Source organism: Perissodus microlepis, chromosome 22 (genome assembly GCF_051167445.1).
Source record: "Perissodus microlepis isolate ML-2025 ecotype Zambia chromosome 22, ASM5116744v1, whole genome shotgun sequence".
In the NCBI taxonomy this organism is placed as follows: domain Eukaryota; kingdom Metazoa; phylum Chordata; class Actinopteri; order Cichliformes; family Cichlidae; genus Perissodus; species Perissodus microlepis.
The window spans coordinates 7,523,240-7,632,671 of NC_140481.1; the positions used below are offsets into that span (position 1 = coordinate 7,523,240).

Below are 109,432 nucleotides of genomic sequence, written 5' to 3' on the forward strand. Positions count from 1 at the left end.
TTATGCAGAGCCATTTCACACTAACTAATAGTATATTTGTAATCTTTATTTAGTAGGGGGAAATGGCTCCATTTTCTCTTTCTCATAACTTTATGGGTGTAATAAGAATCGTCTGAGCATAAAGTAAAGAAATTAGACGTTTGTCTTTTAATCCAACCACATCTATGCACACGTCTTCGCTGTTTCCCTTCCGGCTGTTAGGATAAAAGAGTTCTTATCTGAATAATACCACCGGCTTCAACAGCACTGAACATTTTCACATAGATACTGTACTCCTCAAAGTTTTTGTCCACACATTTCCTGCTACAGTCAACTTGAATATGACTGAACCACATGGCCAGTTGCTTCATGGCCAACAGCGATCCATTCTTGGGTAATTAACACAAATGGGAGAACATTAATTATGTCAAGAGTTGGCAAGCTGGCTTGCTCTCAGCATTTTGGGAGTGCCTAAGGGGTACTGAAACATGCACAACAGCAAAGGGAAAGTCTGTCACTTACAACCATGTCAAAAGCCAAAAGGCGATGAATCAGGAATTCAGTCAGGAGTTAAAGGAGAGGGCATATCATTACCTAACTGAGCTGAAAGAATGATTACATGAAAGGATTGTTCTAGGAATATAACAGAGGCTTTGTCTTGTCTTCTGATGGTAGAGGTAGGGTTTTCTTATATACTTCACTTCTAACCTGTTTATATTTTTTCAGCAATTTTTATCAGTTTCGTCGGTGACAAAGTAGCACATAAAAGATTTATTATTAAAAGGGAGTTTTTCATTCCCAACATCTCTATCAAGCGAAGCTTTCTCTTTCTTATATTTCTGTTGTTGTTTACAGAACTATAGGAAGAAGCTAAATATAGTCAGATGGAAGACAAGCTTGATGAACAGTTATAGGAAGAAATCCTCCAAGGAAAACAAAGAAAAACTCAAATCATGCTTCAAAGAAAATACTTACCTGTCTTAGAGGAATTCTCTGACATGCAGGGCTATAAATTTACTTGCTTTCTTGCTGAGAGTAAGATGAAGAATCAATACCACTCTTTTACTCGCAAGAAGCCAGTTTCGGAAAGATAGACTGTTGAGTGTTGCAAGATCAAACTAGGTGCACTTTATGTGAGTGTGTCTGAATTCATCCATTGCACTGTAAACGCACATCTATCCACTGCACAAAGTTGTTGTGTGCCTTAAGTAGGATTAAAACTTTAAAAAGTAGAATTGAAACCTTAAACTTAGCTGATAAAGCTGCTGCTTTACACTCATTAGATATTTCTGCCACAATAGAAAATGTTGGTGTGTCACGCAATATTTATCACGGTACTTTAAAGAAATCTACTATTAACACCACATATTTCCAGTAGCCTGTCCTTTTTAGCTTCTGTTGTAACTACAACAACTGAACTCTGACTGCTAGATTTAGACATGGTTAACTTAGTTAGGAAAGGCTGAAAGATTGAAAGCAAGGTGAAAGATTGCTCAAGTCTTGCCAAATTTTCCGCAAATGTCAGGCCATTTAAAATAACAATAAAATCATACATTTGAACCCCATATAGCTGAACTAGTCTAGAACAGTGATGGATTGGTGCTTAAGACAGACAGCCCACTGGGGCTCTGAAGATGCTCCTTTAACGTGAAGGGCATAACGTTAGAGACCACACCTCCTCTGAAGAGGCCTTGCTGACTTAGCCATTAGTCATTTCTTCAGACACTACACACACACTGGCACATATTCCTCAAGCAAACACACACATTAGCAGGAGAGTTCACACTCTAGAGGTGGGTTACGCCCTCAGTAACACCACCCCAACCTCATCCATTTCTCAGCTAGACAAGCTGCAGCATTTGCCTTCAGAGGAGAGGCCTCACTGTCTCTATCAGTCATGTTGACGACGGATTCAGAGTAGCTGTAGAAAGCTTTCACAACGCAGGACACATAAAGGAAGCTAAAGCGGCCGAGTGTGATAATACAAGTGTGAACAAAATGTAGCACTGCTCAGACACTTCAGCTGTGAAAGATAACCTCAAAAAGCTGTATAGCTACTGCTTTATATCAGCCACCTTTGGCAATATTTAAGTAAATAGAGAGATACTTCAACTGAAAGTTTTGGTGAAGTATTTCATTGATGCTCGTAGAAGTAATTAGTAAATATGCACATAAGTTCATGCCCTCATTGAGAAAGCTCTCCATATGAAGGATTAGAATTTGCCTCGGAGACAGCCGGGCAGAAATGATCTGATTTAAGTTAAGCACGAGTGGATGGAGCCATTGAAATACAGTTTGTTTGCCTGCATAACACATGACGACGCCCTCTGAGCATAGCGATCAAGAGATCAGCTTACCCCTGACTTGTAGTAATGGTTTTGAGGAAATAGCAAGGCTGCTTATTTTCTGACATCATTAATTCTCTAAATGAATTTGCTAAATGGTTCCAGTGTGAAGCTGACTGCTGGCCGCTTGTTGACATTCTAGACATACAGTTTTTGAGGTAACCTTGTGATGCATTTACTAACAGAATATATGTCTGATATATGACAAAAAGGTTATCTATCACTTTATGTCACCAATAGCTAGTTTGCCTGTAGTCAAACTAGAACATTTCATTAGAACAATGAAACTCAATAAAAAACAGTTATGAACAAACCGATTCTAGACATTTTCATACAACACACAACCTTTGCAGAGGTCAAGTCAGAGGGGCTCATACACTATCTCATACACTTTAGCATGACTGGAAGTGTTTTTAAAAACCTAGCTACCTCCCCCTGGTGGCAATTAAAATTAATCCCGCTTTAACGCCCCTCCATGTTCATGTCAATTTTCAAACTTGGAAGCTGCTTACAACTTTTTCATTCAGCTTATACGGTAACACATTTGACATATAAGGAGCTTAACCAACTGTTTCCCAGCCTTTTGGAGCCACGGCACATATTTCCCTTAAGAAAAATCACACGGCACACCACCAAACAAAAATGTCCCGAAAAGCATATTGATAGTATTTTCCCGCGCACCAGGCATAATGTAATTGTTTCGATTTGTCCCTGATATGCTGCTTTCTTCTGACCACTGCTCATGCTAGGGCCTTCATCTGGGTCGGATTTTCTCCAGGACCCAGGTCAGACTGACTACTTTTTCTTTTCAACTATTTAACTATTTATCTATTGCTATTATGTGCTGTGTTGTTCTACTCACAGCATGACTATTACGTAATTGCTTCTTCGTCTTCTTCTGTTTTACTGGCAGTTGGCAACCCATTTAATTAGAGCAGGTAGTTGTACTGCCCTCTAGTGGAAGAGAGTGTAATTGCTCTGCCTGTTTCTCACGTGGGTCACTTAGAGCAGCGGTCCCCAACCTTTTTTGCGCCACTGACCAGTTTATGTCTGACAATATTTTGACAGCCCGGTGTAAATACAACAAAATAAAACCAGTACTGTTGCCAAAAAAAGAAGATTTAATCATAACACAGAGAAAAAGACCCAGGGAAACGGAGTTAATGATAAAAGCAATTAAAAAATAACGATAAAAACCCTGAAAACCATAAATTTCACACCCGAGCCTCAACTCTCGCGGCCTGGTACCAAACGACTCGTCCCGGGGGTTGGAGACCGCTGGCTTAGATTACCAATCAGGTGAAACCAGATAATCTCCCACGGTACACTTGATCATTTCTCATGGCACATGGTGCTGGGTCACAGTGGCTGGAAAACACTGGTTTAACCCCTTATTGAAATAAAACTGAAATGACTATAGTACCTTTAAATTTACCATAGATCACTGTAATTACTGTAACGCAGTGAGATGACTGATTTATCTATGGAGGTTTGGATTTCTCCAAATTAAATATAGTTGATCTTCAATCAGCAAAAATCTTTGTTCCATTCATAATCTAAAAGGTATTTGTCAAACAATTTCTCCAACTTCATGCACCATCAACATCACGTACAGCATTTTTCTTTTTCTCCTTTATCTTAACTGCAATGCAAAGAAAACACAGAGGTCACCTGCTACGTGTTATTCATGTGTTGTGTTATAAACTCAGTCAGAGAGACCTGTGAGTGTGATACTGATGTTTCTCCATCATTCCTGAACAGAAAGCAACCGTGCCATCTATTGATGTCGGCTTACTCCCCCATCTGTGTGGCTCTTCTGTCCTTCCTCCTCGCTCCAGCTCTTGGTCGTAAGTCACATTACAGCACAGTGTGGAGTCACCTGACACAACACAAATCAGAGTCCCATATCTTACATGGATTACACCATTGCTCTGACTCTGTCTTATAAACACAAAGAAAGAAGGTTACTGTTAACACCCAAATGCTGACCTTTGATAAGTCAGACTCATCATTAGAAGTCACAAATCAAAAGCCATAAATAGTATATTATTGACATATTGTGCCGGTCTGTGTGGTGGCAGTACATCGGATTAAACGTGCACTCTGATAATCACGGCAGACTCACTCCCCGCTCTTGTTTGGGGCAGACAAAAAGTAAAACTACCAGCTGCAGATTGTGCACCGCTTTGTGGAATTTGCCTCATTATCCAGGCGCACACATGCAGATGCACGTGGCATTTTAAACGTGGTTCATCTCCAGCTCGTTGCACTAATGACTGGCTTTCTGAGCGTAACGCTGCGGTAAGCAGTAACTTTTAACAACTTGAGGCCCACATGCACAGTCAGATAAGTATTTAGTGGTGGTAAATATGGGATTATAAATATCATCTCACCACTTTATCTCATTTCTCAGCAGTTTTAATGGGGATGTGGGAACGACTTCCAGATGTGTTGTGTTCACGCCGCTCGCTGTCAATGAGCTGAGTCAGCTCATTGACTGGGGAGCCCCTCTGGCTCTCACCATCTTCGTTTCCCAGAGTTATTCACGAGGATTTCCTCCTGAACAACTGCACTGTGAGGAGTCAGGATAGCGCCCTCCTCTGGCACATCACACAAATAGATTTTCTGTGACGATGAAAGTGTTTTTCACTAGAAACTCTATCAACTGTAAACCTGTTGTGATGTAAAACCTGTCCATTATTTTATTATGAGCATAAAATTATAGAATAAATGTGTAATATTAATGATGAAAGCAGAAACAGGATGGTGGTGGGATGTATAGCAGGTTGTAATTTTGATAAATCGCTTCCACATTACCCCGCTAAAATGTTCCTAATGACATGTGGCTTTTTCTGCCTGTTGTACTTTCTGACCTTGGTGGAATATTCTGAACAGGGCGCTGAGAGATCTGTATTATAAATTTCAAACACTGCTTTGATTAGTCTGAACTGCAACTGAACTGAGAACTGCAACTGTCTTAATGCGTGCTCAATCATCCAGCTAAGTAAATCCCAAAAGGCTGATTCTGTTTATCTGGATGTAGCATTTTCAGCTACATCCAGATGAACAGAATGAACCTTGTGATGTTAATCCAGACCTTGCTTCTCCTTTGTTGCTGTCTATGACAAATGAATGAAAGTGGCCAGTATTATATATTAGCCTTGCCACATTTAAAGCAAACAACAGGTGCGGCAGGATTTTTTCTTTTCTTTTTGTCCCGTCAGAACTGGACCTGAACAGACTGGATGGAGATTCTGTCTGCCCGCCAATAAGAAGTGGCCAAGATGACCTTCCAGGTAAAATACTTAGTGGGACACTCTTTGAAAATATACAACAGAAGCTTTAAAACAACAAATCCAAGTCTAGAAAATCCCTAAAAGAGAAAAGGAAGGCGGTGAGTTTAATTGGAGGAACAGGGTGGGCTGCCTAATGCCTCAAGATTTCAAATGAGGCAAATAAAATGTTCCACTTGAGTTTAACAAAACTGTAGAACAATACAAACTCAGCAGCTTGTAACCGCTTGGCACTGCTGCTCTGTTCACTCCTACACATCTGCTCACACGCTGCTCTGTGGTTTTAAGTTATTTACAATAAAGTAAAAAGCGTCTTTGTTTACATCCTGTTCATAAGGAAGAGTTTACACTTTAAATGTATGGAAAGACGATTTGGCAAAGATTGGAAATCAGCCTGCCCCATACAGTGAATGCACCTCATTAATATTTTATCTGTGCAAGCTCCTGTAACTCCTGCCAAGTTAAACTGTGTCAATGTAAATACAACAAACATATGTAGTAAATGTACAGAAGCTGAAGCGACAACTGATTCGTTGCCTTGTCATAAGATCATTTCAAAACAGGCTGCACTGCACATGAAAGCTGTTTCTGCAAACGAGCTATACAACAAAAGTGCTGATCACTACTTTATGCATGAATGTAACAGGAATGGTGTGACACAAAACCGCTAACGATTCTAATATTACTGTGAGTAGATGTGGAATCACAGACAGTAAAATCAAAATGATTGTTATTGAAATGTTTAAACTTCCATTAGTGCTCATGTTATGTGTAGTGCTAATCATAATGCTAATGATATTGTTGTTCTCTTCACACTAATGGGATCAGCACTAATACTGCAAACCCAGTTCTGTTCTGAATATGTTGGAACATTATGCAAAATGTAAAGAGAAACAGTATGCAAAGATCTGCAAATCTCGCAAACCAGCGATTCCCAACCTTTTTTGCGCCACGGACCAGTTTATGTCCGACAATATTTTCACAGACAATATTTATGTATTGCTATTACGTGCTGCGTCATTTTACTCACAGCATGACTACATAATTGCTTCTTCGACTTCTTCTGCTTTACTGGCAGATGGCAACCCGTTTAATTAGAGCAGGTAGTTGTACTGCCCTCTAGTGGAAGAGAATGTAATTGCTCTGCCTGTTTCTCACACGGGTAACGGGCAGTTTATGTCCAACAATATTTTCACGGACTGGCCTTTAAGGTGTTGTGGATAAATACAACAAAATAAAACCATTCATAACACATGGGAAAAGACCCAGGGAAACCGAGTTATCGATAAAAACGATTACAAAAAATAACGATAAAAACCCTGAAAACCATAAATTTCACACCCGAGCCTCAACTCTCGCGGCCCGGTACCAAATGACTCACGGGCCGGTACTGATCTGTGGGGGACGCCGTTGTAAACCCATGTTTTATTCACAATATGTGATATTTGCTGCTTTTTAAAATTTCCAGCCTTTTACTGGCCCATCTAAATGTTTTTGAGACGTGTTGCTTCCATCACATTCAGTCCTGCCATCATGTCATTATCCCATGTAGGGTTTGATCTGATCACTCAGTTCCAGCTGGATGTTATTCCCCTGAAAGGTGTGAGGAAAGTGGATGGCTCCACAAACCTCCAGGTGGCCTACCGCCTCGACAAAGAGGCCAACTTCCAAATTCCAACTATGTAAGTAAAGCAGGGGCATCTTTAAAGAAGCTGATTTTTTTAAATGTCAAACAGCACCAGCCCTCATGCAGGTGTTGCATTATTACAGGTCTGGCACAGATGTTGCTGCTCGGCGAGCGGCATATAATTGTTTGAGGAAAAAACATGTCAGGACGTATTTGGCATCTCTTAGAAACACAAAGAGTCAGAGTATTTTTGGATGTGTTTGAGTGAGTGCAAAGAAATAGCAACTAAGACCCTGATTGAAGCTGTTTTGTCAGGATAAGAGAAAAAAAACATAATTCACCACTTCTTCTTTTTTCTTTTTTTTTTTTTTTTAGCTAACTTTAAGTTGTACTTACCTTCAAACGTTTAGGTATGAGTGTACCGTAGCATGTACTGACAACAGTTCTGGCTTCCTGTGAGGATCTTTGCTAGTTTGTAATTAAAGGTTAGCTGTAGTAATCTGGATGTTTAAAGGACTACTTTTTTAAATATCATTTTTTAACCATGATCTGCAAATGTCACCATGTTAACCATCATTTCCAGTAATAGGCACACAGATTGTGTTACTTGCCTGTTTGTTTGTGTGGTGGGAGGCGTGAGAAGGGCTTCAATATTTCCCGTGGGCTGTCACGTTTTGTTTTAATGCTTCTAGTGTAATTACTCCTGTCAGTCCTTTTAATAATAAAACACAACTATAGTGGGCATTATTTGAAGGCTAAGTGGAATCCTACCTGGTAGACTAAGAAGTCACTCTCGGGGGCTTTCATAATGGGTCGCAGTCACTACACCAGTTCTCTGACAATCCAATATAAGTAAGCACTTGGCAATAGTGGGAAGCCACAGATAACTTTTAACGGGAACAGACCTGCAGCAGGGTGACCGAGTGGTTCAGTGGTTGACACTGTTGCCTCACAAGTCCTGGGTTTGAGTCTGTTAGCATGGACAATATTCTCTGTATTGTCTCCGGCTACTCCTGCTTCCTGCCACAGCCCAAAGCCATTGTTTGTGTCTCTGTTTTTGGCCTTTTGTTAGACTGAGTACCTGTCCAGGGTGAACCCCACCTCCTGCGAGGGGTTTGTCTGCTAATATCACATCATACCTGAAATACCAGTTATCAGTTTGGCACTTGGCACATGGAATAGTTTAGCCTCCACCTTTCTTGATGAAGATTTATGGGAGAAGAAATGCTTTATTTATGCCAAAGGTTGGGTTTACTGTGGTAAAGCAGACAAAACATGAAAAACAACTTAGCTCCATAAAATAAATATGTCAGTGTCACAGCCCAAACAGTAAAGAAGGCATTCAGTAATAACAGAAATAGAAAATACAAAAAAGTGGAGTGGGTAAAGAGCTAAAAAGGTAATAAAAAATATGATACAATAAAGAGCTGAAATCTGAAATGAATGCAGGTGTTGTGGCAGCAGAATTGAAGTAGATGTTAGAGAAAGTGTTCAGCTGCGTGTCCAGATGGCCAGGGTCCTGTCAAAAATGGACATATAGTAAACCTGGGGACCTGATCATTACAGCAACTAAAATATCAACATTTCCCCAGTGACATAGCCTCTTAACATGGACCGGCTCACTGCAGACACGTGTCGGGTCAAGATTACAGCCGGGGTTTAGCCACATGCTCATTAGTCAGTTTTATTTAAAAACCACTTGAAGTCTTATGTTTAAAGATCTTAACCCTAACCCCAGATGCCCAATAACCTGGCAAATGTTACATGTTAATTTCCAGTAACTTGTCCTAGAACAAAATGTTACGTAAGCAGAGATGCCTCCTGTTGTTTCCCAGCTTGCCTGCTCCAGTCTGTTTTGGCTAATCTGTTCCTGGAGGCCAGCTTTCCTTCGAAGCTCTTATGTAAGTTGCTGGCACCCTGCATCTATGCCCCTTGGTTCAGTCATGCTAAATGTAAATACTTGTTTTTCCCCCCACCTCACAAGTCCAGTCGCACAAGCTGTGCTTTGAAGTCTTTGCTTCAGCTGCACTCCTGCTCTTGTTGTCTGCAGGGCAAAGGCAGCACATACTCGCAGCACTTAGCTGAAGAGAAAGCTCTTCATTTGTTTTATTGGGTTTTTATTACCTCACCTTAGTTATTTACTAGGTGGTAAAAGGCTGTAGCGCCCATCTATGAATGCACCACCCACCGAGATGTTGGCTTGTCAAAAACACAGAAAGCACCAGACTGGATGCTAACCAGGGTAGCATATTGTGACTGAGCTACTGATTTATGCACTAAGACAGCCTCCCTCACAGTATCTGATTTTTGATATAATAGCACAATTTAAAACCTCTCTTTGTTTCTTTGAAGTGTGTGCCTTTAATTTGAATCTCAAAGACAATGACGACAGGGCTTTGAGTTATTTTTACCCAAGTCTTGCACTTGATTTGATGGTAGTTTTGCTAAGTGCTGATCATAAATTAACTCTGACATCTGAGATATTTTGAGTGTTTTAACCCAGCTGGGTGAGTGGCGGTGCATTTTGGTGTGATTGGCAGAAACCAGAGGATTTGAACCCCTGCTCCTCACTTCTCCCTCAGACTCAACTTTCCTCGCGGCTTCCCAGATGAGTACTCCTTCATGACGACCTTCCGCATGATCAAGAACACAGTGAGCAAGGTGTGGAACATCTGGCAGATAGTTGACGAAGATGGCTACAAGCAGGCCGGATTACGGCTGAATGGCGACGAGCAAGCTCTGGAGTACTTCCTGACAGGCCCCGATGGAAATCTGCAGACAGTCACCTTCCCCGGCCTTTCTGTGCTCTTTAACACCAAGTGGCATAAGGTGATGATCGGCGTAGAGCACGACCAGGTCACGCTGTATGTGGATTGCCAGCCTGTTGATCAGAAACCCATCAAAGGCAAAGGCTCCATCAACACAGAGGGAGACACTCTTATTGGCAGGCTGGATGCTGATCCCAACGCCTCCGTAGTGGTAAGCAAGTATCAGAATCAGAATCAGAATCAGAATCAGAAAGGGTTTTATTGCCAAATGTTGAGCAGGTTTACAACATTAGGAAATTGCTGCGGTGCTTAGTGCAAACATACTGTCATAAATAACGCTTAAATAGACATGAGAAAAAAAAAAAATAAATAAAATAAAATAAAATAAAAAATAAGAATAAGAATTAAAAGTGCTAAGTAGATAGATATATACATGATATATACATATTCTCTATACAAGTATAGAGAACTGCCTGCTCTATTTAATAATCTTCACCCTCCTTACGAGCATTATCAGGGAAATTGTGCTCCTTGAGAACAACACATTCAGGTTTATGTGTGTGCTGAGCTCTGCTATAATTCTAAAGTGCTGCTGTCACGGCAAATCTGCTCAGCTGGGTCCCAGTAGGAAAAAAGGATGGGGATGGGGGGGGGGGACTTAATCCCTGCAGAAAATCACATTGGTGGAAAATCAAGCTCAACAACCCATATAGACGGCATTGATTCCAAGCTACAAAGAAGTAACAGCACCACGAAGAAGCATTTCAAAGCCCTTTCTTTTCTCAGTTTCATTTATGAAAATAATTCCACATGTTACCATGTCTTTTTTACAGTTTGAGCTCCAGTGGATGCTGATACATTGCGACCCAAAGAGAGCCCAGAGAGAAAGCTGCAATGAGTTGCCTCCCTCTGAGGTACAGTAGCGGAGACAAGGATCTGCTCAGCATCTGTCGTGGTTTGTGGTTTTACTCAGGTTGATGGAGCTTCCAGTGTTTTTGAAGGGAAGCGGCAGAAATGCTGAGACAGAGCTGCAGAAGTGTAACAAACACCTCGCCAAGCAGTTTTACTCTTTAGCTCTTTATTTTTTATTGTCAACATTGAGCTGTTGTCCTACAAACATTTGTTGGAGGAAGAGCTGTTTAGGAGCTACTTTAAACCTACAGACTGTATATATAAACTGTGACACCACCCACTGGTGCCTGGACTTAGCATTTTGAAGTAAGGGTATTGGTTGCAGCCATATTGGCCTTCCTTTTTGTTGCTTTTTTTTTTTTTTTTAAAGTTACGATATCATATTGTTAGCTAGTGTAAACACTTATTAGCTAATTTGCTAACTTGGTTAACAAAGCATATCCACAATTAACTGTGATATTTAAACGGGAGCTAACTTTGGAGGGTTAAAAAAGACAGCCTTAAAACAAAATTTATTTAATGTGAAAAACAAACAGCCCCCTCTATATGCAGTTTTATTTTATTTATGCTGTTTTACTGTTAGCTAGTGTCAACACGTATTAGCTAACTTGGTTAGCAAAGCATATCCACAGTTAACTGCAATATTTAAAGGGAAGTTAACTTCAATAGGTGAAAAACAGCCTTAAAACAAATGTATGTATTTAATGGAGAAACCAAACAGCCATCTTTATGCAGTTTTATTAGCGGAAAAGGGGTAACTTTAACCCTGTTACACCAAGTGCATCGTAATTGATACATGAGGTTTTGAGCCCTTTATTATATCATCAGTGTGATTTTTTTTCTCCTGAAAATCTGATGTATACAGTCAGACACTACTATGAGCAATTAATTGCACAGGATGTAGCAAGAAAGAGATTTTTTTTGTTTGTTTTTTAAAAGCATAATTAAAACGTATACGTAAAAATAAAACTAAAGTATAGGAATAGTTACTCCTTGTGCAGTTAACTCAATTTTCACTAAGTTTTCCAACCCCGGGAATATTACTCTCTGCCTCAACAATGTGTCCCAGTTATTCTCTGTTTATAATTTAATTTATAATTAAATATTATGTTTCATTTCTACTGTGATTAATGAGATGGCTGCCTGCGATGAAAATGCCACTCTGCAGTCTCACATTTCGTGCTCTGTGAACTCTGCCGTGCAATGAATTAGGATTAGTGAGAATTGTTTTTATTTTTTTAATTCAATCACTTTCATCAAAATGTGACTGATTGTACACCCTGTGGACAGACTCATTTCCTGCCCTGGTGCACTCTATTAGCTCTCAGGCTAACACGGGGAGTGTGGGTACTGTTTACGGGGCTTTGTATTTAAATGACAGCATGACATCACTCACTGCCGTTGTTGTGAACCAGAGCGCTTTTGCTGACACTTTTGGTGAGGGTGGTGTGACTACTTTCACTAACTCTCCCTTTATCTGATTTCTCTTGCTTCTTCAGATGTATGCCAATGCTGAGGTATTTATTTTTCATCTCTACTTTCTTTTTGCTTTGTGATTTTAAACCAATAATCTGTTTCAGTGCTTCAGTTGCCTAATTGCCTTAATGCTTTGTTCTATATCTAATAAATGGTGGTGATATTATTTGTTTTTAGCATTGCATAGGTTGACCATTCTTACATTTGTACATCAAATCATGTGCCCAGAAGTAACTTAAAACCAGGTGGCACAGAGATAATTTCCATAGATTATAACTAAATCTGTGAAGAAGAAGCCTTTACGCTGAAAAAGACTTTATCTTCTGCTCTACACAAGTGTTTAGATTGAACATTTAAATTCAGTTATCTAGCATTTCTCAAGTTTTCTGTGATAATATGCTAATTGTTTGTTTGTCTCTTCTGTCAGCCTGAAAAATCAATCCCAGGCCCCCCAGGTACCCCTGGCCCAGAGGGCCCCCGAGGGCCAGCAGGAGAAAATGGCAGAGATGGAAGAGATGTAAGTATTTCCTACTTCCATTAGCACAGAGTGAGTATTTTTCTCTCTTATTTGACTTCTTTTATTTATCTCTCCAGGGTCTTCCAGGGCCTCCTGGCAGTCCTGGCGCTCCTGTGAGTATTAAACGCAAAATGATTTACTGACGACGTACCTCGAGGCTGCGTTCTCCCTCTCAGTGTGTTTGTTTGTCATATGATACCCCAGGGAAATGATTCACGTCGCGGCTCAGTTACACAGTTTCAAAACAGATTTGTCTGACACAATATGACTCGGCATTGCTTACTATGATAACACTTCTTTGTAGACCAATCCTGCTACTTCTGTAGTGTGTCTCCAGTGAGAGAGTGTTGAAATAATCTGGATAAATTAACTTCAGAACATCCACCTGGTCACTGACAGCTAACAGTTATTCTGGCAAAGTTTCCTACACTGAAAGTGTAACATGACCAAAGCCTTGTGAAAACACAGGAACCCAAAGTCAGTCTGAAACCCTGATACTTTATCAGGACCTCTAACCTCTTGAATTACAGGACTCAGTGTGGGAACTAGCCTCAAGTGGCTGTTAGAGGAGTTGCAGTTTTTGGATCTTTCTTGAAGGCTTCTTTTTTTCACCCTGGAGGTTGCTCCTTAATTACAATCCATTCCAATGTTCATATATACTAACTTTAACAGTGCACACAGTGGTTAGAATTATCTCTTAACAACAGCAATGGGAGGTGACATATAGAAGAGGTTGGTGTGGATGAATGGGTCAACAAAACATTGGACTTTAATTCAAATACAATGTAAATGGAATATCAGTATAAATCTCTTTAAGACAAAAGTCTGGATTTCAAATGGAAAGCATCAGTGACGCTGTAGTAATCAGCAGCTACTAGGTCAATTCTGTTTTTTTGAAAAACATGCACAGTGCAGCTTGGTAAGTTACGAACTTAAAGGCACTTGTTACATCTTATTTTTTGTTGACAAGGGCCTGTGTTCATAAATACTTAAAATCCAAGAGGCTTCAACAGGAAAAGGGTCAACTTGGGTTAACATAAAGTTTTTTGTGGATGCTTTTCCTGTTTGGTACAGCCAAATTAAAAAGCTTATGAAAGAAGAGTTGTCAGGCCAAAATGCATCTACTGCTTCTACTTTAACTTCTAATCTTCTGAAGATGTGGTTGGTTAGCATATGGCTAAACACAGCAAAACCCAAATGCTAGAGATCTGTTGGATAGTAAGAGATTAAATAGGTTCGTTGCACAGAATGCGGTGGCAGACTGTGGAGTAGCAGTGAAAAGGAGGACCCAAAATACAGATTATAATCTTATAATGAACAGTGGATTTATTTACAGTGAGTGGAAAAACAACATGGCTATATACAAATCCCAGCACTGTGGCCCTGTGGCGATTCTCCCTGAATCCCACATAGTGCAGATGTCCACGAAAGGTGAAAAGTAGCAACTCCAAAAACTCCTGATCTCCGATTCCCGGTAACACACAAACGCACTCAGGTTAGCAGGATTAAACGAGTTTTGACTCCAGGATCCAGCACTGACTGGAGCTCAGCCACACTCTTAAATAGGGCGCTCTTAACGATGCCATCAGCTGCAGTTGGTGATGGCTGATGAGCGGCAGGTGTGGCAGCTTCCAGCGTGGGAACACTTCCGGGTCGCAATCCCTCAGCAACCCAAAACATCCAGGAATATGAATGAACATAAACACACACAGGGAGACGGAGGAAAAAGGATACACAACAACCAAAACACTACATACGGAAAAATAGACATAAATACAGAAATACATGAGGCCTGGGTCCCTAGGCCCAGGCCATGACAGGCTGCGTCATATGGCTGCCTCTCACAGACGTTTCTTCCTGTTAAGAGTTTTTTTATACCCACTGTCGCCAAGCGTGTTCTCATGGAGGGGGGGGTCCAAATTCATGGGCTGCATCCTCCTGGCGCCGCATTTATAGGCCGATTACGTCACAGCGACATGACAAAGGCTGTCCACATTCGTAGACTCCTCCAAATGCAGCTGACAAATGCGTCCTCCTTTTCCCCAGATCTGAAGAATGGGTCGGGTGTATCATTCGTCTTCCACCATATCCCAGAATTCATAGTGCGGCCCAGCCAATTCCAGTTTCCAACAATGGCATCAGCTACTTAGTTTTAATATTACTCTTATTACTCTTTCTGAGTCTGAGATATTTTTAGGCGAGAATGTAGCTGTGTAAACTTCAAATATCTGCTTGGTTTATCAAGATATTGCATATTTGCAAAAGTGCTCCGATGTTTTCGGAGACGTCTGTTACCCACCAGCTCGATAGCTAGCTGGGGCGAGAACACCAAACTCCCGGCACATCGTTTTCAAACCTCCTGAGGACCTGGCCTTCAGGTCCTCAGGAGGATGCAGCCTATGAATTTGGACACCCCCAGGGGCTCATTTGCTTTTTGGGGTTTTCTCTGTTTTCTTCGTATTATTGCAGGGTCTTTACCTGACACTAGGAAGCACCTTGAGGCAGCTACTGTTGTGATTTGGGGTTATATGAATAAAATTGAATTCTTGAAGTCTTGGTGTTGCAGTATACTTATCTTTCTTCTACCAGTTTAATTTGATCACAAGTAGCTTTGTCACAAATAAATCAATTTCCTCCATTAATCGAATGGCCAGAAATAAAAAAGGGGGAGTGCTCAGTGGGTAGCGTGGGTGGGAGCTCTCATATGATGTGAATGCCACTTAATGTGCTGCTATAAACTTCTTAATATAGCAGTGAAATCTTGACTATGATGCCCTGTTTTCTTTCATTCAATAATAACTGAGATGTCTTTGTGACTTTGTAATAAAAGTGTACAGCAATTAAGTTTCCCAAGAAGAGTAGGCTTTCTACTAAAATATTAGCATTTATGCTAAAAGAGAAATTTAGGAATAAAGGCATGCTAAGTAGCAGACACAAGCCTGGTTCAGATAAAGGCCTCATGTTAAGCAGTGCCTTTGTCATTCACAGTCACGCCTCCTTTGTTTTCGACATAGCCTTACACAAGCTCATCTTGCGGTTGATCGTCGAGTGCGGCCCACCTTTCATTGATTAAATGTTGACTGGCTCTGCCTCTGTGTATCTAAGCAACGGGGCAGGAAGATGCAGGAAGAAGATAAAACAGTTTTATTCTTGTTGTGTCTGTTTCCTAGGGCAGCAAAGGAGAGCAGGGGGAGATCGGTCTTCCTGGACAGAGAGGCCTGCCTGGTCTTCCAGGATCTGCTGTAGGAAACACCTGACACACATTTTTTATACCTGCTAGTGCTGCCTGTTTGTGTGTGTGTGCGTGTGTGTGTAAATATATGTATGTGTTTCAAGCTAAGGATAAAAATGTGCTCGCTAAAAATTGTTACAAACATTCTGTGTTGTAGTGTGTAAGGATGCCACATTAATTTGACTGTATGTTGACTGTGTGCAGGGTTCAGCTGGTCCAATGGGTCCCAGAGGGCCTGTAGGAGAGAGAGTGAGTCAACATTTACTTTCATTCAAATCAATGATTTACAGGAAATAATTGACAATGTACTGGTTTTCTCTGCTTTTCATCACAGGGACTTCCTGGCTTTCCTGGACCTCCAGGTCCTGCTGTAAGTGGAAAGAATTCTCATTGAAAGCAACATATGCATATGGAAATGACACTAAATGACGACGATGTGATAAATGTTGCTTCTTCTGTGTCTCCTTTCCAGGGTCCAGCAAGAGAAGGACCTCCTGTATGTGTTTGCTACAGATGTTGATGTTTTGTTTCTCACATGTACATGGCCTTACTGGTGAATTATCTGGTTTCTGTTCATGTCTGGCAGGGACCTCCTGGAAAACCAGGAACCCCAGGAGATGAGGGGAACATTGGACCAGAGGTCAGAATGTTTTTGTGGAATAGGTGTACAACATAAAGTCAAGTCCCATAAAAAGAGCTCCCACAGCTTGCTTGTGGAAGCATGTTATTGCAACCCATAGTTGTACTTTATTGCAACAATGATGTTGGTGAGAATTATGACAGGAGCTTCACTGTTGAAGCTTGTGCATCAATGCCACGCTGTTATGGGGTAACCATGTATGAAAATGTGTTTTTGTGGAGGTAGGAGGTAAAATGATTTTGAGACATTACTGCTCCAGCAATGTCTCAACTTCATATTGTCATAAGTCGGCTGTGCGAGCTGTTTATTGTGGACCCAAACACAAGACGCAGGAGTAAACGGGTAATGCTCATAAGTGCAAAATTCCAGGAACACACAAGGAACCAAGCAAGGGAATCCAAAAAGATAGAAATGAACAGGAAGCATGTATTATCAGGGAAACTCAGAGCAGGATGAATGTTAGGATGTCACGCAGCTATGAGGGATGACACAACAATGAACAAGCGGAGACTGAGACAATAATAACAGGTAACAGATGGGACACACAGCTAGAGACATAATAAGATGGGTGGAAGTTAAAAGCAGCACAAGACTCAGAGAACGCCCCTTGCCAAAATAAAACAGGAAGTGCAACACGAATCAGCAGGGGGGATAGGATTACCTCGACACAGTGGTAGGATAGAAAGATCACACAGGTGTGCGTAGAAAGACAAAGATGAGACAGAAGGAGGAAGTGAATAAAAACACAAAGGGAACAAGCTAAAAGATAATGTGAGAGTGACCAAACTAAGAATAGTAGACTCAAATAACCAGACTTGAAAATCAACCATAAAGAACCCACAAAAAAAGGAGGTAAACGAGACTTTAACACAAGGGCACAATAACCAGGAAAGCAAATACTGGTTAACTAAGGAACACAGAAGCCAAAACCAAAGATAACCTCAAAGAATGACTTCAAATAGCAAGAAAAATACAAACAGGAAATGTAATAATACATAACACCAAGAAAAAGAGAATACTACTTTTTAAAGGCAAACAAACAAACACAGAATAAAAATCAAAAGAATAAAGAACTAACTGAAAACTTTTTAGTACTTATAAAAGACATCTTATCAGTTCCAAAACAGCCACTACATCAGAGAGGACTTTTTTTGCTTTGTCGATATGTATTTGATATTAAATGATATGCAATGCCTCTCTTTTAACAGGTGTGGTCCCTACGTTCTGTAAGCATGCTGTTGTTGAGCCGATATTAAAAAAGAGCAGTTTGGATCCTACTTTGCTGTCTAAATCTGAGTTAGAAATGGTTAGATGGTTGGCTCGCTTAGATTATTGTAACAGCCTTTTTCTTTGTTTGAGCAAAAGGAATCTTGACCGTCTCCAGTTAGTCCAGAATGCTGCTGCAAGGCTTTTAACTAAGACACGAAAAAGAGAGCACATTACACCAGTGTTACGTTCATTACACTGGCTTCCAGTACATTTCAGAATTCATTTTAAAATCTTGGTACTGACTTTTAAAGCTTTGAATTGTGATGCTCCTGCTTACATTTCTGATCTTTTAGAACCCCACGCTCCCTCTCGCAGCCTGAGATCTTCTAATCAAAGGCTGTTGGTAGTCCCTCGAACATATTTTAAAACCAGAGGTGATAGATCTTTTAGAGCGGTGGCCCCCAGGTTGTGGAATGCTCTCCCTCCATCATTACATTGCCTTGATTGTATTTATTCTTTTAAAAAGCAGCTTAAGACTCATTTATTTAGATTGGCTTTTAATTAGATTTGTGCTGTGTGTTTTATTATTAATGTATTTTATGTATTTCTGTTTTATATTACTGTGAAGCACTTTGTGGTTTTTATCCTGTGAAAAGTGCTATATAAATAAATTGATTTGATTTGATTAAATGTGTTATTGCAGGGTCCACCTGGGCCTAGAGGAGGACCTGGGGTTCCAGGGCCTCCTGGCCCTCCTGGCCCACCAGGGCGTGTGGTAAGAACCTGATCCAACACTGGTTTTATTATCATGTGAGACTTTATTATTTCATACATTTCCTACGTTATATACATACATGGTACAACAGCACACATGGGGTTGTCTACCAATCAAGGTTGGTGGTTCGATCACCGGTACTTCCAGTCTTAGTTCTTAGCGATGCTAACAGCACACATTGTAACTAGCCCTTTCCTTGCGGACCAATCTCGTCCTGAGCTCAGATCTCTGTATGAAATCACGAGCATGTGATGGTCCCGCATGCAGCCGTCTCTTTTCACACATTCAAATCTGGAACATAGATTTCTGTGAACGTCTAACCCCCTGTGGCTGTTTTAGATCTCACTCTGCTGTGTTTTAGGGACCGCCCGGTGCCAGCAATGAGGGAAGTGGGGAAGCTGTGAGTGTTCTTCTGTCTTATATGCTGCCAAATTCTTCCTGGATGCATGGCAATTGGAGTGGTGACAGTGAAATTGTGACCAGAATGAGTCATGTTAAAAAGAGGCTGGTAACAGCCACGCTTGTTGAGTATCTGACTGGCTGTGTATGTTTATAGTGTCCTGCAGCCTGCCCTGCTGGACCCCAGGGGCTGCCTGGGCTACCAGGGATGAAGGTGAGGAATGTTAATGAAGGATGTTCAGTGATTCAGCTAATTAAAAGCCAAACCAGACATTTAAATTAGTATTCTTGTCAGACTGGGAGAGGTTTTTAAATGTTTAGGTTATCATGGGACTGCAAAAAATCTTCATTTCTATCCCATCTAATATCATTCTGCAAGGCGTAGCTTTAGACTTAAAGTTTACTTAATAGGCTGTGAAGCTCAACATCTCATCATCCTTAACAACTATGGAATGACTAACATCAATGCATCGATAAGTGTCAGCAAGTCAGCAAGAATGAACTGTAGAAACTCAGACTCTGACGATCAGGTCAGGACATTATCCAGAGTTGTCCTTTCTCACGTGTAACTCAAAGAGACTGTATATAAAAGACGGATTCAGATCTCTGGATGTCACTATTGTGACAGCACCCACTGATTTCTTGACATTAGCATGACATTAGCCAAATGTTATTTTTTCTGAGCCATATGTCACCATATTTTGACAAGAGAGTGGCGTGCTAATTTGTCAGCTAACATTATCAACCGTGTTTACCAAACGAAGTACAGCTATACATAGCTATAATTAGGGCTGACGATAAGCAGACGATTTTATTTAAACCATTTTATTTGTCAAATAATTGCACTGAAACTGCTCCAGAAGGCACCAACAGCAACAAATAAGGACTCCTGTTCAGTGATTCGTTTTAGTGAAGGTGTGGCTTTGCAGACAGCGATCAGCTGCGTATGATTCAGAAAATAATCTGTAAACATTCTGTAGAGCCCACAACAGCTTTTGTACCGTGCTGTAAAAATGCTTTTAAATACTGTTTAGTTGTTCATTTTAACAAAGGAGCTGATGGGGATTGACTGTATTAGAGATGGTCTATATGGACAAAGGTTCTGGGACACCAAGTGCTGTGGCCCAAGACTTTTGTCCATATAGTGTAGTCCATTGAATGTAGGCAAGAGTGCTACCTGGATAACCCTAGCTAGCTAGTTAACCCTTGCTATTGCCCCACTGTCACAAACAGACATGACAGCATGTCTGTCAGCTGGCACGTTAGATCCAGAGTGATCATGTTGGCCTTTTGTAATAGATAGATAGATAGATAGATAGATAGATAGATAGATAGATAGATAGATAGATAGATAGATAGATAGATAGATAGATAGATAGATAGATAGATAGATAGATAGATATATTAATGATGTGATTGTTACCTTTAGGGACACAAAGGTCTGGATGGTGAGCCTGGAAAGGATGGCGTTCCTGGAGAGAAGGTACAAGCAGAGTGAAAACCAGACAGAGCATACAGTACATACAGTAGTTACCTTGTAGCAATGAGCTATGTTTCTCTACCAACAGGATACCAAGAACCATTTGTACACATGCTACAATCCACCCTCACAAAATGTGATGTTAATGTGTTTACACTTGTGGTTTTCCACAGGGGGAACCAGGAAAGCAGGGTCCTCAAGGACCACCAGGTCACATGGGAGATGATGTAGGGAAGCTTCTCCCTTGGTTACACTGTATTAATATTAATGAAATTATGTCTCCCTAAAGATATAAAGTGATAAATATCTACAAAATAAATCTCTTTTGTCCTTATAGGGACAAAGAGGACCCATTGGAGTCCCTGGAACCGCGGGAGAGAAGGGAGACAGAGTACGTTTAACAGTGATGACACAGACATTTGGACCTTTGTACATGTAAATGAAAGCTAATTCTTCTCCATTCTCAGGGCCCACCTGGCTTCAACGGTGTCCCAGGACCCACTGGTCCTCCTGGAGCTCCTGTAAGCAGTCTTAGTTTGATCAGCTCCATGGCCTCTGATCTTCTGGCATTTGCTCTAAGAGCGAAAAAGGGCAGGATGTACTTTAACCTGTAACTAACTTTCTCTCAGGGTGTGGAGGGAATGCGTGGACGTCCGGGTTTCCCGGGGCCTAAAGGCGAAGATGTGAGTCCTGCTCTCTACCTAAGATGATTTATATAACAAATCATAATTCGAAAAGCATTTAAAAAAATGTGATTTGATCTTGTTTAGGGAGCCATGGGAGCTCAGGGATCACAGGGTCCTCCAGGGGAAAAAGGAGATACTGTAAGTAAGCTGGAAGATATAAAGTAGAAGTGGAAGAAAATGGATGAATGGTGAGACATTTATTTTTAGCACAGCATTGCTTAATATATAGTGTTTTTCAGGGAGGGCCTGGAAATAATGGCTTAGATGGAAGTCCTGGAGTTGATGGCGCCAAGGTAACTGTTATCCCCTGTGATCTTTTTACTAATAAAAGTGCATCATGCTACACTAAAACTCAATAATTGTCTGGGAGACATGGAAAGATTGAATTGGATTGGCCTGTTTCTAAAATATACAAGACAGAAATACATCAAATCTACAAGCTAATGGTGACACGTGGCCAAGAAAGGCTGACTCAACCAAAAATCTAAGAGTATATAAGTTTTCAGTTAATTAATTAAGAAAGAAGGAAACACATCAAATATTATTATTGCATATTGCTTTTAATGTTTGTTTTTTTTATCAGGCTTGAAATGTCTGACAAAAAAATAACGATAAAAACCCTAAAAACCATGAATTTGTGAATGAAGTGGGGACCGCTGGTCTACAACATATGGTGTGTCCCCCCAAAATTTACCAAATTATTCTGCTGAATGCATCATGGGTGTAGTATGGCGTCCATTGGACTTTTGGCTGACGCCATGTTGGTTTCTTTGGATAAATCTTTGAACACACATTCAACAAAAGTAAACTTTTATACCGCATACAACAATCTGTGCACACTTTGCATCTCCTCAACAGGGAGAGCCCGGCACTCCTGGAGCTGTTGGTGTCAGGGGGATTGTGGGTATTCCAGTAAGTCAAATTTAATTTTTGTACATTCTGTTAAACCTGTAATTGAATTATATCCTCTGTGGTTACGATTTCCAGGAGTTAGCGTTTCATTGGGAAGCTAGTGACGCTGGTAAATTAAAGGAGGACGAGCTTCTCTCTGAAGCAACAAAGCTGGTCAGCTAAATAAAACATTAAAGTCAAAACAACCTGCAGGAAGGGCAAGGGCACACCTACTGTTGCCTGTAAGGCTGTGAGATGAGAGGATACAGATGTGACTTGAATGGTAAATGTGAATTCACAAACAGCACAGTAGATAAAAGGACAGTGTTTTTACTATAGGCTGTGTGACTTATTTCCAGTGTGCTTTTACCTAAAGATTTTTATTACTACTGTTTCTCAAACAGTTATAAGTGTTATAAATTGATTTCCTGTAAATGTTAAGTAACGTTTTATGCTACTTCACTGCTATGCTAATTCCCTGACCCCATTTCCTGTTAATGTTATTTATTGCTTCTCACAGAAACAGACGTGAGGCAATGACACAAACATTTTCAGTTTGTTTTCATGACATGTTTTTGTTCCTAGGGTCTGCCAGGGAAGTCGGGAGTAGCTGGAACCCCCGGTGAAAAGGTAATTGGAATCATCATCCATTTAATGAGGCATGTCTTTATAGCACATCCCTAATGTTATTGCAGCTGACAGCTTCAGTAGAACACTCTCTTTGAGGTTTGAGCTGACTTATTCAGTGCAATTCCTGCTGTGGATTTAGGGCAGCACTGGTGCAGAGGGACCTGTCGGACCAGCTGGACTTCCTGGAAAAACTGTGAGATTACTCTACCCACAGAACTCTATCCATGAGCCTCTAATTTTACAGATATTTTTCATCAGTTATGTTGGTTCTGCAAGGGATATTCACACTCATTCAAATTCATTTGGATATTTTTCCCATATAGGGTGAGCCTGGAAAAGATGGAGCAGATGGAAAACCTGGAGATAAAGGAGCAACTGTAAGTTGACATTTTGTCCCCATTGCTTCATGATTTTTATATTTAAATTAAAAACAAGTTACACTTTTAGACTTTTCAGGTACGTTAGTACCAGCACATTCCTGTGCAAACTGAAGTTGAGGTTTTACTACTTCTTGATGTACAGGGTCAAACAGGAAAACAAGGACCAGTTGGGCCTGCAGGTCCACCAGGAATCCAGGTGAGATACACTGATGCACTACCTGTCCATCCATCCATCTGCTCCCAGCTGGGCATTCGCAGAAAACATTCAAAGAGAAACATACAGGAGCCATCCTGACTATTTGTCTAAACCACTTTAGCTGGCTTCAACCAAAGTGAAGGCGCAGTAGCTCTACTCTGAACTCCATCGATGTGTGTGAGCTCCTCTCTCTATCACTAAGGCGGAGTAAACCCGTTTTAGCTGCTTGATTGGCCTGATGACATCAGTGTTGTCTCATCGTTCAATTCTATGTTCCAGAAGCGAGTCTTTTTGTCTTATTGTCCCAGGCACGGCTTTACAGCTTTACAGAGGAACAGAAACTTTGATGACGTCTCTGGAAGTTCAATTCAGTTTAATTTATACAGCGCCAAATCACAACAACAGTCGCCCCAAGGTGCTTTATATTGTAAGGGAGACCCTACAATAATACATACAGACAAAAACCCAACAATCACACGAATCAACATGAGCAAGCATGAAGCACCTGCAGACAGGGCCAAGGAAGACAGGATAAAAGGAAGCTGACATGCTGTGGAAGAGAGACTGAGATTAATAACAAGTATGATTCAGTGCAGAGAGGTCTATTAACATTAGGGGTGGGTTTTGATTATCGATTTATCGATTGCAATCAATTCTAGCTTGGATAACGTGATATCGATTCATTAAAATCCTGAATCAATTTTTAAATATAAATTCATTTTGCCCGAAACGCCAGAATCTTAAACCTCCAAAAAATTCGACAACCAACAAAAACTTTAAACAGTAAATGACAGCAGTACACGGATTCTGCACAAAGACGTAAACACAACAAAGCGCGGACCCGGCGCATCAGAATCAGTGAGATGTCTGCTTTCTCACCATGGACATGCTGTCGGGACTGAAAGCTGACAGCTCACTGATTCTGATGCGTCGGCGGCTCCGCTCTTTGTGTTTGTCTTTTTTGCGCTCGATTCTGAAGCTGCAGGTTTGATCTCTCTCCAAACAACATTGACTGAACCAGCAGCAAAAGAAGATCCAAACTAGCTTCACGTTTCGCTTCACATAAACATCGTCATGAATTCCCTCTTACTTTTGCTGTTTTGCTTCCACCACGATAAAAATCACACTTCATGCAGAGCTCTCTGTCTCTCTCTCTGTTTTCTGCATTATTCGCTTGCTTATTACCCACCAGTCTACCGTTGTGTACAGCGCTGTCTGCCACTGTTTTTTTTTTTTTTACTTTTTTAAATTATGCAAAATTGCAAAATGCTCAGCTGTGTCTTTAATAAAACCTCTGTAACTTTGCTCTGTTTCACTTCAGCAGCATCAGGTAATGTTCAGATGTTGATTTATGGTTTTCTTTCGTTTTTGTTCTACTGCAGAGTATTTTTATCTGCTATAAAATCCCAGGCCAGGAAAATCTCCTTCATGTTTTTCTGTGTTTTATCCTCAGTTACTTTGACACAAAGGCATCTGCTGAGATGCTTACACCTTTGATTAAGGTGTCAGCTTTGTTTTTATAGATATAAAAATATGGATATGTACTGATAAGTGATCAGAAATATAATATTTCTGACTGTCTGAGGCAAAAATTCCCCGATTCAAAACGAATCAATTGAATCGAATCAGGACCTTGTGAATCGGAATTGAATCGATTCTAGAAATCAGTGACGACACCCAGCCGTAATTAACATATAGTGAGTGAGAAAGGCGACTGAAGAAGAAATACTCAGTGCATCACAGGAATCCCCCAGCAGCCGAAATGAGATGTGTCTGTAACAGCTAATGATGAAGAGTTAGTTTCTGCAAAATTCACAAATGACATCATGTAAAAAGATGAATCAGAGCAGGGGTTAGGGGTGGTAAAACAAAGCTACTTCAGCTGTCTCAACCCTGTTGCTCTGAACACGCAGACATAAATATGTTTGTTGTATTTTCAGGGTGAGAAAGGAGCTAAAGGTAACCCCGGCACCAAAGGAATGAAGGGCCATACAGGGCACAAAGGTGATCTGGTGAGACAAATTTCATTCTTTACCAAAGCTTAGAAATCTTATAATAAGAGTTTAGTGAAGAGCATAATGTGTTGTTTAGGGACCTGTTGGACCAGTAGGACCGAAAGGAAGTCAGGTGAGAAATATTGTAATTTCCAGTTTATCTGCAAATGAACCTTAACAGTTCGTCCAGTAATTTGACTTTTTTGCTCAATCTGTTGTAAAACAGGGGGATAGAGGAATGCAAGGAGATCCTGGGATAAAGGGAGACCAGGTATTTGACTCATATGCTTAATTAAATGCAACAAAAATTTATTTTCTGTTGCTGGATTTGAGAGATGTTGATTTATCTTTATGTGTGTGTCTCAGGGCCCTCCTGGTGTTCATGGAATCAAAGGAGAGGTATGCATAAACAGTTGTCTGCTATAAAAGCTCGCCTAAGGAGCTTTTTACATGGAAAGTGTTTCATGACTTCTAACATTGCAAGCTTGGATTGTATATACAAACAAACAATTTAAAGCATTTGAATAGGTACTACAATCAATTCCCACCTTAGCATATGGTATAAAAAGCTTACAGAATGTTATTGAAGCTAGTCGAACACTGAAGGAATCACTTAGTTGTGTATTGTTCTGGCACACAAGCTATCTTAGGTGATAGGGGCAATATCCTACTGCTGACACATACAGCCTTGGTTCATAATGATTCGTTTTCACCATTAGCGTGGGGAGAAGGGCCAAAGAGGAGTTACGGGAGCCGATGGCAGACCAGGCCAGCCAGGACACGAGGGTTTGACGGGTCCAATGGGAGCTCGAGGGCTGGAAGGAGAGCCAGGCCTTCCCGGAGCACCAGGCCCGAGAGGTCTACCTGTAAGTGACACATTTAACCAGTATAGGAAATGCATACACTTAAACCACATGCTAGCAAACTACATCTACTTTTAGCAGACATGCTAGTGGTTCTAGAGATGGCAGCACCTGATCCATCAGTTTGGTTTGGAATAATCTCAGCAATTATTTCTAACGAATGAAACTGACAGAAACAGTGCAAATGCAACTGTTGGCTGCATCAACCCTTTGCAGTAACTTTGCAGTAATAGCATTCGTGATTTCACAGGGGCCAAAAGTGAGTGACGAGAAGCTTCGGGAAATGTGTTCAGCTGTTGTTGAAGGTGCCGTTTGTTCACCTTAATAAAACCTCACATTGAACCCAATGAAGGGTTGAGCAGTTAAATATTAAAACCTATTTGTTGCAATTCATCTAGAGCAATTAGCTGAATTTATGAAAGAACTCTCAAAAAAGCCAGCAGCCATTGGTGCCCCTGGTACTCCTGGACCTGCAGGTCCTCCTGGACTCCCTGGACCAGCTGGAGCTGCAGGAGCAGCAGGAACTCCAGGGCCAATGGGTCCCAAAGGGCCTCCAGGCTACTTTGGACTTCCAGGCGCACCAGGACAAAAAGGTCAGTATGGCATTTCAAATGTTTTCACCTTTAGTAAAAACTGAGCCTCGGTTTTTAGCATCCTTTACTTACAGCTGTAAGTGGGTTGTTCATTATGTATGCGTTTCACCCACACCATGACAGATAAGCTGCGAGGCTGTGATAGCCTTTTTGCTTCTTCTCTATTTTCTTGGAGACCTTCCAATCCCAGAGTGGCTGTAGTGGAAAAAATTAAATTAATCCTTTAGAGAAAACAATGCTGTCAGCTCTGGCAGTATGCCTTTGTCTTTGCCAAAGCAAACGCTGAAAGAAGTTATGCAGAAAGCTCTGAGAATGGAAGAGAGTCACTGATGCATAACATTATACAATCAATGATGCACTAAACAGGGCGGAATCAGAGTGGAGTCATTAAGTTTCCTAATTACGTGCCTATAACTGTGCCTCTCCATTTCATCTCAGCATTAATGTGCGTGTCCCTGATGTGTTCGGCTCCTGTGCAGGTGATGCCGGGGAGAGGGGAGACAAGGGAGACAGGGGAGAGGATGGTGTGGGAATCAAAGGAAGCCAAGGCGCACCAGGTGCACCAGGTAAGGATTCTTGTTGTAATTAGAGCAGAGCACTGGTGACAGTAAACAGGGGGTCTTCAAAATGTCAAACTGAACTAAAAACTGACTTTAATTTTTAATTCTCATTAAAAGTGCAGTTTTTGTAGCATGTTAGAGAGATAACCCTCACATATAAATATAAATGTATATACTGTACTGAACTTGCTCAAATACAGGCTTTATCTCACAGCAGGCCAATTTATTTGTCAGATCATTCCATTTAAAATGCTCCACAAATCACCAACAGAAAATACCACAGTGTAGTGACCACTATAGAGCTCCGCTGTGGGGCTTTGGAAGTAAAGATTTCATAGGGATTTTGATTATTAGCCATTATTTTATAGCCGTCCAAAGCTGTTGTATTACTTGAACTGATAGTAGACTCATAAGTCTATTTGACATCAACCTTGTTTTTTAAAAATGCAATGTGAAATGTCGTAGAAAAAATAGTTTGTTACTTTATTTAAAATAACCCTCAATAAAGCTTCGACAGCTCGCTATTCATCACTGATCAAGGACAACAGTAACAACAGCAGAGAGTCAGGGCTCTGTTGGGCCAACTATTCTTTTAACTATTCCTTTAAGTAGCAATGACTTCATTCATTTCTTTACAAATAAAATTTTAAGCAGTAAAGAAAACATTACTGTTATTCACAGCCTTTCATCTGATGTACCATTAAGTACAGCAACTTTAATATGTTTTCATCTGTTAACAGGCCACAGGTTGTACCGCCGGATTTTAAAGTGGTGATAATTAAACTACTTACAAAGCCCAACCTCAGATGTAAAGATCCCAGCCTTTACCTACTAGTTTGGCGTCCCCGGCACCGGAAAGAACAGCTGAGCCTAGTTCTTGTAAAAGGAAGTTTTTCCAAGTGGAAGCTGATGGGGCGTTTCTGATTGTTGTTCCATTGTAAGGTCTTTACCTTACAGAATAAAGCACCTCGAGGCAACTTTTGTGAAATTGAAATTGAATTGAAAACTCTACCCAAAAACTGACATCTCTGCAACATCTCTTTTTGGTGGAGCAGTTACTATGGAAACCAGAAAATGTCAGGTTGACTAAACTGCAAGAGCGATTAATACAGCAAGTTACAGAGCGCTGTACTTACTGAGAGCTAGGCCATACTTTACCACACACACAATTACAAATACTAAACACTGTTATAATTCAGTATATAAAGACAATAATGAAAAGGATACCATTTAAGAAGGTTAGAAGACATTGCTCTGGAAACTGGGATTTGCAACGGATTATGGGATGAGTAGTTCCTTCACCACTAAAAGTAATTGTTTACACAATCTTATACCTTTTCCTGTTTTTTTTTATTAGTATTTTTATCCAGGGAGGGGCAGCCTCTCTCAAAGTAGCTAATGTATGTTGTTTAGGGTCATACTAAGACAGGATGTTTCTAATTGTACCAACATTTATGCCAATGAAAGACACAACGTACTAGAGACTTGTTTAATGTGTGCATCAAAGAACGAGTGAGTCTCAAATACCAGCTGAGCCAGATCAGCTGATTTAGTGTAAAACCTGAAAACACGACCTGGTGTAACAAATGTCGATAATGCTTCTTTTTTCTTTTGCTTGCCTGTTAGCCGTCATCTTATTTTTTAAACTGGAAAGATCCCAGTTCACCCCGTCCATGCTAGATATCTGAGAGAAGTTATGTGAAATATACTTTAAAATGAATGAAGGAGGATTTCTGTAAGATATGGATCACATATGGATCACGTGTGTGTGGCTGTTTTAGTAGGTTGTTAACGTGCACCCGCAGTTTGACTTGTCTTAGTGTTGTGTCATTCATATTCAGATATTGACCACTTGATTCCTGGAATCCTAGAATTAAATGAACAGATGGTTAGGGTTAAGAAAGGGGAAGGTTCTACATTATACTGTTCTATGTGGTAATATGTGGTGATGAGATTATGTGATTAGTACTGTGTAATATTATAAAATGTAACAAAAGAAAAGTTAAAAAAAAGAAGAAGGTATAACATAGTTTTATCTGAATATCGAAACTGCACGTCATCCACACCTTTATGTCTTTAAGGCATGTCTGTAACTTATCTAAATCATTTGTGTCGTCTACTTTCATAGATAAATATACCTGGATGTCATCTGCATAGCAGTGGTTATTTACCTATTGCCTTTATAAACTGCCAAAGAGTAGCATGTGTGACATGAAAAGTATTGTTCCTGGTGCAGAAGCCACTATATCTGACTTTTGCAGATATGGTTTCTTTACAAAATACCATTTTTCATTTTAAGTTGACATAATACTTAACATGTTTTTGTTTCCTCAGGTGCATCTGGAGCCCCCGGCATTGGAAAAGATGGTAGAAACGGAGAGCGTGGTGAGACAGGTAGTCCTGGTATCCCTGGACCTGTTGGTCCAAGGGGGCTCCCAGGATCTCCTGGCTTTTGTGACCCATCAACCTGTATAGGCAGACATCCTCCACTTTATATGGTTGGTGGGAAGAAATCCATTGGCTACAAAAACCCATGACACACCCCAAGCTCACTGAAACACTCCAAATCTCATCCTGCCAGTGACCACATTTCAGGACTTGTCAAAGCACGGTGATCTTTGGAAGTCTCCATCTGAACCACGGAACGAAGAGACGCACAGGGAAACAGAAGTGAGGCACAATTGGAGATTACTGGACAGATGTTAACTAACCCAACATTCAAAAACCGCTGTTACTGATCCCGGAGCAACTTCTGACTGATGGCAGGTCCAGGGCACACAAGTCACCCACCACAGTCATTCAATATCAATTCTGCTCTTTTAGCTAATATTAAAGTCTATTATGTGACCCATATTGAAGCGATCATGAGCCAATCTTATAGTGAAGCTAGGTTTTACAAAAAAAACCCAAAATCCTGATACTAACATCAGACATGAGCTGATATCTTCAACTTGCTATTTAATTTAGGATCATACATTTGTTCCCCTCATTTTGTCAAATCGATGATCTTGTTCAAATGCTGCAATAAAGTGTTTTGAAAGTGTGCCATCATGAAATTCCACAGCCTTTTTTGTCCAGACAAAAAGTCCCTGGGTTATTATGGATATAATGTTGATTCAGCAAGGCATTTCACAGTTGCCTGGTTACAAAGGAAAGTCAACACCATCCTCACCTCTGTCTGCACAACACAAATACACTCACAGATCAAATATGACTTTTATGTAAGCGGTTAGGAAGGAGTCGGCATAGGAGCCATTGCAAGGACATCCCTTTCATCTAACAGATGTTATCGTTGCTCGGAGACATCGTGTTTATAGATGTGTACTGTAAGTGAATGGATGCTCAAGGTTCATGAAGCTTGGTATAGGAGAAGAGTGCAGCATGATTTCTATAATCAGGTTTAGACATAAAACATGATGGATGTCTCCGTCTTGGAATTGATTATCATGCATTAGTGACAGAGCAGGGCTGGAGCTCTTGAATGAATAACATAAACATTTTCATTGTAAAGAGATGAACATTCAATGAAACAGAATGGGTCTGCTTGTATTTCAGCATTACGTAAAAGAGCACGAGTACTGGCTTTTCAAATGACGAGGCAAAAGTCAGAGTTATAAAATGAATCTGTTCCAGTCTTTATTATACAGTACAGTACAGGTGTGGTTCGAATACTTACAATATGCTACTACTTTAAAATATCTTAGCACCGATTTATCAGGAAAATTTGGGAAAGGGTTAATAAAATGCAGTTAATTCATTACAACATGATTCTATTTGATCAAATCCTGATTAATTTAGCAGTATAACAGTACAAGTTACAGCCTCTATGCATTACAAATACTCTCCCTCACCAACCCTGATGCAACATCTGCTGATGTAACTGTAACGACCATTTACAAAACCACCAGACAGGTGGTTTGTTGCAATTTACAAATCGTTCAGTGGCAAATATGGGATAGGGAACATTTGGAAATGGTAGAAAGTGCAGGTCACATAGAGCCATGTTGATTCTACACAAAATGTATGTTTTTGAATTGCGTCAAATTGCTGTCATGTACCGAAGCTCTTAACTATAAGAGCTGCTCTGAAGGCACTGGTGGAGTAAAAGCTGAGACAAAAATAAGGAACAGGGTTAGCTTAGCATTTCTAAGTTAGCTATTTAGTCTACAGTTTTGAATGACTCATTTTGGGGTATTAATGCAAGCTAAATTCAAGCTAGCTGAATATCTAATCCTGCCAGAACCATGGACAAAATAAGTCATTTTTAATTAGTTTAATGTTGCAGACATATGCAACAGCTACAGTAACATGTCAGACTTCTGGATTGAAGGATCCACAATCATGCCAGGGTTTAAACTCTGTGCTTGTAGCTGCACCAATCAAAATGAACATTGCTTCCACATCTGAAAGTGAAGCCAGTGTGGAAGTGTCTTATACATGGATTCTTTGTCAGCGTATGGCTGCAAAAAGGTCCAGTTGTAAGGAAAGTCCATGAGAAAATGACCTTACTGCTCACTTCATGACCTCCTTTAAGATGTTGATAATGAGTGTGCAGTCTCAATCTCTAGTTTACAGCCTTCTGCACACATGACATATATATTGTAATTTGCATTATAGAAAGAAACCAAGATAAAGCAGAGCGTGCCTTGAGGAATCGCCTACCCTGTTACTGAGAAGACACTGCTATATTTCTAAAAGTGATACAAAGGCTTTGCAAACTTGGCATCACCATGGCTATAATCTACAGTTTGCATCTACAGGCCTGTGCTAGATGGTTCATCCAATCATCTGCCAGGTAGTTTTCAAGAACGTGCAAGTTTTCCCCACAAAGACCGGAAGCTTTGTCTAACACGTGCTCTCTCTGTGGCTAGCTACACTGGCTGCTTGCTAGCTTTCAAGGCTAGGAACGCCCCTCTGGCAGTGATACATTTTGCGAAGCTATATTTGATTGCTTGTGGAGTAAACATTTTTCTATTTGCAATATGACAATGATGTATTTCCATTTTCCAAAACTGACAGACTAACTTTAACTCAACTGTTTATGAAAACGGCCTCTAGAACAGCCTCAGAAATATTGGTCAAGCTGAAAACTCCTGTCAGCTTCACCACACAAACCTAAGTGCTGTCAAAGCTCTGTCTTCACTCTCTTCATAAATGATCTTGTGTTATGTTACCTGAGACAGCGATAATGACAAAGTATAATCAGCCATTAGATCATACTGTAAGATCTGTCAAGCTCACATTCAGATGCTTTTGTTCGTCTTTATTTGAAGGAGTTTCTTTGTTCTTTTAAAATGAACATTATTTTTAATTGGTTCTAGATAACCAAGGTGTCTGAGGTTGGGAGGAACTCTAATTGGTCCGTGAGGGACATAAGACAAAGGGATTGTTCAAACTGTTACCACAACAGTCCGATCATCAAGATGCAAGAGATCGGCTCTCCAGTTTCAGGTTTCAGGGTACAAATAAGAACAGTGTGTGTTTTAGAGTAGGCCAGAGCTACAGGCACTTAATAAGCATCACCGAGACAGAGAGGAAGTGACAGGTTTAGGGAAAGCGGAGTGAAATAGGCTGCTTTTCAAGAAAGGTGAACAAAGGCTGCAATTACACCACCTCCTCAAAGCTGTTTGCTGTTCAGGTCTATGTGTAGCTCAGAGAGAGTGACCGGAGCCGCTTCATTAAACATGAAAGCACAAATCTAACAGCGACACTGTTTGCTGTCTCATCTTCTGGAACAAATCATTACATGGCATATATTCATGGTCAAAAGAGCAAACTTAAATGAAGTCCTTACAAAAATACAAAAAAACCTAGATATCCACCCTTAAATGTCACATGCACAAATACAAACAAGACTTCTGGAATGAAATCCTTCAAATCTCACCAAAGCATGAAATGACATTGCAGAGATGCTAATTTGTGGGTTGTGACAAAGTGGTCATTCCTGCCGCCTTCAGTTTATTCCCAGAATAAAATCTTGTTTCCTACCTGTCTAAATGAACCAAACAAACTGCACTATTTTAAAGGCGCATTTCTCTAAAAGGCATTTTATTTTTCCGTTTGTTTTTGCATCCCTGTGTCACCAAAACCAAATGCGATATAACAACATACATGCTGCTGTGGATGAAATGCAAATGATTCGTCACTCGAACCGATTGAAGTTCCTCCGACACAAAACCCACTACTGCTGTTTGCATCTCACCGTCTGCCACCGTTTTCTCCCAATCAATGACCGGAAAAGTGACACTGAGTAATTACTGCGACTGTGTCAGTCACTGACTTAGTGAGCAGTGAATGACACGTGCTGCCTGATGCTAACTTGTGAAGGGTGGCTGATGCAGAACGGTGTGAGGCAAGCAGCGAAGCGCCTGACTGAGATGATTACTGATGAAATGATATAATATCGAATAGCAGGATCTTTACTCCTGATGTTCGGGCCGTGCCATCCATGTTATCTTCCTATATATTTACAGGAAGCATGCAAGTGAGGGAAAAAAACTAGCTGCCCTCTTTATCCCATAATAGATCAGAAAGAAACTCCCACGTTCCTTAATCCCCATCCATCCCGAGCGTCGTACCAAAATCAAAACATAGAATCTGACCGGCAGCACCTGTGGCTTCAGCCGTCTGTACTGAGGTTAACAAAAAAAAAAAAGTTCTTGATTCTTGATTAAGTTCATAAATACAGCTGGTCTCCCAACTCTGCTTGGCTCTTCTTCTTTAAGTCCCCTTCACATTTTTGTTGTGGGGCCGTTGTGCCAGGCTGGCATAGTAGGCACACTGGGTTGGGTCGCACTGGCCAGCAGGGCCCGGAGGTCCAGGCTGACCGTGGGGGCCGGGGTTTCCTGGCTCTCCTTGGGCTCCGGCTTGTCCTGGGCTTCCGTCTTTGCCGTAACCAGGCATACCTGCTGGGCCTGGAATCGGAAGTAGAGCATTAAGGAAACTTATTAGAACTGGACCAGCTCTTCTAAGAGTCAGAGTATGTAAAATCCTTACCTATGGGTCCAGCAGGACCTGGCTCTCCTCTTTCACCAATCCCGGGGTCTCCCTTCTCTCCCGTTGCTCCTTTCTCACCTGACACATACACAGGAACAGAAACAGAATGAACAACGTTTATCAGTTTTAAGGCGAGGATGTGGTTCTCTCCTGCATTAAGCAGCTCAATTCATCACAGATTCTCATACATTTACATATTTTTTCAGTTTCAGCCGTTAGATGTCTAAACCAGCGTGAAATATGGTCAGAGGCTGCTGCTGTGTGAAGTAGGTAGGGTGCTGCAGTGAACATCATGTCCTCATTATGCCTGCATCATCAAAGGGGTGAAAATGAAGCAAATCAAAGAGGAGGGGACTCCTGTCAGAATAAACCACTAAAACTCTTCAAGTTACGACTGGAAACATTTAAGGACGACAAACTAGAACAGACATTTATCACAGTTTCCAGACATTGCACAGACTAAATAACTTCATTAAACAAGATCATAAACACCTCCAACCGGTGGCACCAGATGGCCCGCCCCTCCCTGAGCCTGGTTCTGCTGGAGGTTTTTTCCTGTTTAAAGGGAGTTTTTCCTTCCCACTGTCGCCAAAGTGCTTGCTCAGTGGGGTCATATTCTGACTCTGATTCTGACATGATTGAGGGGTTTCTCTCTGCACCTTGAGACGACTGTTGTTGTGATTTGGTGCTGTATAAATAAAATTGAATTGAATTGTTTTCCAAAAGAGAATATAAATTTTTAATTTGTGTGACCACGGCTTTCTGCCTAGTCACATATAGTCAAAGTCTAAACCTGTGTTTGAATTCTCTTCTGATATTTCTTCTTCGCTCTCAGACTGAAATCCCACCAGAGCTGTCTTACGCACATTTACCTTTAGTTTAATGAAACATGCATTTTGCCAACTTTCTTTCCTGGCTTCAAATAAGCTGAACTTTATTAATACAGTAGCTCTTCTCCAGTCTTACTGTCCAAAACATTTAAGGCCCTCACAGATTCATATAGTGCTTTCAAAACTAAACTACTCCAGCTCTTTTCCTCCTACACTCTCACCACTGCTTTGTCTGCAGCAGCTGTGTTACGTTCAAGTCTGTAATGTGTATTTAACTCTTTTTCCACCTAATATTACAGGTTTATCTTACTTTGTAAACATCAGCTACTCTGTTTCCAGCACACTTTCCATATTCATGATTGGTCAGATGATTTTGCTGCTGCGTTACAAGTTGATCACCAGTTTCGTGCGACCTTTTTCCTGATTGTAATTGTGAATTAGCTAACGGAACGATACGCTGGGCATGCTGAACTCGCTTCATCGTACAGGACTCTGCTCCCAGGTTTAAATTTATGGATATGTTGGTTTGACAACTAAACCAAAAGCTGCTTTGAAGAACGAAAAAAGCTGATCAGCTCCCACAGGATCAAACAGCATACTGACTCTATATTACAGCCAGTCTGCTAGTTTATGACAGTACTGCATCGGCTATGGAATGACTTCAATGACCTCAGTAGATAAAAAAAAAAATCCACTCGGGCTTGTATACCATTAATTTTAAACAGGATGCACGCAGTGATTCAGGCATTTAGCGTCTACAAACCCGTCAGTTTCTTTCTTTTTTCTCTTTCTCAGGAGACATTTTGACATGGCACAGCAGGGTGAACGCAGGCAGAATTGATCGGATTAACTATGTCCTGTTTACGCCGTCACAGGCAGGAAAGAAGGCCACTATGAAGGCCACAGGGACACTAGCTCGTGTAAAAGGAGCAGGGTCAGAATTCGTGTTACACCTGTGGTTACCTGATAATGTCATGTTGAAACAGCTGCTGTGAAGACGGCATGCACAACTTTTGTCTCAGGGAGCCCTAAGATGAAAGTTTACAGGAGCAGCTGGTGTGAGGCGCACAAACGCAGACAGGACGAAGTCTCAACTCAACCACCACTGTTGCACTCTCTCTCAGTCTCTGACATGAAATCTCTCTGGACCTCATCAGTGACTTAACAAGCACAAAAAAGGATTTTTTTAAAAAAAAATCCCACACTACATAATCCATCCATTTCTCACTTTAAGTTTTTATTTCATTCCCATTTGTTCTGTTATCTTCCCGTAGTTTAGCCCCATGCAGGAGTTTGACTTCTTTCTCCTCTGACACACTGAAAGAAGCTCTACAGAGAAGAATGTAGAAACAGTGTAACAGTCACAACTGTGTCTCTTTAAGACAACCCAAGTTAATGTTTAGTGATGTCACTAGTATGTGTCACTGCCCTCTGTACGGTGTGGGAGAAACATGCTTGCACATGGACGTATAGACTGAGATGGAGCTCATATCTTTACCTCCCTAACTCAAAGTAACATTACGGGTTGTATGAACACTGCTCGCTTTGTGTATGACAAGACTGCAGCCGTTCAACCGGGCCTTGTAAGGTTGGTGAAGAGTGTGTTTATTAAAGGACAAGCACTGTGGAATTCCTAGTACCAGTGTCATCGGGAGTTTTTGACTGCAGCCTCCTCTCAACCACTAAATACAACCCACGTTACAGCAGGTCTAACTCTGTGTACCTCAAAAGAATTATTATCTGACATTCTAAATATCTAGATATTACTAATAACTGTTTTAAACTATATATCTCCACCTCCTCTTCTTCATCTACCTCACCAGCTGGCTAAACACCTGCCAGGATACAACAGAATAGAATAGAAATATCCTTTATTGTCCCTCATTGGAGACAAAAACTGTTCAGTTATTAAGTTTTTAAAAATGATTAAAAACAGAAAATAGAAAAAATGTGCAAATAACAGCAGTGATATAAACAACTAGAATATAAACATCGTATTGCTTTTGTTGGGAGCAGTGATGGTTAAAAAGTCTAACAGCGGCTGGGAGGAAGGACCTGCAGCAATGCTCCTTTGTGCACCCATGATGCAGCACCAGTTCTCCAACAGCTTCATGCATGGGGCAGGAGACAATGTCCGAGACTGATGCTAATCTGGTTATAAGCTAACATTACGCCAGCTAACTCACACTTTTACACCATATGAGAGTTTATTCACCAAGCGTCTGTCAACTGTAGATCCACTTCAAAGAAAGCGTCAGTAACTCGTGCTAGCAGCAGCAAAAACAGCAAGAGCTCCCCTCAGCATCATGTCATCGGACAGAAGTGAGCTTCACCGACTCATCGACTCATATTTCACAAGGTTTGACAGACTCGTCCAAGGTAAATAGTTGTGGAAACTCCAAACCTGGGATTGAGACGTAAACAGCGATCTCACAGCCTACGCTCACGCGATAAACTCCAGTGTTTGAGTTCGTTTGGGGATAAAAATGTAAAATATCACAAAATATTGGCCACATTTTTGTATTCCTGATTTGTTGTTTTGATATGATTAAAATGTGTTAAAATATAGTATGCACAAAAATGTTTTATGCACAAACTGTAATAGAAACTGAGAGGAAACGCAAGATGGCCAGCCACTATGCGGCACAGCAGGTGTTAACAAAATTTACACTGTGCACTCACAACTGGAAGCTCCGTCCATCTTTTATATAAAGTCGCTGGTTGATACACATTTTGTGTGTGGTCTGATAAGTCAGGCAGGAAATACTAAAACATGCTAGTGTCGTCATTTAGAGTAATTTAGTCAGGGATGTGTTTGGAATGCTAAAATGCTAATTTTAATGCTAATTCAGTATTATAGAAGCGCTTTATTTAGAAATTTAAAAGTATGCCTGTCGCTAACTTTAAACACGTTATGGAATTCATCACAATGTTGAGAACCGCAATACTTTTGGGTTTATTTTGGGTGTTTGTTTTGGAAACAACTAAACAACAATGATCCGATGATCATAAGCAAACCAATAGCAGCAAACCAAACCAAAAAACATTTCTCTGAATCTTGTCCTACCCTTAGGGCCCATGGGTCCCCTGGGTCCTTCTCCTCCATTCTGTCCGGGCATCCCAGGTTCTCCAGGGGGCCCAGGGCGTCCAGAGCTGCCATCTTTACCCGGAGGGCCCGGAGGTCCGGGGCGGCCCGCTGTGCTTTTCACATGTGCTGGCTGCATCTGAGCCATGAGATAAGCTAATTTGGCTGGAAGCAGAAAGAAAAGTTAGCGTAATATATCTAACAAGGTTATTCTCATTGAACCCAAATGAACAAATATCTCAAAGGGTACCAGAAGAACGCCTCACCATCCAGCTGTTTTGCCAGCTCCTCCTGGATGAGCCGCCTCATCTGTTCCAGTGACACTGACTCTCCCTGGAGAAGCAGAGATGCTAATGAAAAATTCTCATCTGATGGTGCTGTGCATACTGCTGTAGGGCCGATATTGTTTCAGAGTCTATTTCAGCTGGGTTTATGACTCACCCTGGGCCCTGGAAGGCCAGGGTTTCCTGAAGGTCCTTGTGGCCCTGGGGCTCCGATTTCTCCTTGTGGTCCTGACATGCCCATCATCCCCGTGTGGCCCTTCCTGCCAGGGGGACCAGGGTTTCCCGGCATACCTGGCTCTCCTGACTGCCCTTTATCTCCCTTTGTACCTGGATCTCCCTGGAACAGATGTCACTATGTTTGTAAATGTTTAGCCTCGAAGAACATGATCCCAAAGTAACCAGCAAGGCAGCTGGGCAAAAGTTAGTGTTTTTTAAGATGGTTGACATTATATATGAAGTGTGCATATTTAAAAAAACAAAAATACCCAAAACTAATTCAGATTTGTCTGATCTCTTCGTTAAGATCACTTCCTCACACAATCAGTGCTGTTTTTAGTGTAGCTGTTACTTTTAGATTCTGACCACTCACTTCACTGAGAACGATCTTCTGTTACAAACTGAATCAATTTTTGTGTCCAAGGCACATCAAAAGCAAGACAAAATAATAAAACACACTTCTATTCATATCTGCACATAAGAGCTCAAATGCCATTTCACACGTTATTGGTGGTTTTGATCTAACAGCATGTAGACCTACGTATCATGACACCTGCATTTTTTTAATAAAATAGTGCAGACACCACGCCTCCATCCTCTTATCGCACACTTTAACACACTCCAATGTTCTTGCTGTCTGTGTCAGATTTGTTTTAAAGTGTGGCACCATGTTAGCATCAGTGACAGCTGAGAGATGCTAATGCGCCCACATAGAGCCCATAGCAAATTTGCCCTTACAGAGCCCTGTATGGCTTTTCTATGGGCAACCTCACTGTAGACTGCCCATAGAAAACTGTGGTGGAGTAAAATGTTGGCAGGGTCTGTATGGGTTAGCCAACAGGTAAGCCAATAGGGCTGTTTATCAGCAAGCCGACAATGTGGACATAAAAAGGCAAAAATGCTATGGTCCACGTGTGGGCAGTGTGGGTTTGCCCTGCATTTACAGCCCCACAGTTCATACACACCCACACACTGGGCCCACACAGGCATGTTTTCTATGCGATTATAGTGTGCTCAGCAGAATAAAGTCATTAGTTTCCCCCTTATTTCTTTATTTTAAGTTTCTTTAAAGGATTTTGGGGGGAAATGTATAAATTCATTTCTAGCATTTTTGTCTAGTTGACTCAAAATCCTGTGGCACATCAGTAATTGTCACACGCTGCTATAATGTGTAAGTGTGTATGTCGAAAGTGGTCAGCAAAATTGATTTGGTTTACACTCCTAGCGCTGCTCACCTTCTCTCCTTTGATACCGCGATCACCAGCTCTGCCCGGCACACCCTACAAAATACCACAGACAAGTAAATGTTAGTGTGGATATAAAGATGATACGTCATCAGTTCTCTTTTGGAAAGTCTTACCTGTTTTCCTTCTGGGCCAATTGGACCGGGCGGACCCTGGAAATCAAAATAAAAGCTATTATTACCCACAGCTGCTCGTATTTGCGAGCTGCGATTAATCTTTACATCAAAACATGAATATATAAATAAATAATCTTGCAGTCACCGTGGGGCCTTTAGGTCCACTGAAGCCTGGTAATCCTGGATTGCCCGGCTCGCCCTTGTCTCCCCTGAGACCCTGTAGGACAGCAGAGACATGTTTGTCACATGGCACACTGTAGATGAGCAGGGTTGCATCATTACTGCAGATTTAGCTGCATTTCCTGCTCAGCATGCAGCAGAGCTCTGGATGAAATTTTCATAAATATTGTGGCTTGAAAACATTAAAATTCATATTTTCTAACCAGCGCGTGGGCTCAAAGACAAGCTGGTTAAAGCATCCACAGAGTGGAGAAACGTATTAATGCCCATTTTATCTACACTTTCTTTAAAAAAATGCTGTATTTTAAATCTTTGATGTGCTTCTCTATCACCTCTGCTCCTCTCCACTCACTGCACCCCTTCCTTTTCTTTGCGTGGTAAATCTGACATCTGATACCATTTTGGTCGATATCTGACCCTTCCTCTGAACATCTCCTTCGCCATCCACTGAAATCACTCTCCATCTCCCTCTGTAACCTTTCTGCATTCTGGTTGCTGCCCTCTTCCCTCCCCCGGGCTGCTCCTGTTGATCTGCTTCCTCTGCTGACTGATATCATCGACTCCTCTGATAACTTCCTGCATATCGTCTGCCCTCCAGTTAGCAACATTTAGTCCACCTCCAAAGATACCATCCTTCAGCCCACAGGTTGGTGCACAGGTCCTGCTATTCCTTCCCACAGCTTATTAACATTCTCGTTGCACATAATACCGACACATAAGCTGATTTGATTTCAGCACGAATCACTAAACAAACGCTCTGCATATTTCAGCCTTTTCCTCAATACTCTGACGTTACTAACTCTACGTTTAGCTGTGGCATTTCCAATAATGTGACACTGCTTTACAATAAACAGTTTGCTTCAGGATTTATTTACCCTCAAATAAAGGTTTATTTATCATACTAATGATACGGCATTTAAAAATGTCACTGCTGCGAGGTGTTTTATATCAACCATGATGATTTACTATTACACCTGATATTAAGGAGTAATTTAACACCAGCGTTTCACCTCTGACCACGCTCAGCATGCTCTCTCCTGTTTGGGCTCTCAGGTCCTACTAAGTGTATTTAAAACCCACGTATAAAAAAGGGCAGAGTACTTCTATGTGAAATATGACTTACAAAGCTGCCTTAGAGTTAGAGGAATGGTCTCTCTGACTGATGCTGATGGTTGTCCATTGGGCTTCACTTCAGCTAATTTGACTCAAGGAACTCTGAAACATCTTTGTGTAGTTGGTGCCTTTTGAGGAACTCATTGTGTTTTGCACAGACTATTAGTGGCTCTGTGTGTCTGCAGCCTATAAGGTTCAGAGGTTCAGTGCACAGAGGTTAACAGAGGTTATCGGCTAACACTAGCTTGCTAGTGTTTGTGCATAACTTTGGTGGCTGGGTTTTGCTTTTGGGAACACATTGCACATTGAACCTCTACGTAATCACTTTCAGTCACAAGGAGTTTGAATAGGTTTGGCACACGGAGGTTTGCTCTGACTCGGATTGACTGCAATCACTCACAGACAGATTAGTGAAGATTTACTAACAATAATGGTCACAGCAACTAACTGAGTTGTTGCAGACTGGTCGCCATCTTCTAAGTAACCACATCAAAGGTGACTTGCACACTGTTGCATTAACTTTGGTTGTAGTGCAGTCTCCAACATCTGCTCTTCCTAGTGTTACTGTAGCAACAAGGACACCCATATGGAAAAGATATATATAAATCTTATAAAGTTTTTATCTGTCTTGTATGAAACTTGTATGAAAAGCATACAAGAGTGAAAACACATATAAGATCCCTTGAAAAATTATATAATGAAACTTGTATGTTTTGTATACTTACTAAAAAACTATATGAAAGTAATGAGAAAGTGGCCACTTTCATGAGTAAATCATATATGTTTTTACTATTTCTTTTCCATAAGGGCAGATGCTGGGACCAATTCTACATACAAGGCTTCTCTTACAAAGCAAGAAGTATTGTTCATATTATGGCAATAAAACCATCACCAAGAAACTAATGGGGGACATCATGATGGCTACATCTATCTCCAGTAACACTGTGAGGAATCTTGGGGTCATTTTTGCCAGGATATGTCCTTCGATGCACATATCAAACAAATATGCAGGACTGCTTTCTTCCATTCGTGCAACGTCTCTAAAATTAGAAACATCCTGTCTGAGTGATGCTAGAAAACTAGTTCATGTATTCATTACTTCTAAGATGGAATATTGTAATTCATTATTATCAGCTCACCCTAAGAGCTCTCTGAAAAGCCTTCAGTTGATGCAAAATGCTGCAGCGAGAGTACTGACAGGGACTAGAAAGAGAGAGCATGTTTCTCTCATACTGGCTTCTCTTCTTTGGCTCCCTGATAAATTAAAATTAAAAATTTCTCCTCACTTACAAGGCCCTGAATAATCAGGCTCCATCTTATCTTTAAGACCACATGGTGCCATATCACCCTAATAGAGCACTTCGCTCTCAGACTCCTGCGTTACTTCTGATTCCTAGATAATTTAAGAGCAGAATGGGATGGAGAGCCTTCAGCTTTCAGACCCTTCTTCCGTGAAACCAGCTCCCAAACTGGGAGCACGTTCCAGAGAGGACAGGCCTGAAAGCTGAAGGGTCTCCCTTTCACAGAACCAGCTCCAAATTGTCACTACTGAGCACTTAGCTGCACAATCTCATACACACACACACACACACACACACACACACACACATACACACACACACACACACACCTTCATACACCAAGTTTCTTTTTGCACATTTCTATTGCACTGTCTTGGGTCCACATCGTTGTCTTCTATGTAGTGTTGCACTTCCTTTGTTTTTTTGTTGTTGTTTTTTTTGGAGGGGGAAGAGTTGCAATTTTTGCACATTGCACTTTATGCAGTCCTGTGTTGGTTGTCTGTTATTTGTCATATGTAGCACCATGGTTGTGTAGGAATGTCATCTCATTTTACTGTGTACTGCACCACTGCACATGGTTGGAATGACGGACACTGTCTCTACTTTTAAGATTAATCAGAATGAAAGTTTTAAGCTTAAACAACTAATAAAGGTTACTAGCTACTCTGTGATGAGCTTAGACTGAGTCTCTGCTGCAACTGAGCCTGGAAACACAGTTCAGGAAAATATGCAAAGGGAATTCATTTAACTCTGATATCCACTTGGTAAGATGCTTAACCCTCACAACTGCTTCAAGTGAACTCTGAATGTAGATTCTGATTACAGTCAATTATGTTCAAAGCAGTTTAGAAAGGGATCCTTTAATGGCCAGTTTGAACAGGACTGATAATTACAGCAAATGAAACCTGTTTAGCGTTCAAGTGCTCATTTGAATATTGTTTCCTGACAGACTCAAAATGTAAATGTGAACCAATTCTTTAACCAATAGCTTTCTCACTGCTGGCTTTTCTCCAAATCCTCACACACTCACATTTTCACTGTAAAATCATCCCTGAAGGAAACCTTGTGAGCCAGAGTTGTTTTCCCCCTGATATCAGGCACTCTGTGCAAAACCTTCCAATAACCTTGGTTGCATTCTGCATCATCAGACAATTCAGACCTTTTGTCACCAGAGACTCAGCTTAGGCGTGTCTCTGTGGGTGCGCGTCAAAAAACAATTACTAGATGAGTCTTCTAGAAAATGACGATCACCTGATTCACTTGACTGTGAGGGTTTCTTTTCTCCAACTAGCAGCAACCCGGCCAACTCCCTTCCTCACTCAGGGGAAAGTGATGTTCCCTCCCCAGTCAGAGCAACATTGATGTTCCATCAAAATCTGACAGCTCATTTCTTCAAAAAGTCTCCTCTTGCCTTCAGTTTCATGTACGCCTGTTCTGCTATCACTGAAAATACTGCTTCAGCTCATTCATTCTCTGGGTGCTTGTCACAGAGTTAAATTAGGGATACGTGCTTCTTACATCAAAGGTGAAAAAACAGTAAAACTGAATGCAAAGATTTTGCAGAACAGGAAGAGGAAACTCACCGGTGTTCCGGGGAGACCTGATTTTCCTGACGGTCCCGGTTCACCCGGCTTGCCCTGGGATACAAGTTAAAAAAACAAGATATAATGGAAAAAAAACTGATGAGGAAGGGCAGTGAGAGAAACAGCTTGAGTGCCACTTTATGTCCCTATCTGTCAGCGTGACACCGTGCTGTCTCTTCTCTGCATCAGACAGCCATGCCAGTGACTGAAAATGACTCACCGGCTCTCCTCTTGGGCCTAAAAGTCCTTCTAGCCCTGGAGGTCCCCGAAGACCCTGTAAGAAGACAACATTAGTACCCTGCATTCAAACTGGTTGAATGAATTTTATCGCATCTTCAGGCCAAAATGGGGGCCAGATGCTAAATATTAGCATCAGTGCAAAACCCTCCTTTCTGGAGTGAGCGGCATCTTTTCATCACTACAGCTGTTTAACATTTACAATTTACAGCTGTTTATACCAATTTTTTTTTTTTTTTTTTTTAAAAAAGCTCTGATTGGTCCCCAACATGGCTAAAGCAGTTGATATCAGCGCAAGTGAGTGATCAAAGGTGAACAGTGCCAGAGATTTAGGTCCATTCTATAAGGTGTCACTGGCTCCTCTATAACACATGGACATCACCAAATGCTGGATTTCGTTTTTTGAGATGCTCTGCCAGGACTTTACTACAGCCACATTCAGTTGTTGCCTGTTTGTGGGTCTTTTGCCTTCAGTTTGGTCTTCAGTAACTGAAAAACGTGCTTTGTTGGGTTGAGATCAGGTGACTGACTTTGAGAAACTCTTGTGTTGCTTTAGCAGTACGGGTCAACAAAATTACTTTGTGCAGCATTTGCCTGAATCTGAGCAGAGAGTGGAGATTAATCAGACTCTGATAGTGTGGATACCACAGTATCTACTGCTCACAGAAATATTGTTGCCGTTTTCTTGCCTGTTGGACAAGTCGGCCGTTACAGGCCTCTGATTTATGCAGAGCGGTTTATAATAAAGCAGGCTCAGAATTCATTTAGAAAAAAGCTTCCTCAGCCTCTTTTAGCATCCGCCTGCAGAGCCTGCGTTTGATGGGAAAAACCACGCTGCATCGCCACGTTGTAGCCAAAGAACCGCAGGTGTAAACACCAGTTCTTACACTGAAGCATGCTTTCCAGATTCAAGTAGCATCACGTGTAGCATCAGGTCATTCATTTGTGAGCTGCACTCAGTTGACTGTGTTGCTCAATAGCGAAAGAAACATGCAAAGAGCTAATTTGATCTCCTTACGTAGCATTGCCTTACTGGACCGCAGCCTCTGCTGTAGGAGGCTGTTAAATGGGAATTCTTGTTGTTGTAGGTGAAAAATATATTCTTACTTCAGGAGACGTGAGCTGTGAGAACATTCTGTCTCATTGCCTCACAGCCAGAGGATCAGCTTGGTGAAAGAGGTTTTTGTGAAGTCCTCCTGCACATCGTGCCACAAGAAAAATGGGGGCATAACAATCCTGCAGTTTCTGAGTGTATGTGCGAGTTTTCACTTTGACGAAGAGAGAAACCCCCCCCCCCCAAAAAAAAACAACTAAACTAAACAACTCCCACACAGTGTCAAAAGATAAAAACGGCACTGCCACGACTTGGCCGCAGTCGTTATAAAAGACATGATTAAAGATGCCGGTGATGGTGTGCCAGGAAGAAACTTTTTTATTATCTGCATTCCCTCAATCAATACATCTGCTTCCAGACAACATTCATGATCACCGTCAAGAGCTCAGCGACTAAGACAGAAGGTGCTGGAGGATTTCGAAGGGGGTGACAAATGTTTACAGCAGGGGGGATATCAGAGAGCTGCAGTCGAGGCATTATCAGGGTTTATTTGGGGTTTTTTCATGTGTACATTTATTTCCTTTAAAGGTATTGTCTGTTCCTCGGTGCGCCATAAGGGCTGAAAACTGAATATAATAAAAGCTGCATTTTTCCTTGTGGTGCCCCTTTCTGTACAGTGCTTAATAAATGAATTAGAGCGTCATAAAAACAAGAAGAAATCTGTCAAACGTGTTTAAAACTAAGAGTTATATTGTTATTGTCATGATCCCTGGGTTTTGATTTTTCTGGAATCACTATGTTTTCCTTTTGATGCTTGTGTGTTGTGTTCAGTTTTGCTTCCCCTGTCTTGTTATTCCTGATTTGTTCTTCCCCAGCTGTCTCCACTTTCTTAATTACCTTCCTATGTATTTACTGTCTCTGTCCTCCACTACCCTTTGTCACATCCTCTCCTCTCGCAGCATCTTCCTCGAGTTCCACGTTTTTCGCAGCTTCTTCTTTGTTTAAGTTTGTGAATTATTGAGCTTTAGGACGGCAATAAAACTGTCTTTTAGTTTATTCTTTGTCTCTGATTTCTGCAACTGTGTCCCACACGACCTGCCACACAGCTGTGTGACAGTTATTTATTAGGAGAGTAACTGAATTTACATCTTCACACCCGAGTTTGAGTCAGCACTCAGAAATTAATCAAGCATAACATTCATTCACTAAAAAATGTTCAGTTTAGGAATGCAAGTAAATTAATTGGCAAATTATTGGCGTCAAATAATAATAATATTTTGGGGTTTTTTTGTAAAACAGTACATTTGAAAATTCCTAGAAAACTCCTAAACGATAATGTTAAAGTTAAAAACCTGCACATACTGGTTGCTAATTCCCACTACTGTTAGTTTAGGGCAGCTGTGTGATAAACCTTAGCCTGAGTAGTTCTGTAATAAATGTATTAAGCACTTAAAGTAGACAGGAAGGAAGCGAAATTTGATAAAACCCACCACGTACCTCTTTCCCAGCTTTACCGTCACGTCCAGGTGATCCCGGCTTTCCATCTTCTCCCTGTGCCACATAACAAAAAACATCAACTAAACAAAGAGAGGATATGAAGGTTACATTACGATGACTCATAATGTAACCTTTGCTGCTTATAAGAATAACACAACACTGCAGACCAGACAGCTTCCTGTAAGAATCTATATGATGCTTCCAGACTACGCTGAGACATTCTGCACTTGTAAACTTTCAATTTTAAGATTGAGTTTAATTTACATGGAAGTGACAATGAAGGGTAAGTCTCGTGTCTACGGCAACAATTCCTCTAATAAGCTGTCTGCAGAGTGGCTGCAGGGCGAGGAGGCTGCCTGCCTCGCTGTGACTCACTCAGACTTGTCTGTAATGAGCCATGCTATTGGTCACGGGGCTTTGACAGAATCCAGAAGAAAGCAGCAGGTGCAATGAGTCTCTATTAAAACAGGTGTTTAAAAAAAAAAAAAAGGTGAGCCTCTGGGCTGGTGTCAGATATGAGGTGACGGTGCAGTGCGGCGAGCTAAACAGCGAACGTGGCTGTGTGCTATACCCTGCACCCCTGCTGTGAGTAAGGCTGTTGAGCCGGAGACTAAGTAACACTCCTCGCCAGTTTCACACTGCATGCATTTGTGAGCAGTTGAGAAAGTGACGGTGCAGCACTTTTCAAAGCCACCAACGACGACACTCGCGGCTACATTTGTTGTCCTTTGTTGCACCATCACTGATTATATTTGCATGTTTTACTTGGTTTTTCTTGAGGGTAATATGAATGCAGCAAGTCTGCACAGACACCAAGATTATTTTGGGTAGTTGTTTCAGGACCCATCACGCTGTCTGGGAAACTGCACACCTCTTCAGGAAAAAAAATGCTGTCACAAAACATAAATAAAACTGCACTGGTGCAGATTTTCTGCTTTTTTGCACTGCCAGAATCTCTGGTTTTAGCTTGCATTTTTAAGGTCAGCTGTTTATGCGCGGCCTTGTGAAGTAAAAGGAGAAACTGTGTCCCTTCTTGTTGCTGGAATCTCTCAGTATTTGTATTCTTTAGTCGTGGCATTACAATAGTTGATAAAGTCTGTAATGCGGTGGGTTATTTTACTTTGCTTTAGGAGTCTGATACTGCATGAAAAAGGAAAAATAGCTATGTTTTAGTTAAACTGAGGGTTAGACTACCAGGCAAGCTCAAGATAGCCAGCGTTTCTTTGTGGTAACTGGCTGAAAGAAACCTTAAAACCTCAGTAGGCGACAGTATTCAATGGTGGTTATCAACTTCCTTACGTTTCATGTGTCATTTATTCAGTTAAGTGGAAAAGATAATAAACAGCTATAGAGAAAATGAAAAATGTCTTCAGAATTATCCATCATGTCTCTATGTGTTGCTCTCAAAAGCCAGATGTCTTTAAACTGGTATTTTAAAGTTTTCCTTTGGTCATTGGCTGCTTTTTAATCATTATGATTTCAGTCTTTGTACCTGACCATTCATTAACACTGACCTATAACTCCTTCTCTTTCTCTTGTAATGTCTCTAACATATTATTCTTGTTTAACAGCGCACCTCTCTGCTCAAATACATTAAAAGCAAACCAACCTTAGTTCCTGGAGCTCCAGGTTCTCCTCTGTGGCCTTTAAAGCCCTGGTTAGAAAGAGAAGGTGCAGCGAATCAGTCACAGCAATTTGCATATCACCAGGTTCTTCTATCAGATCTACTGCTGGCTACTTACAGGGAGTCCCCTGAGCCCTGAGTTTCCTGGGGGTCCAGTTTCACCTTGTTTGCCCTGAAAGGAAACACCTTGAGTGAGCAAATGTGTATAAATAAATATAGACAATATCTTCCAGTTAGTGTTCAAACGTTTTATGCTCTGTGGGTCATTTCCATCAACTTACAGGTTCTCCTGGTTCACCTGGTCTGCCATCTTTTCCCATTTTGCCAGGCTGCCCCTGTGATAAAGGAAAACAATTATTTAGGGTCTGCAACGTCAAAGACCCAAAGGCCCACTTATGGTTTTATATTGCTGCCTAAAATAATCACAGCATCCAGCAGGAACTGCATATTCATGATGCTTTACGTTCTCATGATTTTTCTTACTATCAAGCCAGGAAGCCCTGGTGGTCCCTGGATTCCTTTGAGACCCTCTTTGCCCTGGTGAAAACAAACAAAAACGGGTCACCAACAAAAAAGAAATGATTAATAGCCATTATTACGGCACAGGACGGTGACCTACACGCTAGAGGGAAGCGGGTTGTACAATAATGACACATGGGTAATGGGTTCTCTGAGCAGAAAGTACACAGGGTGCTAACTGACCTTTTCTCCAGGGGGTCCTGGGGGGCCCGCAGGCCCAGGCAACCCATCGTTACCCTGAAGAGGAAGAGACGATGTCAGTGGAGGTCAATATTCACTGTTTTTTTTTTTTTAAAGCTCCCGTATTCTGACAATGTTGTAAACAAGGCTGAAACATCGACTTACAGGTGTACCCATTAATCCAGGAGGACCTGGATGACCAGGAGGCCCCGGGTGACCCTATTAAACAGATAATGGTCATTAAAATCGAGCTGAAGACTTTGCATTGGATGTTTGTCACAGTGGAAAAACACACCTTGTCCCCTTTGTCTCCGGGGTTTCCAGCAGGTCCTCGATCACCTTTTACACCCTGTGGTGACAAAAAGAGAAAAGCATTTGGTTGGAAAAACTTTAGGCTTGAGAAAATAAAGTTCAAAATATCTCCCTAACATCTGAATGATGTAAAAAAACAAAACAAAACTGATGGAAGCAGCTAATAAGTTTGGCAGTAAGTGAGCAAACATGCCTTTCCTCCATCGGCTCCGGGGGCCCCTGGAGGTCCGGCTAGTCCTGGCGGGCCCTGCAGTGACACAGCAGACCATCAGTCACTGTCCGAGCCAACAGTGGCGAGCACCGTCGCTGGTTGCTAATCGTTCACCGCTACGCCCCAGAGGAGGCCGAGCTAATGATGCAGACAGAGACTCGCCATCCGTCACCTGCTGTGACGGATGGCGAGGCTCAGACCTCATGGCTCACACAGGGCAGCAAACACACACTTTATAAAATGTGCTTAAATACGTGCTGTTACATTATAATAGACTTTAGGCAAGAGAAGTGAAGTGAGGTCATTCACTTTAATTATGACATGTTAATAACTTTGACCCACTTGGTATCCATCTTCTCCATTTTTCCCAGGAGGTCCCTGTTGTCCTTTATCTCCTGGGATTCCTGGGAGTCCAGGTGGTCCCGGTGGTCCTGCAGGGCAGTCTGAGCAAAACTCCTAAAGATGGCACAGACACGCTGTCATCAAATGATCCACATATCAAATCATATCAAATAATGGCTTCTTACCTTTGGGTCAAAGTCTGGGGCTTTTCCCTGGGAGACAGAAAATAAATGAGTTAATGGAAACAAAGTAACATCAAGGGTTCTGTGCACAAGCCAAAATTGTGTCCAAAAAAGTATCACATATATATAGAATATAAACATCTTGCTCCAAATTGAATGCTGCGTTCTAGTGGACTCTCAAGATTTCCAACCTCAACTTTAAAACTAGATTTCAGAGTTTTATTCCCATTTCCCCAAGCTGCAGCCAGAAGCTGACCATTTACATTAGTGAGACTCTAAGGTTGACTTTAATCTTTAACAAAAATAAATTATAGCCTTATAAAGTTGGAAGGATGAACATGTTAGCAACTGATCATTCAGCAAACACAAAGCAACATCCATTCAGCCGTGCATCTGTTTCCTGCCAGTTATTTGGGTCCAGGTCGTGGGGGTGGCAGTCTAAGCAGAGGAGCCCAGGTCATGGCCTCCAGGTCTTCTGGTAAGATACTGAGGTGACGTCAAGGCAGAGAGGACACATAAGATGCCCAAACCACCCAAACTACTCTGAGCCCCTTCTCAATGACTAAGTTCCCTCATCCTTGCTGTACAGCTACACCTACACCACTGATTGTGGGGGTGTCAGCGACACCCCCACAATCAGTCACTGCAGTCAGCGTGCGGCCATCAAACAAGAGCTGGATGCAAACCAAGGTTTCAGACCGACGAGCAACAGGCCTGATGCTTTGTACTTACTTTGAAACCCCCATAGAAAAGCCCAAAGGACACTGCATGTAGTTCCAAACTCCCGAGCATGCTCAAACAGCAATCTGAGTATTCATTTAGTCTCTCTCCAATATTGCTCTCATTTTATGTCTATTTTCTTTCATGTTAAAGTCTGAGAAACATATTTAGCTGCTAAGCTTAGGCCTTTTTAGAACCTTTTCATGAAAAAAAGCTGTGACCAACAAGTCCAAACAATTTGGTAAAAATTGCTCTGATAACTCACATGATCCTAGTGATAGTGACAGGACAAAGTGTTCTCATATCCCGCTTTATATTTAATGCATGCACTAAAGCAAACAGCTGGAGAAACAGAAGCTCTGATGTAGCCTGTTGTTCTCTAGCTGTGTGTACTTACAGGCTCTCCTGGTGAGCCCTTTTCTCCTGGCCTTCCTGGCAGACCCTACATTTGGAGAAAAAGCCACATATTACATTTTCTATCAGCTGAAGATCACAGGCATGCATCAGCATCCACCAAAACTGTGGTTCACTGCAGAGAGTTATACAAGTCAAGACAAGTGAAGCATAAATGAACTTATTTATGAGTAAATATTTCAGTGTTGGACTTACATTGTGACCTGCTGGGCCTTGAGGACCAGCGACACCTGGTGGACCCCTCAAACCCTTAAACCCAGAAATGCATGTTAAAGACGATACAATAATAGCATGGAGTTATTTAAAAAATGCTTCAGTAAATATTCACCGCAGGTCCAGATGGTCCAGTTTGTCCTGGAGGTCCCTGTAAACAAGAGTCATGGTGAAATTTGTGGCTAACGTTAAAGCAACATTGTAAATCTTCAGGATCTAGACGATGAGATGTTACATTTCCAGTAAAGTGTTACATATTTTGGCATTAGAGTTTATCTTTGGTGCTTCCAAGCAGAGAAAAAAAATAAAAAAAAAATACGATGGGCATTAACAAGACTCTGTCGCTAACTTAGATGGGTTACCAGTGATCTGAAGGTCAAAAGGATCACTGTGGCGTGGTGTACGTACCGTTTGTCCTACTTTGCCTTCTCCTGCAGGACCCCTGTCCCCTGGTAACCCAGGTTCTCCTCTTGACCCTGGTTGACCCTGGGACGAAAAGAAAAAGCTAAATTTATTTCACCCTCCAGCTGCCAGTATGTTTAGCCAAGGTTCTGGCGTACTGCATTCAGCAATGATTGCCGAACCCAGAAATACAACTCAGTTTTTTCTGAGTGATTGGGGAAAAAAATGAATAAAACAAATACAATCTCAGGCTGACATTTCTGTAGTCAGAAGAGAAAACATCTCAGTGATGAGGGTGAGCAGTTTGACACCATAAATCCACCAAATGCCCCTTCCCAGCCTCACACATGCTGAAACTTTCACATCAAGCTCTTCACAACAAAGAGGCAGTCATAATCAGAGCGACGGTCACAGAGCAGTGGACACGGGAATTGCTTTTGCTGCTTTCTACAAAGATGAATTGTTTTTTTCCTCATTCGGGCAACAACAACTAAAAAAAAAGAATGTTTTTCCACATCAACAAAAGAGCACCTGTGCATGATAAACCGGAGCAGCTGAGGAGACCTAGAAAACTCTTTACAAACTTCTGAAATGACATTACCTTCAGCCCTGGGGGTCCTTGGATTCCCTGTGGCCCCGGGTCTCCCTGTAATACCACAAATAAAATTGGTTATTAACCAAAATACTGCAATTAAACATCTTTGAATAAATCATTTATGGTCCACAAAGAGCTCCTATTCTTCATGCACGTGACTGTATCGAGGCCTCAGGGCCGCACCTGGCAGCTGTAAAAGAAGTAAAAAGAAAAAAAGGGGAGTGAAAACTGCTGTGAGGCAAATCCGTTGTGCCCCTCTGCTGTTTTAATGTTATATGTCTTAACAATGTCCTTCCTGTTTGCTCTGCCCCGTCAGCAGGACGGCCACATGTTTGGATCACGGTGAAAAATGATGAAGACTCATGTTGAGCTGCAGCACAAAATGTGCCTACTCAGGCTTGTTTTCTGCCTCATACAAGTGCTCATATTACGCTGCGGTTCAACAGGCAAGGAGATGTTTACCAGCAGAACACGTGGAAATACAAAAGACTGTTCTGAGACACAGTCACACGGGAGAGGTAATCCTAACCTCGATAAACATACATTTATGTTGTTAAAATGCAGATAGACTTCATAATATCATGTCTAATATTGCTTTTCTGGTGCTGGTCAGTACAACAAAGTCATGCTGTGCTGGTAAATACTGTGCAAATTTACAGGATTAGATCCCAAAAGATCCCAGCATTTTAAGTCAAAGCAGGAAATGTGTATAAATGTATTGATTGTTTACATTATTAGGATGCCAAGTGTCAAATAATAATCAAATAAAAAGAGAAAATAATATGGTTTGGCAGTGTTCACTAGGATAATTCTCCCAAACTTTAAAGCAGCTGAAGGTAAACTGCTTAGGAATAACAAATAGGAAAAATGAATAAAATTTCTATGCAAAATTCCTTAAAACTGCAGTTCTTCTAAAGGCCACTTGAGGTTGGCTGCAAAAGTGAGTCAGCCTTCGCAGACTCCAACGTTCAAATACCAACTTCAGCCTTGAAAACAACTTGTTTACAAGCCGGTCAAGCACGTCTTTAGAGCTAATTTTGTCCTCGGGTAGGTGTAGCCAGTGGCAGTCGGCTACACCTCCTGTCTGTGTTTGTGTCTTCTGACCATTTTATTTGAATTATTGGAAAAATATTATGGATGCTATGTAATAAAGCCCTTACACAGAGCCTGTGCTCTAATTTTAGGTGTTTTTTGTTTGTCCTCTTTCTAACTTGCGTTAGCTGGCTCCATGGTGTAGCCTTTGACAGTATAAGAGATGGATACAGCTGCCAAGGTGATGGAGATGAAAAAATCTTAATGTGATACAGAAGGGCTGAAATCCAGAAAAGTTGATCTATTCTAATCATAATTGTGGCACTGTCCTATAATATGATATTGTATTAAATGACTTTAAATATCATTATAATTGTAGGATGAACTATGGTAAACATTCAGTAAATAACATAGCTGTGCCTTACATTTTGTCCATCTTTCCCCTTCCCTGGTAGTCCAGGAGGTCCAGTCAAACCAGGCTCTCCATGTGGTCCTGCGAGACCTTGTTGTCCTGGTTTTCCAGGTTCCCCCTAAAATAAATAATGGAATAAAAAGATTCTGCTTTTGTCTCTCAAGTCAGCAAAGCAGATGCCTCAGATACTTTTTGTTGCTCTGGATTCTGAAAGAAATTTAGGCAAAGTCAAATTCAATTCTATGTATGATCATTTATTATTTTAAATCTCAGTCTTATAATTATTATACACCTTGTCCTGCATATTAAAACTGAAGAGAGGGTACAAAGAGCTCTGAATTGCTACTCCTACATGTAGCTGCTGCAGCAGGATTCAAATGAATTCACAAACTGAAACAATGATGGAGGACATACAAGGTCACTCTTTTTCTCAGCAGTCTGTTTCTCTGCACTGCCAATACCAGTCTCAGCAAAGTCTTGATCCTGTCAAATCACACCCACCAAACACACTCGTGGATTTTAAACATAAGTGACTGACCTTGTCTCCTCTTTGTCCAGTTGGACCTGGAGGCCCAATAATTCCCGGTATGCCCTAAAACATAAAGATAATTCTTAGCTTAATTTAATAATGTGTAGTATAAAGTCATAGGAAGCACTTGCAACAAACATAAATGATCAGAAAGAAAAGACTAACCACACTTCCTGGTAGTCCACGGGGACCCTGAAGGCCAGCTACGCCAGGTGGACCCTGGAGGAAACACAGAGGTCATCGTCATCCTCTATCGTATAGAAAACGTAGCGCTTGGTGTTAAAAAGTGAATCCTGTTAGATGGAACTACTTACTGGGTCTCCAACACGCCCGGTCTCTCCAGTGAGTCCAGTCTCACCCTTTGGCCCCTGGAAGCAAAGCAGCTAATCAGAGATATTCCAGTCGGAATGACTGTAGCTTAAAACGAGTGAGGAGATAACAAGCTTTGTACCGGTAGTCCAGGTGGTCCTTTAAAACCTTGTTCACCAGGTAGTCCTCTTGGACCCTACAGAGAAGATGCATTAATTTAAAAATATATTTAAACATTTCTCTTAAAGCGTTAAAAGGGCTACTCTAAAAATGAATGAAGAATAGTGATGATCCTCTACGACAAAAAGACTTACTGTCATATGCTGCCTTAAGAATATGAGTCTGTTAATTCCAGCACATAATTCATGTTGCCTATTTAATGCTAAATATACCAATGCATTCTGTTCTGCTGCACCTAATATACAATATATCAGCAAAGCAGAGAGAACAGAGATTCAGGGCACTGCATGACTGTGTCAAATATTTAATTTACTTAGCCAATTAAGGAAAGTCTCGGGAGCTCTCTCACTGTAACAGGACATCCTCGCTGCAGCAACGTCAAATCTCTACTGGCACCTAGTGGGATCCTGAGCGTATTGCTGGTTGAAGCTTGGTTATGTAAAAAGAGGAAGTGAAAACTAAACTCACCATCTCTCCTGGTTTCCCTTGTTCCCCTTTCTCTCCTTTCTCTCCAGGTCTCCCCTTAAGGTAAAAACAAGCAATGAAATAAATGGCAAAAATGCAGAAGATGAGAAGAGTGAGAACAGTGTTTTATACTGATCAGGCATTATGACCACCTGCCTAATGTTGTGTCTTTCCCCCTTTTTTCTGCCAAAACAGACCTCGCTGAGGCATGGACTCTACTAGACCCCTGAACATGTGCTGAAGGTGTGATGAGGTATTTGTTACCAAGATGTCACCAACAAATACTTTAAGTCGTGTAAGTTGTGAGGTAGCGTCTCCATGAATCAGCCTTATTTATCCAGGACATCCAACAGATGCTCGACTGAACTGAGTTCTGGGGAATTTGAAGGTCAAGTCGATGCTTCAAAGTCATTGTTGTGCTCCTCGAACCATTCCTAAACCAGTTTTGCTTTGTGGCAACAAACAGGACAGTCCATGGCCCTGTCACTGGTTCACCACTGTTCCTTCCTTGAACCACATTTGATAGACACTGATCACTGCAGACCCCACAAGAGCTGCAGTTATGGAGACGCTCTGACACAGTCGTCATAATCTGGCCCTCGTCACACTCGCTCAAATACTTACACTTGCCCATTTTTCCTTTTTCTAAAATGTTCACTTGGTTCCTAATGTATCCCACCCACTAAGAGCTGCCACGATGAAGAGATCATCAGTGTTATCTGCCTCGCCTGTCAGGTGTCAAATGTTCTGTCTGATTGGTGGCATATAATATGTAAACATATTTATTTATTTTTTAAAATCAAGCAAATTAAAAGAAAGAAACAAAAAAACAGCCATTCTTCACGGATTTGATTCTGGAGTTTGTGAAATAGAAGAAGCGTACTCACAGGTTCACCAGGCTCAGGAATGACGTTTGCAACCTGTGAAGAAGAAAGCAGGTGACATCTCACCACATCTGCACTCTATTACAGTTAACACGCACAGAAACAGCAGAAATATTACTCACATTTCCCGGAATGCCCGGCGGTCCCATAGCTCCCACTTCACCCTGAGGCAGGAGACAATATGTTCAGAGTCTGGATGCTAATTACCTTATTACAGCTAATACTGCAGGGCGACCATTAGTGAGACAAATGCAGCAGCGTTCCTCCTATTCCTTCACTTTATTAAGGTGTCCAAAATATAAAAGTGGTTCCGGATTTTTGTTTTTTACCTTGTCGCCTTTTTCACCTTTTGGCCCAACTGGTCCTGTCTGTCCTCTCTCTCCCTATGGAAAACAAAATATTCATTTTTTTAAACAGATCTCAGATATTCATGTGCATATTAATACAGGGAAGTAAGAACTTTATAATTGGAAAGTCAGTCGGTCTCAAAATGGCATCTGGGAACAACCAACGGGCCCCAAGGGTTCCCAGGAGGTCACCCAGTCCAATTAGGGACATTCATTTTACTGGAGCTGACTTTAATAGAAATGATTACATAATGTACAAAAGTGAAGTAAGGACAGTGCCCCTTGTTTGCAGAAGTAAATCAGAGATATAGCTGTGAATGACTGTGAAAGCGTTGAGAAGCTTACTGGCACGCCTCGGTCACCTCGTGCTCCAGCAGTACCTAGCTGTCCAGGGGCACCAGCTTCCCCCTGGAAAAAAATGAAACATTTCAAAAAATATGCCAAAATAAAATGTATCCCATAAAATCCAAATGCCAAATAAGCAAAACCGAAGGCAACTGTGAGCTCACACTCTCCCCTGGAGGTCCTCTTGGTCCAGGAGGCCCTTCGTCGCCCTGCAGAGAAAACGCACTTGTTAACATGGCTGTTTTCTGAATAAATAACACAACAAGCACAAGCTCAGTGTATTTCTGGGTAAGGTTAATCACGTTACCTTGGGTCCAGGCTTGCCAGGAAAACCATCTGCTCCACGCTCGCCCCTGAGCCCCTTTAGAGACACAAGATTATAATTTAGATGTCATACTTTCAAAACTCGTCCCAGCCAAAAGCATTTTCCAGGCATATCACCAGCCCTGTGGCACCAATGAGCCCACTGTTTACCAACCAAAACATTTTTTTTTAAAGTTTGCTTGTGGTTTCTGTGCAACTTTTCTTTTATGAGGAAGCAGAGTTCGGATGAGCAGCCTGGAGCTCGCCTCCAAAATTGCCCAACAGCCACAACACACACAACTCTGCACAGAGTCTCACTCGATGTGAAGAATCTCCCAATCAAATGTACCAAAGCCCTGAGATTTGCAACAACGGTAAAAAGAGAAGAATAGACTTGTTTTCTGAGATTTTGGATTTGTTTTGCTTTGTCATTTTATCTTTTCTCATCCATGCGGACACTGCAAAGACGTAAGATTTAACTAAATTTATGAATATGGCTTCTTTAATTGATAAGTGTCCCAACACACGTAGCTGTAGCTTGTAGCTATCTGCCTGGCCTCATCTTTGCTAATTCAGTTCCACTGTGTTTCTGCTGTTGGAGAGTTTGCAATGTAATGTAATTATCTGGTAAATGACATGATACAGCTCATCCAAGAAGCTTGTGCTTCAGATGTGGTGAGGGAAATAACAGTATTTTATTAGCCTGTAGCTTAGCGCTAATTAACAGAATGTGCTAAATAATACACACATATATTTATGGACGGAGTGTGGTTGGTTAGCATCGTTTGCTTGTTAATGCAAATATCAAACCAGCCAGTAACCTGGAAGCACCTCACTGCATTAAGCCATGTAGTCAAGACAACCTGCTGAAGTTTAAACTGAGCATCAGAATGTGGAAGAAAGGTGATTCAAGCAACTGTGAACGTGGCCTGGTTATTGGTGCCAGATGGGCTGGTCGGAGTATTTCAGACACTGCTGATCTACTGGGATTTTCCCACACAGCCATCTTTATGGTTTACAAAGAATGATCTAAAAAAGAAAAATATCCAGTGAGCAACACTTGTCTTGTTTAAAATATCTTTTTGTTGTCAGAGCAGAATCGCCAGATTGCTTTGAGTTAATGGAATAGAATGGAAATATCCTTTATGGTCCTTCACTGGGAAAATTCAAGTGTTCCAGGAGCAAAGTGATAGCCAGGTGGAGCATACAGATTCACACAAACGTAAAGAATATAACATAAAAAACAATAAATAAGAGTGTATGGGGCAAATTTAGAGTACTGTACAGTTATTAAAAATAACACATTCAGATTCAAAGACATGTTGAGTAGGATAATTTACAAAAAGATGTACAAAAAGAGCTGTAAATGTAATTCAAATAACCAATAATTACAACTAAGGTATCAGAGAAGAGATTCTCTGAACACACAACATGTCAAACCTTGGTGCAGATGGATTAAAGCAGCAGGAGACCAGTCCTGTCAGCTAAGAACAGGAAACTACAGTTCACACAGGCTCACCAAACTAGATCACAGAGGATTGTGAAAACGTTACCTGACCTAATGAGTCTGAATTTCTGCCGTGACATTCGGATGGTAGGGTCAGAATTTGGTATAAAAACATGGAAGTGTAAATCTACCTTCTATCCACTGCCTTCTTCAAAATATGCCACAAGGAATTAAAGCTATTCTGACATCAAAAGATGGTGCACATGGTACTAGCTGTGTCACTTTTAAGTCCAAAAGGCCAGTATGACTGTTACCACCTGCAAAAGCTGCTTAGCTATCGCAGCCCAGCCACAAAGCTTTCAGTGCACATATTTGTGCTGTTGTTAATGCCGGTGGTTTTGAGCTTGGACTTCAGTCAGCAAACTGTTAATGACTTTTTAAAGTGTTGACGACTGTACACCTCTGCACTCGGTGAACCCAGCTGTGGACCCTAAATGCTTCCACTTTGCAATACCACTTACAGCTGAGCGATGGTGGGCTCGTCTTACAGCATCGTACTCAAATTCAACAAGCTCCTTAGAACCATATATTCTTTCACAAATGTTTGCAAAGGCAGACTCCATTACTGCATGCATGGCTTGACTTTATACACCTGTGCCAATCGGACTGGAAACACCTGAGGTGTGGGCTAATATTTTTGTCAATATAGCGTATATCCTGAAGGCTAAATGGAAAATTATCTTTACTTATATCAGTTAAGAATATGTGCTCCAAGATTTTTTCCAGTATATTCTGTGGTTTAGTTATGCTGACACTCAAACTTGGCTCATAATTACCTGAAAGAAATGGTAAAATGGTAAAAGCCTGAGAACCAAAACCCTTCCTTGTTGCTAGCTTGTAGCTTAGAGACTCACCAACCTCCCAGTCACCAACATTAAGGGGTCACAGTGAATACATGTAAAGGTTTTTTTTCTTCAGAGATTATGTGGAAGAACACCACAAAAATATGACTAACATTAAGACTATTATTCATGTCTGGCCTTACGTAGATGAAATTACTAACATGTTAGCAAAGAGTTGTCTAGTTTTCAATTCTAGCGGACAAAAAGCAACATCGGTATATCTCTGAAGCTTTTTGTGTTGGCACAAGTATTTACCAAATAAAACCTCTCAAGGTTATTTTATTCACAAGTTCCTCACAAATAGACTCAGAGTTTATTGTTCTTTATTGTTCTTAACATATCTACTTCCCCTCCAGCATTTTTTGAGCCCCTTTGAGGACATCTGCTACCACTGCTACGCAGACGATATCCAGTTTCTTTTAAGCCAAGATGTTTCTAAGCTACAGATTTTGAATGAGTGCTTAGATTCCATTAAAGTTTGGATGGCTGACAACTTCCTCCAACTTAACGAAGGAAAGACTGAAGTCCTTGTATGTGCCCCTGATAGACATGTACCTAAGATAATGAATGCTCTTGGTCCCCTTGCAACATTTGTGAAATCGTCTATCAGGAACCTAGGGGTCATTTTTGACCTGGCTCTCACTCTGGATGTTCACGTCAAATCTCTGGTTTGGTCCTGTTTTTATCACTTAAGGAACATTTCTAAACTAAGCCCTATTGTATCTCGTACTGAACTGGAGATTGTCATTCATGCTTTCATTTCATCACGACTGGACTGCTGTAATTCACTGTTTACATGTTTAAACAAAAACTCTTTGGAGCGTCTACAGATTGTTCAAAACGCTGCAGCAAGACTTCTGACCGAAACATCTAAGTAATCACACGTGACACTGTTGCTCATACAGCTGCACTGGCTCCCCATTGAATTCAGAGTCCATTTCAAGATTCTGGTTCTGACTTATAGAGCTCTTCATGGACAAGCACCTGCCTACGTCATTGAACTTCTACATCCCCATGTCCCTAGCAGGTCTCTTAGGTCATGTAATCAGGGTCTACTTGTCATGCATCATACAAGGCTGAGAACCAAAGGAGACAGAGCTTTTGCCACTGTGGCAAAGTGATATACAAATAAAGTTTTACTTACTTACTTACTTAATAGTTTGAATGCCAAAAACTGCTCATTAGCTATTTGCTTTATCAGTTAGCAAGTTTCTAAAGTTTCTAACTGTAAATGTCTAATCTGCTGCTGGAAACAAGGCTGATCTGCAGAGTGAGAGGGAACAAAACATAGAAAAGTTTGGAATTGTGAAACAAACAATAAGCTAACCGTAACCATTTTGATTAGCACACCTTTAACGTTTGTTCATCGTAGGCAAATCTAAAAGTTTCACTCACCATGGCACCGTCACTTCCAGGAAGACCATCCAGACCATCTTTACCAGGAATACCCTTTGAAAATCAGACACCAGATGCTGACATTCGGTGACACACACAGAGGAACTACCAACAAACACTTGGCATTATAAGTACCAGCATGAAGTTTTTATTCAAGCCCTCAAAAGGTTAACTCACAGGTTTTCCAGCCTCTCCCTGTTTGCCTGGAAATCCAATTTCACCTGGCAGACCCTTCCGGTGAGAGAAAAAACACAAAGGCATCTCATCATGTTTTGAAGCAAATCTTCCTTCACTGCTAAATCTTATGAGCAAAAATAACGACTTTCCTTTCTACATGTCAGTCACTTACAGGAGGTCCAGTGTTTCCTTGGTTTCCTGGTGGTCCAGGTGGACCCTGAGGACCCTGAAAAATAATTTTTAAAACGTCTGGAAAAAGTTGACTTGATCATATACACAGTTATTTAGGTGTTTAATGAAATAGATCGGGCAATGTGCCAAGACCTTATTTTCTTTTCTCTAAATCTCTAAATTTGAATTTATTTTAAATTTTAATCATATGGTTTTCCAGAAGGCAAAGTTCAAATCATTAGCGCCAAGCAGCCACTAGAGGGGAGTATTGCAGCACAGTTTACCACCAATTCAACCTTGGCTAGTGCTTGAACACAGGGGACATGTCTGTTTGGCTACAGGGAGCAATTTGGGAAATTAATTGGTATAACCTGTTGGTTTTAATTTAGCCTGTTTATTTTCTCTCTATTAAAACATACAATGAAGAGACCTTCGAGAGCACTGCAGCAATTTTGTGCTTTGTGGACCACAACAAATATTGAGCAGCCCACATAATTTAAATAGCAAATTATTCCTCTTCAGTTCTCCGTGAGAGGTCATCGGGGCATTATAGGAAGCACTGACATAAGATGTTCATAAACAACACATCAATGTAAACAGAGCTACATAGAGGATGATGCTATGGCAACTTAAAATGAGTATTACGTTTTTCCAAAGCAACATAAACAAAAGATGCTTCACCATCCCTAAAATACACACAACATATTGTGATTTTTGTTTTCCATGTTATTTTTAAAGACTGTATGAGCTAGAAACTTGGGACTCATTTAAGAAAAGCCCGGTGGGAAGCTGCTGTTTTGTGAGCCTCTATGCTGCTCACATGTAACTGTTAGGGTCGAGGTAATGCTGGCTGGTCTCATCCGTGAATACAAGTAGGGTTAATATGTACCGTATGTCTAGCTGTGGCTGAAAAAGAGGATTTGGTTAGTACGGCAGTCTCAATGGACATGTTTCATCCAGCACCGAGTCCTGTTCACCAGAGAGCGATGGCTCACCAACAAATCAAAATGATGCTAATCTCAAGACTTTTTTATAGACACTACTTCATATTTGCATTATTGCAATTGTTGAAAATAGAGTAGGAATTTAAATTGTACAAAATGAGGCAACATTTTGTCAGGATTATTTAGAATGGGGGAAATTTACACGTATTTTAATACAGCTCTAGAATCTGGAAGTTCATTTCTAGTAATTTTTTGTAAAGTAATATATATTTGTTTAAAAAATGTACTGCATTCACAGACAGTATAGAAGATGGTCATGGCTTCCACGTCTAAAGATTTCTTTTTAAAAGGCCACCAGGGGGCGATAGCTGTGGTTACAAAAAAGCTTAGAAGTGTACTTATATTTACATAGTCGTCCATTGGCTCATTCATTTCTGTCATTCAGTCAGTGTCAGAAAGGAGATTTTTCCAGGATGTGCTCATTGTCAGACCCATCTCAGGGCTTCAGAATGGGACTTCACACACCATCACAGTAGCTACGTTCATCTTTTATACTATTACAACTTTTTGTAGCTTTGTTTTTATAATAATGCTGTATTTTTACTAGAATTTACACATGAATAAATACATTCGGTCTGCACATCTCTCGTGATGGATGTATTTACGGGTTTGACCTATCTTTGATAAAAAACAACTCTGAGAAAATAATCTTTATCATCACTTTGCATGCTGCAAAATCCAAATTGTTCTTACAGCAGGTCCAGGAAGGCCATCCACCCCTGGGAGTCCACCTTCACCTTTCCTACCCTATAAGATAACAGTATAAATAGAACAATGACATGAACAAATGGTAACAATAATAAAATAATCAGCACACAATTGTCTTAGTGACATCTGAGAAATGTGAGCTTAAATTTGCTACTGAGGGGTTTAGAAACTTTGGAGTTCAGAGTGCAGTACTCTGAGCTATTCTTCAAACACAGCAAACTTGAAAACAGCTTTCAGACAATAAAACTAGGAATATTTTAGTTGAGCCTCTTTCATTTGTGACGCTCTCTAGAAATGATAAACTTGGTAAATATTACAGGGAAAATAGAAAGCTCAGAGATTTTGGTTAAACTTCAGTAAGCTGCTGATGACAATGATGTCGTCTCTGCCTATACTCCTCTGATGGTCTCATTTTACAAGTTGAGAAGCTGTTCCTTAAACAATAGTGTATCCATGTGCTTTTCTGTGGGAAGGTTGAGCAACACTAATCCAGTAGACAGCATTTCATTTTACTTCTCTCTCCCCAACCAGTCGCGGCAGATGGCCCCGCCCCTCCCTGAGCCTGGTTTTGCTGGAGGTTTCTTCCTGTTAAAAGGGAGTTTTTCCTTCCCACTGTCGCCATGTGCTTGTTCATAGGGGGTCATATGATTGTTGGGTTTTTCTCTGTATGTATTATTGTAGGGTCTACCTTACAATATAAAGCGCCTTGATGTTGTCATTTAGCGCTGTATAAATCAAATTGAATTGAACTGAATTTACTTTGGGCCATATCGCTGTAGATAGGTAAAATCTCATAGTCATGTTGGGTGTAAAAAAAAGTGTAAAAAGTAACGTGTTAAATGTAACAATGTAACAATTTGATTAATTTAACACATTACTGTACTAAATTCAGAAATTGCATTCCAGTTACAATTACGTCATTAGCTGCATTCTACAGGATTTTCAGTTATCGGCATGCCAGGCATACAGAAAGAAAAAAATACAATTTAAACAAACATTGGGATACAGTCAGCTGATTTCACTTTGTAAGAAAATGATGGATAGGTCTACAGAGGAGATATGGACATTACATTTAATAAGAAATAATGAATGTAACAATAAAAGAAAATTATTTAAGATTATTTTATGGAGTAACAAGAAGGAGTGTAACAAATTACTTTTTCTGGGAGTAAATGAGTAACGTACAGCATTACTTTTAAGAAAAGTAACATGTGTAATACATTACTTTTACTAGGTAATGACCCCAGCACTGTCTAGAAGGTATATTTGCATTAACAAAACCAAGATGTGAAATTGTTATGGGTTCTAGCTGTTATGTGTAGGGCAGCACGGTGGCGCAGTGGCCTCACTGCAAGAAGTGCCTGAGTTTGACTCCACCATCTGGTCAGAGCCTTTCCAGATAGGCTCTGACCAGCACAAAGACATGCAGTTAGTGGGGTTCTGTTAATTGGTGATTCCAAATTGCTCATAGATGTGAATGTGAGTGTGAATGGTTCTCTGTCTTTATGTGTTAGACTAGTGACCATCCAGGGTGTACCATGCCTATCGCCCTGTCGTAGCTAAAACAGGCTCCAGTGCCCCACACACCCTGATGATGATAAGCGGAAGAAGACCGATGGTGTAACTGAGAAACATTAGTTTTGGGGCAACTCACATTTTCCTATTAAAGCTATGGTCAAATTATACTTAAATCACACATTTACTTCATGATTTATTTATGAAATATCATTATTCTCACTATGTAGGCTAATTTTTCACAAAATTTTACTGTTTTAAGCTTTTTTTAAAAAAAAGCCTTTTGTGGTGATTGCTGTTGTTTCGCTTGCTTTCACATAAAACTACATGCTGCCAGATTTTTCTTAATAAGTTTGTTGACATAATCCTCTTCAGTCCTTTAAGATAGGCAGTCAGCATTCCAGGCTTCAATCAGCGATCATATAAGGATAAAGGTGAAGAAACAGGACTCAGCAGCACTGAAACCAGACAACTGATGACTGCTTTTCAGCAGCGGAGGTGAAAGCAGCTCAATCTATACCTACTCAACCATATGGCCAACTCTATTAGCACTGGCAATAGTGGAGGCCAACCCATTATCACAGCTCAGAGCCTAGCTTTAACTCCCTCACCTCCACACACACACACACACACACACACACACACACACACACAGACTGTCTCCCTGTGAATCTTCAGAGTGGGTTTAACAATCCAAAACCTGAAGAAAAAAAATAGGTCAAACTTCTCACAGTCTGTTTTTCTGCATGACTCTCTTGGAAAGTACCCCATGAAGCTGCAAAGTACTTCAGCAGGACTTCCACTGATATCATGAAAAAAACAAGGCTACATAGAGGGATGTTTTCTACATATTCTGAAACATAAACCCAGTGTGGCTGTTTTATTGATGCTGTTTAAGCATAAATATTTTGGAGGTAGAGTGTTTGTCTTTTGACAAGGTTTGGCTTGACTGTGTTACCCAGCTGAGCAATGACAAAGTCACATACTGCTGATAAGAAGTTCATTACTCCCAGTAGAGAAGGGAGGGGAGAGGAGGTCAATGTCTTTGTTAATGTTTTGGAGGAACACATTATGTAGAACTACTGTGTCTGTTTTAATTACAAACTGCTGTGTAATAGAACCAGTGTTGAGAGAGAGAGAGGAAGAAATATACGAGACACATGGGACGAGTTGTTAGAGAGCACTGATAAAAGCTACAGCATAGGCTCTGACTAGCATGAAGAATAAACAGCATCTTTCTTGATTCCATGTAAAATCAAAATAATCCAGCTGGAACACGATAGGTTAGGGACTAAACAGCCAATAAATATAAGTTACAGTTTTTCTCATGAAATCTTTGCAAATGATTTATTTTTAAGAAATTCTCAAAATGTGGTGAGGATAATATTAATCATATAACATATTTTTTTACTGATTTTTTATGTTTGTTAGTTTGTTTATTTGTGAATGTTACTGAATATCATAATGATGTAGTTTTGGTCATGATTTATCATTGCTCATAACCTTAACCCTATCCTTATTCTATCAGAATATATGTGTACACTACCAGTGTATTTGTATATGATTTATAGTAAAGTGCAAAGTTTGGACACACCTTCTAGTTCAATGATTTGTCTTTATTTTTACTACTTCCTACATTATATATACAAATTTAAGACATCAAACATTTGAAGCAATATATAAACGTACTTAAGTAACTCTAAATATGTCTTATATTTTAGATTCCTCAAAGTAGCCACCCTTTGTTTTGTTGACAGTGCTGCAAACCCATGACCTTCTCTCAATGAGCTTCATGATGCAGTCACCTGAAACGGTTTTCACCTCACAAGTGTGGCTTGTAAGGGTTTGTTTGTGGAATTTCTTGCCTTCTTAATGGGGCTGGGACCATCAGTTGTGTTGTGTCAGGTTGGTACACAGCTGACAGCCCTATTTGACAACTGTTAAAATCCATATTATGTCAAGAACCAATCAGCTAAGTAAAGACAAATGACAGTCCATCATTACTTCAAGCACTGAAGGTCAGTCTGTCTGGAAAATTGCTAAAACGCTGAATGTGTCCCCAAGTGCAGTCGCAAAAACCATCAAGCGCTATGATGAAACTGGCTCACCTGATCCAGGAGAAGAAGCCCAAGAGTCACCTCTGCTGTTTAGGATAAATTCATCTGAGTCACCAGCCTCAGAATTAGGCTCAGATTAGATTAGAGCCCAGATAAATGCCACACAAAGGTCCAGTAGCAGTCACATCTCTACATCAACTGTACAGAGCAGACTGTGTGAATCAGGCCTTTATGGTCAAATAGCTGCTAAGAAACCATTAAGGAAAAGCAACAAGCAGAAGAGATTTGTTTGCATCAATGGAAATCTGCGCTTTGGTGTGATGAGTCCCAGTTTGAGATCTCTGGTTCCACCCGTCGTGTCTTTGTGTGAAGATAAGGTGAACGGATGGTCTCTACATGCATGGTTCCCACCGTGAAGCATGGAGGAGGAGGTGTGATGGGGATGCTTTGCTGGTGACATTGTTGGGATTTATACAAAATTGAAGGCACACTGACCCAGCATGGCTACCACAGCATCCTGCAGCGACATGCATCCCATCCAGTTTGCGTTTAATCAGACCATTATTTATTTTTCAACAGGACAATGACCCCATATACACACTTGGGGCTGTGTAAGGGCTATTTGGAGCAAGGAGGGGAGTGCTGGAGTGCTGTGCCAGATGGCCTGGCCTCTACAGTCACCTGACCTAAACCCAATCAAGATGGTTTGGGATGAAATGGAGGCAGAATGAAGGCAAAAGGGCCAACAAGTGCTCAACATCTCTGAGAACTCCTTCAAGACTGTTGGAAAACCATTTCAGGTGATGACCTCATGAAGCTCATCGAGAGAATGCCAAGAGTGTGCAAAGCAGTAATCAAGGCAAAGGGAGGCTATTCTGCTCAGTATGTTTTGCAAAAATTTCGTTTTTTGGTTTTCTCCAAAATATCCGGCTAGGGTTTGAGTTTAAAGCTAGGATTGGGATCGTGACTGATGATGACTTAGACCCCCGAAAGCATTTAGTCAGGTGACCCTGAATCCTCCCTTAGTTATGCTGCAATAGGTGTAGTCGGCTGGGGGATTCCCATTGAGTGTTTTTTCTTCAGTCGCCTTTCTCACTCACTATGTGTTAATAGACCTCTCTGCATTGAATCATACTTGTTATTAATCTCTGTCTCTCTTCCACAGCATGTCTTTATCCTGTCTTCCTTCTCTCACCCCAACTGGTTGCGGCAGATGGCCCCGCCCCTCCCTGAGCCTGGTTTCTTCCTGTTAAAAGGGAGTTTTTCCTTCCTACTGTCGTCAAAGTGCTTGCTCATAGGAGGTCACATGATTGTTGGGTTTTTCTCTGTATGTATTAGATGCATCTACTAGGAGTGCACAGTGGTCCACCAGTATTTTTAAACACATAATAGAGCTTTGGGATAAGAATTTGGAATGAGGCCATGAGTAGTGCAAGGTCACAGCAGCATTTGTGCCAAGTTTCTTAAAGATAATTTTTTTGTCCCCTGATTTCCAAGACACTGAGGAAGAATTTTACAAAACCACACAATTACATGTTCTGACAGCACAGAGTAAAGGTTGCCACAGTTGACGATTTAGACCTGACAGGAATTAGCTAGATCCAAACCCCTACTCTAAACCCTAGATAGATTGCCTGTGTCCTGAAGGTGTTAATCCTCTGAGGCCTCATCATTGCCCCCCTTTTGCCCCCCTCACGCCCAACCCTTTGCAGCAGATTCAGTTTAATTCAATTTTATTTATTTTGCACCAAATCATAACAGACACCTGAAGGCGCGGTGAAGACCCTACAACTACACAGAGCAACAATCAGATGCCCCCCGTGAGCAATGCATCACGACTTGTTGTGATTTTGAGCTACATAAAAAATTTGATTTGAACTGAAATGAATTGAACTGAATATCATTTTCAAGCTGAAACACTTCCTGTGAGTTTAAAGTACGTGTATTCACTCAGTTGCTAAAACTGTCAATGCCATATTCAAAAGTAAGGTGAAAAAACAAAATGTGTCCGAGTTCCACTGTAATTTAGTTTAAAATTGCTGAGTTACATAAAACCAAAAATACAATTTGGCAATGTAATAAGAACAAAGAAACAGGCTGCTCCTCACATGACATCTAACCACGGGGCACGGCTCTATCTGTGTCTTGTGGTTAGAGCTGGAAACAGAAAGTCAGATGATGCAAAGATAAAACAATCATCAGGTGAACTGATCCTCCCCCGGTACAGTAAGGTGATATTCTGACACCCTCCCAACAAAATGAGATTCTTACCCTCTGGCCAAATTCTCCAGGGTTACCGGGTAAACCTTGTTCACCAGGAGGACCCTGAGGAATAAATCACCAAAAATTAAAACCGCAAAACTGGCATGTTAATAAATTGTTGAGCATTGCATCTGATTGTGGGTTTTCAAACAACAGCAACTATCAAAAGTTAAACAGCAGGAAAGCGGAAGAAAGGAAATAATAAATCAGGATCCTTACAGGAGGCCCTGGGTGTCCTTCAGCACCTGGGGGCCCTTGTGGTCCAGGCTCACCCTGAAACAGGTCAAACAAACAAGTTTTATTACAGTAATAGTGAAAAATTTGTGAAATTAATCATCAAACTTTTCAATACAAGCTTAAACTTTAAAACTTATAAAGGCACGAGTCCAACATGAGATCCTTTCTATACATTTGGTTGGGTAGTTTATCATGCATTTGATTAAGCAAATTAATATATTCTCTTCAATCCATTATTTCCATTTACTGATATCAATATTGGTTAGTTTTACAATTCCAATTTTCATAAAATGCCATATTTCACTTACTTTTCATGCACAAAGCTACATTTTCCAAAGACCAAATACACCAAATTATTCATAAACAGCATATTTTGTGAGGGTTATTTTTATATTGGTGCCTGGATTTTCATGCTGCAGTAACAATCTGCTTTCAGTGAAACTGTTAAACAACTGCTCACCTTCTCACCCCGTAAGCCTTCTGTTTGTACCTGAAATTAAAGCACTGAATAAATAATGACATCCTCACTTGGATTTGTGAAATTCATTGATAGTTACTGTGATGAAAAAGCATTTGCACAGTGTATGTCATTTCTTTTCTCAAAGAAAACAATATATCCATCATTAGTCATCATTAAGCTCATTTTCTTCATCCCATTAAGAGATGTTAAAACTGTGTTTAACCCATCAACTGAAATAATCTATATTTTTAGATATAATAACAAGTGTTGTCAAGTTTCAGCTAAAGTCCTGCACTTCACTAACAGACACGGTGATCTCACTTCCTGTCTTTTTATACACTTCAGTTAAAAACACGACGATCGCTCTTTGATGATCTGCTCTGTCTTTAGCAATAATCATTAAAAAATAGTTAAAATGCAACATGTGAGGTTTAAACGCATGCTGCTGTAACCCTGCTATCTTCATCATGACACAAACCTATAATCCTTAAGATTATAATTCTTATGTACCTTTGGTGTATTTTTGGCACTTACCGCATCCCCAGGTAATCCGGGAAGACCTCTCTCCCCCTGTGACATAGGTCACACAACAAGGACAAACCCATCATTAGAATCAAGAGGCTCTCAGGGCAAAGTCCCTTAAGGGATATGATGACAGCACAGCGACAACCATAATTTATGAGATGAGCTGTGCGGATGCTTACTGCAGGCTAAAAGAAAGTGAAACTTGTGGGTAAAGAACCACGGCAGCTCTTTGTGCCTGTGTGTGCATTAGTGTGTGTGCAGCTGGGTGTGGTAGAAGCATGTGCGTTCCACTGGAGGAATCATCAAAGTTGGTAATTACAGACAGACAAATGAACTGCGTTTTAGTTTCTCAGACAAATGAGGGGGCAGACTTTGATGGTGCACAGAGGAGACTGAGGAATGTCTGGAGAGAGCAGACAGTAGCTTGGGAAGCTTTTGATAAGTCTTTGAAAGAACTCATATCAGCAGCACTTAATAACATTACACAACAGTATCATCAACTTGTAATCAGGTGAACAGTGTTCCAAATACAATAAAGGTAAGTGGGTGGGCGTACCTTGTCACCTTTAACCCCGTTGGGCCCAGGTACTCCAGTCAGACCTCTCAAACCCTAATCAATAAAAGAAAAAAAAACATAAGCAACAAAAACCTTTTAATACAAAGGTGACGGACCAAATGTGTCACCGACTGATGTCGCCATCAAAAATCAACACTTACATCCTTCCCAGGAAAGCCAGGTTTTCCAGGTAATCCATCAAGACCTGTCTCACCCTGAAATGGGAAAATTACATTTTCTCTTTTAAAATGTAGGCAAACTTCAAAACCCAAGATAAAAGAACCTTCGAGTAATGAATAAAGAAGGAAATAAGAAACAAAAAACATAATAGCATAAAATCATAATAGGACAAAATAATAATAGCTCTTGTAGCTAAATGCCACAATACTGGGGACAGTTTCACACAAGTTAATGCTGACTTAGACATGAAAATGTGTTTTGCTTAATAATATCAAATTTACTTGCATAATAAATTACATCCAGTACTTCCTATACAAAAAGTTCTTCACTTGCAATATACAATATCAAGAAAGACCTTCAATAAAAGGTCTACACTACCATCAGGTTCCTCCACCATCACCAAGTATAAGACTTGTTATTAACATGTCCTTTGGGCATCCTAGATATCTCTACATAGTGGCTTTGGTTTGAATCTGACCAACCACAGTCGTGGTTAGTACGGACGTGCTTAATAAAGAACAGCTTTTTCAGTCAGCAAGCACAACTTTAAATCAGTCCTGTGTGTCTCCTCCAAACCACCTATTCCCTTTATCGCTTCACTGAGGTAAGGACTTTGCCAGTACTTTTCAGCAACAGGAAATTGCTTACTGTCTGACTGAACAGCTGATGGACAGCTCTAAAAGGGGCATCAGTTTGTCTGAATGGGCCTATATGTGCTTAGAACCTGCTACTCATCCCCATGCCATACGGCAGAGTGATCAGTGGACTGATTTGATGCACAGTTCTTTATTCAAACCACGTTAAAGACGTTTAGCTTGAAGTTAAAGCTGACCTCTGAACAAGAAACACTGAGTACAAAAACAACTCAACACAAAGCAGCATTAAATAGTTGAAAACAACTGTTGATTCAGGGAAATAACCTTTCACTGAATTATTAAAAGCCTAAATAACATTCAGTGTGATGGCAAACAGCTCCTAGAAAACCTAAGACATCAACAAAGCTTCAGCGAGCCTGAATGAAGTGCATTATATCCTGTAACGCCCCCACAGAATTCCAGACAGGAAGTGTGGAGAGTAAATCAAGGAAACCACATCTGTTTGCACAATTACGCCTCTCAGTTCTCAATTCCTCTGAGAAGAAAAGTCTCTTTCTGAAAAGTTAAGCCCGTTATCAGGATTTGCAGTATGAGCTGGTGTTCTGCGCAGGTTCAACCTAGAAACGTGGCCCAAATCCCAGGACATGCTGGGAAAGCAAATGAGCTAACTCTCTCGTGACCTTCAGCAACAACTGTTTTAAAGATGTAGCTCGTATCTGCTGCAGCGGAACTGTGTGGCCAAACGATTAGTGGCTGTAGCAGGAGGCCCCCAAGTAGGAATAAGTGAAGAGTGAAGCAACTGTTTAAACTCTATCAGGTTGCCGGTGACCTGGTCAGGTTCACGTCTACCTCTTTATATGGAATTTTCACAAATTTAGTTTACCCAAATGGAAAACTTTAATTGTCATTAAAGTGTATTTAATACACTTTGAAAGATGTGAAAGGTAAAATCTTTTAGTTTCTGAAACTGTGTTTGTTGTAGCATGTGGCTACAATGCAACCTATCCATAAGCCTAAGCCGAAGTGGTTTTAATACGTGACTTACCCTGGTTCCCGGTGTTCCCGTTTCACCTTTTGTACCCGAGTCACCCTATAACAAACCAAAGCAACATAATTATTTTTATAGAAATATATTTCTATAAACTGCCATCAAATCAGACCATCATTGGGTGGAAGTTAATTCGGATTATACTTACAGTGACACCTTTTGGCCCTGGTGCACCAGGAATTCCAGCATCCCCTTGAAGACCCTGTGAAATAAACAAAACAAATACTTGTATTAATAAAAGTTACTGACTTCCACCAAAGCATCACTATTTCTGACTCGAGCATACTGAGGCTCGCTGGGGTCGGCTGCAACTCCAAAAGATAAAAAATAGCTTCTGTCAGTGATAAAAATTATCCCAAGAAACCCTTAAATGTTGACTTATGACCTTCTGTCCACAAGCTACCCATCTAAAATGAGCAACTTTGTTGATGTTGTGACATGATCAAACCTTGATAGACCTTCGCAAAATTAGAGAGAGAACCTCAATGATCAGATGATCTCCTATGAGGAAGCAATTAGTGACAGTGGGAAGGAAGAAGTCCATTTAAATGGAAGCAACCTCAGGCACAAGTTTCTTCCAATGTCACCTCTACTTGCAGCCCGCATAATGACGTGAAGAAATATTTTTAAAAATTATTATTCAAAAAATAATTTAATATAAAGGCAATAGGCAGAGTGTTACAGGCATAGCCCTAAAGAATGTAGCCTCATGGACGCAGCTGTTGTAAGTTATTAAGACTCGACTGTACACCGTGTTCGTGTTTTCCTCCGACACAATAAGTTCTGTTGGAGCAGCCTTTCAACTCCTCTCTCTGTCTCTCCCTAGCAAAGTTGACCCAGACAACAAAGTAAAGCTAGTTTTCAGCTACGAGCCCGACATGGAACCGACGTATTAGCCAGAGGTCCCTTTACTACGGTTCAGAGTAAAGGGACCTGTTTTATATACGCGCTGAATAGTTTTCTATACGAGGTCGCTGCAAAAAGTGCAGCCTTACCTAATGTCCACCCTACTGTTACTCATTTTATATTAAGATTTAAAAATCTAGTTGCTATTGGTATGGTGAGTAACCTTCAGTAATAGTAATAAATCACACAGCAACAGTACATTCATGTAGTTGTAAAAAAGCATGATAATATATTAAGTAATCCAAAGTATTCACAATACGTTACTCTCATTGAGTAACGTATTCCCAACACTGTAGAGCAGCCTGATAATAACAAAATATATAGTCCAGCCTCAAAGTTCGTAAAGCTATGAAGCAGCAGTAAAAATGTTTATTTATGAATTGAGCCAGTCCTAGGAGGTGTTCACTGTTTTTTTAATAATCTCGTATATCCTGTGCTGTGTGGTGATGCTCGTTCGCTTCAGTCTTGGGCAGTCTGTCACAGGCCAGTGGCCCAGCTTGAGCCCGCACCCATACTCCCATCTGCCTGACTCCCTCACCAGATGCTGCAGCTTCATCCAAGAGAAAGTCACCCAAACTGGCTACCCCCTTTTTCACAAAAAATCAATACCAGCTTGAGAGGAAATTGTTCAAAAAAACTTATGTACACTCACTTAACAGAACAAGTGCCTCTCTGAGATTGATGCCAAAACCAGAATAGCTTGAGTTTTTTTTTCCTTTTTTATATGGCCTGAAATTTATTTAAGACCTTTTCAAAACTGCATGTGCAGTCGCTCTTGAATGGATTAAAAGTTGGTAAACCACATTCACCCACCCTCAGTCCAGCTGGACCTGGTAGCCCTGGATCACCAGCCAGTCCTGCTTCACCCTGATTATGAAAAAAAAAAACATTTGCACAGTCACAACGTCTGCGTTTTGAAAAGAAATAGAAAACAAAGGTCAGAAAGTTAGACGAGTTCTTTGAAAATTTATAATTGTTACAGTTTTACCAAATAGTGTTATAAATACATGCCAATAAGACATTATTTCAAAATAAAACAGAAAACTGTCACATAGAATCCTCATCTACTTTTGAGGATTCTATGTGAACTCATCTAGTGTCCAAACAAAAACTGTTTTGTTTGGACACTTGGAAATGATGAATAAAATATAAATACACCATTAAGAACACCTGTTATTTCATGGAAAAAAAAATCAGTAAATGCTTTTTTCTAAACATCTTTTTATTTTTTTAAATATGCATATATATTTAATACTGTAAATTTTGATATATGGTATAAAAATAAAGGTAACACCATAGCTGTATAAGTTTGCTTCTTACTGTGTCGCCTTTGTCTCCAGTTAAACCATCAATGCCTGGGATTCCACCAACTCCCTGTGAGATGGTTGAAAACACACAATCAGTACCAGTTTGGAGCCGTTTAAAACTCTAAATAAAAGTCAAAAGATCTCCAGGTCTCCAGGTTCACACCTTCTCTCCTTTTTGTCCAGGAGGACCTGTCAACCCTATGCTGCCTCTATCACCCTGTGAATACAAAACAAGCGTTAACGTCTATAGTTCAGTCACAGTAAGGCATGCAGGGGGGCCGGGACAGGCGGCGGTGACGTGCTGTCAAAAAAATCAACGCAGCAGTATCACAGAACATGGTTTAGTACCCGATGGATGGACAGTCAATTAAACACGAAGAACAGGAGATGTATTATCACTGCACACACAGTAACACACAAAGTTAAAGTTATACACAGAACACAAAGACTCACATAAACCGAGACAAACAAAACACTTTTGAGTAAAGGTTCGGGAGCCAGAATATCCTTACAGCTTCACCAAGACCCGCTATGGTTTGGTCGCACATTCGACCAAAGACTCAAGGAACAATGGCTTCCCATTGTCCTCAGAGCATCACACTTTTGGTTTGTACACTGATGTCATCTTCTGTGCCAAGGAATCCCTCGTCTGAGCAAAAAGTAATGGCTGTTAAATTACACGGTACCATGAGGTCTCACCCACCGCAAGACTTCCCTCTGCTTCATAAACCACTTTACAAGTCACAGGAGGTTGCCCTTTAATTATTTCAGGCTTATATCATATTAGCACACGTCGTTTAGATCAGCAAAAGGGACTCCTGTCCTGCTGCACCCCATGGCAAAAAGACATTATCCATAAGAAGAGTGCTGCACAGGGAGCTGCCTGTTCTAAAGATGCGATTTGATTTGAAGCAATTAAACCAGTTTTGATTTTGCTCCCCCGCCACGTGCTCAGGGAGACTCGATGACCAGCTCAGCCACTTTGAACCGCAGCTTAAAGTCAGTTTACGTCACGTGTTTGCAACAGGTTTCGAAAAGCAGCAAATTGCAGCCTTCACATGGAGAAAGTGAAGACAGATGCTTGCGCAGCAAGAAACAGAAAAAGCAGCAAGGCGCATTAAAGTTCGATTTAATGCGCGTTTTATCAAACCTGCAAGTTTTTCTTTTTTCAGCTATAACAAGTAGAAAAGTCAAATAAATGTATCATGACATGACTTTTGCTGTCGCTCTGACTGCGCTGTCCCCCTGTAGTGCACCTGTATTATCCAGAAGAATTTACAGGTGTGTTCTCAAAACTATCAGGATAACACTTCTCGTCTTTTAGATCTCTTGGGCATTTTTAAGTGTCCCTTTCAGTGCAGTGTGAGTGGTGAATACCGAGAAGTTTGTTTCAGGGAATAAATTACACCGTGGGACTCCCGGCTGGCACTGGAAGGCAGCACAGAGGCTGTGATTTGTGCAGACTGGGTGGGCGTCTGCACTGGCTCCCTGCTACATATCCTCTGTGGTAACCTGTCCTATAATTCATACATCTGTTACTCTGACAATAAGAGATGTATGAGCACGTTCCTAGACACTCCCAGGAAAAAACATATAGAAAAAAAGGCAAAGCCAAAAAGCGAGATAGCAAGAAAGACTTGAATAAAATAGATCTGAAGGAGCAGATTAGAACATTTTGTCTACATGCATATAAAATATGCACAATACACAGACAAACAGATGATGCTCATGCAGAGTTGTGAAGGACAGGTTTACTTACCTTCTCACCTCTGCCACCTTTGACAGAGTTTATACTGCCCTGCAAATAATTAACCAATAAGGATTAATTATTATCGAGGCTGAAAGAAAAGCAGGAAAGCTTGAAAGCATAGCATGTGACGTGACCAAGACTAGTTTATTTACAGTGGGGGAAATAATTATTGGATTTGTAAATTTGCTCCAATCACAGAAATGAAGGATTTTTGTGCTGAAATAAGTATTTGATCCTCTAAAGTTTGTCTGTGTGCCCATGTGGCAATCAGTTTTTTCCAATCCAACCTCTTCACCAACACAGGCAAGACCACAGAGCTGTCCGTCACGCTCTATGTAAGATCTTACCTGATGGGGTGAGGATGATCATGAGAAAGGTGGTGGATCAGCCTAAAACTACACGAGGAGCTTGTTATTGATCAGACGGTGGCTGGGACAACAGTCACTGGTAACATTTAAATGATTCAAAAGGAGGTTCTGGAGAAAACGCTGTGGTCAGATGAAACTAAACTCAAACTCTTTGGCAACAACTCGACCCAACTGAAGAAAGAGAAATGCTGAGTATGTCAAACACTCAAGTGGCAACATAATGCTTTTGGACTGCACTGTACAGGAAGACTTCACAGCACAATGTACTGTAAAATCTTGAATGAGAACCTCCTTCCATCAGCCAGAATACAGAAGATGGGTCATAGATAGTCTTCCAGCATGACAATGACCCAAAACATACAGCCAAGAAAACAAAAAGGATAAAAACAAAGAAGCACATTAAGGTCACGGAGTGGCTTAGACCTTCTCCGAACCTCAATTTTATAAATTTGTGGAGGGACATTTGAGTTGCAAAGTGGTATCCAATAGGGGTGGGGGGAAAAATCGATACTGTGTAGTATCGTGATATTTTGTTTGCTAATAATGTATCGATACAGGGACAGCAGAAATCGATATTTTGTTACAAAAAAAGTTTTTGTGGACTGGAACATGCTCTGACTTCAGAGCATGTTGATCCTTTTTCTGAGCAAGGATCCTGACATTCCTTCACTGTCCAAATGTGTTTAACTTTTTTTTGGCAGCAATAAACATGACAGTTTACTTATTTTAATTTAAAGACTTTTTTTATTTAATGTAAAATTATATTTTGTTTTAATTTACTTTCAAATTCTTCAGTTGCTGAATGGGCTGCATAGTTTTCATAAATTGCATAGTTCAGAATAGCTATAATTGTACCAGATGGTTGCATTCAGTTAATTTGGACTAGGCTGTAATACAAACCATTCAGTTTGTCAACAATAAAACTGACTGAAATGAGAGACTGAGTGTGAGACTTTGATATTAGATAAAATGAATATTGATAAAGTTTTTACCTTTATGTACAGAATCTGAATATCGCAAAATATTTAAAAAAAAATTGCAATAATATCGTATCGTGCGTTAAGTATTGTGATAATATCGTATCGTGGGATGTATGGTGATTCCCACCTCTAGTATCCAAGAAACCTAAATGATTTTGAGAGTTTCTGTAAAGAGAGATGGGTTCAAATCTCTCCTGAGATGTGTGCAAACCTGGAGACCAACTACAAGAAACATCTTAATGCTTGGTTGACAACAACACTTCTCCACCAAATACTAAATTATGTTTTGGTTAGAGATCAAATGCTTATTTTTACTCAGTGACATACAAATTGAAAGTGAGCAATCTTACAAATTCAGCATTGTAATCATTTCCCTCACTGTACTCCAAAAGCTTTGAAGCTATCTTAAAAGTAAAAAGATGTGACTGTGGACATTTTCATACACTTTGTCCTTTTTCTCCTTTGAGTCCAGGTGGTCCGATAGCACCCTTAGGGCCAGTGTCACCCTGAAAAAAGTAGGCAGGTTCACACAATAAAAATAAAGCCGAACACCTATAATGAAAGTGTAATCCTTTATCACAAACACTATAGAACTGAAAGGCAGTGGTAGATGACCTTTTCACCCTCAGGACCTGCAACACCGGGTGCACCCATGCGACCCTGTGAGAAATGAAAACACAGCCGTCTTTTGAAAGCCATTGAAGAAAGGATTCCCACTCATCCGTGGAAATAATAGAGAGGGATTAGGCGTGGTAAAATCAGCGGGGCTTTACCTTTTCTCCAGCAGGGCAGGAGCAGTTCACTTGAGGGCCTCGTTGTTGCTCAGCACTGGTAGGTGTTGGCGTGGGGATCTTGTAAGGGGGAGCCTCTGTCACAACCGTCTTAGGGCACTGAAATGAAGCAATTTATTTTGATAAAACTGTATCATGATGCTGTGATAGAAGAGACAGGCATCTCCGATTAAGGCTAAAACTATTCAGACCCACACTTTTAACTTTTAAAGTAGCTCCTGCTTTAGAAGAAATGATACCTATATGGTCTATACCTTTATGATGAGCTAATGATGATCAGTGCCACTCCTGGGTTTATATTAGTGCTATTTTAAGGTTTGCAGGCATCCCTGTGATCCAAAAACTGACGCTTCAGGATGCTCAACTCTGAAACATTTCATTTCAAAAGTCGCTCTGTATGATGTCATAGAGAGTCACAAGCACACACTGTTTAAATCTTGTGTTTCCGAAGGTTAACCAATGAGAAGGAAGTGGGATGAGTGAGAAAATGAATGAGAAAAAGCTTCAGACAGTGGATGAATTGAGGGGCTGCACCAGCAACCAACATAAATAAGAACTATTTTGAGCTATTGTGATTCATGCAAAGCTAATCTAGTGGAGTCCAAGAATTAAACATTAGCATGACAGCTCATGACAGCTAGATCCTATAGGCTGTTTAGTTGTGTCTTAATAGTTAGCAAAATTAACTAGTTGTAAGCTGGTGAGATTGCAAAGACAATCATTTTTTTAATCTGTGGTAGATGTGCCTGGGTCAGTTCATTAGCGTTATAGCGTATATCTGTGTTAGGCAAAGAACCACTGTACTTCTGTTTTTATTCTGAGGATTGTGGCACTAATGTGTATTATTACAAAATCAATTTTAAGTAATGTGTCAACTCCATTAATCAGCTAATAAATACCACCGTGTGGAGGTCTGATTAGTCACATTGGCAAGTAACTGCTTGTTTCTGTTTCCATCATATTTCAAAGGAGCAAGTGGAAAATATCTGGATTTTTTTTTCACTTCATCTTAAATGTGTATGAGTGTCAAACTGCTCCTCTAAAGCTGTTTGAAAAAGCTGTATTGTACAGAGTTACAAAGTAACAAAGCTACACTGATTATTCAAAGTAGCTTAGCTGTTCAAGCTACAACTGAGCTGGGGGGGCACACACTCATGCAAACTTAATTATTTGGATGTAACCTTTCCTTTAAACACAAAGCATCCCATCTTGTGGTAGATGTATATTTCTATGCAGCAGCATCTGAAAGACGCGTTTCGCTTTCACTGCAAAGACGCAGACTCTGGGCCTGTTGGCCTGTAATACTTACAGGCCCATTAGGTAGATCACAGCAGGTTTCCAGCTGGGCATGCTTGGAATCGCAGTAAATCATCATTCTCTGGAGGTCAAACTGTATGTACACAGATTAACAACAGGTCAACTGCAGAAAAATAACCTTGACTGACATGAATCACACTGTTGCCAAAACGGAGGTAAAGACTCACATCAATTGGCACACTGTCATACAGCCTTTTCCCAATCACTGTCTTCCCCTGGATATCAATGTCCTCTCTGTCCTCTATCGGCAGCGTCTCAATGTGCTTGCAATCCAAGTACAGAGACACAGACTTGGACTCCACACTGAGGGCAATCTTGTGCCAGTTGCGGTCAAACAGGTTGTCAACTTCAGGGTTTTTGAACACAGCCCTCACAGCATCTTTTGTAAGGCCCACAGCGTTGTACTCCACTGCCTTGTTCTCACCGTCCAGACGGATGGACACCTGACAGGTCAGAAGCACAGGGATGTGAACTGAAACATAAAGGAGCTTGTTTTCCATAGGGGGAAGTAATGAATGTACAAAAATAAATAAAATATTGGAATGAAAAAGAGAAGTCAGTGAGGTGAGCCCATTCGATGATGTAATTCTCCAAGTTGGGCCACATGCAGAGACAGGCACATTTGTCACTATTTACATTTGGCTCACTCACCTGTGGAATTCCATATTTGTCAAAAATCTGCCAGAGGTACCAGTCTTCACGCCTCGAGGTTTTCCTGAATTTAAATGTGGTCACAAAGGCATATTCGTCTGGCAGCCCTTGACGAAACACATCTCTGTGGAATAAAAGTACATTATTATTACTGCTTTATTTTTCTCTTTTTAGTGGATGTGGTAAACCAACAGTTGCATTGGCTGTACAGCAGTTGAAATATTAATGTATAAGGTTAAACACAGTCCCAGTGTTTTACCTAGCAACCAGTGTGTTTGTAGCTACTCTTTCTGCTCTTCTTAGCAGTTTTACACTGACTTCTTATATTCAAACTGTTGCCTGTGTATTTATAGAAACAGCAAAATAAAATAAACTGTTCACATCTGAATTAATATTTATAAAGGAAAAGCTCAGAATTCTGTAAAATTTGAAAACTGGAAAAACCATTCAAAGAATAGGATTAGCCAGGATGCTCACTGGTTAACAATTTGGGATTGACACCTTGTTAGCCAAAATCATTCTTTCACAAATCCAGCGCTTGTTCTTCTGTTTCAAAACACCACGGTGATAAAAATGCGCACCATGACACTTCAAAAGGAACTTCAAAAATCAATGGGGGATGTTACTGTAGTCAAACCTATTTTTTAGGCTCTCTATGGCTACAAGTAGCAGACAGTTAGCTTAGCATAAATACTGAAAATTGACAAGGCTAGCTTAGCCACCAAGTAACAAGTAACAAAAAAACACCATAAACTGTGTTTTGGTGCTTTAGGTGCTTTAGAATACTAGTTAAGGTGTCTTTATTTTTAGCTTTAAGAGTTAGCTAATTTTATTTTTACTGTAGCGTCCTATATAAAAAAAACAGTGCAGACAGAAAACACACTTAATGAGACAAAAACATTTGACAAATGGGGAGAAGACATCCACGTTCTCCTGGTTGGCCAGTTCTGAGCCTTCAAAATGACTTCCCTTTATCCCTTTATGGATCTCAGGATGTCAGGAATAAGTCTAAAAAAGACTAAATTGGAGTCTTTAGTACTTAAGTAGATGGCTAGTGGTTGTTTGTCACATTTACTGACATTTCATCTGGCTGTGTTCAGATAGCGACATATCAACTCTAACTCCATAAGGTTAATATACAGAAGATGTCATTAATATAGCTACATGGTAATGATGTTTCACATGGGATTGTGTCATAATGTATTGCAAGTTGGTCTTAGTTGTGTTTGGCTTTGAATCTCCTCATTGTTGGAGTTGTTGAGCAGAAAACATTTCCTTTTCAGCCAGAACTGAGATGTAAAACGATGAATTTTTGGAGACTTCAGAGACTTCATTTTTGCCACTTTCACGTGCATTGACAGGGCTCAAAAACAAGCTGAGCTGTTTAAAACATAATAGGCAGGTCACTTACTCTGTGTTTTGTACTATAGGCATGGTGCCAAGGCGAACATATGAACTTTGTCCATCTTCAGCTCTGGTTCCCAGAATATCTCTCACGTTGAAATACTCCATCAGGTCAAATCCTGCAGCAACACAGTAAAAAAGCCTAGTTGGACTCCACACACACATAAAAAAATCATGCCAGGCTCTCCGGTCATGAAGTTGAGTTATGGCTTTGTCAGATTTCTAGGGGGTACACTGAAGTTTAACTGGGTCAGTCCCACCACACCCTGCATCGACTGTGTTTTTGACTTTTTGAAGAATTGCTGAATTAATGGACAACTGGAAAATACAGATGTTTTCTGGACCATTTAAATATTTGTTAGATTTGTTGCCAGAGTGGGGAAAAAAAGCTCGTTTCCACTGCTGGTAAGGTCCTCGTGTGAGTCTGAGAGAGCGCATCTGTGTGTACATTGTTCTGCAGCGTGTGATTTGAAGTGGTGTGACCACAGACCATAGTTAGGTGGTTTAGAGAGGACACTCCCTTGTACAACAAACAAGTAGCTGTAGCTATGGCGATGCCAGTAAGACGAGCGCTTGTGCAGCACTAATGCTGCCAGTGTGTCCAGCAGCTCTCACTGAAAGCTGGTGGTTAGCCTATGTTGTGTAGTCTGAGCTCTCTGGAAAGCAGACTGCGGCACGAGTGAGTCAACAGAATGAGAACAGCCTCAACATTTTCCTGCACAGCCCTAGTTATGCAGCAAAATCTGTGTGAGACGTCTAGTGGGAATAATAACAGCAGCGCACTAATCTTTCAAAGAGGAAACCACAGCATTAAGGTGGTAATGCGAGAGTCTGGCAGAAAAGCTCAGTGGATGTCATAGGAAATAGCTTGGAAGCAGGTGGTTAAGCGCACACTTAGCCTGCCCCTGTGTCATTAGCAACAGAGCAAAAAATAACGTTAGAATCAAAAGTCTTCATGACAGATATAACTGATCTGCCATCAGCCGCACACAACAGCTGCTTTATCTGTCAGTAACGTGCCTCACATGCACCGTTAACAATTATTTTATTCACTCAGCAGTGGGTGGAGACTTTCTCTTTGCTCAAACGCACACACAAGGAAACATTTCTCATTGTCTTTCATTCATTTGATTAGGAAACAGCTTTATTAGTTAGGTTACCTTTATTGGCCACCAGATGGTGCTGTTTCTTTGCTCACTTAAAACACAAGAGTCATCAATTTTGCCTTAGCTTTTTTGTTGTTTGTTATTGTATGATCTATTGTGCAATATAAAGCGCCTTGAGGCGACTGTTGTTGTGATTTGGCGCTATATAAATAAAATTTAATTAAATTGAATTGAGCGATTCAGTCATCAGTATATTAGGTAAATGGAAAACACAGCTTCAAACACACACACATTCTTAAGCCTGACATCTAATGTGAGTCATCTTTAATTTTCTCACCATGTTCATGCAGAAAAATCCAAAAAGGATTTGTTGCTGTGTTCTGATACCTGAGACTTTTTCCTTATTTAAACCATGGGATGGGATACTCGCAAAATCCCCCCCAGTCTCAGTTGGGTTATTTTTAAAAAAGTCTGCTGATATACGTGTGATGTAAAAGGGCTCACCTTCCTTTGCTATCTGAAAGAAAACACTTTGAGTAGTTGACAACTTAACAAGTAAAAAAGTAAACATTTGCTGTACAAGAGCGATGTTTGCTGGTTATCAGTTGCTCGAGGAAGCCACGCAGCTGTGAGTTACACTGGCCTCGATTCTCCCTGTCACTGTGCTTGCATCGTGCACACCATGCTGTTTCTGTGGCTCTTTGGGGCCAAATCTGAGCACAAAGCTGTAATTTGAACTGGCAGCAGATAGCGTATAATCAACCCAAAAAGTTATTTTGGACAGCCAAAAACGACCACTGGGGTGATCTGCGGCAAAAGCCAGATGAGTTCACTGACTGGGAAAGGCGAGCGCATACACACAGCATTCTTTTGATGGGAGCAGATGGCAACATTTGTACAGTAGATAGTGAGCGCGGAGCCACGGAGATGCTCCGCAGCCTCTTGTGTGTGCTCGGTACCCCGAGGGGGTCTGACTAGACAGCCCGTGATAAATACAAGTCTCATTCAAACCGCAGGTCTCTTGGCTGTCAAATCATAATAAGTGGCAAATAGTCTTGACATTTAGCAAAGAGAACTGCACTCCCTGTGCACCAGCACAGAGGCATTTGTTGTGTAATTATAAGAAGGACCTGCAGGAGTAGCAATGATAAACACCGTGTGTCTGTATGAAGAGAAAATCTCGGTGTGCTTACCCGCAAACTGAAAAAAAGTACTTTGCTCAAGCAAGTTTGACATTGTACATCTTAAAGTTAGCTGCATTTACAGAGCGACTGCAGCTTGGAAATCCCCAGACCGCTTTATCATGTCAGGGAGCGTCAGACCTCAGACCGCTGTGTGATAACATTTCGCCCCAAGTGGGGCCCACAGCAGGTTTTTGCTCATAGAAAAGACCTGATTGTGACGCAACTGTCTCTGTTACATTCAAGGTAGAGAAAATAAATCAATAAGCACCCCTGTGCTGTATCTACTGGTGCTAAAGTGAAATAAAAACTGAACATTTTCATTGAGCTGCCTTTGCTTCCAGACAACACTATGGGAACAGTTAAAGTATAGAACATGAGTAATTATGATGGAATTTAAAATTATGATAGTGTTTAGCTGTAACTAAATGTAAACAAATATAAATCAGTGCAGTGTGGAGTGTATTCATGGCCTGTTCCACAGTATTCTATAGTCTGGGTACAAGAAGAGTATTTCCCATAGACTTTTCCACTGGAACAAGATCTGACAAACAAATCTTTGGTCAGAGGATTTATTCCAGTACGAGTGCTTAGCGCATCTGACAAAGTGATACATCTGCTTAAGAAAGCATCAGTGGCTTTCAGTGATTTATCAAAAGTTTGTTCTAATTTCTTTTGCGGCTGAGAGAAAAAGCCAAACCACATAATTAGCACTCCCCCAGTGACGAGGATGTGATAATGTGTCTAATCATGAAAACACTCTTTCAGTCAAAAAGTCAGCGTAACTTTTTAACAACTCTAAGAGGATACATCAGGGATAAAGCTTTCTCAAAGGGTTCTGTACTTTAGCCCAATATATACTCTTAAAACCTGACTACAGTATGAGGGGAAATATTGTTCATTTAGCAAAACTGAAATACAATAAACAAATATGCACTGAAGTATTTAAGTTCAGTTTTACTAGCTCGTAATATTTCACAGAAGATCTCTCAAATAATTGTGAGAAATTAATTGATGATTATAAGATTATGTGGTTAAAGTACAGAGTAATCAGGCAGGAATTACATGCCACTGCCATTCGCTGGTGCATCCAGTAGTGGATAGTTAACAGCTAAACCATAGTTTTTCTCACCAGGAAATAAATGTAGTCTAAAAAGTAGACTTCACATCATAGCTCAGTGTGCAACTCCATATTGATGTTGCACTTAATCACTGAATGTGAGAGCTGTGGATGCCAGCAGACTGACAATCTGTATGGATGCTACAGAAAAACAGCTCCATGCTGGGACGTCTGCGAACACTCGCCTGATGAATTTACAGGTTCAGTAACTCATTTCATCAAAATTTGAAATCAAATTGAATTTTAAAAAATTTAATATTTTGGATGGTTTTGAATTTAGCATTATCCTGTGTATGTTCATTGGCTAATAACTTATGATTGACAAGTTATTAGCTAATGAGACGTTCCTCATCTCATCTGAATTTTGTTAGTTTGTTGCTTTTTTATTAAACTAAAAAAATACATCTGGGAACTTTTAAAAGTCTGTTGTTGACAATTATCTACAACTTTACTACTATTTAAAGTCCTATTCATCACATTAAATCACTAATGTCCCTGTCTCTCAGTAATTGACTTGCGCGTTCCATCAGTGGTTTAAAGCTGTTTCGGAAGCAAAAGGAAATATAGATATAGATACTGCACAGGACCCTCGAGCTCCCAGGCCTCTTGTAGAAGACCCGAGTTTGAAGGATAAAGACGGCCCGACAGGGGCGAGAGGGGAATTAAAAAAGGTGGGCTGTTATGTTAAATAGTAATCATTGTCATCCATCTTTGATTTGCAGATGTTGCATCAACAAACACAAGTCTTAAACTTAGCCAGTTATTTTTTGTCCAAAACAGATATATTTGGTTTTGTTTTTTTAATTTCATTTCATTAATGTTTTTATATTTGAATTCATTGCCAGCTGGTGTCTTTCTGTTTCAAGTTTCCATGTTATGTCTGTGTGGTTTTCCTCCCACATGTCTAAAGACATGCAGTTTTGATAAACTGTCCTTAAGAAGTAACGTGTTTTTGGCTGTCATTCAGCAGCCTCTTCAGGGTGTACGCAGTGAGGTCCAGTAGAGTTGTGATGCTGACCAAAAGATATCCAAAAGAGATGGAAGGATGTCCAGGTTTTAAGTAATTTTTTTTTAAGAAATCATAGTCTGTCTTTCCTGAATAAATCAACAGAGGACCCTGTGCCAGCCAAGTATGTTAAGAGGGAACATTTCTAAAAACATAGCTTTTCGGTGCTCTTACATCTCTTTTTCCTTGAACCTGGACTTAGCACGAGTCCAAACACTCATGCCTGTGCATCTGTTTTTTCTCTTACTGTGATGGATGTGGGTGGGAGACACAGACAGGAACTGAGATTTCCCAGAACACACTGTTTTAACTGGTGGGTAAACGGTTTTCAAGACCTCAGAGAAGAACCTTTAACACAGCAGCATGGAATGTGTGGAATAAAAACATCTAATGATGGAGCGCTACATGCTAGTGAAACAGCAGCTTCACTGCTAATCTTAAAAAGAGCAGCGCCTTGTCTTGACTCTTGTTTGTGACTTACATAGCCTGGATTTCAATAGTGAAGCTGCAATAACAAACACTGAGTGTACTGAGAGGTCACATCTTTCTACAGATAAAGTGGTGGCGCCTCAAGTGGTCATCTGAAAGGTTTGAGTTTGATGCAGATGAAATGGATAAACTCTTCAGAACTGTTATCTCCCAGAAAAGGATGGTGACCTCGCTTCAGATAAAGCTGAGGAGTCTATCCTAGATAGAAAAGTAAGTTCAAGTATCTTGGCGCAAGAGATCAATGCACCAGCAGGTCAACCATACTGGTAAAGAGAGCCGAACCATGAGGTGAAGCTCTGAATTGGCCCACTTTCAAACTTGATTTTGAAAAAGACAAGTGTTTTGTTTTCACAAGTATATTTAGAGAGCTGCCAGCAGCTTCCTGGTCATGAATTAAACCACTTCACTTTATATTCTCATGGAAAGAGAGAGAAACTGTGTGTGAGAACAAACTCTTAGCATGCAATAAATGTTTTTGGAAAATGTAGGAAATGCTTTCAGAAATAAAGACCTGACCTTGTGGTTGACACGTATTGCCAGTGCTGCATGTTGCTGTTAGGAAAGCAGCAGTTTGCACATACCTGGAACCTCTTCAAGACCATAACTGGTGCTGCCGGGCTTAAACCGGTCAGGTTGAACCTTCATATTTGGACACAGGACATCTGAGGAGAAAGCAAAAATAATTCAGTTAGACACGCTCGTGCTCTTATTGGACCATGGGGAGAAAGATATGGTAACCCTGTATCTTCCTGTTCAAAATCGAATCACATGTTACTGTTTTATTAGAAGAAGCAATCAGTGGGAAACGTTCTGAGGGGTCAGACGTAAGAGATGTGAAGTGGCATATTTTTAAAGGAAGCAGTCGGATCATTGAAACACATCTGCGATGAGGGGAGCACCAGCGCAGACAGTCAAGCCCCCATTCTGCCGTTTGATATCTGGGGATGGGAAGCGTGTGGATGGCCGAGTGAAGACTGAGATGGCTTTTATAGTAGGTGGGGTGACAGTGTTATATTTCCACACACGTGCAGCTCAGTGATGGTGATGACAGCAAGAAAGGCAAACCCTTCAGGTTGGCAGGAGAGCCATTTTCTGTGTCAGGATGCCAGCTTCAGTGAAGGGTGCTGTCTAGTTCCATAGATGTAAACGTTTGCTTAATGTGACCGACAGTTTCTGAGGATCTCTTCACTCCTGGTTAATCCATGGATACAGATAACCTTCATTCATATTGATTTTGCTGGTTCACGTGAGTTTACGTTTGTTTTTCATTTGTTTGTTTTTTACTAAACTGTGTCATAAAGCACACGCACTAATAATCACATGTGAGTGTGCTGACACACTAAAGAAATGTGAACACGGCAAACTTTATCCCAGCCAAATGTTAATATGTCAACAAGGCCTCACTGCCTTCCCATAAACGCTGGGTGGAGGACATAATGATACACCTCAAAATAGAACAACTCAGGTACAGAATTCAGGGCTCACTTAAGTTCATTTAGAGCTGGTGGCTATTTCTTATTGTGCTGGAATAACGTCTGTTCACTTAATGTTGATTTGTTTTATCATTTTAATTGTTGATTTTTTATTTCTCATTGTACTATAGTGTATGCAGCTGGATGTCTGGCTATTCACAGAACATACGAATACTCAAAAAACAAAAAGAATCAGTGCAAATATTCAAATACAGTCCTGTGCAAAAGTCTCACTCCACCATCATTTATTCTTTATATTTTTATTCCAATAACTTTTAAAGCTGTCTTGAGCCATAGTTTCTGGAGTTTCCGATCATACATCGGTTGCTTTATTACTAATTTTCATTTTTAGTCCAGTCTTTGAGTCTTTTTTTTATCATTTTCAAAGGAGTTTGTTTGTTTGCTTTTTGTTAATTAAGCCAACTAACCTTCACCTATGAATCATTCAAACATTAAAGTAGGGCTGTGTCTAGACAATAAAAGCCAAATGTGACACAGTATAACAGGCATAAAATACCACTTTCACACCATTAATGTGATTCCCAAAGAGCTATTTGATGGAAATTTTGAAGTCTAAAAGGCTAACGACACAGCTTAAAAGCATCTTATAGTGAAATCCTTAACACAAAGTTAAAAATCCAGCAAAGACATGACACAGCGTCAGGAGATGTGTGCGGTCCTTTAGTTCTTCCATTTACTGTTCACTGAAGCCCCATCAAAGTGGTCTCAGTGAAAGGGTGGCTGCCAAGAACCCATTCTTAAGGTAAGGGAAACAGGAAGAAAAGGATGAGGTATGTCAAATTACACAAGAGTTGGGCTGATATTAATAACAACTAATTTTACACTTCAGTTCAAATCGTTGTAAGGTACACGTGTACCTTACAATGATGCCCACTGTTGTAGGTGTCCTGACCTCAGAAAGGAGGTCAGGACACCCACAACAGTGGGCATCTACAGCTATCTGTAAAACATGGAGGAGGCTCTGTAATGATTTGAGGCTGCATTTCAGCTCTCGGTGTTGAAGAGCTTGCCAAAGCTGATTAAATTCTGAACACAGAACAGTACAAATTTTGAGCTACCATGCAATACCAGCTAGAAAGAGCTTGACTGACATCAACTTCATTTTTTTGCATTAAATTCTTTTAGCATTACACTGATAGTGTAATGCTAAAAAAACAATACCAGTGATGGGTTGGCCTCTATATGTGGATTGTACGAGCATTTCTTAACATCACTGACTAGGATCAAGGCTAAGCATGATAAGGGGGAACCATGAAACATTTTAAAAGTAGACAGAGGTGTCAACAGCACCAGTGATAGTCCATATGCTTGCTAGCTTGCTAGCATGCTAGCAGTGCACTTATAATTGAAGACTAACCATATATTGCATATGTGTTGTGCTAACTCTTAGGCTTTATGCATTAAACGATTGTTTACAGGCAAATGTTCACAAAATGCAGTTGTTAGTGTGACCATCATTGCAAAACATTGTAAACATTATATACCACACAAGTGGGTACAACTCACCCTGATCGGCTCCCTTGTGTTAACTTTCAGTCAACAGCAGCAAATCCAAATCGTGTTACCCTTTGGAGTCACTATATCATGAAACCTGTTATTATGTCATTCATTTGTCTAACTCTGAATGCTATCCTGCATATATTATCTGACAAGTGAGACACTCCAAATTCCCTATTATTTGCTAAAAATCCAATTTGTTTTCCAATTCACAGCTGTAAAAATCTTCACTGCAGAAAGGCTTTTAACCTGTAGCACTGATTATGAGCGCCTGTCAGCTCTTGAATACTTTATCATGCCCCAAGTAGTGGAATTATTTCAGTTTCTTGTGCATTGTTTTTAATTTGGGCTTGACATTTTTCATTGGGAGCAAAGCTGGAGGAGACCGTCTTTTGCTTGTGTCTGCTTGTGCCTTAATTTTTTAAAAAAAGGAAAAGATTTAGACGTTAGATAGGACCTTTGGCTTATACTGTTTATAAAGCCAAAGTTAGCCAAAAATGACCATTCTGTAATATATATATAAGCACATCACTCATTTTTTTTAAAGACAGTGATGACACTTGAGCATGCTAAATACTTGAGCTACCCTCAGATTTGTGGCCCTAAGGCTATAATTTCAGGGTCTGGCTGTGAGTTAAAGTGGAAGCAGTGTAAAACTTGCCTTTGGGAATGAATCTCTGATACAGAAGTATCATCAAAAATGTATGCATTGCATGTGGCATCTGTTTTCAGCCATAAACTGGTAAATTATTCATTTTTGCTATTAGCTGTGTTTCCTGTCACTATTATAGCTGGTGAATTTTTAAACACCATCTGGGTGCCCCTTGTCTGTTATGTGGAGAACGGGCATGTAAGGTCAAATATGCAATCTTAGGATTTTGTGTTCTTAGGAGAGGCCACACATGCTCTGTCGAATCAGTGTAGCACAGAATAAATAGTGTCCATTTTTAAAACTATAGATTAAAAGGTGAAAACATCTAACATGGACATTTGAACCACTGTAGCTGACCCACTTGAAACATTAGAGCTATAATTTTCTTGGTGAAAATAACTCACATCGCTCAGGCAGCCAGTTTTGCTGACCACTGATGTACTTGGAGGCTCACCCATGGTGATTTTAGAGATTATAGAAAGAAAACACTGAAACCTTTTTTACCTGACTGAATTTAGCCTTTGGCTTGTTGAAGTTGATAAAGTATGATTTAAAAATACAATCTTATCGGGTGCCTCGTTCAAAACCTATGAGTCAAGAGTCAGAGGTTACTGGCTTTAAGACAAAACTACAAGCTGCCTTTAAAGCACAAGAGGTATGTAACTTTGTAACATGATACACCCTCAAAAAAGAATGAAGGCATTTTAGTCTTACTCATCACATTCTTGACAGGAATCACTGCTTTTGCCTGACAAGTTAGCACCAGGTTAAAATAAAAGTTGAGCGTTTGTCATTGCTCATCCTTAAGCAAACCATGTAATCATGTCATTTCCATTTTAGTATTTCTTGTTCGTGGTTAAGACTCATGGCATCCCTTTCTTTCCAGTCTGGCTAATTTTAGGCAGGAATTTTAAGCGTTGGCGCGGGAAGCATCCATCATCCCCATAAAAATGCTAGCAAACGGATGGGTCCCTGCTTCGCTACAAAGCTAAAAAAGTTGTTAAAATAGAATATTTTAAGTCTATTTTAACTGATTAAGTTAGCAGTGTAAACTGTTTTGTGTCCGTGTTGAAACATTTTTTCAGCACGCCAGTGGAGAAAGCATTGAGGTTAACACTAAGACAAGCTCTCTACTGCTAAATGCCTCTGCAGTATAGCAGCAGTCAAAAAGGCAGCTGTACCACAGATATGTCTTGGTCGGGAAACTGTCATTTACGAGCTAATTTTTGCAACGGCTTCATATTCAGTCACAAGAAGTCGGGATAGCTCAGTGTGCATGTGCATCTCTGTGTGGTTGGGGTGGGGTTTTGTGGTTAGGGTCTTTCCTCTTTTCACAGTGGTTAAAAGGTTAAAATAAGATGAAGTGCATATTGCAACTGAGGCAGGCTGTTCAAAGTATAACTTCAAAAAGAAGCCATGCGGCATGCAGTGTGAGTGTTTTGTTGGCAGTGGTCCTGATGGCTGACTTACTCTCACACAGCCTCCTCCTCAGCCTGTCCCTGATCTTGTCAATGGCATTGAAGTCTGTTACATGGAAAACATGGGCATTCTTTGGCTCCGCTGCAATCTCTTCCAGCTCCTCCTTCAGAGCCTCCCCTATGCCCACAGCAAACATCCTGATGTCCGCTTTGGCAGCTTTCTTGGATGGCTCCAAAACATAATCCTGGCTTCGGCCATCTGTGAGAAGAATGGCTACCTTCTGAATGCCTCTGGCGACCGGCCTCGCTCCATTCTGCACTGTGAAGATGTTGCTGGTTGTGTAGTTGATAGCATCCCCAGTCATTGTATTTCCCCCCAGGTAGCGTATGTTGCTTGCAGCTCGCTTCACATCTTCCAGGGTCTTGTGTTGCCCTAGGTTGAACTCAGTGGTTGGTCTGTCACTGTAGCGAACCACGGCTACTCTTGTCTTGTCAGGTGCTACATCAAAAGACTCCACCAGGTTAGACACCCATTGCCTAATCTTCTCAAAGTTCTCCTTTCCAACACTGGATGAGGTATCCAGGATAAAAGCCAAGTCATAGTGGACGTTTTTACAACCTAGAGAAGGCAGATGCAGCAAGGATTTTAACACATACAGTAAATGTTCTAAGGCTGCTATTACAACAGAAATTCTAATCCTAATGGTCTTACCTGCCCTTTGTGCTTCCACCTTCTCACTGGAAAGAGTCAAGGCCAGGATGACCAAGACCAAGGTGATCCTAAATCCCAGTCTTAATTCCATCTCAGCCTTGGCTTCAGTCTGTTTTGTTTATCTTATTATAACCATCAAGTTGTTCAGTCTGTGGAGAGATGAATAAAATCATAATTCAGTTCAATTCTATTCAATTGAATTAAAAATATTTATATATTTCTATTTATTGCATTTATATTTATATTGCATCTTGCCTATTTGAGAAGTATTTGAATTCTGTGAAATGTATAGTTTTTGAAAAGTGGCCAATTGACACTAGCTCAAAAAAACAAAATCTACCCTAACTCCAGATGGGTCAAGTAGAAATCCCTCTGAACGCTAGACCTATGCAATCAAAAAATGGGATTTAGCGTATTTTTCGGACCATAAGGCACACCAGATTATAAAGCGCATTAAGTGAAATAAAGCAGTCAGATAAGTCAACTTGTTTCCTCCACTTCCGTACCATTGATTCATTGATGTTGAATTCTGTCACAGCTGCTCTATCCCCATGTTGTTGCAGTATATTAACACTTAACCTCATATTGTGGATGGATTATCTCAATTGTTCTCCTGACTGAATCTTGGCCATGCAATTGCATTTGTCCCTAAATCGGGAACTCTCACATTAACTTTTATCGAGTGGAGAAAAGTTAGCGTTCATGCTCCAGCTTCACTGTGTTTGTTATGCTAACATAGCTGTGTCGCTAGCAATCACGTACCACATTATTATATACCAGCTAGCCTAACTTCAGTAACCCTTCAGACATCACTGCTGTTTAGTTTTCTGTTTTCATTTATGTGGGAAGTGATAGCAGAGCTGTACGTTTTCATTTTTTCACAAATCTCTCAGTCAGAACATGCTATATCCTGTTTAGGTGGAAACTAGCAAGCCAACTTCCTGCTAACTTCTAACTCCGTCAGAATTTGATATATTATGTTTTAATGGATGCCTGGATGTTAAACTTTTTGTTACACCTGGTAAAGCAGCAACATTGACCATTTTGGAGTTTTGGAATAGTCCGCGAGGCTCCTGACTACAGTAGCCGTAATGCTGCGACAATCCATCAAGCGGTGTGGCTTTTTATCTTAGCAAAGTCATATTAAAACATTTTTTAACAGATTTTTGAGTGCCACGTACCTCATAAAATTGGTTTGAGGTCAGTAAGCACAACCAGAATTCAAGGCGCACCGGATTATAAGGCGCACTATTGATTTTTGAGAAAATTAAAGGATTTTAAGTGCGCCTTAAAGTGTGGACAATACGGTATTTTCTTTACAAACAAGTCTTTACAATCATTTAACAAAGAAGGCAATTGTTAGCGTTCCAATAGCTAAATTTTAAACTGCATTAGACACCTTATATGTGTCAAAGAAAAAGAAAAATCTCATCTCCACTATGGTCCAGTATTTTACTGTCTCCACTTTGGTATGAAAGCTGGAAGGAAATGTCTTTCATTCTTAGGACATGATAATTGAAACCTAAGACTAAAATACACACTTTTTTGTTTTACAGCAGCAGTGAATACTTCATCCAGAGAAAAACTGGACTTGGTAAAGAGTGTTGGAATTTGCTGCATATATATCAACTCCAACCACATAAGGACAATGTCAGGTCTGTGATGTTTTCTGATGATAAACTGCAAAAGTTAACCAAAGTAATTTCTTACTCTTTAAAATATGCATTTAAACACACATCTAACTGCTAGAGTGCCATTTTACAGGTTTGATCATGTTGTAGAAGACATCGGTCTGCCTCTGTTTGAATCATTTTTATGCTGTTGTCTCTGGGTGGCACTGAGAGGAGCCTGTCTTTTAAACAAAATACTATTCTTGATCTTATTGTACACAAGTGGTTGTGTTGCCTGCTATTAACATTGATGTGTGGCTGACTGTAGCCATAACACAGGCTCATCCTGATCTCATTGCAGGGGGTTTGTGGGGGAAGTTGAGGAAAGTCTGAGTAATGCACAGCTTGGAAAGCAATAATATAAACCATCTTTTACTGTTGTGATATTTTCACTCAATTGTGCTTTTAATGTATGTTTTCCAGAAAGAACCATTTTTGGTGGTGGATAGTAACTTTTAACTTCCAGAAATAAAGCAGTGCTGTGTAGTTTTCCTATAACGGAAGGAGCAGGTAATTCACCTTTTACATTCCTAACAGTCATTAGAAAACATATTATTGATATATATTAAAAAAAAAAAAAAAAAGCTTAAAACACGTGATTTTAGAAGGTTTTGCGTCTGAATTTCAACAATCTGGAGAAGTGTTGGCAACAAATAAACATCTCTGGGGTTGAAAAGTTCAGCCAAAATGTCAAACACTTTAGTTGATCCATCAGGTAGCCACCTGAGGCCAGTGCCAAAAGTGAGTCAACATAGAGTCCCATGTTGAAATGCCCAACTTCAGTGAAGAAATTAACATGTTTGGTTCAAACAAAAAACAAACAAAAAAAAACATCATCTTTTGGGCATTTTGGATAGTTTGTCCCTTCATAAAAACTACAGAGGTTGTTGAACTGAACCAAACCTCTGACTGCTTGTGATGATTTTGCATCACAAATCCAAGAAATAGCTTCAGTTTATGTGGGTAAATATCAGTTTGTTACTGTACGTAGCACTGATTAACAGGTATCTGCATCTATGTGTTGCATCTGTTCATGCCCTAAAATGCATGCAAGTTATCAGTCCAGTCACATCTCTGAATATAATAATTTGTTACGCAAAAAAAAAATCTCAGTTAAAATGGTAATGTTGAGGCTTCAAGATGCACGCAAACAGTGGCTATGCCCATGCACTCTGTGGTGGGCGCTGGACTTCACTCAGCACATTAAAACATTAGGATTGCTTATGTTATAAGGTAGACCTTAGTCACATACTGCCACTCAGTGATAGTTTCAAAAAAGTGTGATGCAAACTGGAAACAAAGACTATTCGGCTGCTAAATAAAAGTTGTTTCTTACAAATGAAATTTTACTTTGAAGGCAAACATTCTCTGTAGCCAGCTTGTGTAAGACTTGTCACAGTTTCACAAGTATTTGCAGACAGGTCAGCATTTTCTATACAAACTACAGTGATCCTAGCAATCTGCCAGCAGCCAACGAACTTGCAATGAGGTTTTCAGTTCAACCTTGTATAAATCTTTTGAACCAGTTTCACTTAGTGATGCCAAGCACCTTCCTGCAGCCACTCATCAACTGCTAGGGAATACACTTTTTTCCCTAGTGACCAGGCGATCACCAACTGATCTGGCCTTGGCAACTTTCATGAAGGAATGAATGGGAGGAAAGTTAACCGTAACATCCTTCGAGCAGGTAGGTAAATTTTGTATCATCTAAATAAAGCTAGGCTATCTGTTTCCAGTTGTTATGCTAGGCAGAGCTAGTCACCTCCAAGCTGTCAATCTGTTGATCCAGTTCTTGGCATGAAAACCTGACAACCTGTGTTGTCCAAAATGTCAAGCTAATCATTTAGTCAGATTAGCTAGACTTTTTTGGACTATAGTGGAGAATGAAGTATAATGAAAGAGCATTAAGTAAACGTAACTACAGCAAATGTAAGAATATATTATTTTAAATTACAAAATGATCTAAACAGAAAGTCAGCAAATTGTGGTGGGACTCGACAGCCTGTTGACTGTGCTTTAGCTTCTATGTAGTCTGTGACATAGAAAGTTCACTGTGGTTTGTACAAACTTCTTTAGCGTATGGTATTGCCCTTATCTGATTCTCCACTGGGCTATTTCTGCTACTTGGTTTCAATGTTGCTATTAATGAATAAAACAGGCACTTTAGCTAAATTACTGTAATTGGTCCAATTAGTGTGCATTTAACATCTAAGAAATTCAGCCCAAAGAGCTTCAATGAAAAAAAACTACAAAAAATCTCAGCTGCTCAGCTGAATGACATTTAGTTTCAAGCTCCTAATCTTCATTACTCTGTATGTCAAACAGATTATAATTTATCTTTCTTTCATCACTCATTATATAAAACGTGGAGCTGAATTAATCTGCAGTTTTACGTAGCTACAGTATCTGACGTGAAGCTAAAAACAGGATATCAACATCCCAACCTGGGACCAGATTCCTTACAAACAGCACGTCTGTATCACCAGGCCTGTTTCCACTTCGTCTCTTGATGGTTGACCTGGGACTGCAGTGTAGATGTCTATAACAGAAGCACCACGTTTATCATTCCCGCAATGCAAAAAACAGAGAAAGACCTTTTTTTTATGTGCAACCAAAGGAGAGGAGGGAAAAAAAAGTATGTTTTCTGATAGCAGATCTGAGCAACACATAAACACAAAAAAGGCAATAATTCAGAACTGCTAAAGAATAAAAAAGCATTTCAGAGGCGTTTTAAGGAAGCAGAATACACATTAATACATGGAAGACTTCATGACTTTTTTCCCCTTACCTGGCCTGTCACTCAGTCAGTGTCGCTGGAGGTGTCTCTCTTTCTGTCTTTGCCTCCAGCGCTCACACCCTGAATCAGCACTGGGAAAGCATCATTATCACTTGATAATAATCCAAACTGTCACCCCTGCAGGCATCAGAACTCATGAAGGGATTATAATATAATCCAGGGAGACAATCCAGTGCAGAGTGTTGTTAAAAAGTGAGGTGAGCTTCAGCAACCTTGTGGATGAGTGGACAAGGTGGGAGGGAACTGCAAAGGGGGAAAGTGTAGGGTTTCACTTGGGGACGAGGCAGCTTCTACTGTTCTTGACTGGGCTGTGCTCTCACATAAAAAAGGCAAAGAGGCACAGCCAATTATAGAGCCAACTTTATGGATATTTTTGTCCTTTTTTTCCTCTCTGCCTCTCTCTCTCTCTCTCTGTCCTCCGTAGCTGCACCCATCTGAGGTGTTGCCCTTAAAGTAGAGGCATGGCTTCTTGGCAACCACCTCAACTGTCCAGCCGTTGCCACTGTTATAGCCACAACGGAGCCGCCCTGGGGCTGGCGGTGGGCTGGGCCTTATTGGCTTCTACCAGCAACGCACTTTTAGAAAAAGGCTGTATTTAAGTTGGGGAAATGATTACAGAACACTTGTGCTTTCAGCTTTGTGTTGAATGGCTGTCCTTGATCTGATCTATATGTTATGCTGTTTTTCTTGGTTTACACTCATGTCAGACCGCACACATTTCATTTAATATACATTTTTATCATATGAAATATATACTTGTATCCAAATTGATATGTCTCCTTGACTTTATGGTTTCTCATGTTTTTTTCTCCCAATTTAATGTTTTTAAGGGTTTTTTTTTCTTTCCTTGGGATGTTTTAGTGCTTCCTTTTTGTGACATCCCAAGTTTCCTCAGATAGGATGAAAGATTTATTCATGTTTGAATCAGCAGAAGAAAATGGATGGATAATTGGATGGATGGGCTGTGTATAAAAATACAGGTGTGGGCAATTCATTTCCCCAAGGGGCCACATCAGAAATCAGGACCGCTAAGCTGAAATCAATTCTACTCAACATTAATTTTATCTCTTTATAAACTGTTACTGGTAAGAGTAGATGTTGCAATTAAGGAATGAGAAGACAAAATATTTGTGGTAAAAATGCCAACATTCTATCATATTACAGCAACATTCGCAAAAGCAGTTCTGAATAAAATGTGTATGCTTTCACAAACTTTCAAAGACTTTCAACTTTATTCAACTTGGTATTGCAATTTCACTTGAAGTTACTTCATCTTTAGTTCTTTTTCCTTCTTTAGTGAGAAAAGGTTAATCTGTTTGTGCTTGAACAAATGGATTAACGTCAATGATTGAGGTGAAAATTCAAAAGACAGCACAGCAACAGCAAGGTCTGCCTTCCATTCTGTATCTGAAAGCTCTTTGCCTTTCTTCTCACAAAACATTTAAGTATTTCTTCACAGAAGTCAGAGGTAAAGCCATGTGCTTAATTTGTGGAGAGCACATTGCAAAGTTTTAGAAAGATTATGGACCTGACAACAGAAATCTGTGAGTTGTGTGTGAAGAAAGGCAAAGAGGTTTCAGATACAGAATGGAAGGCAGATCCAGCATTTGCTATACTGTCTTTTAAAATTTCACCTCAGTCAAAGTTGTACATTACAATACATTAACAAATGTATTAAACCACTTGACATAAAAACAAGAAAACACAAAAATTTTCATAAATCTGTCGAGACTTCTTTAAAACTGAACATTATACTGTTATTTATCAGGCCAATCACATAAGTTGAAGTTTGTACACCCAAATTTGAGCCAGCACTAGTACACTTCTCTGAGAAGCCTCAAATTAATTGAGCACAGCATACAACCACTAAAAGTTTGTAACATACAGAACTAGTATATAATTTTAAAAAATCAGTTTCTTTCTTTTCACATTTTTTTCTAAAACGATACATTTGAAAATGTATAGATATCAGCAATATTTCTATTTTAGCTTTATTAAATTCTTTTTGATTAAAGAGTTTTTACATGTAGTGTTGGATTAACCTTTACAGAAACATAAAAAATGATTTTGGTAGTTACCAGTTTTGTTCATTTAGGTCAGTCTAATGAATGTGTTAAGCGCTCAATAACTATTTACCTCGTCATTTCTTATCAGTCTTATACGAGCCACTTGGCTCGGGCAGTACAGCATCCAGAACTCGTCTCCAATCACCCAAAGCTCCCAAAAGACACCAGATCATGTACAAATGAGAAGGTTGATGGTTCGATCTCTGGCTGCTCTAGTTTGCATGATAATGTATCATCGGACAAGATACTGAATTGCTCCTGATGCATTCATTAGGAAAAGTGCATCTGTGAAAGAGGCATGTTGAATAAAGTGATTTCACTGCTCAAATAGAGTACTATATAAGAACCAGTCCACTTACCTCTCTCTGTTGGCATACCTGTCAATCAAAATGCCCACCACCATGACTTTAAGTCTCACCAGTATCAGAATGGAAGAATTACAACAACAAAATCACTCAGTACACTTGTTATAAAGCAGAAAACTCCTTAAGTTGGACATGCTGACATGGCCATTTGAAGGGATTGACTCACTTTTGGAGCCTGCCTTGAGAGGACTATGAAAGAACTACAGTTTTGTTTTTTTGTTGTTGTTTTTTTTTCATTTATCATTGGTTTCATTTTTTCAGCCCTAGAGGCTGCCACTTGGACCAAACACATTTTTTTTACCAACCATCCAATCCCATTTGATAGATAACTGTGCCTGTGCTCTGATCTGACAGGCCGGTGATTCAGTGTGGGCTCCAGGCACTTGTAGAGTTATTGCTGCTGGGCCATGAGCCTTTAAATACATAAAAAGTTTCCTTCTCAGTTTTTTTTATATTAAATATGAAATCACATCAACTATTCTGAAGTTTTAGAAAGGCTTTGATTTACAGTAGTAGAAGACTGCTGTGATTCACATTTCTCTGTACAGTGATGTCTTTATCATGTGTGGTCATGCTCCTCGACAATGACCACACAACACTGTGGTCATGCCACACGTCATGTTTCGTGCAGTTGTCTCCACATGCTTTTACGCCACCTTAGAATACAGCCAAATCTTGTGCGGTGCAGTCAAGGCACCTTAATGCTCCAAAGTCAGTATTTGAATGTCATGGACAACAACATTAGCCATTCCACTGAGCCCTATTTACAGTGTCTTTGTAGCTGAGGCAAGTGAGCGCAGGCTGGGCTATGTATAGGCTCAGTGTGAAGTGGATGAAGTAGGCTGACAATTCAGGGCAGATGCACACGATGAGTGATGGTGTCAGTCTGAGAAACCGTCTGTCGCCTTGTGTGAGAGGGCTAAAGAGTTGACCAGCATGTTTGGTGAGTGAGAGGCTGCAGGCACCATGTAGTGTTGGACAAAGCCATCTGTCATGCAACCGACAGCCAGGCTTACTGATACAGGCTTACTCTCACAATGTGCTTCCAGTTTTTGTCTGAGAGTTAGTGGTCAAGCAGACAATCTTTAAGAATGAATTTCTCACATATTTTACCATTTTATCTTAGTGAAAGTATCATGTTCATTTGGCCTATTCAATTCAATTCAATTCAATTTTTTTTATATAGCGCCAAATCACAACAAAAGTCGCCTCAAGGCGCTTCATAGATACAGAGAAAAACCCAACAATCATATGACCCCCTATGAGCAAGCACTTTGGCGACAGTGGGAAGGAAAAACTCCCTTTTAACAGGAAGAAACCTCCGGCAGAACCAGGCTCAGGGAGGGGCGGGGCCATCTGCTGCGACCGGTTGGGATGAGAGAAAGAAGACAGGATAAAAGACATGCTGTGGAAGAGAGACAGAGGTCAATAACAGATATGATTCAATGCAGAGAGGTCTATTAATACATAGTGAGTGAGAAAGGTGGCTGGAAAGGAAAAACTCAATGCATCATGGGAATCCCCCGGCAGCCTACGTCTATTGCAGCATGACTAAGGGAGGATTCAGGGTCACCTGGTCCAGCCCTAACTATATGCTTTAGCAAAAAGGAAAGTTTTAAGCCTAATCTTGAAAGTAGAGATAGTGTCTGTCTCCCGAATCCAAACTGGAAGCTGGTTCCACAGAAGAGGGGCCTGAAAACTGAAGGCTCTCCCTCCCATTCTACTTTTAACCCTCTCAGGCCCAAATTAAGTTTTTTGTTGCTAATGCACAACCAAGTTCTGCAATGGTACTTCTGAGTAAAAAAAAAACTCATAAAATATGTATGTGGGGTAATCAGGTTGTTAGTTCTTAGCTGTTGCAAATCTGCAACGTCTGCCTGGAGAGGGTTAAATACTCTAGGAACAACAAGTAGGCCTGCAGAGCGAGAGCGAAGTGCTCTAATAGGGTGATATGGTACTACAAGGTCATTAAGATCAGATGGGGCCTGATTATTTAAGACCTTGTATGTGAGGAGCAGGATTTTGAATTCAATTCTGGATTTAACAGGAAGCCAATGAAGGGAAGCCAAAACAGGAGAAATCTGCTCTCTCTTTCTAGTCCCTGTCAGGACTCTTGCTGCAGCATTTTGGATTAGCTGAAGGCTTTTCAGTGAGTTTTTTGGACATCCTGATAATAATGAATTACAGTAGTCCAGCCTGGAAGTAATAAATACATGAACTAGTTTTTCAGCGTCACTCTGAGACAGGATATTTCTAACTTTAGAGATGTTGCGCAAATGGAAGAAAGCAGTCTTACATATTTGTTTAATATGTGCGTTGAAGGACATATCCTGGTCAAAAATGACTCCAAGGTTCCTCACAGCGTTACTGGAGGCCAAGGTAATGCCATCCAGAGTAAGAATCTGGTTAGATACCATATTTCTAAGATTTTCAGGGCCGAGTTCAATAACCTCAGTTTTATCTGAATTAAGAAGCAGAAAGTTAGCGGCCATCCAGGTCTTTATGTCTTTAAGACATTCCTGCAGTTTAACTAATTGGTGTGTGTTACCTGGCTTCATAGATAGATAGAGCTGGGTGTCATCTGCATAGCAGTGAAAATTTATGCTATGTCTTCTAATGATGCTGCCTAAGGGAAGCATGTATAATGTAAACAGAATTGGTCCTAGCACTGAACCCTGTGGAACTCCATAATTAACCTCAGTGTGTGAAGAGGACTCTCCATTTACATGTACAAATTGGAGTCTATTAGATAGATATGATACAAACCACTGCAGTGCAGTACCTGTAATACCTACAGCATGTTCTAATCGCTCTAATAGAATATTATGGTCAACAGTATCGAACGCTGCACTGAGGTCTAGCAGGACAAGCACAGAGATGAGGCCACTGTCAGAGGCCATAAGAAGATCATTTGTAACCTTCACTAAAGCTGTTTCTGTGCTGTGATGAGCTCTGAAACCTGACTGAAACTCTTCAAATAAGCCATTCCTCTGCAGATGATCAGTTAGCTGTTTGACAACTACTCTTTCAAGGATTTTTGATATGAAAGGAAGGTTGGAGATTGGCCTATAATTAGCTAAGACTGCTGGGTCTAGAGATGCTTTTTGAGTAAAGGTTTAACTACAGCCAGCTTGAAGGCCTGTGGTACATAGCCAATTATTAGAGATAGGTTGATCATATTTAAGATTGAAGCATTAATTAATGGCAGGACTTCTTTGAGCAGTTTTGTAGGAATGGGGTCTAAAAGACACGTTGATGGTCTGGAGGAAGTAATTATTGAAGTTAACTCAGAAAGATCAACTGGAGAAAAAGAGTCTAACTTAACATCAGTGGTACTAAGAGTAGCTGTAGATAATATTACATCTGTGGGATGATTATTGGTAAAGTTTTTTCTAATGATTAAAATTTTATTTGTGAAGAAGTTCATGAAGTCATTACTAGTTAACGTTAAAGGGATGGTTGGCTCAACAGAGCTCTGACTTTTTGTCAGCCTGGCTACAGTGCTGAAGAGAAACCTGGGGTTGTTCTTATTTTCTTCAATCAGTGATGAGTAGTAAGATGTTCTGGCTTTGCAGAGGGCTTTCTTATAAAGCGACAAACTATTTCTCCAGGCTAAATGATGATCTTCTAAATTTGTGACACGCCATTTCCTCTCCACGAGTCATCTGCTTTAGGGTACGTGTTTGAGAATTATACCACAGAGTCAGGTACTTCTGATTTGAGACCTTAGTTTTCACAGGAGCTACAGTATCCAGAGTCAAACGTAGTGAGGAGGTAAAATTATTAACAAGATGATCGACCTCTGTTGGAGTAGCGTTCAGATAGCTGCTCTGCTCTATGTTGGTACAGGTCATTGAAGATGATAATAGTGGGTGGATTATATTCTTAAACTTAGTTACAGCACTTTCAGAAAGACATCTACTTTGATAAAGTCTACTCTCCACTGCTGTGTAATCAATTATTGTAAATGTAAATGTGTGTAATTATTTGGAAAAAGAAAAGTTTTGAGTCTTTTCTGTGAGAAACCAGCTGACCTGAACAACATAGCTTGGTTTATGCCACATTACTTAAGAGTAGCATGTACGGTACTTAAGAGTTCTTCAACATCACATCACAACATCGCAAAACTATCGTCACACAACTTAGTATGACATTGAATTCTTTTAATATTTGACTAGTGATTCCATACAAGCAGTTTTCATGTTCCAGTGAGCATCTATAAGTCCTGAAAAAGGCCACATCCTGAACAAGCTGCCATCCTATTGCAGTGCTAAGACATAGAATTATACAACCATTCACACTCATGTTTTCCAGTGAGAACTGAAAATAAAGTTATGGCTCTTTCCTTATTTATTTAGGTAAAAGATTCAAAATAACTGGCTGGATTTATTCAAGGTGAGACTTACTACTAGAAAGCCTTTCACTAAAACCTTTAAGATTGTATTGTGTATGTTTGCTGTTCCACAGTAACATTTACTTCCATGCACTAATTTAATAAAATCTTTTCTCCAAATCCCATTTGTACGGAAGAGGATTAGGGCCACTGGGGAAAGAAAGTGGGCACATCTTTTTTTTTCTTCTTTTCCAGAATTCTGAGAAAAAATAACTCGGAGAAAAAAGTCAGAATTATAACTTTAATCACAGAATTCTGAGATTATCAAAGCAAGCGCTTTGGAGACAGCGGGAAGGGAAATCTCCCTTTCAGAAATTAATTATTTAATCAGTATGACCTGAAACCAGCGACTAGGGCTATAAAATCACTAGCAGTGTTTACAGGCGTCACAGTTTCAGAGAGCTGAGAGTCGTTTTCAGTCCGTCTGTGAGCCACACTGGTTTCAAAACACCTCAATGGCATCTGCCACTGAACCTGAGTGACAAAGACAGCTACTTTCCGTACCATAAAACTTCTTACTGTTCCAGGGTGTCACTCTCGAGGGCCGCCCTTCAGTAGAGTCTGTGAAATTAGTTCTTGTCATTGTTGACTTGTGTAGTGTTGTACTTAGACTGCCCTCAGAGGTCAAACACACTGCAGCTTAAGAAAACACTGGCAAACAGAAAAATGGTGCAAAGACAAACAGAACACAATGGATGTTCAATAAAACAAGAGAAATAGCAATAAAACGTAATAGCTGCGGAAGTGAAAGAAACCAAAACATGCTGAAGATCGCACTGAAACAAGGACTCTAGTTCTTTACTAGAAAGGTTAACTTCTTAATATACTAACATGTTGTTGTTTGTGCTTTGTTTTTTCTTATTAGTGGGGTCCACAAAAGACAGCACTGCATATGCAGATTTTTAATGAGTGCAAAAACACTGCAAACAGATATATCAGCCCTGGAGCCCTGGAGGAGATTTTGTTGCAGGTTTGGTTTGAAAAGTTTTTCTTTTCTTGTTTATTCCTGGCCAGAGGTCACAGTTGGCATAGACTATAATCCTGAAAAAGGTTTTGAAGCTTTTCCTTTGGTGTTTATAAGACGCTGACTCCAAGCAGCAGATTTTCACTGGAGTAAATCTTCCAGTAACTGCTGTTTCTGACCACCTGGGGGCAGTGGAAAGAAGTTTTGGATCCACAGTCTCCTTTTTATTTCTAGAGCAAACATAGCACTTAGTTACCAAAGATAATTTAATGAATAAAGCAGACAGTATATAATGGCAGTAATGACAGTGAGATCACGGGTTCATACTTTGAGCTGAGTTACATCTCTAATGTTACCTGCCTGGCTCGTTTCCAAAAGCCACATTAAAGCACTTCCAGGGTGGAGGAGTGTGATTGAACAACAACAAAAAACTCAGCTGGCATTCAGAAACTCCTGTAGCTGCCTATAGGTCGAATTAATTCTGCTTAGAAAAGCAGAATTGCTTTAACAAATCAGAAAGAATGATAATTTAACAAAACAAATGTGCTCCCCACCTATCTACACATCTGATAATAAACCAGGTTTTTTCATTGCATTTTCTGTTTTTGGGCCACAAGAAAATCTTGAGCCGGGTCTTTGTGCCAACAGCATGTACAATACACCTCTGAGATTTCATAAGGAGCTATTTTCACACTGGAGACATTTGAGTTAATAAAAAATAAATAAATAAGCACTGCCGAAGAGTAATCATTATGTTGTACATTCCTGCTTAAAATACTAGAAATCAGGTTTCCAGTTGGAGTACATTCCGGTCTATACCAGTCTTCTGCATGTGTGTGCTTTATGATGACATCATCCTATTTTATTAGAGACATTCCAGAGGGACTGCATTGTTATGCTTTGCGATCAAGGCTTTTTTCCTCATTAATCTGCAGTTAGCAGCACTTGGCTTCAGACTATCAAGTTCCTGTTCTCTGCTTCCACCTTCAGCTGACTGTCGGTTCAGAGTGCAGCTTGCAGCTTGCTTACTGCCATCCTCCTCGTGGCTCTTCCTGGCACTTCCATTCTCCCAGGAGGCCGCAGGTGCAGGCGGCTGTTTGATGCCTTTCCCAACATGTGGCTGTCCTCGAAGAAGCCTCTCTCCCCGCTGCCCTTTGCCTTGGACACCTTGGACCAGCTTGCGCTCATCTGCTGATAATCCTAGTGTTGACGTGTTTGAATTGCACTGATCCTCTTCTAGGCATTGTGCTCTAGTCAGCCTCAGCCGCCTCCAACCTGTCTCCTCCTGGAAGTTGCCAGGGCTGTGGCACGCCGCCTCTCTGCCACATGCAGCCTGAGCTTTAATTTGAGGGAAAAATGCGGGAGGGGTAGGTTTGCTACACAGAGGAGCTGGGGTACCTCGACACACCACATCCTCCAGATGCTTGTGTCCATTCTGCTCTATGGGGTTGGCGCGCGTCAGCTGTGGCCTTGCTGATTGATTTTGCTGCTGGGCTTTGACTGGTGCAATGGAAGCAGAAGGAAATGCCTCTGCTTTTACCAGTCTTTGCCTCATGCATGATTTTACCTTCCTCATATGGGTCCCATCCAGCTTACAAGAGGCTGGGTTGGGTTCTTGGTGGATAAACTTAAGCTTTTCCTTCTGAGCCTCCTTCACCTTCTCTGGCAGCTCCAGCGGGGCAAGTTTCAGGGGTCGTCTGAGGGCTTGAATCTCAGTCTGGTTTTCTACGTCAGGCTTCGGAGACTTGAGAGCTAACAAGTCCAGCTGTGGCAAGCCTTCCTCGGTAGGCAAGGAGGTCACAAGGTGACCCGCTGCCTCCCTTTCATGGCCCGGTGTCTTGGAGTTGCGGCCCTTTTTAGCAGCTGGTCTCAAGTTTTGACCATTCCGATGCAACGTGGTATTTTTAGCTTGAATAGTCAACATTTCTTCATGCTGCAAAACACCATGAACAAAAGACACGTTATTGACTCAGATGAATCATACAATAAAAAATAATGTGACTTCTACCAGTTATAATTTTGAAAAACAACTTTTTAAGAAGTCGTTTGATGGCAGTTGCGTTACTCTAAGGATGATAAATCATTTCCGCAGTGACCTGCTGGAGTTAGGCTAACCCATACCCTTCTTTTAACTGAATTTTCAGCTGTTTTGTAAGAAGAAAATCACAAAATATGCTTGTTTGGTATGTGGCTGAAACACGTTCTAACTCCAACCGGGTCTCTGATGTCTCGGTGGATGTTAGGATGCTCATTAATGTTAATATGGGCAGTAACTGGGAGAGCCAGGTATCTCTGTAGCTCTTAAAAGCTCATTAGGATGGCTGTTTCGAGGAACTGTTAGACTCAAGCCATTCTGGAAAATAACTGAACACCTGGATTCGGATCCATTTATTAACGACTGATTAATATTTACAACTGCCAACTTGAACATCTATAATAAACTGAGGAACTATTTGCTTACTTACAGCATTGGCTGTTTAAAATTTGGAAAGTCATCAATACAGATCCCTACTTTGCAGTGAGCGTTGGCTGTGGTCATAAATACACTTAATGGTGCTGTCACTGTGATCAGCATGGAAATGTAATGAAATGTTAACACATTTGTTTTTCAAATGCTGCACAGTGTCCTTTAGAACAGTGGCCACAAGCCTGAAGGCTGGGAGAACAACAAAAGGCCGTGAGATGAATATTCAGATGGAAAATCAGAAAGTTTGTGATACACGGAATGATTCCGTCTTTAGATCTATCCAGTTTTTTATATACAGTTTTACTGTGTACAGTGAGTCTTATTAAAATATTTTTTTAACACATGAAGGGAAAATTGCTCTTTATATGACAGAAGCTCAATCCAACCTAAAAATATCTCAATTAATAAATTTTAAATATCAGTTCTGTCAGAAGAACTGTTGATGACTTTACTTTGATCATATCTGCACATATAACTAAATTAAATAAATGCAACAGACAAATGTGTCTCTCAACACATCCAGTAAGATAAATATTTTCTGTTTTCACTCTTAACTTTAAAAGTTCCTCATTCCTAAGCTAAGGCTGTTTAAAAGTTTATTACACTCACATCACACGCTTATGCTGCTGGGTTATTACTGCACACCAAAAATAAATAAGCTAGTACAGTTCACACGTCTTAGCTTGGGATTTTGTTTTAATTTATTAATGAATTAAAGAAACATAGAATGAGAAGCATCAGATTATACTGGAAATAAACAGTGTATGTTTTTCAGTGCCTGGTCGACCAACTACACTCAAAAGAAACAAAAAGGCTTACTTTAACTAATTGAATGACATATAATTTTTCCATGTAAAATGTTCAATTTAATGAAATCTGATCAAATGGAACTTAGTTGATTGGTCTACTTTCAGTTTTTTTTCCTTTAAGTTGTTTCATCTGGACGGTTACTGTAAAGCCATTGCTTATTATTTATGCATTATTAGAAGGTGATCTAAGACATAACTGTAAAACATGACTACATCTGCACATGCACGTTGACTTTCTCATAGATAACAAGTCACTGATGAGAATCAGTGTAAGGATACTCACAGGTTTAGCAAACATCTCTTGCTTGAACTTTTGTTGAATCATATCTCGCAGAGAGGAGCGTTCCTGTTGTCCCTGCTTCGTTGGACCCCGCCACCCGGGTGAAGGCAGTGCCACTATAGTTGCAATGGATTTTAGCAGCCTTAATGTCATTACACAGATTAGGGTCACAATAAGGCACAGTGATCTCTGCTGATCTCCAGCTTAGCAGCCAGTGTCCACACTCACTCTGAGTTCTTGTTGTTTGTTTTCATTCCTCTCAGCAGGATTTTACGCTAATAAAAAATGAGTAGCACCTTTCTGCTCAAATTATGACTGAAAAGTAGCAGTAATTTTCATTTTCACTGACCACCAGATGGTGCCAGAGACAACCTTTGAAGAGTACTGTGACCTCACTGTTGCATACATAACAGGGCCAGCTGTGAGCTGCAAGACACCTGCAGAAATTAGATTCTAACTTATCAAATATTAATATAATCATAAAACAAACCATGTTTTCCTCCTAAATAACAGTAAGTTTCCATTTGCACAC

General features: G+C 40.5%; 3 protein-coding genes across 6 annotated transcripts; 1 reads left to right on the forward strand and 2 right to left on the reverse strand.

The window, feature by feature from the left end:
- The first annotated feature begins 9,313 nt into the window (after positions 1-9,313).
- On the forward strand, positions 9,314-30,495 carry col9a1c (collagen, type IX, alpha 1c). Its single transcript, XM_084920159.1, has 34 exons — positions 9,314-10,223; positions 10,846-10,926; positions 12,424-12,441; positions 12,828-12,917; positions 12,995-13,030; positions 16,088-16,159; positions 16,354-16,398; positions 16,484-16,519; positions 16,622-16,645; positions 16,736-16,789; positions 18,702-18,773; positions 19,135-19,173; positions 19,330-19,386; positions 20,602-20,655; positions 20,826-20,879; positions 20,990-21,043; positions 21,120-21,173; positions 21,282-21,335; positions 21,423-21,476; positions 21,578-21,631; positions 22,197-22,250; positions 22,815-22,859; positions 22,999-23,052; positions 23,183-23,236; positions 23,382-23,435; positions 25,376-25,447; positions 25,527-25,562; positions 25,656-25,700; positions 25,796-25,828; positions 26,149-26,295; positions 26,543-26,597; positions 26,691-26,885; positions 27,365-27,451; positions 29,780-30,495. Exons 1-34 carry the CDS (start codon positions 9,867-9,869, stop codon positions 29,980-29,982), a joined length of 2,493 nt encoding a protein of 830 aa, XP_084776285.1. The 5' UTR covers positions 9,314-9,866; the 3' UTR covers positions 29,983-30,495.
- Positions 30,496-31,073: 578 nt separating this feature from the next.
- On the reverse strand, positions 31,074-97,954 carry col22a1 (collagen, type XXII, alpha 1). Of its 4 annotated transcripts, none has more exons than XM_084919417.1 (66): positions 97,548-97,954; positions 97,223-97,298; positions 93,090-93,238; positions 92,430-92,996; positions 87,899-87,979; positions 82,423-82,534; positions 81,012-81,135; positions 80,528-80,803; positions 80,353-80,433; positions 79,026-79,142; positions 78,868-78,912; positions 78,696-78,758; positions 76,914-76,952; positions 75,318-75,371; positions 75,168-75,221; positions 74,661-74,714; positions 73,090-73,143; positions 72,939-72,983; positions 71,279-71,332; positions 71,118-71,171; positions 70,571-70,606; positions 70,037-70,066; positions 69,559-69,612; positions 69,349-69,402; positions 63,491-63,544; positions 61,795-61,848; positions 61,623-61,676; positions 61,446-61,499; positions 57,706-57,759; positions 57,563-57,607; positions 57,399-57,461; positions 57,036-57,089; positions 56,829-56,870; positions 56,710-56,742; positions 55,826-55,879; positions 55,320-55,373; positions 55,183-55,236; positions 55,034-55,087; positions 54,878-54,931; positions 54,353-54,457; positions 52,902-52,946; positions 52,307-52,384; positions 52,014-52,049; positions 51,881-51,934; positions 51,669-51,713; positions 50,555-50,581; positions 50,370-50,483; positions 50,010-50,063; positions 49,800-49,853; positions 49,670-49,723; positions 49,508-49,561; positions 49,289-49,342; positions 49,087-49,140; positions 48,924-48,977; positions 48,791-48,835; positions 47,182-47,235; positions 44,614-44,667; positions 44,394-44,447; positions 40,362-40,433; positions 40,217-40,252; positions 40,092-40,136; positions 38,798-38,977; positions 38,623-38,689; positions 38,339-38,521; positions 34,442-34,519; positions 31,074-34,359 (listed from the first exon to the last, which is right to left on the reverse strand). In XM_084919417.1, exons 3-66 carry the CDS (start codon positions 93,178-93,180, stop codon positions 34,166-34,168), a joined length of 4,860 nt encoding a protein of 1,619 aa, XP_084775543.1. In that variant the 5' UTR covers positions 93,181-93,238; positions 97,223-97,298; positions 97,548-97,954; the 3' UTR covers positions 31,074-34,165. The 4 variants fall into 4 exon arrangements, with proteins under 4 accessions (XP_084775543.1, XP_084775542.1, XP_084775544.1 ...); XM_084919416.1 differs by having other exon boundaries at positions 97,204-97,298; XM_084919418.1 differs by lacking the exons at positions 76,914-76,952; positions 78,696-78,758; positions 78,868-78,912 and having other exon boundaries at positions 97,204-97,298; positions 97,548-97,953.
- A 5,382-nt stretch (positions 97,955-103,336) lies between these two features.
- LOC146362514 (uncharacterized) lies at positions 103,337-109,001 on the reverse strand. Its single transcript, XM_084920172.1, has 2 exons — positions 108,904-109,001; positions 103,337-107,277 (listed from the first exon to the last, which is right to left on the reverse strand). The coding sequence occupies exons 1-2, from the start codon at positions 108,943-108,945 to the stop codon at positions 106,210-106,212; spliced, it is 1,110 nt and encodes a 369-aa protein (XP_084776298.1). The 5' UTR covers positions 108,946-109,001; the 3' UTR covers positions 103,337-106,209.
- Positions 109,002-109,432: the final 431 nt, after the last annotated feature.

What these genes read in the sequence shown, in the direction of transcription:
- col9a1c (XM_084920159.1), top strand. Translation starts at nt 9,867, where the DNA reads ATGACGACCTTCCGCATGATCAAGAACACAGTGAGCAAGGTGTGGAAC. An exon ending in CTGGAACCCCCGGTGAAAAG is followed by an intron (nt 22,860 to 22,998) that starts GTAATTGGAATC and finishes CTGTGGATTTAG; the next exon opens with GGCAGCACTGGTGCAGAGGG. An exon ending in GTGTTCAGCTGTTGTTGAAG is followed by an intron (nt 26,598 to 26,690) that starts GTGCCGTTTGTT and finishes CAATTCATCTAG; the next exon opens with AGCAATTAGCTGAATTTATG.
- col22a1 (XM_084919417.1), bottom strand. Translation starts at nt 93,180, where the DNA reads ATGGAATTAAGACTGGGATTTAGGATCACCTTGGTCTTGGTCATCCTG. An exon ending in CTGGATTAATGGGTACACCT is followed by an intron (nt 49,562 to 49,669) that starts GTAAGTCGATGT and finishes CTTCCTCTTCAG; the next exon opens with GGTAACGATGGGTTGCCTGG. An exon ending in CAGGGCTTCCTGGCTTGATA is followed by an intron (nt 49,141 to 49,288) that starts GTAAGAAAAATC and finishes CCTTTATCACAG; the next exon opens with GGGCAGCCTGGCAAAATGGG.
- LOC146362514 (XM_084920172.1), bottom strand. Translation starts at nt 108,945, where the DNA reads ATGATTCAACAAAAGTTCAAGCAAGAGATGTTTGCTAAACCT. An exon ending in AAGAGATGTTTGCTAAACCT is followed by an intron (nt 107,278 to 108,903) that starts GTGAGTATCCTT and finishes GGTGTTTTGCAG; the next exon opens with CATGAAGAAATGTTGACTAT.